Below are 144,179 nucleotides of genomic sequence, written 5' to 3'. Positions count from 1 at the left end.
CATTCCCTGCAAGATGGCAAAAAAATTTTCAGAGAAATTCAAATAAAAAGGTTTTAACTATGAAGTGAAGCAACCAAGAGCAAGAAGCTTCTGTATAACATATTCTAAGAAAAAAGTTAGTCACGAAAGAGGCTAAGAAGCAGCAGACGAGCCTTTTGCATCATCAACTTATCTTCTACAACTCGATGCCTTCCGCTCTACCCATACTTATCGCAGAAAAGTCAACCAAATAATGTTAAAAGTAGACTGTATTTGGGTTCTTAATCTTAACCATTCTGTAAGCAAAACAATCGTGCCAAAGAATGACATTAAAAGTTACACTATGGAGACAAAGAACCTCTGCATCAAAAACTAAAAATTTAAAAAGCAACTCGAATGTGTAATCTCTTCTAAGAGATGCATCAACTAAACAAGCATACTCCAAAAGTCATATAAATGTTACAGTAGTGTCTATAGTATCAGATCATGATTTTAGAAAGAGTAAATGAAATCATATCAATTCATACAACCTAACCTGCTTTATTGCAGTTAGGCATACAATACACACCTAAGAGATTCTGATACATTACATGCCTCCACAAAACGCAACATAGGTCAGGGAAAGGCATCAATCCTGAAATATCAGATATGGTGGTTACAGATGAACCTTCTACGAAATAACACATATGCATAGCATTAAGGACAAATCAGAGCATTCAACCAGGTGGAGTAAAAATTTCAGTAACTGCAAAAGGCACTCGGGATATGCACATGTATTTTGATTTCCAAGTGTGACGGTCTAATCACATACGAAGAGATCTTATATGATCAGCATCACTTCTTGAGATGTGCAAAAGGGCACACATTATTAACAGATTTCCGTTCTTCTTTTCGTTTCAAGTTACTTCTGAGTGATTCACTTGCTCAATATAATAGTTATACAAAAGAGTTAATGTTTAATCGAAAGTACTCGCATAATCAGGGAATGGCCAGAAAATAATATATCATCAGTTGATCCTAAAACCTACGCCATCATACGTCTACTTGAACCTCTTGGCGACTAGTAGTACTGCCAATTAGACAAACATTTAAGGCTCCAACAGCTTGGTAACGCTAGAATAAGGAAAACCGACTAACTGGAGTTTCCAGTTCAAAATTATACTCTAATTCCAAAATCCACTGCCTAAGATTCTAATAGTAAAGTATGTCGGACCTATTAGCCCCCGCACACCTGGTTGCTTAGAAACTCAGCGCCTATAGTTTTTTGTGTTGTTCCACGCTATCGTAAGAACAACTAACAGGTATGCTTTCGTTTACAGCTCTTGCTTGTTATACGTTTTTTTTTTTCATATCTTAAACGTTGGTGTAGTTTCCTTGCCTATAGTATGTCGCGAACATTATCAGTATCTACACTCTTTATCTATATAAATGTAGCTCTAAAGCGCCACCAGATTAACCACTCACACATTTTAATTTCAAGCTACAACTTAACCAACTAAAACAAGCAAAAGAAAAAAACCATTAAGTTTTCAAATCAAATAAAAAAATATCAAACACCACCTTGAATCGCAGGAACAATTAACAACTTCCCAATCTCCTTTTAATCCCCTCCTCCTCCTTCCTCAATTTCTTGTTGAATTTCATCAAGAAGTCTTGCCCCATTAGGTCTACTCTCTTAGTACGGAGAAACCAAATTCCTTTTTCCTACAATCAAATAAATTACAAAATCTTAGGGTTTTTTCTGTTGTGTTGTTAATTAAGGTTTTATATATCAAAATCGAGGGGAAAGAAAAGTTACTTGACCGAATCCACGGAATTTCTTCCCGGTACAAAGACCCTCTGGATCGAAATAGGTTGGAGAAGTCTCCATTTCCAAATCCATTATGATGAGTAGAAGATTATGATGATAAGAATGTTGATTTTGGTTCTAGGGTATGGATTTGACTGTCATTACCTTAAATTTACTATTGTCTGTACTGTGATTTTGCTCCGAATAACTAGCTATTAATCTAATTCTATACCTTCTATTATTGAGAAGACTGAAAGAGAACTTAAGGGTGGCAAACGGGCTGATCTTTCTTACGGGTCACAGTTGTTTTACTGCAAAATGACGAGTTTCGAACTCAGGTCACTGGTATAATCACCGAATTACTTTACCACTGTACTACAGTGACGCCGACAAAATGTGTTTTGCTACACACTTTCTATTTTAAGCCTCATAAAGGGACTCTCAAAAAATGTGAGGAGCTTCTCGAAACAGTGGAGGGGCTCATTTGGCTACCTGATAGGAAAGGTCAGTTCTCTGTCAAAATTTATAATGTTATATCTTGAAATACCAACTCTCCTATAGGTAATCAACGTATTCCTAATTAGGTAGGGAAATCTCTTTGGGAGGTTAAATCACCTCATAAAGTGAAATTATTTGCTTGGAAGTGTATTAAGGATATAATCCCTAGTAGAGATTGAAAATGCGGGGGTCTAACAAGTTCACCCAATATTTTGATTAGCAATCTGTATGGACTAACTCTAATATACTTTTAAGAGAATCAACTAGACAGTCAGACTCAATCTTAATAAAAAGTATATCAAGGAGTTAATATCTCGATCTCTTGATTTAACCTATACTCAAGCAAATAGAAATCTACGAGTCTTTATTAAATACAAGAGATATAAACTTGGATGGTACCAAAGACCAATATCCAAGGATCAATCAATTTCCAATCAACAACCAAAGGTTGGATTTCACAATTGATCGATACAACGCACAACCTGTGATATTTCAATTATATAACAAAATATAATGCGACACAGACACCAGAAGTTTTGTTAACGAGGAAACCGCAAATGCAGAAAAATCCCGGGACCTAGTCCAGATTGAACACCACACTGTATTAAGCCGCTACAGACACTAGCCTACTACAAACTAACTTCGGTCTGTACTGTAGTTGAACTCTAATCAATCTCACGCTGATTCAAGGTACAATTGCGCTCCTTACGTCTATGATCCCAACAGGATGCTACGCACTTGATTCCCTAAGCCGATCTCACCCACAACCAAGAGTTTCTATGACCCAAAGTCGAAGACTTTAATAAACAAATTTGTATCACCCAGAAAAGTCTACGCTAATAGATAAATTTGTCTCCCACGGATAAACCTACAAGTTTTGTTCCGTCTTTTGATAAAATCAAGGTGAACAGGAACTAATCGATAACCCGGACTTATATTCCTGAAGAACAGCCTAGAATTATCAATCACCTCACAATAATCTTAATCATATGGTAGCGAAACAAGATATTGCGGAATCACAAACGATGAGACGAAGATGTTTGTGATTTCTTTTTATCTTGCCCTATCGGAGATATAATCTCAAGTCAATTCTTGCAATTGAACTCGTACGATAGAAAATGGCAAGATCAGATCACTCAACTACAAGAGAAGTAGTTTTGTCTGGCTTCACAATCCCAATGAAGTCTTTAAGTCGTTAATCTACAGTGTCTCGAGAAGAAACTAAGGTTAAAGGAGAATCGACCCTAAATAAACCAACTAGTATCACGCAAGAGGTGTGGGGATTAGTTTTTCCAGTTGCTAGAGTTCTCCTTTATATAGTTTTCAAATCAGGGTTTCCAATCAATGTTAGCTTAGTAACAAAGAATTCAATTTTCACCTTTAGATGAAAACCTGATTAGCTAATATCTTTCAACCGTTGGATTGAAACTTAGATTGTCATAAACAAATGAAATGTATTTCATTTAGGTTTGAGTAACCGTGCCTATACGGGTACACTTAGTTGGTTCAAAAATAGTTAACCAATGGTTAGCCATATGAGTACTTTCATATTAACCGTATTCATCTTCTTCATAACTAGTTCAAATAACTTCAAAAGAACTAGTTGAAGAGTTGTTCAGTTGCTTAGGTCTTTATACATAGACACAATTGCAACAAAATCGGTTTGATTCTTTTGAATCAATTCATGAACAATATAGCCACGGTTTGCAAAGACTGCATTCCTTATAATTTATTGTTTAAGTTCATGAACTACCGATTTGAGAAAATAACCAGCTTGGGTACGTGTACGGGTATGCGTACCCGGATTGAGTTGGTTTTGGTTTCCAAACTCAGTAGAATTTTTCGGGTAGAAAAGTTCCGCCAGTACGCGTACGGGTACGCGTACCTAAGGTGACTGGTTTACTAGTTTGTAAACTACAAACTCAGCAGAATTTTCCGAGAGGAAAAGTTCCGCCAGTACGCGTACGGGTAAGTGTACCCAACCTGTCTCCTTTACCAATTTTGTATGCATACATATGCACACACTTGGTTTCCGGTACATGGATCTACTAATTTGCGAACACACTATATATGCTTATATACATAGATGGTTACATAATCTCAACTCTATATTTCAATCATTGAAACATTCTTCTATAATGTTATAATAGTCATTATTCACAACTATCTTCATCAAAGCAATTTTCAAGAGATTGAAACGTCATCATGACTTTCGTCACGGGTAAAGATGAAAATGGTTAAAGCGAAGGATTACCAACACATATTTCGAGAAATAGATAGGCGAGATAACTTGGCTCTAAATAGCAAATGTGTATGTATTAAAACTATCATACTTATACGACTTTTGTCTCAAGGGTAGGAGATAAACTAGATAGACTTTTGAGTGATAGATAAGTTCAAATCTCCACATATATTTTAGTCGGATGAAGTTCCACTGGTTCCTTGAGTAGTTCTTCGTCTTCATAAGATGATCGTCGTGGAGGCTGGAGCTCAACTACACTTAACTATCCTAGTCCGAGACTTAGCTATAAGTAGACTACAAATCAAGACATATAGTTTTGAAAACTAAATTTGACAAACAAGCTTGAGATAGCAACGCTTGCGAGTTCGACCGAGCAATGCTCTAACAATCTCCCCCTTTGTCAATTTTAGTGATAAAACTATCAATACATATGGATTACAAAATAAATAAAAACTTTGTAGCTTCTCGTCCACATGCTTGATCTCCTTGGTGCTTCAACATTACTTGAAAACTTCGTCTTTTCCAAGTACTCCCATGATTCCATAGATGTTCAGTTCAGCATCATAGTTGTTGAAGATCCGTAGCCATAACAATGAGAAAACAAAAGCTCTCGATCATTGTTATACAATGTCATTGTATTATTACACAGTATCAAAGTTCGATTGTATCACAACTTTGACAACAATATTATGGTGATATGTATCACTCCCCCTTAGTCAATACTTTCATCTCAACATGAAAACTACTCCCCCTTGCATAATGATCCGAAAACCATATGTATTTGTAGTGTGAACTACACATTAATTCTCCCCCTTTTTGTCAATAAAATTGGCAAAGGTACGAAAACGGGATCCTAATGAAATTTCCACGGAGATGCTTCAAGACCAAAGAAAAGTACATATCAACTTTGTTTAAATGCAATCATATAGCCGAAGATAAATGCATTCATCAAGGAGTTTATAAAGATACAAGATACTCCTAAAATATTCCACAGCCGCACTCCCTATAATGATATGCAAATTAAGCACAAGTTCAAAAGAACTCTCCCCCATTTGATGTCATTCCCCAAAGAACAAAAAGAGCGACCTTACTTTCACAAGAAAAGAAGGATTTATTTGGACATCGAAAATCACAAAGGAAATGATTTTGTATCCAAAATTCTCAATTAAATTAATCACAAGAGAACCCATGATTAATTTAATCGGAATACTCAACCAAGTTAACCACAAACGAATTCATGATTAGTTTAGTTGGAAATGCTCACATAAGAAGACTTATGGAGTTGCATAGTATATATACATAAATTATGGCTCAGGGAAGATGAATATTGCGGAATGGACAAAGATTCATTCTATTTTCATCACTATTTGCATAACGACATATAATAGACATAATCTTTGTAGACAAAAATTCGTCATATCTTCCATAAATTATTTGCATAACGACATAATAGGTTCAATTTTTGTTTTGTCAAAAGTTCATCGATCTTTTATCAATACATGCATATCGACATATGAAGGAGATAACTTTTGACATCGTATGGGACAATCATAGTTCAAGGACGCAAACACACATATCCCATAACATATTGCAATATATAAAACCATAAAGATTAATACTGCAAAAATCATCTTCCAAATCAACTTTAAAATTTAAGTAAATAAATCTAAAAACATTGCAAGATGAAAATGTTGGACATAGCTATGTGTACTCACAATAATGGCTATTCCAAACTCTAGTTATTCTTCTAAATAAAGCACGAAAAGAAGATTTACTAGCCAAAATCAAAAACAACTCCTATGAAACATTTCACTTACTTTGAATACTCTTCTCATATTCCCTATATTCATAAAGCTCATCTTCGATCAGATCAATCCTAGATTCAATATTATCCTTCTTTTCTTCAAGTCTCTTGGAAGAAGCTTCGAGATCACTTTTCAGGGCACGTACTTGTTCCAAGACAAGATTCATGGTTAAAGAGAGCTTATCAAAATGAGAGGCAGAGGAGTTCCCATATGGAGAGGAATCCCGTTTGTCAGAGCACATCTCATTATCGGAAGAATCAAAACGAATCTTATTAGAGGGAAAAAGAACAGTCCAAACATCACTTTCTTTGCTTGGAAGACTTGAGGAGGACATGATAGAAGAGATAAATGAAATGTTCATACTGAGGAGAAATCTTCATCTTTAAAAGGAATGAAGACAGGGAATAAATTTCCCAAAAGTACCCTTGACCAAAACCCTAACAGAAATTGGTTATCCCCTGAGGAAGTCTTATAGGAAGGAGCCGTTCATGAGCAAAAACAGTTTTAGGTTAAAACAAACATAAGCGAAACAAACCCTAGATTCAAATTTTTCATCATAACCCTCTTGAAAAATATGATTCTTGTCTTAAGAGAGATAGACAAGAATCATCATAACAAAATTACAGAATGTAATTGTTCCAATCCAATGCAGGACTGGGAGGTTTCTTATGAGGGGATGAAGTATTGGTTATTCCTTGCTTCTGTGTTGTCTTTAAGAAAAAAAGTTATACACATCATTCTTTCCCCTTTTTAGCACAGTTTTGAATACCTTGATTGTTGATTTTTGCAAACTATGCAGTGCTTTGGAAAAAAATGAGGGTTTCATTGGAGATTTCTTTTTCCTTTTCTGCAAACATCGTTTAGCAGAGGAGAACTGCTTTGGATCTTCAATGCTAATATATTTAAGATGATCCTCATCATTACACAAAGCGACCAACATACTTGGTAAGATCTTGTGGTATTCCATATCATCCTTTTCGTCAGGGTGACTTGAGAATGATATAGTGTCAGGAGAACCTTGCTGATAATGTTTAAAAGACTCAATCGAAGAGGTCCGACATATCTTATAAGAATCACAATTGCGATTGACAACCTCCAGTCTTAAATTAATTAGTTGACATTCCGGATCTTCAATCCTTTTAATCAAGGTTTCCTTTTCTAATTGAGACACTTCTGGAGAAGTAAGATCGTTCATCACGGAATAATCAGGACTATTAGGAGGGCAAGTGTGATTATCAACAAGGAGGTTAAGATAACATTCATAGATTTCATCCTCTGGACAATAGTCAAGAGTAGCCATCCATGCTTTGTTTAACTCATCAATCTCCGTATCAGGGTCTTTAATAGTATCATGGACACTTCTATAGCACCTGAAACTAGTTTTGCTAACATAGTTTTTCTGAACTTTCTTATCCTTTTTATTGATTGGTTGAGCTCTCTTTTGAGACTTTTTTTTACTTTGTCTAAGAGCTTTCTGAAGCTGCTGTATAAACAGTGACAGAGTAGAATTAAATCAATTCTCATCCCTTTCATCAATCAATTTAGGACGTTGAGACCTTCTATCAGATGTAGCAACATGGTTGCTAAACAAGTGACTTTTATCTCTTTGTTTAAGTTCGAGATCGAAAATTTTAAGCTTTCCAACAAGAGTATTTCTGGAAAGTATATCAAGGTTATTTTCTTCAACGATGGCATGCTTCTTAGAACGTATCTAGATGGCAGCGATCTGAGAATTTTCATCACAATGTCCTTTTCAGGAATAGTCTTACCCAATGCAAAAGATGCATTAACAATTTCAGACACTTTGTGATTAAACTCATCGAATGAATCTTCATCTGCCATACGAAGGATTTCTCAATCGGAATTTAGGTTTTGAAACTTGGCTTCCTTTTCACTGGTATTCCCTTCAAATACGGTTTTTAAGATATCTCAAGCATCTTTAGACCGAGTGCAATTAGACACATGGTGCTAAAGATTAGGGGTAATGGAATGTATGATGACATTCAAACCGTCGGAGTTTTGCTTGGCAGAAAGTATCTCTGCAGCATCGTATTCGCCAATATTCTTTGGAACAGTATCGTTACCTATTGCCACAACGGGAGCATCATAGCCATTAACTATATATACCCATGATTGAAAATCACGCGATTGAAGAAAATCTCGCATAACAATTTTCCACCATAAGTATTTTGAGCCATCAAAGACTGGTGGTACGTTAATTGAGATAACACCTCTGTCCATAGAGTCAGATCGCTACAAACACAGACTTTTGAGGTCTTTGAACGTGTTTGCCTGCTCTGATGCCAATTGAAAATGCGGGGGTCTAACAACCTCACCCAATATTTCGATTAGCAATTTGTATGGACTAACTCTAATGTACTTTTAATAGAATCAACTAGACAGTCAGACTCAATCTTAATAAAAAGTATATCAAGGAGTTAATATCTCGATCTCTTGATTTAATCTATACTCAAGCAAATAGAAATCTGCGAGTCTTTATTAAATACAAGAGATATAAACTTGGATGGTACCAAAGACCAATATCCAAGGATCAATCAATTTCCAATCTGTTAGAGCATAGCTCGGTTGAACCCACCAAGAGTTGGTATGTCAAGTTTGGTTGTCATATTCTAGTGAATCAAAACTCATTTTAAGAGCCGCTTGATTGTGTACTAGAGCCAACTTCGTATAGGTTAGCTTGAAAGTATTAGGATATGAGACATTTCAAGTATTGTGAATAATTGAAGAAGTAAGAAGCTACAACGACAACATCATACTTCCTCTTGAGGTTAGTGATATTTGCACTCTAACGTATCTTTCAAGTCGTGCATATTGAAAACAAAACTGTGAAGCATGTTTGCACTCTAGATAGACATAGTATTAAGGAATACAATACGAAGTTTATTGCTTAACCATTAAACTTTGTAGATAAGACATCGACATAATCGTTTAAATGCTATTGTGATTATGTATGGGTATGAGGTTAGGATTTCATCCTAGGAAACAATGTTTTACCTATATTTTAAGGAAGTAAGTTCATAAACTTGTTTATGAATCGAAAAGGAAATCGCCAGGCGTTATTTGGATTGCTATTCATTGCATATCTTGTGAACATCCAATATGTGTGATTTAGTATAACCGTTCACGACTTGTTTCTGTTCTTGGTAAAACTATTCACAAAGGCATGACTTATGTATTGGTATGACTTTTATTATTGAAACCGATCTTAAGTAATCAATTATGAGGTATGATCGAGTTTGTGATTTGTGGTTGACCGAATCCGGGTAAAGGGAACCGATCCTAGTAAGAGGTGCAACACATCACAAAGGGAATCGATCCTTGTATGAGGTGCAACAAGGTTTACAGCCAAAAGGGGAACCGATCCTATGGACATGTGCAACACGTTTTTAGGCGAAGGGGAACTGATCCTATGGACATGTGCAACACATATAAATTAGATACCATATATATGTGGGGAACCGATCCTAGCACCTAGTCAACCGAATTTTGGAAAGCTAGTGTGACTATGCACAGTACTCACATGGAGGTAGAACCGAAACTTGTTTTGGTAGAACCGATAAACCCATGATTTGTGATTGAGTGTTGATAAGAACGTAGGTGCTACATTTTATACCCATATTTATATTATCTAGGATACAATATTTTAATTAGTAATACTATTTTAGTGCTTTTGTAGAAAGTACAAGTGAATTCGATCATCTAGCGAATAAACAACAAAATGTGAGACTTAATGGTGTTTGCGACGAAAATGGCAAAATGTGGTTGGCCTGGTATTTTCATGTATCAGCGACCACGGTGATCAAATATGCTGGCCTGGTATTCCTATATATCAGCAACTTATTATGCTGGCCTGGTATTTTTATGTATCAGCAGCCGGGTTGGCCTGGTACTTCCATGTATCAACAACCACAATGATGAAATGGGTTGGCCTGGTACTTCCATATATCAACAATCACAATGATGAAACGGAGTTGGCCTGGTATTTTCATGTATCAGCAACCACAATGATCGAATATGCTGGCCTAGTATTCACTATATATCAGCACCACTAAAGTTCTCCGGACATCAGAAAGACATCTCGGATAAACGTGGGCTTTCAAGTTATTTGTTCCTAATGCATGTTCTTAGCACCATTTACAGATGGAAAGATCATACAAAAAACTCTCTTCTCAACCAAATACCAAAAATCCACTAGAGGCTTAAGTGGGACGCGGGTCCACTATCACAACAATTCGCAGTGGAATGTAGAGAACATGCAGATTTCTTTATTCTTCAAAGCCAAAGAAGATTCCATTCTTAGTGGAATGTTTAAGCAGTTGCCTGCCAACATCTTGTAGTAACAGTCTGTTTACAAATGAGAGTCCAGGTGCTTAAGGCTTGATCGAGACAGTTTCAGATGATGAAAGAATACATGGGACTTTTTGCTGTATAGGTCACTTGGGGGATAATAAAAAGAACATAGAACTGAAGGCTGAATTTGTCGTGTGCAGTGGTAATTGGAGGTGTCTGTTGGCTGGAGTTATTGTTGTTCCGAGTTGCTCAAGTCCTCGGTGTTGTTGGCAGTGATGGGCTTCACCCAAATATTGTGTTTCGAATTCACGCGACGGCTGAGTTAATTGCAGTCAGTGGAGTATTTGGTTGCAGGCAGCAAATCTGGAGTTGGATTCAGAAGAAGATGGCAGGACTAATGCAGGCAGTGGTGGATCAACGGGTGGAGATGCTTGAGCTATTGCGAGAAAGGAAAGGAGAGAATTCATGCTACTAGATTTTTATGGAGTTGATCGAACTGCCAATGGTGGTGGTCTCGACTCTCGTTTATGCAATGGATCGGGTTTGGTCGTTGGTCTTTGTGGCTGAATAATTTGCAGTCCATGGATGGTGCAGTCGAGTAGAAGATGGAGGAGTTGTATTAAATGAACTCGTTCTGAGCAGTAAAGAAGTTGAATGGTGATGAAGTTTAGATGGACAGGGGTCTCATCTGGCAAGCATAGGCAATGGAGGAGTTTATATTCTCAAACTGGCGTGCATTGTTTCGATGATGCTGCTATTGTCGTTATTGGTTGGAAGACGAAGAAGAGTTTGTCTGTTGGCTGAACTGGTTTGATTTGTATGGAGCTATGCTACTGGAACAAGGTCGGCTACGGGCCAAGGAAACCAGTGGTGATGGCTAGATGGCAGCTGGTCGGGGAGGCAGAAACTGGAGGAGTGGTCAACGGTGCATGGACCTGGTCTTGGAAATTGTGGTCAGTTTTTGGACTGGGCCTAATCAGTTATTCGCTAGGTCTCTTCTTCGCAGCAACACGGATATAAAAGAAAGCGAACAGAAAAGAGGGAGAGGCGGTTTTGGGGAGAGACCAGGCTGCGGCTGCGGCTGCAGAGCCGTTTCTCAGTTTAGGGTTTGGAGTTTTTCTTCTCCATTTTTGTTTAGCTATTTTGATTTAAATATGTTTATGGCTTTTGAGAAAGCCATGTCTAGCTAGAGCCATGTTAAGGTTTAGGTAGAAATCAATTTAATTGTGTGAACTCTTTATTTATATGCTAAATAATGATTTGATTGATTAATAGTTTTTCTTCATATAGCTTGATGTTTAATCGTTTATGTGATTTTCTTGATTATTTATGCTTTTGAATTGATATTTCGTGCTTCGGTTAAATCCCTAGACGTGGTATGCAAGGATTGATAGGTAATGCTTTGAAATCACTACCCATGAAGCGAAGAAAACTATAGCGAAGAAAACTATAGCGGAGAAACAATATTTGATAATGCATGGATTATATTTTTGAAGATTAGTAGAGTTTGCATAATTAATTGGTGGAAACCGAAAACCTTAATAACCCATTTTTATATTATATCATTTTGTTCCAAACTCCTGAAAAATCGTTAAAACATCATCTTGTCGATTAGTTACTTTTAATATTAGTTGGTTGAGTATTTCACACTCCTCGAAGGAACGACCTGTACTTGCCATTGTTTTACTAGTTAGACACTGTGCACTTGCAGTATTTTATTGTGGGTTTTCTAAACCTATCAAGTGTTCTTGATCAATCACATAGTTCTTCAAAGTCAGATGAACCAATTCTAAACTTGTTTGGAAGTGTGGCAAATCGATTTCAAGGGTGTAAGTATGAAACAGGACTTTCAAAGTAAGGATGTCGACACACTTTGAACACATGCAGTATTGTTTATCTTTTATTGTTCAAAGTTATTCCTTAATAGCTCATGGAAGAAAATCCCAGGATCGAAACATAAATAAGTTAAAAATCTTTTAATTAAGGTCTTAATTTTATTTTAGGAAAATAAGAATTAGTAATGTGCATTTACTAGTTGAGATTTTCCAAAGAGATTTTCGGTCATTATTTTGGACAGAGCATTTCCAGGAATTATGGAAACCGAATTTGGAATTATATTGCATATCTTGAGAATATTTTCGATTTTGGAAATTCCTTGGTGTACAAACTTCCTTGTCTATTAATAATTGAAGTTTGCATTTCTAGCAAACTAATCCTTCATGACAGCAAACTTCCTCGGTTGTGTTGTTACTGGTGAAGCCGCCTATTCGGAGAGGAGAGTAACCTAATTAGGCGAAATCTCTTACGGTCGCTCAGTTTAAAGTCTTCTTTGGGATTGAGAATCTCTACGAGTACCGTTGGTGGGAAACTAGATAATTGTTGTTTATCTTGTGTTTTCGATTTATTTGATTGACTAACGGTGGTTGAACTTTGATTGCACCTAGTTTGTTTATGCTTGAGAATCTTCTCTTCTGATATAAGATTCACTCAAACTAGATCAAAGTTTCGACAGGGATCTTTAGACTGTTATTAGTGCTAAAGACGATCTTGTGATAATCCATTGTTAACAGACTCTGTTCTGTGCGTGATTGATCACAAGAGATTCAAGTTGTTGTGTGCAGGTGTTTATTGAAGATCTAAGAAGATTTGAAGACAAAGAAGATATTGAAGATTTTTGATTTGAGGTTCATAATCTTTGGTGTACACAACACTTGTTTCGGTATAAGAGGATCCAACTATAATCGGTTTATCCTTGTGGTAGATTGGATTGATTAGTTGTGTAGATCGGCATCAATACAATTCTTTGTGATTAAAAGTATTGATTGTAAAATCTTAACGATTAATTCGATAATTGAAAATAAGATAGATCTAAGAACCTGACGAAGGAGTTTATTTGAGATAAACAGAAGAGCCTTTGTCTAACTCACATCACTTGGTTGAAGAGAGTTGATAGCAAACAGATTTGTTGTTCCTTTACTGTTTGGAATATGAACCAAAGGAATTGTTCCAAGTACATGACGTATTCATAAGTTGGAGGGGTGGGAATAAAGACGGAACTAGGTGACCTATAGGTTTAGTTGCTTGGTCTCAACTATACGAAGTTGGTTTTAATTTTGTGTAGCGGCTTAATCCTGAGAGTATTCAATTTTGGACAAGGTCCCGGGGTTTTTCTGCATTTGCGATTTTCTCGTTAACAAAATCTTGCCGTGTCATTTACTTTATATTTCCGCATTATAATTGTTTTATTATAATTAAAGTAAATTACACAAACGTTAATTCATATTTACTTGATAAGCAATCCTATTGAGTTTGGTTAAGTCCGAACCTTTTTTATCAAGTAAACATACTTCGTTGTTGTATTGTATCGATCTCGTATCCACAGACGATCACACGAAGTGTGAACCGACTAGTTGTATTGTCTCGACTCAGTCCATAGACAATCACTTTCGGAGAAAGGACTTATAGGTAGGAAATGTTTTATCTTGAGGTATATTTGGGTACCCTCGCCTTTTCACAATCAACAACCAAAGGTTGGATTTCACAATTGATCGATACAACGCACAACCTGTGATATTTCAATTATATAACAAAATATAATGCAGAATAGAAATAACACAGACACCAGAAGTTTTGTTAACGAGGAAACCGCAAACGCATAAAACCCCCGGAACCTAATCCAGATTGAACACCACACTGTATTAAGCCGCTACAGACACTAGCCTACTAGAAGATAACTTCGGTCTGGACTTTAGTTGAACCCTAATCAATCTCTCACTGATTAAAGGTACAGTTGCGCTCCTTACGTCTCTGATTCCAGTAGGATGCTACGCACTTGATTCCCTAAGCCAATCACACCCACAACCAAGAGTTGGTATGACCCAAAGTCGAAGACTTGAATAAACAAATCTGTATCACACAGAAAAGTCTACGGTAATAGATAAATCTGTCTCCCACAGATAAACCTACAAGTTTTGTTCCGTCTTTTGATAAAATCAAGGTGAACAAGAACTAATCGATAACCCGGACTTATATTCTCGAAGAACATCCTAGAATTATCAATCACCTCTCAATAATCTTAATCGTATGGTAGTGAAACAAGATATTGCGGAATCACAAACGATGAGACGAAGATGTTTGTGATTTCTTTTTATCTTGCCCTATCGGAGATATAATCTCAAGTCAATTATTACAATTGAACTCGTACGATAGAAAATGGCAAGATCAGATCGCTCAACTACAAGAGAAGTAGTTTCGTTTGGCTTCACAATCCCAATGAAGTCTTTAAGTCGTTAACCTATAGGGTCTCGAGAAGAAACCTAAGGTTAAAGAAGAATCGACTCTATCTAAACCAACTAGTAGTTTTTCCAGTTGCTAGAGTTCTCCTTTATATAGTTTTCAAATCAGGGTTTGCAATCAATGTTAGCTTAGTAACAAAGCATCCAACATTAACCGTTAGATGAAAACCTGATTAGATACAAGCTAATATCTTTTAACCGTTGGATCGAAACTTAGCTTGTCATACACAAATGAAATGTATTTCATTAAGGTTTGAGTAACCATAGATAAACGTGTACACTTAGTTGGTTCACAAATAGTTAACCAATGGTTAGCCATATGAGCAATTTCATATTAACCATATTCATCTTCTTCATAACTCGTTCAAATAACTTCAAAAGAACTAGTTGAAGAGTTGTTCAATTGCTTAGGTATTTATACATAGACACAATTGAAACAAAATTGGTTTGATTCATTTGAATCAATTCATGAACAATATAGCCACGGTTTGCAAAGATTGTATTCCTTATAATTTATTGTTTAAGTTCATGAACTACCAATTTGAGAAAATAACCAGATTGGGTATGCGTACGAGTATGCGTACCTTAGCAATCAGATTGAGTTGGTTTTGGTTTCCAAACTCAGTAGAATTTTTCGGGTAGAAAAGTTCCGCCAGTACGCGTTCGGGTACGTGTACCTAAGGTGACTGGTTTACTAGTTTGTAAACTACAAACTCAGCAGAATTTTCCGGGAGGAAAAGTTCCGCCAGTACGCATACGGGTACGCGTATCCAACCTGTCTCATTTACCAATTACGTATGCACACACTTGGTTTCCGGTACATGCATTTATATACTAATGTGTGAACACACTATATATGCTTATATCTATAGATGGTTACATAATCTCAACTCTACATTTCAATCATTGAAACATTCTTCTATAATGTTATAATAGTCGTTATTCACAACTATCATCATCAAAGCAATTTTCAATAGATTGAAACGTCATCATGACTTTCGTCGCGGGTAAAGACGAAAATGGTTAAAGCGAAAACTTACCAACACATATTTCTAGAAATAGATAGGCGAGATAAACTCGGCTCGAAATAGAAAATGTGTGTGTATGAAAACTATCATACTTATACGACTTTTGTCTCAAGAGTAGGAGATAGAGTAGATAGACTTTTGAGTGATAGATAAGTTCAAGTCTCCACATACCTTTTAGTTGGATGAATTTCCACTGGTTCCTTGAGTATTTCTTCGTCTCCATAAGTTGATCATCGTGGAGTCTGGAGCTCAACTATACTTAACTATCTTAGTCTGAGACTTAGCTATAAGTAGACTAGAAATCAAGACATATAGTTTTGACAACTAAATTTGACAAACAAGCTTGAGATAGCAACGCTTGAGAGTTCGACCGAGCAATGCTCTAACAGAGATAAAATTTCAAGATATAAATCTAATATTGAGTTGTAATGCAGTTTGTGTAATTGTCCTGCTGAGACTAGTGATCATTTATTCTTGGATTGTTCTTATGCTTGATCAATATGGCTAGCAGTTTACATCAATTTTGGTAACATTTTAACTTGGGAAGCACAGTTCTATTTTAGCTTGGGAAGATGCTGCAGGTAGAAGAGTTCATATAAACTTTGGCAGCACGGTTCATAACTCTTGGGATGCTATTTTTGTCTGAAATCTTTGTATTTTTGCCTTTCCTTTTGGTCTACCACTGGTAGAACTCTTGTATATTCCCCTATCTTTAATAAATCTTCTCTTCTTATAAAAATAAATAAATAAATATTGGTAACATTTTATCTCAGCATGGATATTTTAGAAATTGGGTAATATCTTGATTTTCTGTAGGTAATAATAGAGTCCTTGGATCAGGTATCACTAGGCAGGATATAAATAAATTTCTTATGGTTACAACTTGGACTATCTGGAAGGATAGATGTTCCAAGGTTTTTCAGAATACTAGCCCTAATAGGGTCTTGTCTCTAGATAATATTAATAAACTTGCATTTTCAAGTAACCAGTAATCTACTCATACTAATGGTCCTCAACGGGTTATTGACTGGAGGCCTCCAGATAACGATTTCTTGAAATTTAATATTGATACCTCTTTTAAGAAACAAACATTACAAGGGGGAATATGACTAATTGTAGGAATTTTGCAGGCACCTGCTTTGGTGTCCAATGTGAATACATTGATGGAGGAATGAAGGAATTGAAGTTGAAGAGCTGGAGTGCAAGGCTATGAAAGAAGTTGTTTCTCTTACAGTCACGATGAATTTAAAGAAAGTTATCTTTGAGTCTGATAGTGAAGTTTTAATTAAGTCAATCAATGAACAAACTTACTATGTTCACTGGATGAGCCAATCTTTAATTCTTGATATTAAGTTTATGTTAGGTAAGTTTGATCAGTGGAATGTAATTCAGTTAGGAGGATTGCAAATAGTGTCGCTGATAAAATATAGCAAAAAGAGCTAGAGTTGTGAGAATTAATTTTAGTTACCAGACTGATCTTCCATATGATATCCTGGAATGGCTTGATTAAGATATTTTTGTAAATGATTAATCCTCTTTAATAAATAAAAATTTTGCATCAAAAAAAAAAACTAGGGTTTTTTTTTTCTGTAATAGGAATTTTTTTCATTAATATAAGAAGTTCGCAAAACCATGGGTTAGTTGAAACGGTGTGGAATCTGCGACCAACGTATCATGCTCGCCAATCACGTTTGCAAGGAAAATTGAACGTGCATTTGCTAAAATGTGAGTAAAACTTAAGGTACGGAGAGCGATGCATTTGAATAGCTATGGCCTGCGCGCTAGACGTAATGTTGCGATCTGTCGCATAAACTGTGCACCATTAGTTATTCATCCGAGTTCTAAAGGAACATACTGCATGCATACCATCCAAAAGAGATAAATCAAACTAGTTTTTAAAGTGATAATATTTGACGCAACTACCGTATAACAATAATTCAACTAAACTGTCGGAACTTCTTAGAACCTGCTGTCATTTTTTCACAACTGCCATTTAAAAGATCAATAACATAGATAAATTGTGAGATTCTTGTTTTTCAATCAGATCTTAACAAGCTTAACGTAAAAAAAGTTATCACGGTGCTAATTGCTATGATATAGTCCAAAGTCCCCTTTTTCTTAAAGAACTGTCTAGGTGCGAAAACCAAGAACTTCCACATGGCGATGAAAAAATATATTTTCCTGATTTTTTTTTTGATACCGTGTCTGCAAATATCAAAGCTAAAGTTTGATCATTTTTGGGTGAAAGACACCTTAAATGTCAGCAATAATATTACTAATTATTTTTACGGGTGGACTATTAATCCACACTCCTTCCAGATCACCGTCAGCAGCTTTCTTCGACAAAGTATCAGCAAAAAAATTTGTTTCTCTGTACTGACGAACAAAACTTATCTTTCATATCAACAATGTCCTGGACGATCCCTCTGAGATATCAAGGGGGGAAACTTCGCCTCTGCAGAGTTGGATGGTATAAGAGGAATCGCAATCAACCTCGAGCTTTCTTATCCCAAGTTGCATAACAAGAAGAAGGCCATCTCTAGCAGCCCACACCTCAGCCACATTGCTTCCATTCTGGTAAATGTGTTTTTCAAATCCTTCCACAAAAGCACCAGCATCATCTCTAAGCACCCCACCAATTCCTGCAAAATGAGAGTCAGAAGAAGCACCATCTGTATTCAATTTTAAATAACCTGTCTTAGGGACCTGCCATGTAACTAAAATTTCATGCATACGCTTAGATCTCTCCTCCTTATTTATGAAAGTTAAATAAAACTCTCTTGCTTTTCTAATGGACAAGGAAAGAATATTTAAGGCAACAAACCTTTCTTCTTCGTGAATCAATCTGTTTTTGTTGTGCCATATGCACCACAACACATGGAGAACAATATAACCCCACCTAACACTTCCAACAGTACCATTTCAAGAAAGTAATTATTTTAAGAAAGTAGGTGACATTACATCCAAAACAAACCTCGGCCCTGTCATATCATATAACTTTTTCCATATAGGAGAAACTGCAGAACAATTGAAAAACAAGTGATAAACAATTTCAAAGTCTCTATGACATAAATTGCAACCAGGGGATGAGCTTATACCTTTCCTGTAAAGAGATTCATTCAGATTAAGTTTGTTGTGGCAAAGCTTCTGGTGTGATGATTAAGAAGCACACACAACACTTGCAAGTATACAAGGTCAAGATTTGTAATAAAAGGGGGAGTAGGGGTTTGTCCACAGGGAGAGGAGCATATAAGAAGTTTTCCTAGCTAAAGTGTGTAGTGAGCTAAGGGCAGGCAAGGTAAATGGCATACAGACAAGAATGCAAGGTAAGTAAAGAAAAACAGACAATAACCAAGGCTTGGAAGATAAAGCAGCAAAGAAACAGCCAAGAAAAGCAGCAAATAACCAAGGCTTGGCAGCCAAGGGCAGGGTGAGTTCAGTGCACTGACTTCAGTGCACAGTAGCTACAAAGTGCAAGAAAATGAAAGGCAAGAAAAGTAACTGAAGAAAATGACTGATCAGGAAGCAAACTTAGAACTGAAAATGTAAATTACTAAGAGGGAATTGGTGGGTAAGCCAAGGCTTATGATACACCTTGTGTCCTAATCAAGTGACATGTTTCTAGGTTATGTTCATTCCTAAGCATACAACTAGAAATGGAAGAACACCAACTTGCTCACTAGTCTACCCCTAGCATTGGCTGTCTTTTGACAGTACAGCCAATCACAGGCTCTATGAGCATTGGCATCTCTCATTTGCACAATCAAAACATACAAGGAAGTAACTATCCTAGCTCATTTACACTTGACAGTGCACAAGGCTTCACTGAGCCTTGGCCTGAAGCTGATTAGCTCATGCTAACCATATTATGGCAACATACATACATTAACATAGATAATTCATACACATTTAGCAACATATCAGATAACCAAGAACATATGCAATACTCAACTGTCACTGAAAAGCACTGAAATTTGAAGTTCATAAAAATTGTAGCAAATTCTCTACTGGCTAGTCCAGAGAGGTATATAGTGTCCTTCACACACTTCACACAACACCCATTTATACCCAATACACATTTTTTGGTTTTCCCCAATTTTCCCCCAAAATCAGTAGAACTAGGGTTTGGTGAAATTGATTTACCTACTGTTGATGAGATACTCGCTCCATCTCGTCGACCCATTCTTCTATTTCTCTTCCTGAGTCATCTCCCGCTCCAATTGCTGCTCTAACATCAACTTATATCTTCAATTTCTCACCTAGGGTTTCAGTGAGCAGAGATGAGAAATTGAGGAGATTAGTTGATGTAAAACGTGATAGTGATGATGGGTATAGGTAGAGTGATTTGGGGAGAAGATAGTGGAGTGATTTGGGGTGAGGTGGTGGTGATGGAGACGGACATGGTGGTGGTACGGGGCATGGTGGTTCTGCAGAGGGGGTTGATGGAGGAGATGGGTTCGATGGAGAAAGGGAAGGGTGCGTTTGTTTGGGGTGTAGGTGCTCGGTCGCTAGGGTGTGTAGCGAGTGTATCGAGTTTGATGATCTGCGACGCTGAGCCGTGGGATAGGGAGATGAAAGATCAATCGGACGGTGAGATGAAGTGAAGCTTGTAGCGACCGCTGGATTATATAATACAACAAAATCAACGACACCAGATGGAGTTAGGTGTTGTAGTGTTAGGCGGAGATATCAAACTTCGATGAACAGCAAGGGAGCGACCGTTGGATTCAACTACCATCTAATCTGAAGGCTTGGAATTTCAGCGCTGTGGTGCTTGGCAGAGACTTCAGATTTTGATGCTCTATGAAGGAGCGACCGTCGGATGCTTCTGAGAACTGATCTGATGGCTGAGAACGGAGGCGCTTTTGTGTGTAGAAAATGAGGTTGTGCGCACCATTCTTCGCGGCTTCCTTGCGTAATTTCTCCCGGCTTTTCACTACTTTTCCGCTCTTTTCGCTCCGCGACTCATCCGAACTTTATTTATTACCTAAAAATGCAAAATTAATTAATAAAAATATTTATTCTTGAAAACAATGAAAATACAGAATATGGGATAAAATGTAGAATTAATGCATAAAAGATGAGTTAAATGCCAACAAAAAGGGATAAATATATACAATATTTGGCACTCATCAAATACCCCCAAACCTGAATTTTACTTGTCCTCAAGTAAAACAAAACTAAGGAAATCCTAACTATACCACTGTCGCTGGTCTCTCGAATGCATTTAGCGTATGCACTAAGCCTTTTAAACCACTAAGTGTCCCTAGTGGACGAGTTGAAGTCTCGTGAAGGTTTGCTTAGAACGTACCTACAAAGTTCTAGGTCAAAATATAAGCTCAGATTCCATCAAACGTGACATGTGCAAAACAGTTAAGCTCACAGCAAAATGGAGATGTCAATCTAGCTATCGAAGGCACAATCCTAGCACTGATAACAAAAAAAGACATGTGATAAGAGTGTAAAGTGTATCTACACATGTGTAAAGAAAGATCTGAAGTCATGACTACTAATCACCAAGAGATAGTTTCTCAGGCTAAGAACTGAGGTCGAAATCTAGCTAGCTGTCCGGACTTTACGAGAATTGTGAATGAGTTGGAGGTATTTCACAATTACTCGCGTTGTACATCAATGGCATACACCCTCCTTGCTTATTACAAAACAACAAAAGATGACTATTTACATGACTCTTATTTACATTGACTATTCTCTTTTATTTTTGGAACAAGAGATGATGGAATTGATAAATACTTGATTTTTTTGTATTTTCTGATATTTTTTTTTTTTTTTTTTTTTTTTTTTTTTTTTTTTAACTGAAACACTTTTGATACAATACAAAAGGAAACAAAAATTACATGACACTTTGCAAGAGGTAGCCCTTTTTGATGCACCCAGTTAAATTCGATGGTTGTCTTTCTTAATGTAACCTCCACCTTCTATCCCAACCAACCAAAGAACAAGCTAGTCAGTTTCGTTCAGTATTCTAAAGTGATTGGCAATCGTAACTTCCTATCAACACCTTGAAGATCGAGGCCATACATGTATTGGTAGATCGTGCGCGTGCAAATTTCTTATCACTATGTGAATTGTGCTAGAATCAGGGTGCCTAAATATCTAGACTAAGACTCCTAAAAAATACATATTTGCACAAGAGTCAACATTTCAAGGTAAATGAGCTCCATTTTTATGATTTTTCATTTTTAATTTTTTTGAATTTTGATTTTTAATTTTTTTGGAATTTTTCAATTTTTTTCAAAAAGAAGGAGTTCGTTTTCAATATAGCAATTATCATGGTATCTACTCTATACCCCCAAACCTAAACTAAACATTGTCCTCAATGTTTCAAATATGGAAAGAATTATAAAACAATATATGAAGAGGAACATGCTGAGTAGAGTAAAAGGAGAGAGAATACCCGATTGTACGGTGGCAGCTCGATTAAAACTCCGTTATTCAAGGCAAAAATCCATCATATTAGCAGTCACAATGGATGAGCACAAAATATATACAAAAGGAAATTTAACTAACACATTATCTACAAGAAAATTTGGTTTTTAATGGGATTGGACTTTTTGGAAAAAATTTGGTTTTGTTGGGAGACATTTGGTTTTGATGGGAAAACGAAAAATTTTGGTTTTTAGGGAAACATTTGGAAAACTGTTTGGTTATTTAGGGAAAGAGTGGACCAGTTTAGTCCACATAGACTGGGTCCTCCAGGTCGGTTGTTTCAATGTCGGGTGGAAATGGCTCAAGGAATGGCTTTAATCTCTGCCCGTTGACTTTGAAAACGTTCTTGTTGGAGACATCCTCCAGCTCTACAGCTCCATGAGGAAAAACTGTGCGTACTAGGTACGGACCCTTCCATCTGGAACGCAGTTTTCCTGGAAAAAGATGTAATCGGGAGTCATACAGCAAGACTTTCTGACCAGGAGTGAAGGATTTGCGCAGAATACGCTTGTCATGAAATATCTTCATCTTTGCTTGTACAGCTTGGCACTGTCATAAGCCTCATTTCTCAATTCTTCCAACTCGTTGAGTTGAAGTTTCCTTTGAATTCCAGCTTCGTCCAGAGAAGTTCAGCTCTTTGATTGCCCAGTAGGCACGATGTTCTAATTCCACAGGTAGATGGCACGGCTTTCCATACACTAGACGATAGGGGGACATGCCAATTGGTGTCTTATAAGCTGTTCTATAGGCCCACAAAGCATCATTCAATCTCAATGACCAATCTTTCCTGGACGGGTTGACCGTCTTCTCCAGAATGTGCTTAATTTCCCTATTAGACACTTCCACTTGTCCACTAGTCTGAGGGTGGTACGGAGTAGCAACCTTGTGAGTTATGCCATACTTGCGTACTAAAGACTCAAAGTACTTGTTACGAAAATGTGAACCGCCGTCACTGATGATAGCTCTAGGGGTACCAAAACGTGAAAATATGTTCTCCTTTAGAAATGAAAGTACCACCTTGTGGTCATTTGTTCTGGTTGCTATGGCTTCTACCCACTTAGAAACGTAATCAACTGCGACTAGGATGTACAACTTGCTGTCAGACATGGGAAATGGACCCATGAAGTCTATCCCCCAAACATCAAAAATCTCCACAATCAAAATGGGGTTATAACCGGAAAAGCCATCTAGAAAACAGTAGTGACTGTGTCCAGACACACGTTCTAGCATTTGGTCAATGAAAGGGAGCGGGAAGTGATCCTTCCTTGTTACTGTGTTCAACTTCCTGTAGTCGATGCATACTCGCCATCCTGTGATTGTACGAGTAGGGACTAATTCATTCTTGTCGTTCTGAACAACAGTAATGCCTGACTTCTTAGGCACAACTTGAATGGGACTAACCCATTTGCTATCGGGAATTGGGTATATGATACCCGCATCAAGTAGTTTCAGGATCTCTCCTTTGACTACATCTCTCATGTTAGGATTAAGTCTCCTTTGCATTTCCCTCGATGGTTTGGCATTCTCTTCAAGGTTAATGTGGTGCATGCAAATGGTGGGACTAATTCCTTTGAGATCTGAGATGGTCCATCCTAAGGCCTCTTTGTGTTCCTTAAGTACTTCTAAAAGCTTACTTTCCTGTTCCGTGTCTAAACATGATGAAATAATGACAGGTAAAGTATCAGAAGAACCTAGGAATGCGTACTTCAACGTACTAGGCAATGGTTTCAATTCAAGCTTGGGTGGCTCAACAATGGATGGAATAAGCTTGGAATCAGAGAATAGGGGTTGTTCCACTTCATATTTCCTTTCAGTGACGTCCATTTGAGGTACAGATTCGAGCAGAGATAGGACGTCACTACAGTATGCATCATCATAGAAATCAGGGTTAAAGTTCTCCATACATGCTTGAAAGGGGTCAACGGATAGAATGTTAGTCAACGAATCTTGCATTAATCCTTCAATCATATTAACTTCATGTACATCATCATCATCAAGATTCACAGGTTGTTGACTAATATCGAACACATTCAATTCTACCGTCATGTTACCAAAAGACAGTTTTAACACTCCATTCCGACAGTTGATGACCGCGTTGGACGTAGCCAAGAAAGGACGTCCTAAGATGACAGGAATGTGACAGTCTGGGTTTTGTACAGGTTGAGTGTCTAAGACAATGAAGTCTACGGGAAAATAGAATTTGTCAACCTTGATCAAAACATCTTCCACCACTCCACGAGGAATCTTGACAGATCGGTCTGCCAGTTGTAGAGTGATAGATGTTGGTTTCAACTCCCCAAGACCTAACTGCTCATAAACCGAATATGGCAGTAGGTTAACACTTGCACCTAGGTCTAATAACGCTTTATTGACCGTGTGTTCTCCTATAGTGCAAGAAATTGTTGGACATCCTGGATCCCTAAACTTGGGTGGAGTTCTGTTTAGAATGATGGAACTTACCTGCTCAGCTAAGAAACCACGTTTTTGCACATTGAGCTTGCGCTTTTGAGTACACAAGTCTTTGAGGAATTTGGCATAAGCAGGGATTTGCTTGATTGCTTCCAGAAAAGGAATGTTGATGTTGACTCTCTTGAACAGATCTAACATCTCATTGTAATGGGTACTTTTCTGTTGATAGATCAATCTTTGAGGAAATGGAGCAACAGGAAGATGAGTTGGCAAAGGGACATTCACAGCAGTAGAATTGTCAGATTTTCCAACTTGCTCAGATTCTTTGGTTTTCTGGGGTTGTGGAGACAACGTGGAATTTGTATCAGATTCATTAGGTTCGCCCACGTTGTTCTCGATGACTTTACCACTTCGGAGGGTGGTAATGGCATGGATTTGATCAGGTGAGGTTTCAGTGCAGGATGTTGTGCCTGTTTGAAATATCCTCTTTGGATTTTGTTGGGGTTGGCTCGGAAGTTTACCCTTTTCTCTCTCACATATTTGATCCATCTTTTGATCTAGATTTTTCTGACTTTGCATCAAACTCTGAAACATTTCCTCTAAGGTGGATAATCTCTTGTCTGTATTGTGTTGAGGATATGATTGTTGAGAGTTCGATTGTTGTTGAGGGTTTCTCGGGTGTTGATAACCTTGATTGTTCTGATATCCCTGATTGTTTTGATAGCTCTGATTGGGTTGAGATGGTCCTCCTTGAATGGGTCCTTTTGACCATGAAAAGTTAGGGTGGTTTCTCCATCCTGGGTTGTAGGTCTGTGAATAAGGGTTATGCCCTGGTTTTTGAAACATGGCATGTGCCTGTTCAAGCCTAGACTCCTGGACTGCAAGCAAATCGGGACAATTTTGGAATTGATGGTTGGGGTCGTTACAAGCAGCACAAACAGATGAAGCGACATGTTCTCGGAGAGTAGTGGTGGAAGGTTTTGAATTTTTATGTAGTTCTAACTCTTCTAATCTCCTAACTATTGATGCCATGTTTGCTCTACCCTCAAAATCCGCTTCAATCCTAAAAGCCTTTGCTTCGGATGTAGTCTTTCTGGTTTCACGGATGGATTCCCACTGTTGCGTCTTTTCAGCTACTTCAATCAAGAAGTCCCAAGACGCGTCAGCAGTTTTATCTACGAATAGACCATTACACATCGACTCAACCGTTGTTCGGGTGGACACATCTAGACCTTCATACAAAATTTGCACAAGTCTCCATTTTTCAAAACCATGATGGGGACATTGGAGCAATAATTCATTGAATCTCTCCAGGTATCTAGCTAAGGTCTCACCTTCTAATTGCACAAAGCTATTCAGACTTTGACGAATTGTCGCAGTCTTGTGGTTCGGGAAAAACTTTTTGAAAAACTCCTTTATGAGGTCATCCCATGTCATGATGGATTGAGGCTGTAAAGCATAGAGCCAGGCCTTTGCCTTATCTTTCAGGGAGAAAGGAAAAAGCCTTAACTTCAGGGTTTCGTCGGTCATTTGAGTGAAACGCAGAGTTCCACAAATTTCCTCGAATTCTCTCACGTGGTGGTAAGGGTTTTCATTCTCAACACCTCTAAAAATAGGAAGCATCTGTATTATGCTAGATTTCAGCTCATAATGGCCATTAGCCTCGGGTAGCAAAATACAAGAAGGTTGACTGGCTCTAGTTGGGTACATATAATCCTTGAGGGTACGTGGTTCTCCCATTGTTTCTGGTTGATCTGGACTGTCTCCCTCAGAACTTAGAATTTCGATAGGTTCGTCTGGGTTAATTCTAACAAGTCTGTTTGTCTGGTCTCTGTAGGTCACAATCATGTCCTAGTAGGTACCTTAACTAACATGTTGGTCAGACAGAGCAATCGGAAACAATTTGGCCCAAGGATTATGAAGATTTGGTTTTTGAATGGGTTTTGGTTTAAAGAAGGGATTTTGTTTTTTTGGTTTACAAATTTTGGGCTTTGGAAAAAAAATTTTGAACTAAACCTAGCATAAATTATCACAACTCATAAAAGAAAATAAAAACAATAATAATAATTAAAACAAGCCCATAAAAGAAAAAAGAAAAATAAAAGAAAAATAAAGAAAAACAAAAAAGAAAATAAAAAATTATTACAATCCCAAATATAAAAAAAAGAAAAAGAAAATAAAAAATTATTACAAACCCAAAATAAATAATTAAATAAATTATTACAAGCCCAAATTTGAATTTAAATGAGACCCAAGTGGGTTAACTCATGGGTTAGGCTTACTTGTTTTTGGAGGGAAGCCCAAAAATAGGCTTTTAGTCCCCTTTTAGTTGCAAGGCCCAGTTGGGCTTTAGGATCGTCCTAGCAGCTCACGTCCAAGCCCAGCAGCAACAGGTGGAGCAGAGCCCAGCAGCATCTGCAGCGAAGCCCAGGAGCAGAAGTTGGTTCAAGCCCAGCAGCAGAAGTTGCAAGCCCAGCAGCAGTTGAGGTTACTGAGCCCAGCTCAGTTGGTTCAAGCCCATCTCAGTTGGTTCAGAGCCCAACAACAGCTTCAGTTGGCAGCCCAGTTGGCTTGGCAGCAGGCTTGGCAGCAGCTTGGCAGAAGCAACAGCAACAGCAGCAACAGCAGCTTGGCAGCAGCAGCTCCACACCAGCAGCAGCAGCAGCAGCAGCACCAGCAGAATCTGCAGCTTCACAGCAGCAGCTTCACAGCAGCTTCAGCAACACTTGCACTTGCAGCAGTGCAAGGTAGTGCACACCAGCAGCACTTTGAAAACTTCAAAAAGATGGCAGCCAGCTCCCCGGCAGCGGCGCCAAAAACTTGGTGTGATGATTAAGAAGCACACACAACACTTGCAAGTATACAAGGTCAAGATTTGTAATAAAAGGGGGAGTAGGGGTTTGTCCACAGGGAGAGGAGCATATAAGAAGTTTTCCTAGCTAAAGTGTGTAGTGAGCTAAGGGCAGGCAAGGTAAATGGCATACAGACAAGAATGCAAGGTAAGTAAAGAAAAACAGACAATAACCAAGGCTTGGAAGATAAAGCAGCAAAGAAACAGCCAAGAAAAGCAGCAAATAACCAAGGCTTGGCAGCCAAGGGCAGGGTGAGTTCAGTGCACTGACTTCAGTGCACAGTAGCTACAAAGTGCAAGAAAATGAAAGGCAAGAAAAGTAACTGAAGAAAATGACTGATCAGGAAGCAAACTTAGAACTGAAAATGTAAATTACTAAGAGGGAATTGGTGGGTAAGCCAAGGCTTATGATCCACCTTGTGTCCTAATCAAATGACATGTTTCTAGGTTATGTTTGTTCCTAAGCATTCATCTAGAAATGGAAGAACACCAACTTGCTCACTAGTCTACCCCTAGCATTGGCTGTCTTTTGACAGTACAGCCAATCACAGGCTCTATGAGCATTGGCATCTCTCATTTGCACAATCAAAACATACAAGGAAGTAACTATCCTAGCTCATTTACACTTGACAGTGCACAAGGCTTCACTGAGCCTTGGCCTGAAGCTGATTAGCTCATGCTAACCATATTATGGCAACATACATACATTAACATAGATAATTCATACACATTTAGCAACATATCAGATAACCAAGAACATATGCAATACTCAACTGTCACTGAATAGCACTGAAATTTGAAGTTCATAAAAATTGTAGCAAATTCTCTACTGGCTAGTCCAGAGAGGTATATAGTGTCCTTCACACACTTCACACAACACCCATTTATACCCAATACACATTTTTTGGTTTTCCCCAATTTTCCCCCAAAATCAGTAGAACTAGGGTTTGGTGAAATTGATTTACCTACTGTTGATGAGATACTCGCTCCATCTCGTCGACCCATTCTTCTATTTCTCTTCCTGAGTCATCTCCCGCTCCAATTGCTGCTCTAACATCAACTTATATCTTCAATTTCTCACCTAGGGTTTCAGTGAGCAGAGATGAGAAATTGAGGAGATTAGTTGATGTAAAACGTGATAGTGATGATGGGTATAGGTAGAGTGATTTTGGGAGAAGATAGTGGAGTGATTTGGGGTGAGGTGGTGGTGATGGAGACGGACATGGTGGTGGTACGGGGCATGGTGGTTCTGCAGAGGGGGTGATGGAGGAGATGGTTCGATGGAGAAGGGAAGGGTGCGTTTGGTTGAGGTGTAGGTGCTCGGTCGCTAGGGTGTGAGGCGAGTGTATCGAGTGTGATGATCTGCGACGCTGCGCCGTGGGATAGGGAGATGAAAGATCAATCGGACGGTGAGATGAAGTGAAGCTTGTAGCGACCGCTGGATTTTTTTATACAACGAAGTTAACGGCTCTAGATGGGGTTAGGTGTTGTAGTGTAAGGCGGAGATATCAAACGTTGATGAACAGCAAGGGAGCGACCGTTGGATTCAACTACCATCTAATCTGAAGGCTTGGAATTTCAGCGCTGTGGTGCTTGGCAGAGACTTCAGATTTTGATGCTCTATGAAGGAGCGACCATCGGATGCTTCTGGTAACTGATCTGACGGCTGAGAACGGAGGCGCTTTTGTGTGTAGAAAATGAGGTTGTGCGCACCATTCTTCGCGGCTTCCTTGCGTGATTTCTCCCGGCTTTTCACTGCTTTTCTGCTCTTTTCGCTCCGCGACTCATCCGAACTTTATTTATTACCTAAAAATGCAAAATTAATTAATAAAAATATTTATTCTTGAAAACAATGAAAATACAGAATATGGGATAAAATGTAGAATTAATGCATAAAAGATGAGTTAAATTGCCAACAAAAAGGGATAAATATATACATTATTTGGCACTCATCAGCTTCCACAAAAAGAATTTAATTTTTTGTGGGCATGCTCCACAAAAGTTTCCAGTCAGTATTGGTATTAACCATGCCAACTTTCCTGGAAATTAAGAAGTTATAAGCCTCTTTAACACTCACCTTATCATTTTTCCCATGTATCCAGACTCTACTATCAATCCTATCATCACTAATAGGGATCGGGATAGAAATTATTTTCTTCTGCACCTCATCAGAAATAAACCTATCAACAACAAAAACATCCCATTGCCTCGTACTCGAGTTAATGACATCTGTCACCGAAATATCAGGCAAACTAATGCCTTCCATATTGTTTAAAGCAGACAAAGGAAGCTCATTGATCCAAGTATCTCTCCAAAAATCAACCTGACTCCCATCACCTATGCACCATCGAAGACTACCCTTTATAATATCTTTTCCTTTGACTAGACTTCTCCAACAGGCAGTACATCCATTTTTAGTCTTGCTAGACCATAAATCACTATCCTTGAAGTATTTAGCCTTTAAAAGGCTAGCCACCTCAGATTCAGGGTTCTCACTAATCCTCCAGGCCATCTTTGCTAGCAAATACATATTGTTAAGATCCAAATATCTTACACCTAAACCACCATTTACTACAGGACTACACACAGTTAACCAATTTATGTTATGCATCTTCCTAGAGTCTTTATCTCCTCCGCACAAAAAGTTCCTCCTAAATTGGTCAATCTTATTGACTAAACCTTTAGGCAACTTTAGCATAGACATTACATGATTAGAAACTGGATCAAGAACAGATTTAATAAGAATAGTTCTACCAGCAATATTAAAAGATTTGGACTTCCACCCATCCATCTTATTACTAAGTTTTTCTAGCAAATCAACAAAGGTTTTCTCAGAAACTCTACCCCATTGTAGAGGAATACGTAAGTACTTACCTGGAGTTTCAGCAACCCGCACTCTAAGTGCCTTAGCCATACCCATGGTGAATCTCCTACCCAGATTGTTCGAGGTCAGCAAAGTTGACTTAGCATCGCTAACAACCTGTCCAGACCAATTACTAAACTTGTCAAGAATATATCTCAAATTACAAGCATCTTTATAATTTTCCTTGAGGAAGATAATGCTGTCATCTGCATATAGAGAGTGAGTAATCATAGGGGCTCCCCTAGCTACAGTAAAGCCTTGCAAGAACTTCGAGTCAGTACCATGTTTGATGAGTCTCGACAAAGCCTCAAGACACAAAATGAAAATGTAAGGAGATAACAGATCTCCTTGACGAATACCATTATTAGGAACAAACTCATCATTGGGAGAACCATTGATTAAAACTTGAAAAGAAACAGAGCTAATACAAGTCATAATCCAATTTACCACTTTGTCATCAACCACCACAAATTTCAAAATTTTTGCTACAAATGGCCAACTAACTCTGTCATAATCCTTATCAAAATCAAGTTTAAGAGCCATCCAACCCTTAGTTCCTTTCTTAGATTTAAAAGACTGAATTATCTCATTACAGATTATGGTAGAATCAAAAATGGACCTACCCTCAATGAAAGCATGCTGATTTTTTGACACAATTTTGCTCATAAGAGGCCTGATTCTATTAGTAAGAATTTTTGTTATAATCTTCATAGCATAATTACAAAGACTAATAGGCCTATATAATCTTTGACACACGTAGAAATAGGTTTCTTAGGTATCAAAGCTAGGAAAGTCCTATTCAATCTATGATCCAGAACACCATCAGTAAAGAAATCCTTAACTAATTTGATTATACTTGGACCAACAATGTCCCAATATTTTTGAAAAAAAACCCTGCAATCCATCAGGACCGGGGGCTTTAAAAAAACCCAACTGACGCATGGCATTTCCACAAGCGAAACCTCCCTAGTAATTTTAGTATTTTCATCCACAGTAATAATGCTAGGGAAAAGGTATTCAATTTCAGCATGATCCAAACAAGTATTGGTAGAACTAAAGAGATTACTGAAAAGATTCACAATTTCTAACTCAATATCTTCATCAGACTTCAACCACTTACCAACATTATCCTTAAGCAAATTTATGGAATTTCTTCTCCTTCTAACCAGAGTAAAAGTATGAAAAAAATTTGTATTAAGGTCACCATCTTTGAGCCAATCATTCCTAGATTTCTGTTTCCAAAAAACCTCTTCCATTTTGAGCAAATTCAAATATTCATACAAGCAATTGATCATATTATTCCTAGCTTCATCAGTGGGATTAAAGTCAAAAGCATTATGAGCATGATTTAGATTCAAAAGAGAAGATTCAATCCTAGTATAAATATTGCCAAAAACATTCTTGTTCCAGTATCTAGCTTCCTTTTGAAATCTTTCACCATTTTCAAAGTAATTTTGATTACTACTCCTAGAAGGATTATGCCAATTCTCCTTAACTACATTAAAGAATCTAGGATCATTGGTCCAAATGGCCTCCAACCTAAACGGTCTTTGTTTAAAGTTCTTTTTAGGGTCCAGATCAATCAACAATGCTCTATGGTCAGAATTAAAATAAGAGAGATGAAAAACCTGTGCATTTTTGAAGCTTTTGCACCATTCCTCATTAGCTAACACACGATCCAACCTTTTCTCGATGTTGGCTAGCCCAGTACGCTTATTATTCCAAGTATATTTTGGTCCATTTGCCCCCAAATCAATAAAAAAATATGTAAACACAACGTAGAAATAACAGAATATTTGCTCATGCGTTAAAAGGAAACCAAAAAAGAACACGTCATATACCACGTTAGCAATTGGGAACCTAACCCGACAGGCTGACACTCATTTAATATGTGATGTCAATATATAGTTAAACTGGTTAGCAATTGGAAACCTAATTAGCAATTCGACGAATGATTCACACATTATTTATGAATTATTACGAATTGGTACGGGAGCCACATTATACACATATGAGTCGAATACCGTACCTGTTACCAGTATTGCATGAAAGTTAAGAATTATTCCCGTGTAATTTTGATTCTTGTATAATCGTTTTCCGAACTCGGCCAACTAGCTGACTTCTGACTCGGTGACTGCTACTCGGCTCTGTGGGGCACACAACCTAATGTCAAATTGTCGTTTTTTCTCCATATAACCTATACATATTTACAAAAGTCAGTTCTTTTAGGATTATAAATACCTATTATTTTATTATATGTCAGCCGAATTTTTCGTACCGTATTCATATTTCTATGACGAATTATACACATATGTCGTTCTGAATTACTGTCGTACCACGAACCATTGATCGTATTGTTGACTGAATTTAACTTTTAAGGATCCAAACAATACCCATAAATTTATTGTATTCGAATTGCTAACTAGGATTGGGAACCTAACCTGAGAGGCTGACACTCATATAATATGTGATGTCAATATATAAACTGTTGTCCATGATCCTTGTAACTTTTGGCATATACATTGTTGTTATTTTTCTTGGCATATACATTGTTGTTATTTTTCTTGTAACTGATCAATTTAGAGGTAAGATGCAAGACCGAATTTGTTTGTCCTATCCGAAGCCTTCAAAAACGGTAAGCAAAACCAAAAACATCTTTCTGCTCAAGTGTGCATGGAAGATAACAGAACATGTTATCCCGGTTCGTAACAAAAACTATTACCTTGGATGTTGCATGTGCTTTCGTAAAGGCCACTAGTGAGTTCCATTGGAATGAAACCGAGCTGAATTAGATGCAATTACATGATTCTAGGCGACTGTAGACGCAATCTTTTTCTTTTTCTTTTTTTCCTAAGAAACAGAAAACTCATAATAACGTTAGAAGGGTTTTCCTACAAGCCATTAGATGCCTTCACGGGAGTTTACTCGGTATATATTCTCGTTTTACATGTAGAATCTTAAAGAAATGGAGTCTTTGTTCTTATCTACGTACCAACCTACTTGCATCTGTGAAAATGCTTATATTTACAACATTTTCTATATTGAAACTTGAAAGGGCCACTATTTGATGTTGCATATAATATTAAGATTTAAGTAAAAGAAAAGAACAAAGGAGATTTTTGTTTTGACATGGACCTGTTTTTGGGATAAACAATATATGCATGTGTATGCATATGCTTGTTTCGTCGGATATCTCACGTGGTTCAAGAATCAAACAAAATAGACAGACAAAACTCAACCCGGCAGGTTTATTATACGACGGGCCTTTGCATTTTTTTATCTTTTTTTTCTATAAGAAAAAGAGTCTAGGCAACTATAAAGTTTGCCCACTCACGATTACATCTAGGATGATGCATGTGCTGACTCGAACGCCAAGCTCATCCCTCAAAACGACATTAATGTTATTACAGTGATCCAAATCATAGGAGTTTGTAGGAATCTGTAAAGTATGCAAGATATTAATTAAATTTGTTCCTCTCCAGGTAGAGTCTGAGAAGAGGAGGGGCTGTCTGGCCAATCTGGCCAGATTAGTGGCTGCTATGTTTTGTTGAACTGTCACTTTGGATAGCTTCCCGAGCACAAAATTAATTTGATAATTGTTGTGATAACTGCCTTGTTGTTTTGGACATCCTCTTGTGAAACGTTGTTGTACTTACTCGTACTTGGACATCCTCTTGCAATTTTTTATCAAAACGTAAACAAAAAAAAGTTTCACATATATATATATAACATCAATAAGCATCTTGGGCATACGTATACCTCGATTTACTTACTGGTACTTGGATTTTATTTGTCTAAGCCAGATTCCAACTTAATTAGTTTGCATATATAATTACAAATTAAGTTTATTTTTTTGTTTTTTAATAGGTGATTAACCAAATTCAATTCACCATGTTATATAGAAAGGAACCAAACAAAATAGACAGAATACAGGATTAGTTGAGTGTTATTGTCTTTGTTCAATTAAATTAAAGCTTCGAAAATATAGTATATATAATTAAATGGGGTAGGATCCGTTGACATGGTTTTAATGACATATACTTGACATTTTAGCATCAGTTTTTCTATCAAACCCAACATGCAATAAATTTGAAGCTAATTTTTTGATAACATGTTCTTCTTATAAGTCTCTACATTTCCACAAAAATTGAGAACATTTCAGGATGTACAACCACCATTTACCATTTTGAATATCAACCGTTGAAGATTAACGGTTGAAATTAAAATTTATGGATCGTGAAGTTTCGTATTTTGGAATACTCTCATTTTAATAAGAATGTAAAGTTTTATAGAGATATATCACCAAAATCTTGACTTCAAATTAATTTTCGATTTTACTTTTTAGAGAAAAAGGTGCCACCATCTATATAAATAGAAGAAGAAAATAAAATTGCAATTATTTCGTTGCAGTTCCCTTAAAAAATTTAACTCTTATGAGCAAACGGGTACCACTGGCTGCGCCTCTGCCAAGTATTTTTAACTTATGATTAGAGCTTACCGTGACAACGCCTGATGTACCTACCGTGATACCTCCATAATATAGCCCGATATTTTCACACCAATTCCTGATTTTCCCAACTGCCATCTGAAATATCCAACGAAGCTAAATTCTTGTCTTTTCGGTAACAAAATCATCTTTTATTGATATTTTCACATGCTTCACATAGATAAGTTATCATCACACCATAAGTTAAGTTATCACGGTGCTATTAACAAAGTTATCATCACAACATGAGTTATCACAGTGTTATTAACAAAGATCTCACCCCTGCTCTGCGTCCAATAGATTTTGGGGTTCCCATTCCAGGAGTGGAAGTCGAAACATCTAGCTGCAAGGGATTATACACCACCTCAGTACTTAACGCTTCTGTTCACATATCTTGGTGTTCTAACACCTTGTGTAGTGAGTGACGAACTCATTCAGCTTTAGTTGTAGCGGGAACTCAACTATGAAATAATTAGCTGTAGCGGGAATTCAAATATGAAATAATTAGTTGTAGCGGGAATGCAACTAGGAAATAATATGCGTTCAACTGTTTGAGAACCTAGTTAGAAGACGTTAACAAATTTTTGCTGTTTTGAGTTCTGACAATGTGTCATCTTGAATTTTCTTTTGTAAGCTTGCCTTGTTTTTGGTAAGCATTTGTTCAACTCTAATATGTTCATACTTCCTGAAGATATAACAGAATCAAAAGATAGACATTGTTGCCTGAGTAAGGTAGGCAAACAACGGTTGCCAAACTCACTTCTCTTTAAAATTCTAGACACCATTACCGATCAAAAAAAAAAAAAAATTCTAGACACCACGAGCAAAATAACAGGCCAAGAGATTAAAATTTAAGGGTCAGTTGATCAAAGTTTATGTTTTTGTTTCACATTCCTATTTTGCATTAACTAATCATTGTCACTGGTATCATCACGAAAGACTTCACCACTGTATTACAGTGACATCAGTTCAACAAAAGCCCATAAATCCTAAGTATCACCAATATGCAAATCCAAACTTTAAAAACAAGTCGAAACATCATATTAAAACTACAAGCGCTAGCGTGGGGTTGCAAACAGACTAAAAGGAAAGGCATAAAATGACTAGTGTGTCCACTAAACCTGTAGATCAACACCCGCCCGCTGCCCGCATATACCAATAAAAATACATGAATTGAAAATGAAAAGTTATGGATCACTACATGCTTAAACAAATAAAACAGAATACATGCTGCTTATTGTTATTAAACGCATAAAGCATCCCTATGACAATCACATTGGCTGCAGCTAGCTTATGATCAGCGCGTGATGCTTTACCACTATTGTTGGCTATGCAGCTGCCGATAGCTTATGATCCAAGGGTAGTTGGGCAACAACAATTGCAGTAATTAACATTAGGAAAGCACGCCGTAATTGCTGGGGTTACACCTGCACCACAATCACACACTGGACAAAGAGAGCAATCTGTCACTACAGTCGATAAAGAAGTATAATCGGGACTGCACATATCTCGTGGATCTGATGGTGGAGGTGGTGGTGGAGATGGAGGAGGGGGTGATGGTGGTGGTGGTGGTGGTGGTGGAGATGGGGGAGGAGGTGAAGGGGACGGAGGAGGTGGCGATGGAGGTGGAGGTGTCCTGCAGCAACATTTGCAGTCGTAATTATAATTATTGAACACGCACATTTCTCGAGAAACCGTTTCTTTTCTCTTCTCACATTCATCTTTACAACCATTTTGGCATTTGCCGCAGTCCCAGGGCCTTAGAGCAGGAGTTGTGAATGATAAATCTGCATCGCCGGCTTGGCATTTATCCGTTATAACTGGAATTGGTGGCGGGTGAGGTGCTCCACAGCAGCCTACGCATACCGTTGTCCTATGTGACACAAGGTCACCGTCCCACCAGTTGCACTCAAACTTCGATACTGTTCTGCCCTTTAAGTTACATAAGGTTTGGATTTCACCCGGGCAGTTGTAACATGACACTCCACCGTCAAAATATGAGCCTGTCTTATTACCTCCCACATAAAATTCCCTTGAAGGATCACAGGAAAAAGCTGCTGCTGCGAAGGATGGCATCACTACAAACGTTGTAATAAATAATTAGATTGGAACATCAAAAAATATAGTAGAGGTGCAGAAGCAAATGCATGTACACCAGTTACTTGGTGAGAGAAGAAAATAAGAACAGGAAAAAACAATACAACTTACGCAGCATCAACGAGAATCCTACTGTGGCAAACATCAAAAACCCAACGGATGCAAAATTTGCACGAGTGAACTCCATCATCACTATATGAACTATGTTTCTTTCTTTCCTTCGAAGACTTGTGTTTATGTGATTGAAAGCTTATGTGTATTTATAGTAAATTTCAGGTAATCAACAAGGAAGAAGACAAAGAAGAAAGTAGTTTTTGTTTTCACATGGATCTGTTTTTGGGATAAATGTTTACGTTGATTGTAGCATTTCAGACTCCATAAAGTAAAGCATGTAAATATCAAATGCTCAAGGTTCAAGGATATCACAATTCTCATAGATTTTTTAGTAACTGGAACTCTAAAATCAGTATAAACATATTCCCCATTTAGATGGCTTTTGGCCGAATTTTAGAGATTTTGATAAAATACATTATGTGGAATTTGAGTTTACTACGAAGAATGATACCCACTAAGCCAGTAGTGAAAACCTTTTCCTGCACTATAAAGCCGCACATAAGGTTTGGTCAATGGTCTTTCCTAGGACATGTTGGTCTTGGGCCTGGCCTTCGAATATGACAGTGTTAGCTCACACTTGGCATCATGAAATCTTCTCAGATGCGGGTAACTTCATTCCGAGTCGTATTCCTGCTGCAGTGGTTTTTACTTTATGGAATGAACAGAATAGTCGAACCCTTGATAAGAACTATACGTTTAAGACTGATCTGGAATTGGATATTGAGCTGAAATCTTCAATTTTAGCTTGCGCTAAACAGTCGTCGTGAGAGGCTGACAGCAGGAAAGTCTCAAATTGGATTGAAGTTGGTTGAGTAAAATTTTCATAAATTAATTTCTGGCGTAAACTAATAACATCGCTAACGTGAATCTTTTTCTAGTCCCCACATGAATATTTTAGTTCCAGTAGAACTTTACGATCCCAGTTCCAGTAGAAATACGGTTAGCGACTCTCAGTGACCCTTCTTAGATCCTAACACCAAACCTCACCAATACCATTTAGGTTTCAAAATCTCTAGACTCTTAGAAGGCCACTGTTCAATTTGTTGCACCAACCACTTACTTTTTACGGCAGCAGTTGGCCTGCAGGAATCATTTAATTGCAGCTTATTCAAAGGGCTCGAAATTCAGCTCGGTGCCATTGTGGGGAAACTCAACCCAGTGATCCTTATGGAAGCACATGGAACATCTCGAGGTAACAGTCTTAGTTACGAATCGTGATTGTGAACCCTGACATTGTTGAGTATAAAACTAAAACAAGATGCTTATTCATGTTGAGACGATGACCGTTTCATGCTGAGAAGATCGTCTTATCCTGAGCCGATAGTTCATCCAACAAAAGTAGCTTCATTTTCTATAAGTTCAACTATTTTCAACTCTATATTTACAACTACTACACTCATAATCTCAAACTTTCTCTATTAGCCTAAATCAGAAGAAAAATATTCCAAAAAAATAGTGAGTTCATCACAATCATAAAATACTTTGACCGAAAATGTTACATCACCAAAAGTTCATGGTCCAAAGTGATCTGGATGAAAATAAAGCTATTAGCAGATACTATATGTAGCATTTATGCTTGATCCAATCAATACGGTGTTCAACAACAAGATAACACGCTTTGCGCACAGAGGGGATATTTTGAAACACTTTATTTAGGAAATTGGAATCCCAAAAATTGTGATGATACATGGTTCATGTCATTTTAATTCAATCAGCAAAGACATCAACAGTTAGGCAGATTTGATAATGCAAATAAATCGCTGCAAAATGAGTTTAATCCACCAGGTCCAATGAATTTAGTCCATCAGTTTCACTAGTTAGTCCAGCACGTCCATTTAATATGCAACTAGAAATACGTTGTGTTCCTCACCCACTCATACTTTTGGGATAACTTGGTATCAGTACTCTTCTTTTGCATTGTGTGACCATGAAAAGAATATAATTGGTAAGTATTTTACTTCATTCCCACTCAAAGTTCTTTGGTTTAGCAAGTTCATGTTATTCGGCTCTACACAATCATGAAGCTTCAATCGTTTTCCATAGGAATGTTGAGTGGAATAATAATGTACCAACAAAAGTGTGTTTTTTCACATGGCTGATACATCATTATTCCATATTAACACAAGACAATTTAGCTACAAGAGGAAGAATATTAGTTAGTCGTTGTTGTATGTGTAAAGAGGAGTCGGAATCCATCAACCATTTGCTTATTCACTGCAATTGGAATTGGGCTAGAGCTAACCACGAGAAATATTCGGTCAGAAAACACTGCTCTTACATCATTATTCCATATGAACACAAGAAAATTTAGCTACAAGAGGAAGAATATGTTGGAAAAACGATTAATAAAAATACATTTTAAAGATTTTAATTTAGTGTTTTTTTTGTGAATGAAAACTTATTAGTCCCACGTAGTGGAGTTTCCACTCTTTAGTTGTTTTTAAGAGACTATATAAGATTTTTAGTCCCACATAGGGGAGGAGCTCTTCTTAACTTGAGTTTGTCAATTATATAAACAAATTCACTTCTTTTGTAAAAGTATGAAAAAAAGGGGTTGTCCTATATTCTAGAGGGACCTCTATATGGTAAAGGGGTTGCTCTATATTTTAGAGGGACCCCTAAGGGAAAAACATGGAAAGGGGTTTCTCTATATTTTAGAGAGACCCCAAAGGGGATTCTCTATATTTTAGAGAGACCCCCAAGGGAAATATTTTGTATTGCTTTCTTTAGCATTCGCGATTTTCCTTAATGTTTTTTTCGGAGTTGCCAAGCTGGGCGTTAATGTCTTAAGGACAGCGTGTTGAACATGCGACTCACTCTGTTTTTCAAAGTTTTGCCTTGTTGTGGAGATATGGGGAGCTTGTTCATTTCGTCAAAGCAATCACTTCCACTATAAAGGATCTAAGTATCAATAACTTTTTGCTTATTTGATTTTTCTTTGTTTTTGATTATTGCACCCAAAAATCTTAAGACATTAATTATTTGTAATAATCGAAAATGGTTGGTCTTGTGAATCATGGATGTTAATTGTGGAGTGAAAAACAAAAAAACGAATTTTTGGTCAGCTGTAGAGTTTCGAATTTATCTCTCAACATAGAAGGAATTTCGATGACCCCTTTTGACACAACGTAGTAGACATCCTGATAATTACCCGCGTAAAATTTCAGAATTTTTGGAGTTGTAAAAATATTTTTTTGATATTTTACAAAACAGAAAAACGTTTCTGAAAAATTCTGACAAGCAGAAATTTGTTGTTAACTAAATTAATTTTTGTGGGTTAACCATGAGTTTTTTGAAACGATGATTCAAACGAAGTTTGTATATCTAGATGTTATCTCCAAAACTCATATTTTACTTTCTGATTTGGAATTGTGATTTGTGAATAAAGGTGTCATCTCCGAGGGACATGGCTAATAGCCGCATGTGGTTGGAAACAAATCTTCCAAAGATGGCAAAGGTGAGAACATCGAACGCAACACTAAGTGTGGTCTTCATAATAAAGGTATGTTTCGTAAAACTGAATCTAGAGTTACTTTAATTAAGGGTGATTTTTATGTTTGTAAATTCCTATCCATATGAAAATAAATTGTAGACAACGTAAAAACCTTAATAAGTAGTAAGTTAATGCTAATTTAGTTGAAACAAACTAGAACGAGTTCAGTGGCATGATGTCGGAAGTTATTTTAATAACCAATGTGAGAGATATTGATGGGTGGACTTTGGAGCCACTAAGCATGTTTGCTGAAACAGAGACCTGTTCACCTCCTATTAGAGGATAGGGGATGTCGAGAAACTCTATATGAGTAACTCATCTGCAACAGAGGTTGCATAAAAGGAAAAGGTCGAGCAGAAGCTCATATCTGTAATATTCTCACGTTGAATGAAGTTTTCATGTTCCGGGCATATGCAAGAATCTTGTATCTTTTTATGTTGTAGATGGTAAAAGATTGAAGATCTTAAGTGAATTTAGAAAACTTGTTGTAACTAAGGGCAGTGATTTTTTAGGCGACGGTTATAAGACTTAGGGTCTTTATAAGCTTAAAGGAAAATCTGATAAAATGAACATAGTTGATTCTTGTGCTTTCTTTTGTGTGACTTTGACATGTAAATTATAAGTCAATGCATAAACTGGATAGCATAGGCTACGTACCCAAATTTAATTTGGATATTGAACACAAAAGTTAAATTCGCGTAGAATCAAAATATGATAAAAAAACCTTTCAGCAAAATGTTCATAGAAATTCTAAACCCTTAGAATTAATTCACTCGGACCTAGTTGACATGAATCCGGTTCAAACTAGAGGTGGTAAGAAATGGTTTATTACTTTTATAGACGACTGTACTAGGTATTGTCATATATATTTGCTTAGAGGTAAGGATGATGCCTTAGAACCTTTAAGATGTATAAAATTGAATTTGAAAACCAAAAGAATACTACCATTAAAACCATTAGGTCTGACCGTGGTGGTGAGTATAATTCCGAAAGGAGATTTCTGTGTAAAACATGGCATAATACACGAAGTTACCCCTCCTTATTCACCTCAGTCGAGTGGTGTAGCTGAATGTAAGAACCGTACCCTTAAGGAGATGATGAATGCCATGTTAATTAGTTCATGATTACCTTCGAACTTGTGGGGGGAAGCTGTCCTCTCAGCCTGTTATATCCTGAACAGAGTACCTTTTAAAGGATCAGATAAAACTCCATATGAACTGTGGAAAGGTAGACAACCTTATTATGCATACTTCAAAGTGTGGGGGTGTTTGGCTAAGGTTACCATCCCTAAACCTAAAATAGAGGACCCAAAAATATAGCTTCGTCCATAACATTTACCGAAACCCCACTCTGCTAAGAAGCTTCATTTAGTGAAATGGACAAAGTCCGTCTGAAGCAGACTTGGGATCATGCTAGTTTACCTCCGGGAAGTAAGACCATAGGATGTAAATGAGTCTTTAAGAGGAAAAGTAAGATAGATGGAACTGTGAGGCTAGGTTGATATCTAAAGGATATAAACTAAAAGTAGGTGTACATTTCCTTGATTCAAATTCGCATGTGACAATAATTACTTTCGTTGAGATGCTAATTGTTATTACTGCCATAAACAACTTAGAGATACATCAGATGGATGTTAATACAAATTTTATAAAGCCGTGAATTAGATAAAGAAATTTACATAGACGAACCTGAGGACTTTGTAGTGAAAGGTTGTGAAGACAAAGATTGCAAGTTGAACAAATATTTGTATTGTTTTCAAATAAGCACGTAAACAGTAACATGATTTGATCATGTGATAATGAGTAGTGGATTTAAGGTAATGAATCTGACAAGTATATTTGCAAGTAACTTGTTAAGGATGCCTATGTGATTGTATGCTTGTATATTGATGATATGCTTATACTTGATTAAACGTAGATATAATTAATTCCACTAAAACATACGCTGAATGATAACGTTGACTTGAAAGACTTAGACCTTATTGATGTAATCATAAGGATGAGGAGAAGATAATCTAACATTTATAGTCTTAGTCATTCTCATTGTGTTGAATTTGTGCTTATGAGATACAATCAGTCTGATTGTAAGCATGCCTTTCTCCGTACGATTCTTCTTGTAGATTCGAGAAAAATAAGAGTAATGGAATATCTTAACTTGAATACTCAAGAGTTATAGGATGTCTGATGAATTAAATGAACTGTAAGAGTCCAGACATTGCCTATATTGTGAGTAAGTTAAGTATATATACTTGTAGTCCGGAACAAGAGCATTGGGATGCGCTTAATAGAGTATTATGGTACCTAAAATACTCTATTACCTTTTGTTTTATTTATGAAAGGTATCTTGTTGTCCTTGAGGGACTTTGTGATGCAAAATGTATAGTTGACTCGGAGGAATCTAAGTCTACCTGTGGATATGTTTTCACTCTAGCAAGAGGGTTTGTTTCTGGAAGTTTTTCAGACAAATATATATTGCTCAATTCATTATGGAATCTGAGAGTATTGCGTTAGATAAAGAACGAGAGAGGGACGGGTGCCTAAGATGCTTTTTAGAAGACATTCCTCTCTGGCATAGGCCCGTGCCAGCTATATCTATACATTGTGTTAGCCAAGCTATAATAGTTAAAGCTAAGTAATAACTAATCTCAATCGGCGTTATTTCCATTGATTGGCTAAAGTCCAAGGAGAATTTCGCGCAACCTTTGACGAAAGGTTTGTACAAATAGATAGTCAAAAATGCATCGAGGGGGTTGGGGCTTAAGATCATATATTAAATTTACCATGAAGGATACTCAACCTTGCTGACTGGAGGTCCCATGATCAAGGTTTCGAATGAGAAACTAATTTGTGGTGGGTAAAGGTAAACACTATCCGAGATTTTCATTCTTTGTCCATTCCCTATGGTGTAGACATGATAGTGTGACTGCATGTGGAGGATGAATTTTTAATAAGTCTTAATGAGTTCTATAGTTCCAATTTAAGATTGAAGTGGGGTGTAGCAGTAAACACTCTTGATGGAATTCACCTATCTGAATGGGGAAGTGGGTCGCTTCCTATGAGAATATGAGCTGATTCTCTAGAGCATTCTGAGAAACATGATAAGTCCAGGGCCAAAACGGACACAACGACACGAGCTTGGCAGCAACCTTGGAGATATCATGCGTGGTTATTATCGCGGATTACACCAAACGCTAGCAGTTCAAGACATCGCGTTCACTGTCTAGCAAGTAGTTCCGGTAATCTCTCACTAAGCAAAGGTTCAAGACCTCATGGACACCTCTGCCTATAGTGGTATTTCCTGTTTTTTCGTTTTTATCTATTTTTAATTCACTTTGAGAAAATGAGTTTTATGTTGTTTTTATGGTCTTGGTATTACTAGTTCTTAGGACCTAAGGGTCACTAAGGTTTCACTAGTTCATGATTTTTCACTTTGGTGAAAGAAACCTTTAGTCTCACTTGTGAGAAACTAAAGACGAAAGCTCTCTATACTATTATGATTTATGCAATCCATAGTATGACCCTGGGATCAACACACTACTGTTTGAAGGAGAGGACGTTGAAATGGCTAGTATGAATTCAACATGCACGATCTGTCTGTCTGTTCAGTCAGTTCGGGACGTGAGATTGGGTTGTTGATTTACCAAGATCTATCTGTGTTTTCACGTTTTATTGAGTTTTCATTCATGTGGGGGATTGTTGGAAAAACGATTAATAAAAATACTTTTTAAAGATTTTAATTTAGTGTTTCTTTTGTGAATGAAAACTTATTAGTCCCACATAGTGGAGTTTCCACTCTTTAGTTGTTTTTAAGAGACTATATAAGATTTTTAGTCCCACATAGGGGAGGAGCTCTTCATAACTTGAGTTTGTCAATTATATAAACAAATTCGCTTCTTTTGTAAAAGTATGGAAAAACAAGGGGTTGTCCTATATTCTAGAGGGACCCCTATATGGTAAAGGGTTGCTCTATATTTTAGAGGGACCCCTAAGGAAAAAACATAGGAAAGGGGTTTCTCTATATTTTAGAGAGACCCCAAAGGGGATTCTCTATATTTTAGAGAGATCCCCAAGGGAAATATTTTGTATTGCTTTCTTTAGCATTCGCGATTTTCCTTAATGTTTTTTTTGGAGTTGCCAATCTGGGCGCTAATGTCTTAAAGGCAGCGTGTTGAACACGCGACTCACTCTGTTTTTCAAAGTTTTGCCTTGTTGTGGAGATATAGGGAGCTTGTTCATTTCGTCAAAGCAATCACTTCCACTATAAAGGAGCTAAGTATCAATAACTTTTTGCTTATTTGATTTTTCTTTGTTTTTGATTATTGCACCCAACAGAATATTAGTTAGTGGTTGTTGTATGTGTAAAGAGGAGTCGGAATCCATCAACCATTTGCTTGTTCACTGCAATTGGAATTTGAGATAGACCTAACCACGAGAAATATTCGGTCAGAAAACACTGCTCTTACCTACTTAGAATCAATTAAAATCATAGAATCATATCACATCACATCAAATCAAATGAAATATACCGGAACCAACCATATATAACTCTCCCACGGCACAAAAAAACATACGGTAAAAGAAACAAAACCCAGTACGGGTGAATAAACTAACACCAAAGCAGTCAGATTCACACGTAATACTAGTAGTAATCTGAATGTGCTAACAGAAACTGTTATTTCTGAGGATTCAGTCACCAGCAGGACAACTTCTACACAATTGATTCCAAATGGATCGAAATCAAGGAATTAACTTTCTGCTTGGCGATATATCTTATTTTCAAAAAAAAATAAATTCTAAATGCGCTAACAAAATAACCAAAAAGGAAAATATTAGAGTGAGATTTGTACATTAATGACAAAACATCTAAGGATCGACCAAATCCTTGTTCACATGCATACAACATTGGTTAAAACGAATAAGTTAAGTTAATAAGTAATATCAGAAATTTGGTACTCATTTAGGAAGATATGTTTTAAAACTTAGATTACTGCCTTTGGAATTGGAAATTAAAAAACGAAAAAACTAGTGAGTTTTTGGAAATATATTTTTTCTGATCGATCACAATGACACCATGTGCTAGTTCTTGTCTTCCCACCAGTCTGTTTTTTCGAAGAATGCGAGTTTTGGACTACAACACAGAGATGACCTTGGATTATAGCGTTGTGATAACTTTGTCTCTATTAAGCTTGTCAGTAAAAAACAAATCCTTATCTCAAAGTATCTCAAAATTTTGTAAAGAAAAAGATAACAATATAGCTCTGTTGATCTTTCAAATGGCAGTTGGGAGTCTTGGGACAAAACGATCGTTTTGACAGAAGGCTGTAACAAGTAGTTTAATTAGCTGAATTACTGGATCGGTAATAATTTAAGAAACTCATCAAATCCCAAATGCATGGATTATGAAAGTTTTCACTGTAGGTGCATCAGACATTGTCACCTTGGAAACTAGTTTGATTTATATCCTTGCAATAGGATACATGCAGGATGGTTTTTTTTTTTACTCGGATGACTTAGTGTTGTACAGTGAGGTCATGACAAACTCAAGATCATCATTATTGGGTAGGTCTAGAATAAGTTGATTATACAAATAAGTTGATTATACAGTAAGATTTTCTAATGAATCGGAAAGGAAAATTGGGTAGGTCTAGAATAAGTTGATAAGTAGTGTTGTCCCACACAGCTGCGCGGGGCAGTTTAATAAACAAGCACCTTACTGTCCGTCAGATCTTGATCTATACCTTTCAATTACATTTGCCTTAATCTTTTTTAAGGAATTACACCTGGGAAAGCTGTGGTATTAAAAGTAGGTCCTTCTTGTTTATTTTAATTTCATATCATGTCCTTTTATATTCATCTTTATCTCTTGTTTAGCACCCTCTACTTTCTTCTTCTGCTACTGTTCTCAACCATTTTAACTCTTTAAGGTCTTGAACATTGAGATTCGTATTTTCTGAAAGGAAATCAAATCAAACATATTGAATCAAGACTAAGAAAGATAAGTTATTTTTGAATTACTAGCAGATAAAATATGTGTTCTCAACGACACAAGTTCCACTTCCTTATCGCTAAGGGAATTTATTGGAGATAACCGCGCAACAAATCCCTTTCAGCATCTTCCGGATTTTTCATCATTCCAATCATGTTGTATTGGAGACAACATTTCTTAGATGGTGCCATGGATTAGGAGCAACTATTGAATCTCTTTGATTCTAACTGGTCATGCAATCGATATCATCACATCCCATCTCCTATTCATACTTTCGCTTCTCTCGATTCACTTCTAAGACAACAACTACAAACAAGTTCGGAAAGGATATTTGAAAAGAAGATGAACTGAAACCTGAATCATCATCAAGCGACACTAGAGCAGCTTCAACGAAATCGACCGTGAGGAAAAAATTTCTAGTGAAGTGTTTTTCTTAGTTTGTGAAAGGACATGGAAAGAAATGAAAATAACAAAAAGGGCCTACGTTGAATACCATAGCTTATAAAAATAACACAAAATTGGTTAAAAAGACCAAAATCAACAATTTCTGGGTGAAATGGACAGTTAGATTTTGATACTGTTTAAATGGACAAAAATGTAAAAATAGGCAGGATGTAACCAGTTTCATCGTTCCCATTTTAAAATATTTTTTCTTATTTTTGATTTACACAGGATGTATCCAGTTTCATCCTTGCTATTTTATAAATTTAAACTAAGATGAATCCAATTTCATCCTTACTATTTTTTTTTTGGCCATTTCATCCAAAGTATTTTTTACTCGTCCTTTTGAACCGTGGTTTAAAAATATTTGGACAAATGACCCATTTTCCGTAGAAATAAAAGCAAATAAATTTGAACGTTAGAGATATTAATCCAACGGACTGTATGCTGCTTGCTTATTAAGCTTCCCGCGCAGGTGCGCGGGACAGCACTGCTCTAAGTTGATTATACAAATAAGTTGATTATACAATAAGATTTTCTAATGAATCGGAAAGGAAAAATTTGGAAAAACTATTCTGTCGAAAATATTTATAATTTCACAAGTAACTCAATATACACATGCAAATTATACGTGGGCTAAAACAAAAATAATAATGAGATCATCCATTTCACAAATTTCACCTAGGCTATATGGCCTTACTTAGCCGCTTCTAAGGTTCGTACTTAGCAACGGCTGGCAATCTAGAATTTTGACATGGTTGGTTTATCACCAAATATATTCGGCAAAGTGGGGTTAAAAGTAAAAAAAGCGAACGAGAAGAAAAAATAGATTGATCAAAAAGAAGAGGGTAGAAGGGGCTTGCACCACCCTCAAGATGTGGGTGCAAAATACCGCACACTCACTAGTTAGGCGAATTAATATAAAGGATCATATCTCCTTTTCCCGAGATATCTGTTTTTACGGACACATTAATGGTAAGATAGATACGAAGAGACAGTCGTCAGATCCTACAGGGATGTGTCGAATGATGAGTGGTGAAGACAACACGTGGGAATAGTCATGCCGAGATCTCGGAATATTATCAGTCAAAAGGAATATGAAAAAGTGAGTTGGTGCGGCAAAATAACTTACTAAAGTTCCTCTTATCGCCCCCTCTTTGAAAGAACGATAAGAGGAGATACAAAATACGGGTGCAAAATACCGCACACTCATTAGTTACGTGAATTAATATGTTAAGTGATTATGCGAACATGAACGCACATTATATATCCAGGATGACAAATTTGATGATGTCACTAAGTCACGATAAAAGTGTGAAGTAAAAATGTCCCAGCGACTTTGACGCACATCAGATCCTCCACTATGTAAACTCCTATAAAAGGAACCAATCACTATTGTAGACGGGGAGATCTTTTTGGTGAGCTAAGGATAGAATTTTAGGAGAGAGAGTTATTTGTTTCCCAAGTTAGATTCCATCATATCTCTTTTGTATTTGTTCTAAGTTTTTAATAAAAGATCTTGAATATTTTATCATGGTTTCTTAGATTACTTCATAGTTTATCATTAGGATGTAGTTGTGGGATTTCCTCCAACTACACAAGAGTTACAAGAAAAAAGTTTATCATTAGGATGTAATTGTGGGATTTCCTCCAACTACACAAGAGTTACAAGAAAAAGAGAAAAAGGGAACTAAAGAAGTTACAGAATCAACTTCTAAGTTCGGAGATAATCAAAATACATCATACACCAGTGTGTCATAACTTCCGCGACGCTAGGAGATTCAAGATTCTTCAAAACTAAACACCATTTGAAAAGCTGGTACTTAATTTTTGCTGAACAACCTCCACTGTATTTGTCTTGTTTGTAAGGCTCGTGTGTTCCTTTCATTCCATGTTCCCCAAACAATAGTTACAGAAATCATGCACCAAATATGATATTGTTGCTTATCACGCATGTTGATATATTCCAAGACAGTAACATGCATGGATATGAAGTCAAGACCAGAAATCATAAACCAATGGATTTGCCATCACTGGCAATTTTATTGGAAATCGACTCATTGTTGGAGTCGGTGATCAATGGAGACCATTTAATCAACGGAAAATGGTCATTTGTCCAAAAATATTTAAAACATGGTTTAAATGGACAAGTAAAAATTAGTATGGGTGAAATGGACAAAAGAAAAATAGCATGGATGAAACTGGATTCATCGCGACTTAAACTTAAAAAATAGCAAGGATGAAACTGGATGCATCCTCTTATAAATTCAAAGTAAGAAAAAATATTTGAAAATGGGTAGGATAAAACTGGTTACATCCCGACTATTTTTATATTTTTGTCCATTTGAACAGTATCTTTTTAATTTTTGTCCATTTAAACAGTATCAAAATGTACAAGTCTTTTTCATCCAGAAAATGTCGATTTTGATCTTTTTAACCAATTTTGTGTTTAATCAAACGGTTGATACGTACAGCTCTGTATCGATACCCGTTGTTTACTGATCGAAGTATTCATTTCGTTGGGATCCGGAATAACACTGACCATGCACAAAGACAAGTGAATATTGAGCATGTGTTGTCCATTTTTACTTGATTCTTTGTCATTTTTATTTTAGCTTTTTAGATTTTGAATCCTTGGATCTGTACACGCAACCATACCATGAGGTTTATGTATAAAAAATCCCGTGGAAACATAAATGCTCCAGCCATACAGATCACCAGCATAATTTGGATTACAAATTATGTTCAGTTTTGGAGCAAATTTCGTTTTACATCATATGCTGATTTAGGTTAATAAATTGCGGTATCCGACAATTACCTTGATTGTATGTTTTGATGTTCGATGTAGAATGAACTCACCCGTATGAGTCTTTTATTTGCAAGTGTATGTTTCCCTGGCCAAATGTATTAAGGATAAAAACGTAGCATTGACGCACCTGCATATCCACACATGTGGAAAGTGAGTCACTTAACTGTTTTTTCCTCTCTTTCCAGAATATATTCCTTAATCTTTTCCGCTATGGAATAGATCCCCAAACGAATTAGTGAAGATGAGACATATTCCCAAGTTTCCATAAATTTCTTATCAAATTAGCAGTCACCATTGGTCACGTATCGCACAAGCATCCCACGTGTCACGCGCTCAGGTTTCACAACAAAAATACACGATAATTGATCTAGTTCTGCTATAAAAGAGTTGATGAGAACACATACGAAGTATCGAGACGAAAACCAAAGTCATTACCAGAAATGGCAACTACTAAAAGTTTCCCACGCGCAACTTTTCTTCATGTTCTTTTCACCCTTGCGATATTTGTTAGTGTGTTAGCAGGTAAGTTTAATCTTATTCATTTCTCTTATCACAGTTAATTAAGCAAGTTGTCTTAGTTGCGAGATCATGGCAACATTTTCTCTTTTCTTGGTTTGTTTTATTTCCTGTTAATTAATTGGCTGCCTTTGATGTTATGTGCATGTAGATATTGCAGTGGGGGATTACACTACATGTCCCGCTGGATCAAATTATAGACAAACAATTGTAGGTAGCGGTGGTCGTGATTTCAGGTGTGGCCCCGCAACCTGCCCTAACAGATGCAACAACTTATGTGGCGGCGTACAGAATGTACGGAAGATCCACTGCCAAGCAAACTCAGGTGTTTTCAATATCCAAACAATTTTTTGTGCGTGTTGTTGCGGGGCTTCCCCTTCTCCTCCACCACCCCCACGTCAATCACCACCACCTCCTAGAGCATCCCCGCCGCCTCCACCGCCATCACCTCCTCCTCCATCTCCACCACCACCACCACCATCACCCCCACCTCCATCTCCACCACCACCACCGCCATCACCCCCTCCTCCATCACCACCACCACCACCACCATCTCCACCACCACCACCACCACCATCAGATCCACGAGATCAATGCAGTCCTGAATTTACATCTTATTCTTCGACTGTAGTGACAGATTGCACCCTTTGTCCCGTTTGTAGTTGTCCTGGTGGTGTACCTCCACCGCTTGAGGGGTGCATTCTAAATTACTGCAGTTGTTGTTGCCCAACTACCCTTACATCATCATCAACAATTCCTGGTTCGTCATTATTCGCAGCTGCATAGCCAACAACATATATTGTGGTAAAACTACCCTGCGGTGGTCATAAGCTAGATGCAGCCAATGTGATTGTCATATGGAGTGGTCTTTATGCGTTTAATGGTAATACAATAAGCAGCGTGTACTCTATTTTTCTTCCTCCCTTACTTTTTAATAGGCCAGTTTCTTTTTAATAGGCCAGTTTCTATAGATAAATATTTCAAAAAAAAAAGTCAGTTTCCTTACTGGGAAAGTCAAATCTTACTTTAATTTTTCGGGACCACGTTTCTTTTAATTTCTTTTGATGACAAGTGTTATGTGGACCATTTCACTTCACTTCTTTTATTGACAATTGTCTAGAGGACCAGTTTCAATAATTAGTTCTCTTAATTTCCTTAATTTTTCTCAAAAAAAAAGAGACTGGCCTATTAAAAAGTAACGAAGGGAGTATTTGTTTAACGCATGTAGCGATCCATAATTTTCATCTTCGATGGATGTATTTTTATGTTACTATAACTTGCGGGTGTTATCTAATTTAGTAGACACACTAACTAGTCATTTAATGCCTTTCATTTTAGTCTGAAGATTATGTTCAAAAATGATTTGATAATTTAAGATTAGCAGTCCCCAATTATTGTTAAACTCCATCAAATCGATCAAAATAGATTAAGTTCTTCTCACTTGCTTCCAATCAAAATGAAATTGAAGAACCATGATGTAAAACAAAAATAAAAACCTGTTGTTGTAAGACGAATTCAGTTAGGAATGGTTATATCTGTTCTGAAAAGATGAACGTCCCGAAATACAAGAATGTTTAGAATTAGTTCCGAACATATTCGTATGAAATTTCGGTTGGCTCTCCATTGCAGCAAAAGTGTTCTGGAACATAAATAAAATCTAAATTTTATTGCACTGAAGAATGGAACTCATCCTTTGGCTTGAAGTCCATCAATTGATTTTATAATTTTCTCCAGCGTTAGATGTAAGTAGATGGGTGGTTGGTAATAATTCTGTTTTCCAAAATCTCATTTTGATATTGTTCTGAGCTTTCCTATCCATAAGATTAAACAACCCTGAGAGGGACATTTGTTGATAAAAAGAAATCAAATAACAATGAGAGCCTAACCTCCAGAAGAAAAAAATTTGAAAATAAATAGGAATATAAAATCTTTTTTAATAAAATTTAGTAATGAGAAACTACTGATCATTACTGCATGAGTATTCTACAAGTGGGTGACACAGCGGATCGCTGCATTTCAATTTTGTTATATCTTCTAAGAGCACAAAAAAAAAATGTTGTGTTATTCTCACTTCAGAAATTTAATAGCAAATAGGAACATACTTTAACAAAATAAATTTTACCGCAACAAAACGTATTTCAGAACTTTACTGTGATTCCCAGTTGGCCAAAGAATACTACTTATAGGTTAGTAGTTCGAACCTTTTTACAAATCCTTTAGTTTATTCATTTTTGAGTTCCTTATATAACTCGGATTTTATACAAAATAAACACTAATTAACATCTCATTTTATTTTCAGAAATTTCGACAAAAACAATTTGAACTCGGCATCTATCCTGGTGAAAAAACGACCCCAACTACGACGGGTGTCCAAGGACATGAAAAGTATCATATTAAGAGAAATTTTTTAATAATAATTTCCTTCTTCACATTATCATACAACCCTCGCTAAACAAAAGATGTATACAAGCACTGGCAGAGGCAAGATTTTTTTTAAGGGGTGCTAAAAATATTTATGCACAAATATGGGGACTTTTGTGAACTAAATTCAAAATTTAGGTGGGTTAAATAAGAAATTTCAAATAAATACAAGGATTTTTTATTGACTTTCGGGGGTGGGGGGTGGGGGTGGCGGGTTCTCTATGTATAGTTTTTTGTGAAAGAGAAAAGGTTGGTGTACTAATAAAAACTTCAAACAATGGCTACAATAACAATTATCTATGTCGAATAAATGACTTTCAACTACAAAGAATCGAAACAATTGGAACATTCTTCAAAAACATCCATATTTGAACACCACAACATTTATGTGCAGTTGACCAGTTCTATACTGCAACCTCTAAATAGATAAGGTGTTAGCTATTTTTTTTCAATAGTGATTATCATTTTTACTACATCCCCAGCCAATATATTTTTCTTCATATATATTTTATCTCCTTAAATAAACCTTATTTTCTAAAATAAAATTACAAATTTTCGAGTGAGTTAGTTTTCCATTTTTTTTTGAAGCGTGCATATATTATAAAAGCCAACTAAATTATTTTCCATATTATTGATATTGCGTACATGTATCACTAGTTGTTTTATTTAAAAAATGAAAGGTTCTACGGAAAATGGGTCATTTGTCCAAATAGTTTTAAATCACGGTTCAAATGGACGAGTAAAAAATAGTTTGGGTGAAATGGCCAAAAAAATAGTAAGGATGAAACGAGTTTCATCCTAGATTAAATTTAAAAAATAGCAAGGATGAAACTGGATACATCATGTGTAAATTAAAAATAAGAAAAAATAATTGAAAATGGGCATGATGAAACTGGTTACATCCTGCCTAGTTTTACATTTTTGTCCATTTAAACAGTATCAAAATCTAACTGTCCATTTCACCCAGAAATTGGTGATTTTGGTCTTTTTAACCAATTTGTGAAGGCGACAATGATAAAAAAAAAATAAAGGATGTACAAGTAACAAGAGGCTAGCCACATAGACCCAGCTTATTCTTTCCAAGAAAACACAAATATATACCATTCTTTGTGCTAAAACTTATGCATAAAAAAGGGATTAATTGTGGGACATGGAAAGTAATTGGGGATACTTAACTGTTCATGCCGGCGTGGAAAAACTATGCCGATTTTAATTGCCGTTGAAAAATCATGCTGACATGAACAATAAAATATCCTCCAATAACTTTCCATATCCCCGCCGAATCATTCATAAAAAATCATCCATATTCGGACAAAAACACCTGCTCTCCCCACTTCGAATAAAACAAGTGTCGTATCAAATCAAATAAATAGGAGCAATGATATGATAGCTCTCCCATGCATGTCACAAAAAAAAAAACATAAGAGAAAAGAAAAAGAAAAAGGAAAATATAAGGGTGAGAAAAACAACAACACCAACAACGTAATAAAGGTGAGATTAGGGAGTAATACTAGTAATAATCTAAATTTGCTAACAAGAAAAAAAAATAGAAAATACACGAGCCCGATGATGTTTAGGGTTGTTCGTGGTCGGTTTCGGCTCGGTTTCCAGCCAAACCAAACCAATACCAATACTATCGGTTTATAAAAAAATACTACCATCACTGAACCATTAACCATTGGTTCGGATTCTTAATGGTTTTAGCCGGTTTCGGTTTGTTCCATTGGGTTAATGGAAAACCGACGGTATATCAGTTTTCTGAAACTGACAATTCAAATCTTAAAAAAAAAAAAAATCACAGTAGAATTTGAACTTACCTGCAGAATGTAATTAACACAAGCATAGTTCAAATTTCAAATTCAGAAGCACAGTTCAAAACATAAACATTATAAATCTTGACATCATTAGAAAGAAGATAGTTCTCTTTTGTGAACTGAAGAAGGAGGCAAAGAAAAAAAAAATAGAGAACTGAAGTGAGGTTAAGAAATTGATCGATGATATTAGTACTAGGATTAAGAAAAACGAAGGGTGTAGATTAAATCTTAGGTTTTAATCTAACGGTTAAACATAACCGGTTTTCCATTAGTTTTTGGTTCGGTTTTGGGGTCAAACCTAAACCGAACCGATAATGTCAGTTTTCAAAGTTTTTTACCATAACCAATCCATTAGTAAATGGTTTGGTTCGGTTTCTTCATAATCGGTCTGGTTCGATCATGTTCGGGCGGAAAACCGCAATCATGTTCAGCCCTAATGATGTCATTGTGCATTTCGGATTGTGTTAATTTTTTTGGTAAGAATATGAAGTCATGAAAAAAGAAGAATATATTATCCAAATATTATTGTGGTTAAGGTTTTATAGAAAAGTTGGCTCCAAAATTGTAAGATATTATGCGAAATGATACAGTGCAAAAGAAATTAGAATACATAGAGGAGACGGGTAAGATACTTGTTCACATGCACGCAACATTATTTAAAGCATTCTGCAGGCGCGGGCAATGTCGAGTGCCTGTACAAAATGGTCCAATCTTTTTTAATGATATTAGAGGAAAGATATTATTGAGATAATCATAGATCACTGAGATTATAGGTACAGCATCAGAGAATCAGCGTGGCTCATTTGTCTTATGCCATGAGCAAATCTTTTTTCTTTTCTACTTTGTCTTTCTAATCTGAGCGGGTTTTGGACTATGGCACTGTGACAACTGTGTTTAGGTCAAGCTTGTGAAAATATCAATAAAACATATATGAATCCATACTTAACGATATTCTTACGCAGAAGACAACAATTTAGCTGTACTCTACAGTGGCATTTTGCACAAAACAGTCGTCGTGAGAGGCTGACAGCAGGAAAGTCTCAAATTGGATTGAAGTTGGTAGAGTAAAATTTTCATAAATTAATTTCCGGCGTAAACTAATAACATCGCTAACGTGAATCTTTTTCTAGTCCCCACATGAATATTTTAGTTCCAGTAGAAATACGGTTAGCGACTCTCAGTGACCCTTCTTAGATCCTAACACCAAACCTCACCAATACCATTTAGGTTTCAAAATCTCTAGACTCTTAGAAGGCCACTGTTCAATTTGTTGCACCAACCACTTACTTTTTACGGCAGCAGTTGGCCTGCAGGAATCATTTAATTGCAGCTTATTCAAAGGGCTCGAAATTCAGCTCGGTGCCATTGTGGGGAAACTCAACCCAGTGATCCTTATGGAAGCACATGGAACATCTCGAGGTAGCAGTCTTAGTTACGAATCGTGATTGTGAACCCTGACATTGTTGAGTATAAAAACTGCATACATGTGCTGTTAGCCAAGTGGTAACTAAAAACAAATGATCCAAATCCTACTCTTATTTCAAAGAAGATGATTGTTGTTTTTCTTACCATCCCTAGAGGTTTCTGACTTAAGTAGGACAAACAAAATATGAGTCGAATCTTGCCTCTTGAATCTGTACACGAATCTTCTCATGGGAAATCATAAAACAACAGGATTGAGATTCATAATTCAAATAGATGCCAAAACTCACATAGATGGACAAGATGCTTATTCACATGTTTTTTTGACTGTGTAAGGCTGGGATTCCCAATTGCTCACAATCTCACATGGTATATAACTACTATAATCTGTCCAAGTAAAATGCATGGGAAAACTAAAACAAGAAAAGAAAGTGTGATTTACAATCAGATATTGTAAGATGCTTGTTCACTTTTTTAACTGATCTATTTACATTTAAACAAAGCCCAAGAGAGGCAAAGGATCTCCCCTAACTGTGGCGGAAACCAAGCAAGATGCTTGTGCACATGTTATACATACATGAGGAATGGTTCATACAAAACTAGTGTTTCTTTGTGATATTCCATTTTATCGACCAATTTTCTTTTCTTTTTCTTTTTTAATCCACCAGGTCCAATGAATTTAGTCCATCAGTTTCACTAGTTAGTCCAGCACGTCCATTTAATATGCAACTAGAAATACGTTGTGTTCCTCGCCCACTCATACTTTTGGGATAACTTGGTATCAATACTCTTCTTTTGCATTGTGTGACCATGAAAAGAATATAATTGTTAAGTATTTTACTTCATTCCCACTCAAAGTTCTTTGGTTTAGTTAGTTCATGTTATTCGGCTCTACACAATCATGAAGCTTCGATCGTTTTCCATAGGAATGTTGAGTGGAATAATAATGTACCAACAAAAGTGTGTTTTTTCACACTGCTGATACATCATTATTCCATATTAACACAAGACAATTTAGCTACAAGAGGAAGAATATTAGTTAGTCGTTGTTGTATGTGTAAAGAGGAGTCGGAATCCATCAACCATTTGCTTATTCACTGTAATTGGAATTTGGGATAGACCTAACCACGAGAAATATTCGGTCAGAAAACACTGCTCTTACATCATTATTTCATATGAACACAAGACAATTTAGCTACAAGAGGAAGAATATTAGTTACTGGTTTTTGTATGTGTAAAGAGGAGTCGGAATCCATCAACCATTTGCTTATTCACTACAATTGGAATTTGGGCTAGACCTAACCACGAGAAATATTCGGTCAGAAAACACTGCTTTACCTGCTTAGAATCAATTAAAATCATAGAATCATATCACATCACATCAAATCAAATGAAATATACCGGAACCAACCATATATAACTCTCCCATGGCACAAAAAGACATACGAGAAAAAAAACAAAACCCAGTAAGGGTGAATAAACTAACACCAAAGCAGTCAAATTAGCACGTAATACTAGTAGTAATCTGAATGTGCTAACAGAAACTGCTAATTCTGAGGATTCAGTCACCAGCAGGACAACTTCTACACAGTTGATTCCAAATGGGTCGGAATCAAGGAATTAACTTTCTGCTTGACGATATATCTTATTTTCAAAAAAAATAATTTTAAATGCGCTAACAAAATAACCAAAAAGGAAAATATTAGAGTGAGATTTGTACATAAATGACAAAACATCTAAGGATCGACCAAATCCTTGTTCACATGCATGCAACATTGGTTAAAACGAATAAGTTAAGTTAATAAGTAATATCAGAAATTTGGTACTCATTTAGGAAGATAGTTTTAAAACTTAGATTACTGCCTTTTGGAATTGGAAATTAAAAAACGAAAAAACAAAACAAAACAAAAAACTAGTGAGTTTTTGGAAATATATTTTTCTGATCGATCACAATGACATCATGTGCTAGTAATAGACACATTTTTGTGTCTAATTTGTCCTCAATGTCCGTATTGTTGGAACTCTATTTTTGTACTAATATTGTGTTTTTATGTGTTTTTAGGAAATAAACATTTTTGGAAAATTCGGTTCGAAAAGTTGATTTTGACACCCCGGAGGACAAGTGTTATCCGGACTCTCGCTTTTGGATAAGGGGTAACCTAATTACTAAGGGGCACCTCCAGGTCACCCCAAGGAAGGTGCTATTCGCACCCCAGTTCTGGTTTGGGGGAGGACATCTTCTTCCCAAATTCAAAAACCAAAAATTGGCGGGAAAAATTGTTCTTGAACTGCCGTGACTAGGGTTGAGGTTTTGAAGGTGTTCCAGTGAGATTCAATGGCCCAAATTAAATTGGTTTGTTCCTAGGGCCTAGATAGAGCTGGTATGGGTGTTGGATTCGGTTAAAATTGGTTAGATAACCGGTGGTAATCAAATCAGGGAAGATATTCTAAAATAGGAAAAGTATTCTATTCTTGGAATTCTTGGATGGAAGAGACGTGCATGGGTTGACTCTATTGGCTGGAAACAATCCCTACAACTCAAGTATGACGCTTGAGAAGAGATAAAACAGGGAACAATCTGTAACAAATCAGAGAATTAAAGAAAAAAAATATCGGGAATATTTTCATTCACTGCCGAGTAATGGGAAGATTTTTTGGATTAATGAGAAGTTATTCTTGGTCCAAAGGTGTATAAATATAACTCTTGGGTTAGCATAGAGGGTTGTCGAGAGTTTGGAGTCAAGAGAAGGTCCACAGAAGCAGAAATCAAGAGTTGATGAAACTCTGTTGCTGCTGCGGCTGCTGATGAAGAACACCAAGAACACGAAGAACAGACTCGCAAGGACAGTCGTTTATGAACAATGTCTAAGACGCACAACCGTGGGTCGCAGCGCAGTCTAAACAGCAGCAACACTTGTCTTTTATCGTTCATTCTGTGACGCTTTTTGTGCGTCGCAGATTACAGTTTTACATCATTTTCTATTCTTCTCATCATTTGTAAACCATTTATGAGCCATAATAAATTATTTTGAGAGCATTTTTACTATGATGAGTTAAACCCCAACACTGGGGCGACGGAGGAGGCCGAGCTTCATACATGGGTAATTTTATTAATTCTTTTTAAGACTTTTGCATTAAAAATTAATCGAAATATGATTTGATTAAATTGGGTGTTATTTGATTAGATGGGTCATGCTTAGCTTAGGTGATTTGATGTTCCATGCTTAACATTTACAATCAATGTTTTGAGAATCTACTTTGGCAAAATAAGAGTCCATATAACTTATGTTTCGAGCGATTATTGTTGAGAATAAATCATTGAGCCCTATGTTATGAAGATTTGCCGAATCATTAGTCCCAGTACCTCTCTACCAATTTGTCAATATTCTTGTATATAATTTTTATAAATCTAAAAATCCTTCACCTTCACAAGTCCGAGAGTTCGAAACATCCTTACCTCATTACTACAACCATGAAAAATCTTTAATCAGCTAGTTCCTGTCTTCCCACCAGTCTGTTTTTTCGAAGAATGCGAGTTTTGGACTACAACACAGAGATGACTTTGGATTATAGCGTTGTGATAACTTTGTCTCTATTAAGTATCTCAAAAAATTTTAAAGGAAAAGATAACAATATAGCTCTGTTGATCTTTCAAATGGCAGTTGAGAGTCTTAGGACAAAACGATCGCTTTGACAGAAGGCTGTAACAAGTAGTTTAATTAGTTGAATTACTGGATCGGTAATAATTTAAGAAACTCATCAAATCCCAAATGCATGGATTATGGAAGTTTTCACTGTAGGTGCATCAGACATTGTCAGCTTGGAAACTAGTTTGATTTATATCCTTGCAATAGTATACATGCAGGATGGGTTTTTTTTTTACTCGGATGACTTAGTGTTGTACAGTGAGGTCATGACAAACTCAAGATCATCATTATTGGGTAGGTCTAGAATAAGTTGATTATACAGTAAGATTTTCTAATGAATCGGAAAGGAAAATTGGGTAGGTCTAGAATAAGTTGATGAGCAGTGTTGTCCCACGCAGCTGGGCGGGGCATCTTAATAAGCAAGCACCTTACTGTCCGTCAGATCTTGATCTATACCTTTCAATTACATTTGCCTTAATCTTTTTCAAGGAATTACAGCTGGGAAAGTTGTGGTATTAAACGTAGGTCCTTCTTATTTATTTTAATTTCATATCATGTCCTTTTATATTCATCCTTATCTCTTGTGTAGCACCCTCTACTTTCTTCTTCTGCTACTGTTCTCAACCATTTTAACTCTTTAAGGTCTTGAACATTGAAAGCATTCGTATTTTCTGAAAGGAAATCAAATCAAACATATTGAATCAAGACTAAGAAAGATAAGTTATTTTTGAATTGCTAGCAGATAAAATATGTGTTCTCAACGACACAAGTTCCACTTCCTTATCGCTAAGCGAATTTATTGGAGATAACCGCGCAACAAATCCCTTTCAACATCGTCCGGATTTTCCATCATTCCTTCTCATGTTGTATTGGAGACAACATTTCTTTATGAAAGTGATAAAAGACCAGATGAAAAAATTAAAAAAAAAATACGAACAATATAATGAAATTGTTTTGACTAGAAAAGTTTTTCTTTCATGGAACCTCAAAATGATAAAATCAAGTAAATTATTAGTAGCCAATTTAAGTAGCACCCGATCATTCATTTTCTTAGATGCTGCCATGGATTAGGAGCAACTATTGAATCTCTTTGATTCTAACTGGTCATGCAATCGATATCATCACATCCCATCTCCTATTCATCCTTTCGCTTCTCTCGATTCATTTCTAAGACAACAACTACAAACAAGTTCGGAAAGGATATTTGAAAAGAAGATGAACTGAAACCTGAATCATCATCAAGCGACACTAGAGCAGCTTCAATGAAATCGACCGTGAGGAAAAAATTTCTAGTGAAGTGTTTTTCTTAGTTTGTGAAAAGACATGGAAAGAAATGAAAATAACAAAAAGGGACTACGTTGAATACCATAGCTTTGCCAGCAATAGTTTACTAATAAAAATAACAGAAAATTGGTTAAAAAAGACAAAAATCAACAATTTCTGGGTGAAATGGACAGTTAGATTTTGATACTGTTTAAATGGACAAAAATATAAAAATAGGCAGGATGTAACCAGTTTCATCGTGCTCATTTTCAAATATTTTTTCTTATTTTTGATTTACACAGCATGTATCCAGTTTCATCCTTGCTATTTTTTAAATTTAAGCTAAGATGAATCCAGTTTCATCCTCACTATTTTTTTTGGCCATTTCATCCAAAGTATTTTTTACTCGTCCATTTGAACCGTGGTTTAAAAATATTTGGACAAATGACCCATTTTCCGTAGAAATAAAAGCAAATAAATTTGAACGTTAGAGATCTTAATCCAACGGACTGTATGTTGCTTGCTTATTAAGCTGCCCGCGCAGGTGCGCGGTACAGCACTGCTCTAAGTTGATTATACAAATAAGTTGATTAAACAATAAGATTTTCTAATGAATCGGAAAGGAAAAATTTGGAAAAACTATTTTGTCGAAAATATTTATAATTTCACAAGTAACTCAATATACACATGCAAATTATATGTGGGCTAAAACAAAAATAATAATGAGATCATCCATTTCACAAATTTCACCTAGGCTATATGGCCTTACTTAGCCGCTTCTAAGGTCCGTACTTAGCAACGGCTGGCAATCTAGAATTTTGACATCGTTGGTTTATCACCAAATATATTCGGCAAAGTGGGGCTAAAAGTAAAAAAAGCGAACGAGAAGAAAAAATAGATTGATCAAAAAGAAGAGGGTAGAAGGGGCTTGCACCACCCTCAAGATGTGGGTGCAAAATACCGCACACTCACTAGTTACGCGAATTAATATAAAGGATCATATCTCCTTTTCCCGAGATATCTGTTTTTACGGACACATTAATGGTAAGATAGATACGAAGAGACAGTCGTCAGATCCTACAGGGATGTGTCGAATGATGAGTGGTGAAGACAACACGTGGGAATAGTCATGCCGAGATCTCGGAATATGCAAGTGTATGTTTCCCTGGCCAAATGTATTAAGGATAAAAACGTAGCATTGACGCACCTGCATATCCACACATGTGGAAAGTGAGTCACTTAACTGTTTTTTCCTCTCTTTCCAGAATATATTCCTTAATCTTTTCCGCTATGGAATAGATCCCCAAACGAATTAGTGAAGATGAGACATATTCCCAAGTTTCCATAAATTTCTTATCAAATTAGCAGTCACCATTGGTCACGTATCGCACAAGCATCGCACGTGTCACGCGCTCAGGTTTCACAACAAAAATACACGATAATTGATCTAGTTCTGCTATAAAAGAGTTGATGAGAACACATACGAAGTATCGAGACGAAAACCAAAGTCATTACCAGAAATGCCAACTACTAAAAGTTTCCCACGCGCAGCTTATTTATATGTATATGGCAATTATTTGTGGTAAATATATGTATATCCATGATATATAAGATGACACTGTATAGGGAATAATATTGAGTGGGTGTATACCGTTCCATGAATTCATATGGCCTACAACTTGTTGCTCTGTATCGAGTAGAGAGATCAAAACGTATTATTTTCCACTTTCTCTACATTCTGCTATATAATGGAGCCCGCTCGAATTCAAAATTCCAAGAGGGGGAAGCATATGTATGAGGGTTTGAATGAGGATTCCATTATTCCTCCGCGTGTTACAGTTTCAAATTTTTTAGATTTTAAAGATATCTAATCCAATGACATACTTAGCTTTGGTCCAAAGTTTGACTCTCAAAGATTTACTGACTGCGAAAAATCTAGTTTAATTAAACTGGTGGTTAGAAACACAATCCTCATCGTCGATCACTATCTCCACCGGACGGAATAGTTGAGCAAGTAATACGATGTGCCAGTCATTAAGCAAATCACATCCAACCTACATAGTCTTGTTACTGGTGATTTAGTTTTTTACTGGTGAATTAGTTGTTGTGACTGTGCCTTTGGTAAGAAATTAGTGCAGGAGTTCGTTAAGTCTATTCGCTACATATAGTACAATCATCCCACACACTTTCCTTTCCTTCCCCAATACCTAATCAGTCAATAGGGTCATAGGCCCCAACCGACAAAGAGGACCCCATGAGCTTCATATAATTCAGCCAGCGTCCAAATAAGAGTAAAATTGAGTTTAGGAATTTTTTATACTTTTAGACTTGTTTTGTCCGGTAAATTTGTCCTACTAAAAAATATAGAATTCTAAATTCGGTTAAGTTTTGATTTCTTGTATAATTTAAAAACCAATCATACGTTGTCAAGTGTTCTTAGGAAATGAGGATTTTCTTACCGTTCAACGTGAGAATTTTATTTATCTAGATTTTTAAATCTTTAGATATATTTATTACAAGGTCTGCTTTTATGTGGGTAGTGTTGGTACCCTCTAAAAACGGTACGCTTGGAGGATATATAGGCTTCTCCGCAATGGATAGGCTATCATAGAAGCTCATAACTAGCTTATCTTAGAAGCCCAACATTCCATATATTTGGAAGCCTGCATCTGTTTTGGCGAAAAAAAAGAATGATTTTTTAGGGATCATGGTTTATTGAGGGGACCATGATTTTATTAGGCCACATTCCCTATAGTGATAAGGGGTAACCTAAAACGTTGAAATGACTAACCTACCATTAACCTAATTTAATTTAAAACCAACCTAATAACCACCTATATATATATATATATATAACCACCACCTCCTCCCACCACCACCACCCACCACCGCCGATTACCACCACCACCACCTCCGATTATCACCACCACCAAACATCGATAACCACCACCACCACCGCCGCCCACCACCGCCGATTACCACCACCACCACCACCTCCGATTATCACCACCACCAACCACCGATTACCACCACCTCCTCCCACCACCACCACCACCACCGCCTATTTATGAAATGTAACAACATCAATGCAATCACAATTAAGTTCGGTTACGTAATAATTTTATCGAGTATAAAAGACGCCAGCCGCAACCTTATTCTGCCATGGGACCACTCCGGAGGTATTTTCCAACAAACCCTTTGCTTTAATTTGATTTTGATTGCTTCAATCGAATAGAAATCATCAAAATAGGGTTTTAATTTACAGAGCCATGTTAAGTTAGGTCGATTTTCCAAAAAACCCTAGTTTACTAACCGAACTTCTTGAAAATGAAGAACACGAAGAACAGTTCGGTTCTATTGGATTGAAAAGTAAGTTACCAAACTCTCTGTTCGTTTGTTTCGTAAAAAAATTTAAAATTACAAAGTAACCGAACTCCATCCTTAGAAGCGAAAAAAAAAAACAAATCCAGTCTAACCGAACTGTGTTGTTGTGGCCACTATGTTGAGTTCCAAAATAACCGAACTTATCCAATAGAGTTCGGTTTGTTCGCAAACAATTTTAAAACTACAAAGTAACCGAACTTAGCCAATAGATGCTGGAACTTCACATTTTTGTTTGTTTGTTAAGTTCGGTAACTTCACAATTTTATCGCAAAAAACGAGCTCAGAGTTCGGTTGGTTAGCTGTTAGGTTCAAGTTTGCGAAAGAACCGAACTTTGTAAACTTATATACTCTTATATTACGTAAAGTTCGGTTAGATCAAAAGTGCATGCAGTTTGCGAACCAACCGAACTTTGTACACCAAAGTTCGGTTAGTTGAGAACCAACAGAACATAACGCTGTAACTCCTAGAAATTATTAGAGAGTTTGGTAACCTGCGTGTTTGGAACAAGTAACCGAACTACACTTTCAGATGAGTTCGATTACTTGTTCATCTCTCGGGGCAACCGAACTACAGTTTCAGATGAGTTCGGTTACTTGTTCTTCATATAAAGTAACCGAACTGTTCAAAATCCAGTTCAAATCCGGATCATTTTGAAGATTAACAAATATTGTAGGAGAGGATGAAGGTGAAGAATCAAACGAGTTTTCATCATTTAAATGCTCAAACTTAGTGAATTGGAAAAAAAAATTGTTTTCCATGTTTTTCTCCTTCATCTTCTCTAACTCTACTCTCTTAATAATTCTACTCAACTAATAATAGACCCATCTTTTAATTTAATCTCACTAATTATTTTTAACTAAACATTCACTAATCATAATCTAAAATTAATTAAGAGGGTAGATTAGGTATTAAATAAATAACTAGATATGGGGTGACCTAGAATTACTTCTAATGCCTTTACACAAAATAAAACCATGGTCTCCCAAAAAAACCATGATCCCCAAAAAATCGTTCAAAAAAAAAAGCTTTATTATGCAAGATGGGCTCATGCATGGATTAGTCTCTAATACCCATGGTTAAGTCCACTAAGCCTAACTTAATTTTCCTCTAAGAAATATATCATTTGGGTAAGGGTTGTTTCTTAGGAAGGGGATTAAAGTTGTTAAGATAAATACAAATCCGGATAAGATAGATATGATCTTTAGTTGTTTAAGAAAATTACAAATTTTAAGGAAATAGATGCAAATCATGGTGGTTATTGAAAATTTTACCAATACCAATACCAACATCTAATTTAATTTTGTTTTCAACCTATAAATAGAGATTGAACTCTAAATCAAAAGGTACACAATTTATATTCTTTCTCTTTCTTACTTACATGCTTGGAGCTCTCTCTTATTTAAGCGTCAGAGCACATTTGCAGGTACCTCATCATTTTCCATCAACGGTTCTGGAGAGTTTGATTAGCAATTGGATATCAATAACTCATCATTAATGTCGAGAAGTGTTGGGGGATATTTTGGTAATGAATATGGCTTAGTGTAGAAGCCCAAATATGGTTTATCGTAGAACATCAAACCTGATTTATTGTAGAAGCTCAAATATGGTTTAGGCTTAGTTTGGTATTGCTGCGGCTTTTGTAAAAGCACTTTTCTGCTGTGCATTGATGTGCTGTGCAGTGAGAAAAAAACAGTTAAACGTTTGGTAAAAAATTAATTAAAGTCAAAGCTGACTAAAAAAGCAACCAAAGTGTGTTTGGTAAAATATCCTATTCAACCACTATTATTGTAGCAAATGACAAAAACAGATATTTGTCTAAAATAGTTTTACTCAACCATTTTTTAATATATATGCTATTAAATTTACTAGTTGTCACTATTATTATGATTGTTAAAAAAATTATTTTACTTAACCATTTTTCAATATATATATATATATATAATTTTCAAACAAAAAAAATCAAACTATTTATTTTTATTATTTGCAAATTAAATAAAATTATAAATAAAATAGTTTGAAAATAAAAAATAATAATATTAAAAAAATAAAATATAAGTAATGAAAAATTGATTGTATACAAATTTAAGGGTAATTTTTGTCGTTTATAAAATAAAATAGAAATAAAAAAGATAAATCAAATATTAAATTTAGGTGGCACCATAACTTATGCTTTTGTAGCTTTTGAAAGCTCCTCCTCACTAGCTTTTAAAAGTTGAGGAATTTGGGAGGTGCTTTGGATAAAAAACATTTTAATTTTTTTTACCAAACACTAGTTTCAAAAAATATTGACATATACAGGTTTTGAAAGTGCTTGTGGAAAAAAAAAAGCATTGCCAAACCCAACCTAAATGTAGATGCCCAACGTAGCTTATTATAAAAACCCAAACCTAGCTTACCTTAGAACCCCAACATGGCCTACCGTAGAATCACAAAGAACGATTTTTTTTGGGACCATGAATTTTTTGGGGTACCATTATTTTATTTTTGGTAAGACATTTAGAAGTAAACCAAAGCCACCCCTTATCCAAATATTTTTGTTAATACCAAAATTACCCTTTATAATAGTTTAATCATTTCTTTCTTTCTTTTTAATTTTTTTTTTAAATTTCATTTTTATAAAATAATTTTTTTTTTAATTTTCTATTTTTTTATTAGGTTTGAGTATTAATCATCAAAATAGGTTTGAGTATTAGTCATCAAAATTGAGTAGTAAATGTCCCACATTACTCTTGATTCGTTTTTTATTGAAAAAATTGAGTAGTAATCATTAAAATAGGGTGAAGATGGAAATTACAGTAGCAAGTTCGGTTAGTAGAAATTTAAAAAAATCTAGTTTGGTAACCGAACTTTCTAAACATGAAGAACACTTCAGCTAATACAATTTTTTTTTGCAACCGAACTATTATATAGAATACCAAATGCAGAGTTCGGTTAGTTCGCGAAAAAAATTTCCTTACCCGAACTCTTCTCTGTAAACCCATATGTTTAGTTCAGTTAGTTCGCAAAAAAATATTTGGTGTCGAACTCTTCTCTATAAATCCGTATGTTTAGTTCGGTTAGTTCGTAAAAAAGAATTCCTTAACCAAACTATTCTCTGTTTAGTTCGGTTAGCTCGCAATTTTTTTCCCGAACCGAACTTTTTTGTTCATGTAATTCGACTAATTTTTATTTATATTCTCCTAACCAAACTAAAAAAAAATTGATTTTTTTTTAAAATTAAATAAGAATATATTTTTTTATTTAATTAAAGGGTACCTAAGTCTTTTTACAATTTTATGACACCCCTTATAACTATGGGGTAAATAGGCTAAGTAAACCATAATCCCCCAGAAAAATCCATGGTCCCCAACAAAATCGTTCATCACAAATATGGCTTATGTTTAGAAGCGCAACATGGCTTATCTTAGAATCTAGAATGCAAAACAAAGCTTGACTAAGTTAGGCTAGATAAAGAGCGGCCGAGATTTATCTAGGAGGGATAAATCTACGGCTGTGGTTTTTTCAACTAACCATTATAAATACTTTATTAATTAGTGTCCTATTAATTGTTCATGATGAATGATTAATTAATTCTTCATGATAAATGTTCATTTAATGAATCTAATAAATACATATTTTTATTAATAAAAAAGTTTATTAAAAACTATATATATATTGATCGGTAAAGACTTTGGTGCTGGCGAGTTTCGAACTCAGGTAGCTGGTATCATCACCCAATGACTTTACCACTGTACTACAGCGACCCCGGTTAGAAAGTATATTAATATTTTTTAATGGTGGTAGTGAAAGAAGCAGTGGGTTGTGGAAACAGTGGCGGGTACTTGTGAGTGGTGGAGGTGGTAACATTACTGGTAGTGGAAAAAATAGTGGGCGTGGCTGGTTTTTACGTGTGGTGGTGGATGTTAGTGAATAGTAGTGGACAATAATAGTTTTGTGTCTTTACAAAATGGGAACATTCTATTTTGACAGATTTACTTGGCTGTTTTTAGCACAACTGGTAAAGACAAAACAAAAATATTTTGAGGAGATACTAAATCATATAATACAATATGATCATGACCGCTGGGTCACCCAAATGGGATCCCAGCTATTTATAGTACCCAATCGAATAAATCATGGTTTTTAGTATTAACATAAAATTCATTACCTTTCCAGAATACAAAAAAATGTTTGGACAAGTTAGGCTATATAAAGAACGATCAAATTTATACTTGCAGAACATAAATCTACCGCTATAAATGATCATGTTTAATTAAAATTTAATAATAAATATTCAATTGATATTTCATAATAAATGTTTCATTAATTAATCAAATGAATATATTTTTGTTGATATATAATAAATTTATTTGATATTAACCACATCAGTAAGCATTAATGGTGGGCAGTGGTGGGTATTGGTGAGACCGGTGGAGTGGTGACGATAATGTAGTGGTGGAAGAAGTAGTGGTAGTAGGGTGAGAAAAAGTGTCCTAAGATAGGTAAATTATTTAGTCACCCTTGGTTATTTTTTCTTTGTTTTGTTTTAATTTGATTTTAGTTTTCAAATTATTATTTTCTTTTTCTTTTTTAAAATTAAAACATTTTTTAAGGCCAGATTTTTTCAAAAAAGAAGATATTGTGATTTTAAGATTTGCCGGGTAGGGGGCAGGAAAAAAAATGAAACCTATAAAAAAATTGACCAAACACAAGGCTACACGCGAATTAATTGTTATCGGTTCAGTTTCTTGCATGTCTCTTTATTCCCCTTTTTTGTCATGGTTTCTGTTTCTGTCATTATTTCTCCCCTACTTCATGGGATTATGCAAGGCTACGCGTGAATTAATTGTAATCGATTCAATTTCTCACATCTCTCGTTATTCCCCTTTTATGTCATGATTTCTATTTTTGTCATTTCTCCCCAACTTCGTGTAATTATGCATGCTTGAGAAATAGTTTATGATAATAGGTAAAGAGACAAGAAAAGAAATGGATCAAAAATTAAATATTATTATAAATGTTAGGAAAATGAATAAACACAAATCTATGTAAATTGGAAACCCAACAATTTATATCAAAAAGAAAAATTAAATTCTAAAGGTAACATATTTTGCAAGATTAATCTAATTGATTTTAAAGCAATTTTAGGTGTTTTTAGTTTTGTTACAAGTTTGACGAATGACCTTTGATGATATTTTTTTGAAGTAGTGAACGAAGTAATGTTCTACTGCCATAGGATTTGCTCTAACGATTAACTGTGTTTGTCCCAAAGGGTTGTATGACTTACATACACACTATTAAAAGATTCGAGGATAAGGACATGTTTATTAACCAACTCCTCAAAATATTTACACCTGGATCGATCGGTTCGATTATTCTCAGACAATTACGACATGTATGAATCGATGGATACATTTGAAACACATATCAATAATTTAAATTTTGATCAGATAAATATTGATCTTCAGTAGATATTTATGATAACCACGAATGTAAGGGGAGAGATTCAAATCCAGGTGGTTATTAGGATTACTACATGTACTTTCTGTTGAAACATACATCTTGCAGGTATAGAATTGTGGAGAGTAATTTCAACACTTATTATAGAAATCAAAGTGTTGCTTCTTAGTTGGACGATTAATATTGATTCTTTTAAAAATATCAAGTTGGATGATTTTGTATTTGATTGGGAAAGGTTGTTTAGAGAGTATTTTGTTGTAAGCTCAACTCTTTTTGTATCTTTGAGGGTGCTATTTTATTCTGTTTGTTCCTCCGGATTTAGATGAAAAATCACAACCATCCGTAAATAATAATCCAACGACTGAAATGAGCCTGCCAAATCTTGTAAATTTAGAGCCTGTAATTAGGGTGCAGACCGCATATATATCCCCTCATTCATTAGTTTAGACCTTAATTAAGGTTAGTTAATATTTATGGATAGTTGGTAAGATTTGAATAGATTTGCGGAAGGGTATACGAAGTCAAAATGTAAATTAGTTAAAAATGGTTAGGAAAAGAGGGACGAATGTCGAATTTCTATTCGTCCACATGCCGCATCAGTATTTTCCCCATCATAAATTTTCTCCATACATTAACTGTTCATTTTTTTCCTGAAACTGCCGAAGTTGGTTTCCTGATATTTGTTGGTGGTTCGGTGCTTGCTTGAAACCTGGGGAGAAATTTTTTGATGGGGACATTATTGAATGGGGGTAGGGGTGTAAATTGGGCCGGGCCGGGCAGCCCGACCTATTTATTAAATGGGACGGTATAGGGCGGGCCAGAACATCTCTTATCCATGAAATTAAAAGGGCCGGGCGGACAGGGTTATTTATCTACAATTAGTGCCCATGGCCTACCCAAGCCTGTTTTGTAATTTGGGCTCGGGCGGGTAGAGCCGGGAGGTCCTTGAATATTACAAACAAATATATATTATATTATACATATATATTGTTAAAAATAAAAAGAAAGTAGTAATAATACACAATTTTTACTTAAAATTAATAATGAAATACGAGAATTGAGATGAGAATAAGATAAACCAAACTTCCTATAATTTTTCCTGAATTGAATCATCAGAAAAGGAAACTGCCTTAAATTTTGCTCAATATTTTCTCTATATGGTTAACAAAATTAGACTCCAATGGAATAAAAGTTAAGAAATACATATGAAAACTATGAGGGTTGACTGTATTAAGTATATGTACCAAGTATATTCTAGGATAAAACAAATGAGAACAATCACTTAGGCTAGGAAAATGGATAACACTGGCGGGGGCTAACATGGCGGGTAGCATTGACGGGATAATAGGGAGAGTATTGGGCCGGGCAAGAAAATTTGAATTGTGGCCTGTGTCCGCCCTCTTATTTAAATGGGCTAGGTCGGGCCAGCCCGTAAAGGGCCACGGTCACCCATGGGCTGTCATGGGACAGGGCGGACGGTACAGGGCCTCGGGCTGCCGGGCAAAATTTACACCCTTAAATGGGGGCATGGGGGACAAATAATATGTTGACATGTGTATTTCCAATTAATTGCTTCTAATAAATTTTGTTTCCAAAAATATAAAAGAAATGTATTTTTGGAGAAAAATATTGCTTATCATAATTGTTTATATTTTATGTTTGGTATTTTTGAAAACGGGGTTTGTGAAAACAATTAATATGAAGGACACACGTGACACGGACACAACACAGACACAGGGACCGGCAAAATTCAAAATCATCAGGACACGGATACGTTATATATATATTAATTAAATAATTTTTATATACTAATATCATAGTATTATGATATATCAAATACATTAATCACGTAAATACATGAAAAAACTCAAATTTTACGCCATTAGGTTAGCCCACTTGTACAAATATTAACCATTATACTAATTTTCATAACCCATTTGATTGCCCAATCAGTAAAATGAGGTATAAGTTTTTACACATGGGTCGTGTCGGTGTCCTACGTGCATCTTGTATCAGACACGAACATGTTTTCAATACTGGTGTGTCCGTGCTTCCCAGGTTGAAACAAAAACTCCTTCGCTTTTTCTTTGCTATTTGATTCCTTGTAAAATGAATCAAAATATTTATTCCAAAAAAAAATCAAAATATTTATTAAACGTACAAATAAAATTGAAAACTATGTATATTTTGTTGTTTCTGATACAATATCAAATTTTTAAATTGAACAATCAGCATCTTGCAGTTCAAAACAGATTATTAGTATTAAAAAAACAGAGAATATGAATATAGATTCCCTTTGATAGATCTAAGTAGGTGTCAAGTAAGATTTATCTTCTATAAATAGATAAACATTTGATCACATAATCCACCAATAAAATTACAAAGTCACTCATCATATCATAATAACCATGGTGTCTTTTATGAGTTCTCGCATTGGATTGCTTTTCTTTGCAGTTCTTTCTCTGAGTGCATACTTAGGTAACTCTTTACTTTGTTATATCATGTGATTACATCTCTAAAAAAGGTAATTCTTTACTTTTTTATATCATGTGATTACATCTCTAAAAAACTGTTATTAATCTGTTTCTTTTCCTATTTTTTTTTTTTTTTAAATATTTGTAGATGTGGCATCAGCACAATGTCGACCTGGGCAAAGAAATTTGATCACTTTCCCAACCCTAAGCTGCCCTGTATGTAGTGCCAAATGTGGTTTGAAATGTGGGATTTTTGCGGGAGGCCAACCAGGTACTGGTGTTTGCAAACCCCAACCTCTTGGCGTAGTTTGCACATGTTGCTGTGGAAATGCGAATCCCCCAGTCCCAGTCCCAGCCAAATCCCCTCCACCACCTCCACCTAGAGCATCACCACCCCCACCGTCACCTCCTCCACCATCTCCACCACCACCACCACACCTTCACCTCCACCTCCATCCCCACCCCCACCACCACCTAGAGCATCACCACCCCCACCGTCACCTCCTCCACCATCTCCACCACCACCACACCTTCACCTCCACCTCCATCCCCACCCCCACCACCACCTTCGCCTCCACCTCCATCTCCACCACCACCACCACCACCCTCAGATCCACGAGATATGTGCGATCTCGGTGAAACTTCTTTATCGACCGTAGTGACCGCTTGCTCCCTTTGCCCTGTGTGTAATTGTGGTGCAGGTGTAACTCCATCGCTTGCGGCGTGCATTTCCAATTATTGCAGCTGTTGTTGCCCGACTACCCTTACATCATCATCAACAACTCCTGGTTCAGCGTTACTTGCAACAGCATAGCCAATGATATTTTGGTAAAACTATCACGCTGTCATTAGCTAGCTAACTGCAGCGGCCAATGTGATTGTCATATCAAGTGATTTTATTTGTTTAATGCATGTAGTGGTCCATTATCTTTCATTTTGGATCGGTGTATTTGTATTGGTACCATAAGATGCGGGTGCTGATCTACAGGTTTAGTAGACACAACTAGCCATTTTATAACCTTTCGTTTTAATTCGTTTGTAGTTTGGGGAGTTTAACCATGCATGCTAGCTAGTAGTATGATGTTTTTTTTTGTTATCGTTCCAGATTATTTTTAAAGCTTGAATCTTGTATCTTTTCTGGAAGTACAAAAACAACTGTTGAACTATCTCACAGCTGTGTTTACCAAAATAAATTTCGCATAGCCCTAACAAAAGGTGTTAACTAGTTTTATTGGGATTTTCAGATGGCGAAAGAATTTTGATACTATAGAAGTCTGTAGTTCGAATTTGTGTGCGAACCTAATTATCTGCAGCTTCGATAAAAATTATCTAGAATCCGTATCTTCCACGCGTGACAGGCAAAACCCAACCACGGCCGTTGTCCATGTATGCCCAAATGGTATGGAAGGTGTCGTATGAGCAAAATACTTGTGATAAACTAATTTGCTTCTTCACTCTATCTATCATACAATCCTCAATAACCAAAATATATTTACAAGGTTTGTTTCTCTAAGCGAACTTGAGCAGTTCTATACTACAGATAACCCTGTAAATCGATAAGGTCTTAGCTAAAAAGAATTCTACTGTGATTGTTAGTTTTATTACATCCCAAGCCCAACTAATTTTTCCTTCATATTTTTTCTCTTTTAATAAAACCTTACTTTATCAAATAAAAATAAAAATTGCCAGGTTCTTACAAAAAAAAGTTACATTTTGGATATCACTGATATCGCCTACGTGTATTATTAGTTGTTCCTTTTTTTTTATAGTGAAATGAAAAGGAGAATGATGTACAAATTGGGAAATAAAATTGATTAGTTAGTCCACAAGGTCCAAAGAGTTTAATCCACCAGGTCCAATGAATTTAGTCCATCAGTTTCACTAGTTAGTCCAGCACGTCCATTTAATATGCAACTAGAAATACGTTGTGACCATGAAAAGAATATAATTGGTAAGTATTTTACTTCATTCCCACTCAAAGTTCTTTGGTTTAGTAAGTTCATGTTATTCGGCTCTACACAATCATGAAGCTTCAATCGTTTTCCATAGGAATGTTTAGTGGAATAATAATGTACCAACAAAAGTGTGTTTTTTCACATGGCTGATACATCATTATTCCATATTAACACCAGACAATTTAGCTACAAGAGGAAGAATATTAGTTAGTCGTTGTTGTATGTGTAAAGAGGAGTCGGAATCCATCAACCATTTGCTTATTCACTGCAATTGGAATTTGGGCTAGACCTAACCACGAGAAATATTCGGTCAGAAAACACTGCTCTTACATCATTATTCCATATGAACAGAAGACAATTTAGCTACAATAGGAAGAATATTAGTTAGTGGTTGTTGTATGTGTAAAGAGGAGTCGGAATCCATCAACCATTTGCTTATTCACTATAATTGGAATTTGGGCTAGACCTAACCACGAGAAATATTCGGTCAGCAAACACTGCTTTACCTGCTTAGAATCAATTAAAATCATAGAATCATATCACATCACATCAAATCAAATGAAATATACCGGAACCAACCATATATAACTCTCCCATGGAACAAAAAGACATACGAAAAAAGAAACAAAACCCAGTAAGGTTGAATAAACTAACACCAAAGCAGTCAGATTCGCACGTAATACTAGTAGTAATCTGAATGTGCTAACAGAAACTGCTAATTCTAAGGATTCAGTCACCAGCAGGACAACTTCTACACAGTTGATTCCAAATGGGTCGGAATCAAGAAATTAACTTTCTGCTTGGCGATATATCTTATTTTCAAAAAAAAATAAAATTCTAAATGCGCTAACAAAATAACCAAAAAGGAAAATATTAGAGTGAGATTTGTACATAAATGACAAAACATCTAAGGATCGACCAAATCCTTGTTCACATGCATGCAACATTGGTTAAAACGAATAAGTTAAGTTAATAAGTAATATCAGAAATTTGGTACTCATTTAGGAAGATATGTTTTAAATCTTAGATTACTTCCTTTGGAATTGGAAATTAAAAAACGAAAAAACAAAACAAAAAAAAAATAGTGAGTTTTTGGAAATATATTTTTGTGATCGATCACAATGACACCATGTGCTAGTTATTGTCTTCCCACCAGTCTGTTTTTTCGAAGAATGCGAGTTTTGGACTACAACAAAGACATGACTTTGGATTATAGTGTTGTGATAACTTTGTCTCTATTAAGCTTGTCAGTAAAAAACAAATCCGTATCTCAAAGTATCTCAAAATTTTGTAAAGGAAAAGATAACAATATAGCTCTGTTGATCTTTCAAATGGCAGTTGGGAGTCTTGGGACAAAACGATCGTTTTGACAGAAGGCTGTAACAAGTAGTTTAATTAGCTGAATTACTGGATCGGTAATAATTTAAGAAACTTATCAAATCCCAAATGCATGGATTATGAAAGTTTTCACTGTAGGTGCATCAGACATTGTCACCTTGGAAACTAGTTTGATTTATATCCTTGCAATAGGATACATGCAGGATGGTTTTTTTTTTTTTTACTCGGATGACTTAGTGTTGTACAGTGAGGTCATGACAAACTCAAGATCATCATTATTGGGTAGGTCTAGAATAAGTTGATTATACAAATAAGTTGATTATACAGTAAGATTTTCTAATGAATCGGAAAGGAAAATTGGGTAGGTCTAGAATAAGTTGATGAACAGTGTTGTCCCGCGCAGCTGCGCGGGGCAGCTTAATAAGCAAGCACCTTACTGTCCGTCATATCTTGATCTATACCTTTCAATTACATTTGCCTTAATCTTTTTTAAGGAATTACAGCTGGGAAAGTTGTGGTATTAAAAGTAGGTCCTTCTTGTTTATTTTAATTTCATATCATGTCCTTTTATATTCATCTTTATCTCTTGTTTAGCACCCTCTACTTTCTTCTTCTGCTACTGTTCTCAACCATTTTAACTCTTTAAGGTCTTGAACATTGAAAGCATTCGTATTTTCTGAAAGGAAATCAAATCAAACATATTGAATCAAGACTAAGAAAGATAAGTTATTTTTGAATTGCTAGCAGATAAAATATGTGTTCTCAACGACCCAAGTTCCACTTCCTTATCGCTAAGGGAATTTATTGGAGATAACCGCGCAACAAATCCCTTTCAACATCGTCCGGATTTTCCATCATTCCTTCTCATGTTGTATTGGAGACAAAATTTCTTTATGCAAGTGATAAAAGACCAGATGAAAAAATTAAAAAAAAAAAAAACGAACAATATAATGAACAAGTTGACAAACTCAATACCATTCTCCATGTTTCTCTCACATCCATTCTCCAACCATAGCATTCTTCATCCCTGTTAGTGATTACATCCCTTAGATCCCTTAGTTTCCTAGCCTTAGATCCATTAAAACCCATAGGAATCACGTCCTCAGAACAACGTTTCATCACAATTGATAGGAAGTTTTTTAGAATAACCTGTAGTAAGTCCACTGCATCCCCAACCATTACCTTAACTGAGTTTCATTCACATGGAAAACTTAGTGGTTCTTTCACCCATAACCTAGCCATTGATTTACAGAAGCTACTCTTTGAAGCAGCAAAGAATGGAGATCTTGGAAGAAAAGTCTGGAAATATGAAGATAATCAGCAATGGTTCAATGCAACGAAACTAGCCAATGATAAGGGATATTATCTTCAGATTTTTTTATCTAGGCCAAACCCAAAAGCATACCCCGTTTCTTTTTATATTCCATGTGGAGAACGTTTCGAAGGCTGGTTTAACATGACTGATGTAATGGAATCCATCATCAATTTTTCTTCATCTTTGTCAAAACCTAAATCTCAGTTACTTTATCCACAAAACCATTCCACCTCATTTGAGAATTTCACAAGACCTAACATCACATATGCACAATCCCTGTTCCACCAGAATTCAAAACCTAACAAACCAAAGTATCATCCCAAGCAAAAACTTTCACCATTTACCTGTGACCGGTATGCAGCACCATCATCTGTCAAAACAAAGATTTCCAAATATGGAAAATTCATACACATGGACCATAACTCAGCAAACTTAGGAGAATGGGATAAGGCTTTTGTGATCTCTTCTTCTGACAAGGTTAACTCATGGTCGATTGGTAAACTGCTTTGTTTTGAACTCAATATTCCGAAACCATTTGAGCTATTCCCGATCAATTCAACACAGGCTATCTTCTATGTTGATGAAAACTTCTCCAGGGAAAATCTTGAGTTCCAGTTCATTGTAAACAACATGGCTATTCTGTGTTCCGATGACATCACAAGATTTGGGGTAGTGTGGCAGAACATCATTATGTTTTTAACATTGAAATTGTGGGAATTCCGTTTCATTATTGGTCTTTGAAACTCATTCATGCTATTGGTGAAATCTGTGGTGAGTTACTTTTGATCGACAAACATACCCTTAAGCTTTCCAACCTTCAAGCCATGCGAATGAAGATCAGAAATATGAATGGTATTAATGCAATCCTACGAGTAATCAAGATCTTTTGTGGTAATCAAATGTTTACTGCACATATTGCAATAACTGGAAAGTCTTCTCACGCTGACTGTAGTTTCATAATCACACCGTTGAGAGGTCAAGATCCCTGCATATCAGTTACACATGATTTGCGGGATATCATTAATACCAAAAAAAGGAAGACTCACCAGAATGCCAATATAATAGCGGATGCATCCAGGGAATATTCTCAGTCAAGGGATTCTGGTGCTAATATCACGGAAGTTAAAGATGTTAGTAATTCTATGGTGGTTAAAAAAATCAGGAAAAAAAGGAAAAAAATATCGAGAAAAGCCACACGAAAGTCTGTAGTCTAGGTCTGGCAAAAAGTCCAATATGCGGAGCTATCATCCAATGTATCTGCAGTGGCAACTGATGTGGATGATGATATGGACATTGATGTGGTGAGTCATACGGCATCCTTCAAACTCACAGTCCCAGAAATAATTGCAGTAGAAGATTGTCCGATTGATTTCAAAATCAATGCAGTTCATGCAACAGATAATTCGATCCATGCATATCGAACAGATAATATGATACCTGAAGTAGTAGAATCTGTTGAACCTGTAGCCTTCAACCTCAAAACAATCATCCATGGCCTTCTTCAATACCCGAAACCTACATCCATTCACCTACAATACCCTAAACCAACATCTGTCAACTTTCAAAACCCTAAACCTATAGCTTTCACCTATCAAAACCCTAAACAAACATCTCTTCATCTACCAACTTCATTCAAACACCTAAAAGAAGTTACGAAAGTTTACAGAAGCAACAACAACTTACTGCAGCCACAGATTGCATCACCACATCATACAAGGACTCAGATTTCGATTCCAATTTGGATAATAAAGAAGTTAAACGTCTCTTTGCACTGGGTGTTACACTGGGTATTGGATTTCCAAATGGAAAATCACACAAGGAAATACCTCATTCTAAGGTATCAAATTCAGGTCTGTCCTCAAACCAATTCCAACTTTACCAATAAAGAAACAAATACATAAGGATTATGTTGTTCAAAACTTTATCAGTATAGAGATGTTGATATTGTACCTGTGCATGAAGAACGACAAATCTTACCCTTATTGGGTTTGGAAGATTCTTTTCTATCTTTGGAAGACGCCAGCAAACAAACAACAGAGAAATTCCACCAGGCTTTGAGCATGCAGCAAAAGAATTCGCATATGACACTGATAGTACTTCACTGGAATACCCACCGGGCTATGAGCTAGTAGCAGCAAACTTGGTAGATGATAATGTTTCATATGGTAATTCTTTAGCAGCAAACCTCTCGGATGATACGAGTTCAATGATCACTTAGTTCCGGTTATACCAAGAAGTTGAGGAATGAGCTAAGAAGACTGGGGATGTCCATTGAGGTGATTTCTTCACCAACATCCAGAACAAAGAGGTCAGTAAATTCAAGGGGCGAAGTTTGTTTTAAATGAATCTTAAAATTCTTACTTGGAATGTAAGGGGATTGAACTCCAATAGAAGAAGAACGGTGGTTCATAAATTCCTACAGATGATTAGAGCTCCTATCATTATTCTTCAAGAGACAAAGATGATGCAATGTTCCTCTTGGGATATTAAGCAAATATGTGGTTCTAAGAATGTAGGTTGGACTCTACAACAATCGGTAGGAAATTCCGGTGGCATGTTAATTCTCTGGGATAGAGATTTTTTGGAAGTAAGTGATTCACTTGTCGGTGACTACACGCTTTCAATTTTATGTAAAAATAAGAATGATAACTTCCAGTGGGTGCTTACAAACGTTTATGGACCAAACATTCAGTGGAGAGGACTGAATTTTGGCTAGAACTCGATAACGTTTGTAGATATTGGATTAATATTCCATGGTGTATTGGGGGTGACTTCAACACAATTGTGAAGTGTGGTGAAAAAAAGAATTGTAAGAGGATTACAAGAAGTATGAGAAAGTTCAACAAATTTATAGTTGAGCACGATCTCATTGATTTCCTCTGAAGGGTGCAAGATACACTTGGTCGAATGGACAATCAAATCCGGTTATGTGCAGGTTAGACAGGTTTCTCATTTCCCCATCTTTTGAACAACATTACCCTTTCGTTACCCAGTTAGCTAAAGCCATACCTACATCCGATCACATTCCACTCCTTCTAGACATTTCTGACCCTTCCTGGGGACCTAGTCCTTTTAGGTTTGAAGCTATGTGGTTCATGGAGAATGGTTTCTTACAATTACTGGAAGATTGGTGGCTTTCTTTTTGTTTTGCAGGTACACCTAGTACAGTGCTTTGGTTGAAGTTAAAGGCACTTAAGGAAAAGCTAAAAGTCTGGAACAAAGAAGTTTTTGGACACACAACCACAAAGCTCAATATCATTCTCTCGGATTTCAAACTCTAGATTTGCTAGGAGAAGATAATGTTCTCACAGAAGAAGAGAGGAATGTGCATCTACAAAATAAAGCGGAATTCGAAAGATTTCTAAAATGGAGGAGACGTCATGGAAAATTAAATCAAAAACCAAATGGCTACAAGAGGGAGACCGAAACACTTCATTCTTCATCAGCAATGCCTCTGCGAGACGTAGATAAATAGAATAAGGCAATTATACGTCGGCAATGAACTTGTGTCTGATAGGAAGAGGTTACAAGAACATATTGTGGGTTTTTACAAGACACTTTTCACTGAAGAAGAAATTATTAGGCCTGATTTAGAAGGGATTGATTTTGATTCCATCACTGCTACAGAAGCTATTATCTTAGATTCTGATTTTAGTGAAGATGAGGTCGTACGTGCCATCAGGGACTTAGGAAATGACAAAGCTGGGTCCAGATGGATTTCCAATTATTTTCTTTCAGAAGTGTTGGCATTTCATCAAAGGAGATTTTATGGCTACGGTGAATGAATTTTGTACCACAGGTAATATTAATTCTAAGCATAATTCTACTTTTATTACTCTTATACCGAAAAAGGATCACATCGAAACAATCAAGGATTGTAGACCTATATGTCTCCTTACTAGTGTTTACAAGATCATTGCCAAGGTGTTATCCACGAGACTCAAACTTGTCATGGATAAACTCATATCCCCGGTGCAATGCGCGTATATCGAAGGCAGACAAATTATCGATGGTACCCTAATAGCCAACGAGTTGGTAGATTCTAGACTAAGGTCTGGAAATGCTGGAATTTTATGCAAAATTGATCTGGAGAAGGCGTTTGATAGAATAAATTGGAATTATCTTGAATCTGTGCTTATTCAAATGGGGTTTACGGCGCAACTGGTTGAGGTTTTGTTATGCTACTTCATCATTTTCAGTTTTAATTAATGGATCTTCTTTTGGTTGCTTCACAAGCACAAGGGGAGTTCGACAGGGTTGCCCTGTTTCTCCTCTTTTGTTCAACATTGCGATGGAGGGTTTTTCCAGATATATAGATAGAGTTGCGAATCAGGATCTTTTCAGCGGTTTCTCAGTCACACCTACAAGTACCATAGTGAATCACCTTCATTATGCAGATGATACGATTTTATTTGTTGAAAATAACAAGGAGCAATTACACAATCTGTTTTCAGCTTTACAGTGTTTTGAGTACATCGGGGTTTAAAGGTAAATACTACCAAGACAAGGCTTATTTCTGTTGGAGAAGTCCCAAACTTAGGCTCATTTCATAATTCTTGTGTTCTGTGTGGAATTGGTGTAGAATCTCAGGATCATTTATCTTACATTGTAAGATTACTTATAAGATTTGGTCGATCATTCTGCTTAATACAGGTTGGAGTTGGGTTTTACCGGGTTCCATGAGAATTTTGGCAGAAAGTTGGCACCATAATCATTTTTCCCGTACAGGGAATTATATTTGGGATCTAATACCAGCAGCGATTGTTAATACAATTTGGAATGAAAGGAATTGCAGACGTTTTGAGGAACAATATTTACAAAACAGATGATGATCTGGTTTTGTCTGTCAAATCCTCTATTTTAGTTTGGGCAGCAGCAACAGGTACACAAGATTTTGTGTCTTCACAGATTCAAAATTGGAACTCTATCTTTTTGTAATTTGCTTATTTGTCCTTTTCTGTTCTACCTCTGGTAGATTTACATGTACATTCTTCTTCTCTAAAAAAAATTTCTCTTTAGATCAAAAAAAAAAAAAAATGAAATTGTTTTGACTAGAAAAGCTTTTCTTTCATGGAACCTCAAAATGATAAAATCAAGTAAATTATTAGTAGCCAATTTAAGTAGCACCCGATCATACATTTTCTTAGATGCTGCCATGGATTAGGAGCAACTATTGAATCTCTTTGATTCTAACTGGTCATGCAATCGATATCATCACATCCCATCTCCTATTCATCCTTTCGCTTCTCTCGATTCACTTCTAAGACAACAAGTACAAACAAGTTCGGAAAGGATATTTGAAAAGAAGATGAACTGAAACCTGAATCATCATCAAGCGACACTAGAGCAGCTTCAACGAAATCAACCGTGAGGAAAAAATTTCTAGTGAAGTGTTTTTCTTAGTTTGTGAAAGGACATGGAAAGAAATGAAAATAACAAAAAGGGCCTACGTTGAATACCATAGCTTTGCCAGCAATAGTTTACTAATAGAAATAAAAGCAAATAAATTTGAACGTTAGAGATCTTAATCCAACGGACTGTATGCTGCTTGCTTATTAAGCTGCCCGCGCAGGTGCGCGGGACAGCACTGCTCTAAGTTGATTATACAAATAAGTTGATTATACAATAAGATTTTTTAAAGAATCGGAAAGGAAAAATTTGGAAAAACTATTTTGTCGAAATATTTATAATTTCACAAGTAACTCAATATACACATGCAAATTATACGTGGGCTAAAACAAAATAATAATGAGATCATCCATTTCACAAATTTCACCTAGGCTATATGGCCTTAGTTAGCCGCTTCTAGGGTCCGTACTTTGCAACGGCTGGCAATCTAGAATTTTGACATGGTTGGTTTATCACCAAACATATTCGGCAAAGTGGGGTTAAAAGTAAAAAAAACGAACGATTAAATGAGGCTATTTATCTTACTGTATAAAGGGAACACCCCTTAGTTTTTTGTTTTTTTTATCAGTAAAGAATAAAAAATAGATTGATCAAAAAGAAGAGGGTACAAGGGGCTTGCACCACCCTCAATATGTGGGTGCAAAATACCGCACACTCACTAGTTACGCGAATTAATATAAAGCATCATATCTCCTTTTCTCGAGATATCTATTTTTACGGACACATTAATGGTAAGATAGATAAGAAGAGACAGTCGTCAGATTCTACAGGGACGTTTCGAATGATGAGTGGTGAAGACAACACGTGGGAATAGTCATGCCGAGATCTCGGAATATTTTCAGTCAAAAGGAATATGAAAAAGTGAGTTGGTGCGGCAAAATAACTTACTAAAGTTCCTCTTATCGCCCCCTCTTTAAAAGAACGATAAGAGAAGAGGCAAAATATGGATGCAAAATACCACACACTCATTAGTTACGTGAATTAATATGTTAAGTGATTATGCGAACATGAATGCACGTTATATATCCAGGATGACGAATTTGATGATGTCACTAAGTCACGATAAAAGTGTGAAGTAAAAATGTCCCAGCGACTTTGACGCACATCAGATCCGAAAATAGGGGTTTTATTAGCTGTCCTCCACTATGTAAACTCCTATAAAAGGAACCAACCACCATTGTAGTGGGGGAGATCTTTTTGGCGAGCTAAGGATAGAATTTTAGGAGAGAGAGTTATTTGTTTCCCAAGTTAGGTTCCATCATATCTCCTTTGTATTTGTTCTAAATTTTTAATAAAAGATCTTGAATATTTCATCATGGTTTCTTAGATTACTTCATAGTTTATCATTAGGGTGTAGTGTGGGATTTCCTCCAACTACACAAGAGTTACAACAAAAAGAGAAAAAAGGAACTAAAGAAGTTACAGAATCAACTTCTAAGTTCGGAGATAATCAAAATACATCCTACGCCAGTGTATCATAACTTCAGCAAAGCTAGGAGATTCAAGATTCTTGAAAACTAAACACCATTTGAAAAGCTGATACTTAATTTTTGCTGAACAACCTCCACTGTATTTGTCTTGTTTGTAAGGCTCGTGTGTTCCTTTTATTCCATGTTACCCAAACAATTGTTGGTTAAACTTCAACATATAAGTCACTAACAAGCTGGTTAGGACAAGATTAGAAAATTGATGTAATCCTAAGGGAATTAGAAGTCATCTAGTTCTAAGAAAAGCAAAGACATGTAATAAGGTAATAGGACTAGGAAAAGGAATTCATAGTTCTATATATATATGATCACCAAAGTTGTGGTTGATCATATGAGCAAGATTAGAGCTTGTGTTTAGTTTTGAGAGATTTTCTAAACATCAATAAAGAGAGTTGTCTTTATATAAGCTAAGTTTCATCTTGCAGTTGCCATTAATTGGTATCAGAGCTTGTTTCTGAGCCATGGAAAACGAAACCACCATTGTGGGTGCAAAACAGTTCACGTCACCATCAATACAAGTTCCAATTGATGAAAATCTACAAAGTTCACGTCACCACAAACTACACAGTATGGGCCATGAGAATGAATGTACTGATGAAAATCTACAAAGTTTGGGAAACAATTGATCCTGGTACATTGGACCCAGACAAAAACAATGTTTCCATTGGATTACTCTTTAAAGCAATACCAGAATGTCTTGTTCTACAAGTTGGTGAACATGAAACTTCAAAGAAAATTTGGGATGCAATAAAGGCAAGTAATCTCGGAGATGATCGAGTTAAAGAAGCCCTTCTGCAAACCTTAATGTCTGAATTTGAAAGAGTGAAGATGAAAGATACTGATACTATTGATAGCTTTGCAGGAAAGCTATCAGAGATAGCCTCAAAAGCTGCTTCACTTGGACAATCCATTGATGAAGATAAACTGGTAAAGAAGTTTCTCAATAGTTTACCAAGATCCAAGTATATTCATATCATAGATTCTCTCGAACAAGTCTTAGATTTAAAGAAGACTAGCTATGAAGATATAATTGGAAGATTGAAAGCGTATGAAGAGAGAATCCTTGATGAAGAAAACAATGGAGAAACTCAAGGAAAACTCTTGTACACAAACTCTTACCAACAAAACTCTGCGACAAGAGGAAGAGGTCGTGGAAGAGGTGGTAGAGTAAACAGAGGCCGAGGAAGGGGAGGAAGGTTTAACTCACAAGATAGAACAACAAGTCAGAATGATCAAAACCAAGGGAAAGAAAAGAAGGATAGATCAAACATTATTTGTTACAGATGTGATAAACCAGGACACTTCTCCTATGTATGTCCTGAAAGAATACAAAAGATGGAAGAAGCAAACAAGAATGAAACAAGGGAAGCAGATACAGCTCTTTTCATGCACGAAGTTGTATTCTTAAACGAAGGGAAACTAATACCAAAGAACTATAATCAAAGGATGGAGAAGAAGGAATCTGGTATTTAGATAATGGAGCCAGCAATCACATGACTGGTAAGAGACACTACTTTTCTGAACTCAATGAGAAAATCAAAGGACAAGTGAAGTTTGGGGATGGATCTTCTGTAAAATTGAAGGGAAAGGATCAATTCTATTTCATAGCAAGACCGAGAAAGAAGCTTGTCACAAACATCTACTTCATCCCAAACTTACAAAGCAACATTCTAAGTTTAGGACAAGCTACAGAAGTTGGATGTGATGTTAGAATGCGACAAGATTATCTAACAGTTCATGACCCAAGTGGAAGACTTTTAGTTAGAGTCTCACGCTCACAGAATAGACTCTACAAGATAAGTCTCATGATTGGAAGGCCATTGTGTCTGAATATGAGACTGGAAGATCAGACATGGAAGTGGCACGCAAGGTTAGGACACATAAGCTTTAGAACTTTAAAGGAAATGTCTCAGAACAAGATGGTTCGAGGGCTACCACAGATAAACGATGAATCAAGGATCTGTGAATCATGTTTAGTTGGGAAACAAACGCGTCAAGGTTTTCCAAAAGCAACAACATTCAGAGCCTCAGCCTCAAAGCCATTAGAGCTTCTTCATGCTGACTTATGTGGTCCTATCACACACAAACACTTACGAATAACAAATACATATTTGTTATCATAGATGATTTCTCTAGATACATGTGGTCCATCTTGATGAAAGAAAAGAGTGAAGCATTCGACAGATTCAAAGTACTTAAGACTATGATTGAAAAAGAGTTCAATAAGGAGGTAAAGATACTTAGAACAGACAAGGGAGGAGAATTCACATCAGTAGAGTTCAACAAAATTGTGAGTTAAATGGAATCAAAAGGAAACTCACAGCACCATATACACCACACAGAATGGAGTGGTAGAGAGAATAAACCGAACTCTAATGGAGATGACGAGAAGTTCATTAAAGCCATGCAGGTACCTAATTATCTATGGGGAGAAGCTGTACGACACTCCACAAATCTAATAAACAGGATACCTACGAAAGCTATTAAAATATGACTCCTATGAAAGCTTACACAAGAAGAAACCAAATCTAGATCATCTAAGAGTGTTTGGTTGCAAAGCATACGCAAAAGTTGATTCTGCAACTCTTAAGAAACTGGATGATCGATCTCATACTCTTGTCAATCTAGGAATTGAGCTTGGATCCAAAGCCTACAGATTATTCAATCCAACAACGAAAAGAGTGATAGTGAGTCGAGATGTGGTATTCGATGAAAAAGCAAACTAGAACTGGAAAGAAACTAATGATGGACCAAGTAGGGATCCAGGAATGTTTCACATGAGATGGGGTCAAGTAATTGATGAAGGCGAAGGACCCATAATCATCAATACCAATGGAAACAATGATGTTAATCAAGAAGAAGAAGAGAATAATGAAGAAGAAGAAGAGATCGATGAAATAACTCAACCCGTTCCACTACGAAAATCAACAAGACAGATACAAAATCCACAGTATCTGGAGGTTTATGTTCTTCAAGCTGCAGAAGAATGTGAGATAATGCTACTTTATGTTAATGATGAACCAAGGAATTTTCAGGAAGCAAAGGTCTCGACTAAATGGACACAAGCATGTAGAGAAGAAATTATCTCAATCAACAGAAACAAGACTTGGTTTCTAGTTGATAAGCCAGGTGGGGTAAAAGTGATTGGTCTTAAGTGGATCTTCAAAATAAAACGGAATGCTGATGGTCTGTCAACAAATATAAGGCAAGACTTGTAGCTAAGGGATACGTTCAAGAATCAGGCATAGACTTTGATGAAGTTTTCGCACCAGTTGCTAGACTAGAGACAATTCGTCTCTTAATAACAGAAGCAGCTAAACAATCAATATGGCTTCAAGAACTGTTGGGTGAAATCAAAGGAAGAGAACCTGAAAAAGTTCTCATCAAGATTGATAATAAGTCTGCAAATGCACTCACTAAAAATCCAGTGTTTCATGGGAAGACGAAACACATTCACAGAAGGTATCATTTCATACGAGAATGTATCGATAAGGAGATCATCAACGTTGAACACATACCAGGAACTGAGCAGAAAGCAGATATATTGACAAAGGCATTAGCTCGGATCAAGTTTGAAGAAATGAGACAATTGATTGGAGTACAAGATATGTCGCGGGTAAGGTTGAAGCTTAACGGGGAGAATGTTGGTTAAACTTCAACATAGAAGTCACTAACAAGCTGGTTAGGACAAGATTAGAAAATTGATGTAATCCTAAGGGAATTAGAAGTCATCTAATTCTAAGAAAAGAAAAGACATGTAATAAGGTAATAGGACTAGGAAAAGGAATTCATAGTTCTATATATATATGATCACCAAAGTTGTGGTTGATCATATGAGCAAGATTAGAGCTTGTGTTTAGTTTTGAGAGATTTTCTAAACATCAATAAAGAGAATTGTTTTTATATAAGCTAAGTTTCATCTTGCAGTTGCCATTAACAATAGCTATAGAAATCATGCACCAAATATGATATTGTTGCTTATCAGGCATGTTGATATATTCCAAGACAGTAACATGCATGGATATGAAGTCAAGACCAGAAATCATAAACCAATGGATTTGCCATCACTGGCAATTTTTTGGAAATCGACTCATTGTTGGAGTCGGTGATCAATGGAGACCATTTAATCAAATGGTTGATACATACAGCTCTGTATCGATACCCGTTGTTTACTGATCGAAATATTCATTTTGTTGGGATCCGGAATAACACTGACCATGCACAAAGACTTGTGAATATTGAGCATGTGTTGTCGATTTTTACTTGATTCTTTGTCATTTGTATTTTAGCTTTTTAGATTTTGAATCCTTGGATCTGTACACGCAACCATACCATGAGGTTAATGTATAAAAAATCCCGTGGAAACATAAATGCTCCAGCCATACAGATCACCAGCATAATTTGGATTACAAATTATGTTCAGTTTTGGAGCAAATTTCGTTTTACATAATGTGCTGATTTAGGTTCATAAATTGCGGTATCGGACAATTACCTTGATTGTATGTTTTGATGTTCGATGTAGAATGAACTCACCCGTATGAGTCTTTTATTTGCAAGTGTATGTTTCCCTGGCCAAATGTATTAAGGATAAAAACGTAGCATTGACGCACCTGCATATCCACACATGTGGAAAGTGAGTCACTTAACTGTTTTTTCCTCTCTTTCCAGAATATATTCCTTAATCTTTTCCGCTATGGAATAGATCCCCAAACGAATTAGTGAAGATGAGACATATTCCCAAGTTTCCATAAATTTCTTATCAAATTAGCAGTCACCATTGGTCACGTATCGCACAAGCATCGCACGTGTCACGCGCTCAGGTTTCACAATAAAAATACACGATAATTGATCTAGTTCTGCTATAAAAGAGTTGATGAGAACACATACGAAGTATCGAGACGAAAACCAAAGTCATTACCATAAATGGCAACTACTAAAAGTTTCCCACGCGCAACTTTTCTTCATGTTCTTTTCACCCTTGCGATATTTGTTAGTGTGTTAGCAGGTAAGTTTAATCTTATTCATTTCTCTTATCACAGTTAATTAAGCAAGTTGTCTTAGTTGCGAGATCATGGCAACATTTTCTCTTTTCTTGGTTTGTTTTATTTCCTGTTAATTAATTGGCAGCCTTTGATGTTATGTGCATGTAGATATTGCAGTGGGGGATTACACTACATGTCCCGCTGGATCAAATTATAGACAAACAATTGTAGGTAGCGGTGGTCGTGATTTCAGGTGTGGCCCCGCAACCTGCCCTAACAGATGCAACAACTTATGTGGCGGCGTACAGAATGTACGGAAGATCCACTGCCAAGCAAACTCAGGTGTTTTCAATATCCAAACAATTTTTTGTGCGTGTTGTTGCGGGGCTTCCCCTTCTCCTCCACCACCCCCACGTCAATCACCACCACCTCCTAGAGCATCCCCGCCGCCTCCACCGCCATCACCTCCTCCTCCATCTCCACCACCACCACCACCATCACCCCCACCTCCATCTCCACCACCACCACCGCCATCACCCCCTCCTCCATCACCACCACCACCACCACCATCTCCACCACCACCATCAGATCCACGAGATCAATGCAGTCCTGAATTTACATCTTATTCTTCGACTGTAGTGACAGACTGCACCCTTTGTCCCGTTTGTAGTTGTCCTGGTGGTGTACCTCCACCGCTTGAGGGGTGCATTCTAAATTACTGCAGTTGTTGTTGCCCAACTACCCTTACATCATCATCAACAATTCCTGGTTCGTCATTGTTCGCAGCTGCATAGCCAACAACATATATTGTGGTAAAACTACCCTGCGGTGGTCATAAGCTAGCTGCAGCCAATGTGATTGTCATATGGAGTGGTCTTTATGGTTTAATGGTAATGCAATAAGCAGCGTGTACTCTATTTTACTTCTTCCGTTACATTTTAATAGGCCAGTTTCTATAGATAAATATTTCAAAAAAATAAGTCAGTTTCCTTACTGGGAAAGTCAAATCTTACTTTAATTTTCCGGGACCACGTTTCTTTTAATTTCTTTCGATGACAAGTGTTATGTGGACCATGTCATTTATTTCTTTGGATGACAAGTGTCATGAGGACCATTTCACTTCACTTCTTTTATTGACAAGTGTCTAAAGGACCACTTTCAATAATTAGTTCTCTTAATTTCCTTAATTTTTCTCAAAAAAAAGAGACTGGCCTATTAAAAAGTAACGAAGGGAGTATTTGTTTAACGCATGTAGCGATCCATAATTTTCATCTTCGATGAATGTGTTTTTATGTTACTATAACTTGCGGGTGTTATCTAATTTAGTAGACGTACTAACTAGTCATTTAATGCCTTTCATTTTAGTCTGAAGATTATGTTCAAAAATGATTTGATAATTTAAGATTAGCAGTCCCCAATTATTGTTAAACTCCATCAAATCGATCAAAATAGATTAAGTTCTTCTCAATTGCTTCAAATCAAAATGAAATTGAAGAACCATGATGTAAAACAAAAATAAAAACCTGTTGTTGTAAGACGAATTCAGTTAGGAATGGTTATATCTGTTCTGAAAAGATGAACGTCCCCAAATACAAGAATGTTTAGAATTAGTTCCGAACATATTCGTACGAAATTTCGGTCGGCTCTCCATTGCAGCAAAAGTGTTCTGGAACATAAATAAAATCTAAATTTTATTGCACTGAAGAATGGAACTCATCCTTTGGCTTGAAGTCCATCAATTGATTTTATAATTTTCTCCGGCGTTAGATGTAAGTAGATGGGTGGTTGGTAATAATTTTGTTTTCCAAAATCTCATTTTGATATTGTTCTAAGCTTTCCTATCCATAAGATTAAACAACCCTGAGAGGGACATGTGTTGATAAAAAGAAATCAAATAACAATGAGAGCTTAACCTCCAGAAAAAAAAATTGAAAATAAATAGGAATATAAAATCTTTTTTAATAAAATTTAGTAATGAGCAACTACTGATCATTACTGCATGAATATTCTACAAGTGGGTGACATAGCCGACCGCTGCATTTCAATTTTGTTATATCTCAGTTGGCCAAAGAATACTACTTATAGGTTAGTAGTTCGAACTTTTTTACAAATCCTTTAGTTTATTCATTTTTGAGTTCCTTATATAACTCGGATTTTATACAAAATAAACACTAATTAACATCTCATTTTATTTTCAAAAATTTCGACAAAAACAATTTAAACTCGGCATCTATCCTGGTGAAAAAACGACCCCAACTACGACGGGTGTCCAAGGACATGAAAAGTATCATATTAAGTGAAATTTTTTAATAATAATTTCCTTCTTCACATTATCATACAACCCTCGCTAAACAAAAGATGTATATAAGCAGTGGCAGAGGCAAGATTTTTTTAAGGGGTGCTAAAAATATTTATGCACAAATATGGGGACTTTTGTGAACTAAATTCAAAATTTAGGTGGGTTAAATAAGAAATTTCAAATAAATACAAGGATTTTTTATTGACTTTCGGGGGTGGTGGTGGGGGGAGGCGGGTTCTCTATGTATAGTTTATGTGAAAGAGAAAAGGTTGGTGTACTAATAAAAACTTCAAACAATGGCTACAATAACAATTATCTATGTCGAATAAATGACTTTCAACTACAAAGAATCGAAACAATTGGAACATTCTTCAAAAACATCCATATTTGAACACCACAACATTTATGTGCAGTTGAGCAGTTCTATACTGCAACCTCTAAATAGATAAGGTGTTAGCTATTTTTTTTCAATAGCCATTGTCATTTTTACTATATCCCTAGCCTAAATATTTTTCTTCATATATATTTTATCTCCTTAAATAAACCTTATTTTCTAAAATAAAATTACAAATTTTCGAGTGAGTTAGTTTTCCATTTTTTTGAAGCGTGCATATATTATAAAAGCCAACTAAATTATTTTCCATATTATTGATATTGCGTACATGTATCACTAGTTGTTTTATTTAAAAAATGAAAAGTTATACAGAAAATGCGTCATTTGTCCAAATATTTTTAAATCACGGTTCAAATGGACGAGTAAAAAATAGTTTGGGTGAAATGGCCAAAAAAAAATAGTAAGGATCCTAGATTAAATTTAAAAAATAGCAAGGATGAAACTGGATACATCATGTGTAAATTAAAAATAAGAAAAAATAAATGAAAATGGGCATGATGAAACTGGTTACATCCTGTCTAGTTTTACATTTTTGTCCATTTAAACACTATCAAAATCTAACTATCCATTCACCCAGAAATTATTGATTTTGGTCTTTTTAACCAATTTGTGAAGGCGATAATGATAAAAAAAAATAAAGGATGTACAAGTAACAAGAGGCTAGCCACATAAACCCAGCTTATGCTTTCCAAGAAAACACAAATATATACCATTCTTTGTGCTAAACTTATGCATAAAAAAGGGATTAATTGGGGGACATGGAAAGTAATTGGGGATACTTAACTGTTCATGCCGGCGTGGAAAAACTATGCCGATTTTAATTGCCGTTGAAAAATCATGCTGACATGAACAATAAAATATCCTCCAATTACTTTCCATATCCCGACGAATCATTCATAAAAAATAATCCATATTCGTACAAAAACACCGCTCTCCCCACTTCGAATAAAACAAGTGTCGTATCAAATCAAATAAATAGGAGCAATGATATGATAGCTCTCCCATGCATGTCACAAAAAAAACATAAGAGAACAGAAAAAGAAAAAGGAAAATATAAGGGTGAGAAAAACAACAACACCAACAACGTAATAAAGGTGAGATTAGGGAGTAATACTAGTAATAATCTAAATTTGTTAACAAAAAAAAAATAGAAAATACACGAGCCCGATGATGTTTAGGGTTGTTCGTGGTCGGTTTCGGCTCGGTTTCCATCCAAACCAAACCAATACCAATACTGTCGGTTTATAAAAAAATATTACCATCACCGAACCATTAACCATTGGTTCGGATTCTTAATGGTTTTAGCCGGTTTCGGTTTGTTCCATTGGGTTAATGGAAAACCGACGGTATATCAGTTTTCTGAAACTGACAATTCAAATCTTAAAAAAAAGAAATCACAGTAGAATTTGAACTTACCTGCAGAATGTAATTAACACAAGCATAGTTCATATTTCAAATTTAGAAGCACAGTTCAAAACATAAACATTATAAATCTTGACATCATTAGAAAGAAGATAGTTCTCTTTTGTGAACTGAAGAAGGAGGCAAAGAAAAAAAAAATAGAGAACTGAAGTGAGGTTAAGAAATTGGTCGATGATATTAGTACTAGGATTAAGAAAAACGAAGGGTGTACATTAAATCTTAGGTTTTAATCTAACGGTTGAACATAACCGGTTTTCCATAACCTTTTGGTTCGGTTTTGGGGTCAAACCTAAACCGAACCGATAATGTCGGTTTTCAAAGTTTTTTACCATAACCAACCCATTAGTTAATGGTTTGGTTTCTTCATAATCGGTCTGGTTCGATCCTGTTCGGGCGGGGAAAACCGCAATCATGTTGCCCTAATGATGTCATTGTGCATTTCGGATTGTGTTAATTTTTTTTGGTAAGAATATGAAGTCATGAAAAAAGAAGAATATATTATTCAAATATTATTGTGGTTAAGGTTTCATGGAAAAGTTGGCTCCAAAATTGTAAGATATTATGCGAAATGAAATAGTGCAAAAGAAATTAGAATACATAGAGGAGACAGGTAAGATACTTGTTCACATGCACGCAACATTTGTTTAAAGCATTCTGCAGGCGCAGGTAATGTTGAGTGCCTGTACAAAATGGTCCAATCTTTTTTAATGATATTAGAGGAAAGATATTATTGACATAATCATAGATCACTGAGATTATAGGTACAGCATCAGAGAATCTGCGTGGGTCATTTGTCTTATGCCATGAGCAAATCTTTTTTCTTTTCTACTTTGTCTTTCTAATCTGAGCGGGTTTTGGACTATGGCACTGTGACAACTGTGTTTAGGTCAAGCTTGTGAAAATATCAATAAAACATATATGAATCCATACTTAACGATATTCTTACGCAGAAGACAACAATTTAGCTGTCCTCTCAAGTGGCATTTTGCACAAAACAGTCGTCGTGAGAGGCTGACAGCAGGAAAGTCTCAAATTGGATTGAAGTTGGTAGAGTAAAATTTTCATAAACTAATTTCTGGCGTAAACTAATAACATCGCTAACGTGAACCTTTTTCTAGTCCCCGTATAAATATTTTAGTTGAATTAGTAGTTCAATAATTTTATAATCTCACAAAAGAAGTAAAGTGAAGTGGTCCATATGACACTTGTCATTAAAAGAAGTTAAGAGAAAAGTGGTCCCAAAAATTAAAATAACATTTGACTTTCCCAATTAGGAAACTGGCCTATTTTTTTGAAACTTTTATTTATAGAAACTGGCCTATTAAAAAAGAACGGAGGGAGTAGAACTTTACGATCCCAGTTCCAGTAAAAATACGGTTAGCGACTCTCAGTGACCCTTCTTAGATCCTAACACCAAACCTCACCAATACCATTTAGGTTTCAAAATCTCTAGACTCTTAGAAGGCCACTGTTCAATTTGTTGCACCAACCACTTACTTTTTACGGCAGCAGTTGGCCTGCAGGAATCATTTAATTGCAGCTTATTCAAAGGGCTCGAAATTCAGCTCGGTGCCATTGTGGGGAAACTCAACCCAGTGATCCTTATGGAAGCACATGGAACATCTCGAGGTAGCAGTCTTAGTTACGAATCGTGATTGTGAACCCTGACATTGTTGAGTATAAAAACTGCATACATGTGCTGTTAGCCAAGTGGTAACTAAAAACAAATGATCCAAATCCTACTCTTATTTCAAAGAAGATGATTGTTGTTTTTCTTACCATCCCTAGAGGTTTCTGACTTAAGTAGGACAAACAAAATATGAGTCGAATCTTGCCTCTTGAATCTGTACACGAATCTTCTCATGGGAAATCATAAAACAACAGGATTGAGATTCATAATTCAAATAGATGCCAAAACTCACATAGATGGACAAGATGCTTATTCACATGTTTTTTTGACTGTGTAAGGCTGGGATTCCCAATTGCTCACAATCTCACATGGTATATAACTACTAATCTGTCCAAGTAAAATGCATGGGAAAACTAAAACAAGAAAAGAAAGTGTGATTTACAATCAGATATTGTAAGATGCTTGTTCACTTTTTTAACTGATCTATTTACATTTAAACAAAGCCCAAGAGAGGCAAAGGATCTCCCCTAACTGTGGCGGAAACCAAGCAAGATGCTTGTGCACATGTTATACATACATGAGGAATGGTTCATACAAAACTAGTGTTTCTTTGTGATATTCCATTTTATCGACCAATTTTCTTTTCTTTTTCTTTTTTAATCCACCAGGTCCAATGAATTTAGTCCATCAGTTTCACTAGTTAGTCCAGCACGTCCATTTAATATGCAACTAGAAATACGTTGTGTTCCTCGCCCACTCATACTTTTGGGATAACTTGGTATCAATACTCTTCTTTTGCATTGTGTGACCATGAAAGAAAATATAATTGTTAAGTATTTTACTTCATTCCCACTCAAAGTTCTTTGGTTTAGTTAGTTCATGTTATTCGACTCTACACAATCATGAAGCTTCAATCCTTTTCCATAGGAATGTTGAGTGGATAATAATGTACCAACAAAAGTGTGTGTTTTCACATGGCTGATACATCATTATTCCATATTAACACAAGACAATTTAGATACAAGAGGAAGAATATTAGTTAGTCGTTGTTGTATGTGTAAAGAGGAGTCGGAATCCATCAACCATTTGCTTATTCACTGCAATTGGAATTTGGGATAGACCTAACCACGAGAAATATTCGGTCAGGAAAACTGCTCTTACATCATTATTCATATGAACACAAGACAATTTAGCTACAAGGAAGAATATTAGTTAGTGGTTGTTGTATGTGTAAAGAGGAGTCGGAATCATCAACCATTTGCTTATTCACTGCATTGGAATTTGGGCTAGACCTAACCACGAGAAATATTCGGTCAGAAACACTGCTTTACCTGCTTAGAATCAATTAAAATCATAGAATCATATCACATCACATCAAATCAAATGAAATATACCGGAACCAACCATATATAACTCTCCCATGGAACAAAAACATACGAAAAAGAAACAAAACCCAGTAAGGTGAATAAACTAACACCAAAGCAGTCAGATTCGCACGTAATACTAGTAGTAATCTGAATGTGCTAACAGAAACTGTAATTTAGGATTCAGTCACCAGCAGGATAACTTCTACCAGTTGATTCCAAATGGGTCGGAATCAAGAAATTAACTTTCTGCTTGGCGATATATCTTATTTTAAAAAAAAAAAAAATTCTAAATGCGCTAACAAAATAGCCAAAAGGAAAATATTAGAGTGAGATTTGTACATAAATGACAAAACATCTAAGGATCGACCAAATCCTTGTTCACATGCATGCAACATTGGTTAAAACGAATAAGTTAAGTTAATAAGTAATATCAGAAATTTGGTACTCATTTAGGAAGATATGTTTTAAATCTTAGATTACTTCCTTTGGAATTGGAAATTAAAAAACGAAAAAACAAAACAAAAAAAAATAGTGAGTTTTTGGAAATATATTTTTGTGATCGATCACAATGACACCATGTGCTAGTTATTGTCTTCCCACCAGTCTGTTTTTTCGAAGAATGCGAGTTTTGGACTACAACAAGATGACTTTGGATTATAGCGTTGTGATAACTTTGTCTCTATTAAGCTTGTCAGTAAAAAACAAATCCGTATCTCAAAGTATCTCAAAATTTTGTAAAGAAAAGATAACAATATAGCTCTGTTGATCTTTCAAATGGCAGTTGGGAGTCTTGGGACAAAACGATCGTTTGACAGAAGGATGTAACAAGTAGTTTAATTAGCTGAATTACTGGATCGGTAATAATTTAAGAAACTTCAAATACCAAATGCATGGATTATGAAAGTTGTCACCTTGGAAACTAGTTTGATTTATATCCTTGCAATAGGATACATGCAGGATGGTTTTTTTTTTTACTCGGATGACTTAGTGTTGTACATGAGGTCATGACAAACTCAAGATCATCATTATTGGGTAGGTCTAGAATAGGTTGATTATACAAATAAGTTGATTATACAGTAAGATTTTCTAATGAATCGAAAGGAAAATTGGGTAGGTCTAGAATAAGTTGATGAGCAGTGTTGTCCCGCGCAGCTGGGCGGGGCATCTTAATAAGCAAGCACCTTACTGTCCATCATCTTGATCTATACCTTTCAATTACATTTGCCTTAATCTTTTTCAAGGAATTACAGCTGGGAAAGTTGTGGTATTAAACGTAGGTCCTTCTTATTTATTTTAATTTCATATCATGTCCTTTTATATTCATCTTTATCTCTTGTGTAGCACCCTCTACTTTCTTCTTCTGCTACTGTTCTCAACCATTTTAACTCTTTAAGGTCTTGAACATTGAAAGCATTCGTATTTTCTGAAAGGAAATCAAATCAAACATATTGAATCAAGACTAAGAAAGATAAGTTATTTTGAATTGCTAGCAGATAAAATATGTGTTCTCAACGACACAAGTTCCACTTCCTTATCGCTAAGGGAATTTATTGGAGATAACCGCACAACAAATCCCTTTCAACATCGTCCAGAGTTTCCATCATTCCTTCTCATGTTGTATTGGAGACAAAATTTCTTTATGCAAGTGATACAAGACCAGATGAAAAAGTTAAAAAAAAAAACGAACAATATAATGAACAAGTTGACAAACTCAATACCATTCTCCATGTTTCTCTCACATCCATTCTCTAACCATTCTCCAACCATAGCATTCTTCATCCCTGTTAGTGATTACATCCCTTAGATCCCTTAGTTCCTAGCCTTAGATCCATTAAAACCCATAGGAATCACGTCCTCAGAACAACGTTTCATCACAATTGATAGGAAGTTTTTTAGAATAACCTGTAGTAAGTCCACTCCATCCAACCATTACCTTAACTGAGTTTCATTCACATGGAAAACTTAGTGGTTCTTTCACCCATAGCCTAGCCATTGATTTACAGAAGCTACTCTTTGAAGCAGCAAAGAATGGAGATCTTGGAAGAAAAGTCTGGAAATATGAAGATAATCAGCAATGGTTCAATGCAACGAAACTAGCCAATGATAAGGGATATTATCTTCAGATTTTTTTATCTAGGCCAAACCCAAAAGCATACCCCGTTTCTTTTTATATTCCATGGAGAACGTTTCGAAGGCTGGTTTAACATGACTGATGTAATGGAATCCATCATCAATTTTTCTTCATCTTTGTCAAAACCTAAATCTCAGTTACTTTATCCACAAAACCATTCCACCTCATTTGAGAATTTCACAAGACCTAACATCACATATGCACAATCCCTGTTCCACCAGAATTCAAAACCTAACAAACCAAAGCATCATCCCAAGCAAAAACTTTCACCATTTACCTGTGACCGGTATGCAGCACCATCATCTGTCAAAACAAAGATTTCCAAATATGGAAAATTCATACACATGGACCATAACTCAGCAAACTTAGGAGAATGGGATAAGGCTTTTGTGATCTCTTCTTCTGACAAGGTTAACTCATGGTCGAAAATTGGTAAACTGCTTTGTTTTGAACTCAATATTCCGAAACCATTTGAGCTATTCCCGATCAATTCAACACAGGCTATCTTCTATGTTGATGAAAACTTCTCCAGGGAAAATCTTGAGTTCCAGTTCATTGTAAACAACATGGCTATTCTGTGTTCCGATGACATCACAAGATTTGGGGTAGTGTGGCAGAACATCATTATGTTTTTAACATTGAAATTGTGGGAATTCCGTTTCATTATTGGTCTTTGAAACTCATTCATGCTATTGGTGAAATCTGTGGTGAGTTACTTTTGATCGACAAACATACCCTTAAGCTTTCCAACCTTCAAGCCATGCGAATGAAGATCAGAAATATGAATGGTATTAATGCAATCCTACGAGTAATCAAGATCTTTTGTGGTAATCAAATGTTTACTGCACATATTGCAATAACTGGAAAGTCTTCTCACGCTGACTGTAGTTTCATAATCACACCGTTGAGAGGTCAAGATCCCTGCATATCAGTTACACATGATTTGCGGGATATCATTAATACCAAAAAAAGGAAGACTCACCAGAATGCCAATATAATAGCGGATGCATCCAGGGAATATTCTCAGTCAAGGGATTCTGGTGCTAATATCACGGAAGTTAAAGATGTTAGTAATTCTATGGTGGTTAAAAAAATCAGGAAAAAAAGGAAAAAAATATCGAGAAAAGCCACACGAAAGTCTGTAGTCTAGGTCTGGCAAAAAGTCCAATATGCGGAGCTATCATCCAATGTATCTGCAGTGGCAACTGATGTGGATGATGATATGGACATTGATGTGGTGAGTCATACGGCATCCTTCAAACTCACAGTCCCAGAAATAATTGCAGTAGAAGATTGTCCGATTGATTTCAAAATCAATGCAGTTCATGCAACAGATAATTCGATCCATGCATATCGAACAGATAATATGATACCTGAAGTAGTAGAATCTGTTGAACCTGTAGCCTTCAACCTCAAAACAATCATCCATGGCCTTCTTCAATACCCGAAACCTACATCCATTCACCTACAATACCCTAAACCAACATCTGTCAACTTTCAAAACCCTAAACCTATAGCTTTCACCTATCAAAACCCTAAACAAACATCTCTTCATCTACCAACTTCATTCAAACACCTAAAAGAAGTTACGAAAGTTTACAGAAGCAACAACAACTTACTGCATCCACAGATTGCATCACCACATCATACAAGGACTCAGATTTCAATTCCAATTTGGATAATAAAAGAAGTTAAACGTCTCTTTGCACTGGGTGTTACACTGGGTATTGGATTTCCATTAATGGAAAATCACACAAGTAAATACCTCATTTCTAAGGTATCAAATTCAGGTCATGTCCTCAAACAATTCCAACTTTACCAATAAAGAAACAAATACATAAGGATTATGATGTTCAAAACTTTATCAATATAGAGAATGTTGATATTGTACCTGTGCATGAAGAACGACAAAGCTCCTTACCCTTATTGGGTTTGGAAGATTCTTTTCTATCTTTGGAAGACGCCAGCAAACAAACAACAGATGAAATTCCACCAGGCTTTCAGCATGCAGCAAAAGAATTCGCATATGACACTGATAGTACTTCACTGGAATACCCACCGGGCTATGAGCTAGTAGCAGCAAACTTGGTAGATGATAATGTTTCATATGGTAATTCTTTAGCAGAAAACCTCTCGGATGATACGAGTTCTAATGATCACTTAGTTCCGGTTATACCAAGAAAGTTGAGGAATGAGCTAAGAAGACTGGGGATGTCCATTGAGGTGATTTCTTCACCAACATCCAGAACAAAGAGGTCAGTAAATTCAAGGGGCGAAGTTTGTTTTAAATGAATCTTAAAATTCTTACTTGGAATGTAAGGGGATTGGACTCCAATAGAAGAAGAACGGTGGTTCATAAATTCCTACAGATGATTAGAGCTCCTATCATTATTCTTCAAGAGACAAAGATGATGCAATGTTCCTCTTGGGATATTAAGCAAATATGTGGTTCTAAGAATGTAGGTTGGACTCTACAACAAGCGGTAGGAAATTCCGGTGGCATGTTAATTCTCTGGGATAGAAATTTTTTGGAAGTAAGTGATTCACTTGTCGGTGACTACACGCTTTCAATTTTATGTAAAAATAAGAATGATAACTTCCAGTGGGTGCTTACAAACGTTTATGGACCAAACCATTCAGTGGAGAGGACTGAATTTTGGCTAGAACTCGATAACGTTTGTAGATATTCGATTAATATTCCATGGTGTATTGGGGGTGACTTCAACACAATTGTGAAGTGTGGTGAAAAAAAGAATTGTAAGAGGATTACAAGAAGTATGAGAAAGTTCAACAAATTTATAGTTGAGCACGATCTCATTGATTTTCCTCTGAAGGGTGCAAGATACACTTGGTCGAATGGACAATCAAATCCGGTTATGTGCAGGTTAGACAGGTTTCTCATTTCCCCATCTTTTGAACAACATTACCCTTTCGTTACCCAGTTAGCTAAAGCCATACCTACATCCGATCACATTTCACTCCTTCTAGACATTTCTGACCCTTCCTGGGGACCTAGTCCTTTTAGGTTTGAAGCTATGTGGTTCATGGAGAATGGTTTCTTACAATTACTGGAAGATTGGTGGCTTTCTTTTTGTTTTGCAGGTACACCTAGTACAGTGCTTTGGTTGAAGTTAAAGGAACTTAAGGAAAAGCTAAAAGTCTGGAACAAAGAAGTTTTTGGACACACAACCACAAAGCTCAATATCATTCTCTCGGATTTTCAAACTCTAGATTTGCTAGGAGAAGATAATGTTCTCACAGAAGAAGAGAGGAATGTGTATCCACAAAATAAAGCGGAATTCGAAAAGATTTCTAAAATGGAGGAGACGTCATGGAAAATTAAATCAAAAACCAAATGGATACAAGAGGGAGACCGAAACACTTCATTCTTCATCAGCAATGCCTCTGCGAGACGTAGATATAATAGAATAAGGCAATTATACGTCGGCAATGAACTTGTGTCTGATAGGAAGAGGTTACAAGAACATATTGTGGGTTTTTACAAGACACTTTTCACTGAAGAAGAAATTACTAGGCCTGATTTAGAAGGGATTGATTTTGATTCCATCACTGCTACAGAAGCTATTATCTTAGATTCTGATTTTAGTGAAGATGAGGTCGTACGTGCCATCAGGGACTTAGGAAATGACAAAGCTTTGGGTCCAGATGGATTTCCAATTATTTTCTTTCAGAAGTGCTGGCATTTCATCAAAGGAGATTTTATGGCTACGGTGAATAAATTTTGTACCACAGGTAATATTAATTCTAAGCATAATTATACTTTTATTACTCTTATACCGAAAAAGGATCACATCGAAACAATCAAAGATTGTAGACCTATATGTCTCCTTACTAGTGTTTACAAGATCATTGCCAAGGTGTTATCCACGAGACTCAAACTTGTCATGGATAAACTCATATCCCCGGTGCAATGCGCGTATATCGAAGGCAGACAAATTATCGATGGTACCCTAATAGCCAACGAGTTGTTAGATTCTAGACTAAGGTCTGGAAATGCTGGAATTTTATGAAAAATTGATCTGGAGAAGGCGTTTGATAGAATAAATTGGAATTATCTTGAATCTGTGCTTATTCAAATGGGGTTTACGGCGCAACTGGTTGAGGTTTTGTTATGCTACTTCATCATTTTCAGTTTTAATTAATGGATCTTCTTTTGGTTGCTTCACAAGCACAAGGGGAGTTCGACAGGGTTGCCCTGTTTCTCCTCTTTTGTTCAACATTGCGATGGAGGGTTTTTCCAGATATATAGATAGAGTTGCGAATCAGGATCTTTTCAGCGGTTTCTCAGTCACACCTACAAGTACCATAGTGAATCACCTTCATTATGCAGATGATACGATTTTATTTGTTGAAAATAACAAGGAGCAATTACACAATCTGTTTTCAGCTTTACAGTGTTTTGAGTACATCGCGGGTTTAAAGGTAAATACTACCAAGACAAGGCTTATTTCTGTTGGAGAAGTCCCAAACTTAGGCTCATTTCATAATTCTTGTGTTCTGTGTGGAATTGGTGTAGAATCTCAGGATCATTTATCTTACATTGTAAGATTACTTATAAGATTTGGTCGATCATTCTGCTTAATACAGGTTGGAGTTGGGTTTTACCGGGTTCCATGAGAATTTTGGCAGAAAGTTGGCACCATAATCATTTTTCCCGTACAGGGAATTATATTTGGGATCTAATACCAGCAGCGATTGTTAATACAATTTGGAATGAAAGGAATTGCAGACGTTTTGAGGAACAATATATTTACAAAACAGATGATGATCTGGTTTTGTCTGTCAAATCCTCTATTTTAGTTTGGGCAGCAGCAACAGGTACACAAGATTTTGTGTCTTCACAGATTCAAAATTGGAACTCTATCTTTTTGTAATTTGCTTATTTGTCCTTTTCTGTTCTACCTCTGGTAGATTTACATGTACATTCTTCTTCTCTAAAAAAAATTTCTCTTTAGATCAAAAAAAAAAAAAAAATGAAATTGTTTTGACTAGAAAAGCTTTTCTTTCATGGAACCTCAAAATGATAAAATCAAGTAAATTATTAGTAGCCAATTTAAGTAGCACCCGATCATACATTTTCTTAGATGCTGCCATGGATTAGGAGCAACTATTGAATCTCTTTGATTCTAACTGGTCATGCAATCGATATCATCACATCCCATCTCCTATTCATCCTTTCGCTTCTCTCGATTCACTTCTAAGACAACAAGTACAAACAAGTTCGGAAAGGATATTTGAAAAGAAGATGAACTGAAACCTGAATCATCATCAAGCGACACTAGAGCAGCTTCAACGAAATCAACCGTGAGGAAAAAATTTCTAGTGAAGTGTTTTTCTTAGTTTGTGAAAGGACATGGAAAGAAATGAAAATAACAAAAAGGGCCTACGTTGAATACCATAGCTTTGCCAGCAATAGTTTACTAATAGAAATAAAAGCAAATAAATTTGAACGTTAGAGATCTTAATCCAACGGACTGTATGCTGCTTGCTTATTAAGCTGCCCGCGCAGGTGCGCGGGACAGCACTGCTCTAAGTTGATTATACAAATAAGTTGATTATACAATAAGATTTTTTAAAGAATCGGAAAGGAAAAATTTGGAAAAACTATTTTGTCGAAATATTTATAATTTCACAAGTAACTCAATATACACATGCAAATTATACGTGGGCTAAAACAAAAATAATAATGAGATCATCCATTTCACAAATTTCACCTAGGCTATATGGCCTTAGTTAGCCGCTTCTAGGGTCCGTACTTTGCAACGGCTGGCAATCTAGAATTTTGACATGGTTGGTTTATCACCAAACATATTCGGCAAAGTGGGGTTAAAAGTAAAAAAAACGAACGATTAAATGAGGCTATTTATCTTACTGTATAAAGGGAACACCCCTTAGTTTTTTGTTTTTTTTATCAGTAAAGAATAAAAAATAGATTGATCAAAAAGAAGAGGGTACAAGGGGCTTGCACCACCCTCAATATGTGGGTGCAAAATACCGCACACTCACTAGTTACGCGAATTAATATAAAGCATCATATCTCCTTTTCTCGAGATATCTATTTTTACGGACACATTAATGGTAAGATAGATAAGAAGAGACAGTCGTCAGATTCTACAGGGACGTTTCGAATGATGAGTGGTGAAGACAACACGTGGGAATAGTCATGCCGAGATCTCGGAATATTTTCAGTCAAAAGGAATATGAAAAAGTGAGTTGGTGCGGCAAAATAACTTACTAAAGTTCCTCTTATCGCCCCCTCTTTAAAAGAACGATAAGAGAAGAGGCAAAATATGGATGCAAAATACCACACACTCATTAGTTACGTGAATTAATATGTTAAGTGATTATGCGAACATGAATGCACGTTATATATCCAGGATGACGAATTTGATGATGTCACTAAGTCACGATAAAAGTGTGAAGTAAAAATGTCCCAGCGACTTTGACGCACATCAGATCCGAAAATAGGGGTTTTATTAGCTGTCCTCCACTATGTAAACTCCTATAAAAGGAACCAACCACCATTGTAGTGGGGGAGATCTTTTTGGCGAGCTAAGGATAGAATTTTAGGAGAGAGAGTTATTTGTTTCCCAAGTTAGGTTCCATCATATCTCCTTTGTATTTGTTCTAAATTTTTAATAAAAGATCTTGAATATTTCATCATGGTTTCTTAGATTACTTCATAGTTTATCATTAGGGTGTAGTGTGGGATTTCCTCCAACTACACAAGAGTTACAACAAAAAGAGAAAAAAGGAACTAAAGAAGTTACAGAATCAACTTCTAAGTTCGGAGATAATCAAAATACATCCTACGCCAGTGTATCATAACTTCAGCAAAGCTAGGAGATTCAAGATTCTTGAAAACTAAACACCATTTGAAAAGCTGATACTTAATTTTTGCTGAACAACCTCCACTGTATTTGTCTTGTTTGTAAGGCTCGTGTGTTCCTTTTATTCCATGTTACCCAAACAATTGTTGGTTAAACTTCAACATATAAGTCACTAACAAGCTGGTTAGGACAAGATTAGAAAATTGATGTAATCCTAAGGGAATTAGAAGTCATCTAGTTCTAAGAAAAGCAAAGACATGTAATAAGGTAATAGGACTAGGAAAAGGAATTCATAGTTCTATATATATATGATCACCAAAGTTGTGGTTGATCATATGAGCAAGATTAGAGCTTGTGTTTAGTTTTGAGAGATTTTCTAAACATCAATAAAGAGAGTTGTCTTTATATAAGCTAAGTTTCATCTTGCAGTTGCCATTAATTGGTATCAGAGCTTGTTTCTGAGCCATGGAAAACGAAACCACCATTGTGGGTGCAAAACAGTTCACGTCACCATCAATACAAGTTCCAATTGATGAAAATCTACAAAGTTCACGTCACCACAAACTACACAGTATGGGCCATGAGAATGAATGTACTGATGAAAATCTACAAAGTTTGGGAAACAATTGATCCTGGTACATTGGACCCAGACAAAAACAATGTTTCCATTGGATTACTCTTTAAAGCAATACCAGAATGTCTTGTTCTACAAGTTGGTGAACATGAAACTTCAAAGAAAATTTGGGATGCAATAAAGGCAAGTAATCTCGGAGATGATCGAGTTAAAGAAGCCCTTCTGCAAACCTTAATGTCTGAATTTGAAAGAGTGAAGATGAAAGATACTGATACTATTGATAGCTTTGCAGGAAAGCTATCAGAGATAGCCTCAAAAGCTGCTTCACTTGGACAATCCATTGATGAAGATAAACTGGTAAAGAAGTTTCTCAATAGTTTACCAAGATCCAAGTATATTCATATCATAGATTCTCTCGAACAAGTCTTAGATTTAAAGAAGACTAGCTATGAAGATATAATTGGAAGATTGAAAGCGTATGAAGAGAGAATCCTTGATGAAGAAAACAATGGAGAAACTCAAGGAAAACTCTTGTACACAAACTCTTACCAACAAAACTCTGCGACAAGAGGAAGAGGTCGTGGAAGAGGTGGTAGAGTAAACAGAGGCCGAGGAAGGGGAGGAAGGTTTAACTCACAAGATAGAACAACAAGTCAGAATGATCAAAATCAAGGGAAAGAAAAGAAGGATAGATCAAACATTATTTGTTACAGATGTGATAAACCAGGACACTTCTCCTATGTATGTCCTGAAAGAATACAAAAGATGGAAGAAGCAAACAAGAATGAAACAAGGGAAGCAGATACAGCTCTTTTCATGCACGAAGTTGTATTCTTAAACGAATGGAAACTAATACCAAAGAACTATAAATCAAAGGATGGAGAAGAAGGAATCTGGTATTTAGATAATGGAGCCATCAATCACATGACTAGTAAGAGACACTACTTTTCTGAACTCAATGAGAAAATCAAAGGACAAGTGAAGTTTGGGGATGGATCTTCTGTAAAAATTGAAGGGAAAGGATCAATTCTATTTCATAGCAAGTCCGTAGAAAAGAATCTTGTCACAAACATCTACTTCATCCCAAACTTACAAAGCAACATTCTAAGTTTAGGACAAGCTACAGAAGTTGGATGTGATGTTAGAATGCGACAAGATTATCTAACAGTTCATGACCCAAGTGGAAGACTTTTAGTTAGAGTCTCACGCTCACAGAATAGACTCTACAAGATAAGTCTCATGATTGGAAGGCCATTGTGTCTGAATATGAGACTGGAAGATCAGACATGGAAGTGGCACGCAAGGTTAGGACACATAAGCTTTAGAACTTTAAAGGAAATGTCTCAGAACAAGATGGTTCGAGGGCTACCACAGATAAACGATGAATCAAGGATCTGTGAATCATGTTTAGTTGGGAAACAAACGCGTCAAGGTTTTCCAAAAGCAACAACATTCAGAGCCTCAAAGCCATTAGAGCTTCTTCATGCTGACTTATGTGGTCCTATCACAACACAAACACTTACGAATAACAAATACATATTTGTTATCATAGATGATTTCTCTAGATACATGTGGTCCATCTTGATGAAAGAAAAGAGTGAAGCATTCGACATATTCAAAGTACTTAAGACTATGATTGAAAAAGAGTTCAATAAGGAGGTAAAGATACTTAGAACAGACAAGGGAGGAGAATTCACATCAGTAGATTTCAACAAATATTGTGAGTTAAATGGAATCAAAAGGAAACTCACAGCACCATATACACCACATCAGAATGGAGTGGTAGAGAGAATAAACCGAACTCTAATGGAGATGACGAGAAGTTCATTAAAAGCCATGCAGATACCTAATTATCTATGGGGAGAAGCTGTACGACACTCCACAAATCTAATAAACATGATACCTACGAAATCTATTAATAATATGACTTCCTATGAAAGCTTACACAAGAAGAAACCAAATCTAGATCATCTAAGAGTGTTTGGTTGCAAAGCATACACAAAAGTTGATTCTGCAACTCTTAAGAAACTGGATGATCTATCTCATACTCTTGTCAATCTAGGAATTGAGCTTGGATCCAAAGCCTACAGATTATTCAATCCAACAACGAAAAGAGTGATAGTGAGTCGAGATGTGGTATTCGATGAAAAAGCAAACTAGAACTGGAAAGAAACTAATGATGGACCAAGTAGGGATCCAGGAATGTTTCACATGAGATGGGGTCAAGTAATTGATGAAGGCGAAGGACCCATAATCATCAATACCAATGGAAACAATGATGTTAATCAAGAAGAAGAAGAGAATAATGAAGAAGAAGAAGAGATCGATGAAATAACTCAACCCGTTCCACTACGAAAATCAACAAGACAGATACAAAATCCACAGTATCTGGAGGTTTATGTTCTTCAAGCTGCAGAAGAATGTGAGATAATGCTACTTTATGTTAATGATGAACCAAGGAATTTTCAGGAAGCAAAGGTCTCGACTAAATGGACACAAGCATGTAGAGAAGAAATTATCTCAATCAACAGAAACAAGACTTGGTTTCTAGTTGATAAGCCAGGTGGGGTAAAAGTGATTGGTCTTAAGTGGATCTTCAAAATAAAACGGAATGCTGATGGTCTGTCAACAAATATAAGGCAAGACTTGTAGCTAAGGGATACGTTCAAGAATCAGGCATAGACTTTGATGAAGTTTTCGCACCAGTTGCTAGACTAGAGACAATTCGTCTCTTAATAACAGAAGCAGCTAAACAATCAATATGGCTTCAAGAACTGTTGGGTGAAATCAAAGGAAGAGAACCTGAAAAAGTTCTCATCAAGATTGATAATAAGTCTGCAAATGCACTCACTAAAAATCCAGTGTTTCATGGGAAGACGAAACACATTCACAGAAGGTATCATTTCATACGAGAATGTATCGATAAGGAGATCATCAACGTTGAACACATACCAGGAACTGAGCAGAAAGCAGATATATTGACATGCAAGTGTATGTTTCCCTGGCCAAATGTATTAAGGATAAAAACGTAGCATTGACGCACCTGCATATCCACACATGTGGAAAGTGAGTCACTTAACTGTTTTTTCCTCTCTTTCCAGAATATATTCCTTAATCTTTTCCGCTATGGAATAGATCCCCAAACGAATTAGTGAAGATGAGACATATTCCCAAGTTTCCATAAATTTCTTATCAAATTAGCAGTCACCATTGGTCACGTATCGCACAAGCATCGCACGTGTCACGCGCTCAGGTTTCACAATAAAAATACACGATAATTGATCTAGTTCTGCTATAAAAGAGTTGATGAGAACACATACGAAGTATCGAGACGAAAACCAAAGTCATTACCATAAATGGCAACTACTAAAAGTTTCCCACGCGCAACTTTTCTTCATGTTCTTTTCACCCTTGCGATATTTGTTAGTGTGTTAGCAGGTAAGTTTAATCTTATTCATTTCTCTTATCACAGTTAATTAAGCAAGTTGTCTTAGTTGCGAGATCATGGCAACATTTTCTCTTTTCTTGGTTTGTTTTATTTCCTGTTAATTAATTGGCAGCCTTTGATGTTATGTGCATGTAGATATTGCAGTGGGGGATTACACTACATGTCCCGCTGGATCAAATTATAGACAAACAATTGTAGGTAGCGGTGGTCGTGATTTCAGGTGTGGCCCCGCAACCTGCCCTAACAGATGCAACAACTTATGTGGCGGCGTACAGAATGTACGGAAGATCCACTGCCAAGCAAACTCAGGTGTTTTCAATATCCAAACAATTTTTTGTGCGTGTTGTTGCGGGGCTTCCCCTTCTCCTCCACCACCCCCACGTCAATCACCACCACCTCCTAGAGCATCCCCGCCGCCTCCACCGCCATCACCTCCTCCTCCATCTCCACCACCACCACCACCATCACCCCCACCTCCATCTCCACCACCACCACCGCCATCACCCCCTCCTCCATCACCACCACCACCACCACCATCTCCACCACCACCATCAGATCCACGAGATCAATGCAGTCCTGAATTTACATCTTATTCTTCGACTGTAGTGACAGACTGCACCCTTTGTCCCGTTTGTAGTTGTCCTGGTGGTGTACCTCCACCGCTTGAGGGGTGCATTCTAAATTACTGCAGTTGTTGTTGCCCAACTACCCTTACATCATCATCAACAATTCCTGGTTCGTCATTGTTCGCAGCTGCATAGCCAACAACATATATTGTGGTAAAACTACCCTGCGGTGGTCATAAGCTAGCTGCAGCCAATGTGATTGTCATATGGAGTGGTCTTTATGGTTTAATGGTAATGCAATAAGCAGCGTGTACTCTATTTTACTTCTTCCGTTACTTTTTAATAGGCCAGTTTCTATAGATAAATATTTCAAAAAAATAAGTCAGTTTCCTTACTGGGAAAGTCAAATCTTACTTTAATTTTCCGGGACCACGTTTCTTTTAATTTCTTTCGATGACAAGTGTTATGTGGACCATGTCATTTATTTCTTTGGATGACAAGTGTCATGAGGACCATTTCACTTCACTTCTTTTATTGACAAGTGTCTAAAGGACCACTTTCAATAATTAGTTCTCTTAATTTCCTTAATTTTTCTCAAAAAAAAGAGACTGGCCTATTAAAAAGTAACGAAGGGAGTATTTGTTTAACGCATGTAGCGATCCATAATTTTCATCTTCGATGAATGTGTTTTTATGTTACTATAACTTGCGGGTGTTATCTAATTTAGTAGACGCACTAACTAGTCATTTAATGCCTTTCATTTTAGTCTGAAGATTATGTTAAAAAATGATTTGATAATTTAAGATTAGCAGTCCCCAATTATTGTTAAACTCCATCAAATCGATCAAAATAGATTAAGTTCTTCTCAATTGCTTCAAATCAAAATGAAATTGAAGAACCATGATGTAAAACAAAAATAAAAACCTGTTGTTGTAAGACGAATTCAGTTAGGAATGGTTATATCTGTTCTGAAAAGATGAACGTCCCCAAATACAAGAATGTTTAGAATTAGTTCCGAACATATTCGTACGAAATTTCGGTCGGCTCTCCATTGCAGCAAAAGTGTTCTGGAACATAAATAAAATCTAAATTTTATTGCACTGAAGAATGGAACTCATCCTTTGGCTTGAAGTCCATCAATTGATTTTATAATTTTCTCCGGCGTTAGATGTAAGTAGATGGGTGGTTGGTAATAATTTTGTTTTCCAAAATCTCATTTTGATATTGTTCTAAGCTTTCCTATCCATAAGATTAAACAACCCTGAGAGGGACATGTGTTGATAAAAAGAAATCAAATAACAATGAGAGCTTAACCTCCAGAAAAAAAAAATTGAAAATAAATAGGAATATAAAATCTTTTTTAATAAAATTTAGTAATGAGCAACTACTGATCATTACTGCATGAATATTCTACAAGTGGGTGACATAGCCGACCGCTGCATTTCAATTTTGTTATATCTTCTGAGAGCACAAAAAAAAATGTTGTGTTATTCTCATTTCAGAAATTTAATAGCAAATAGGAACATACTTTAACAAAATAAATTTTACCGCAACAAAACGTATTTCAGAACTTTACTGTGATTCTCAGTTGGCCAAAGAATACTACTTATAGGTTAGTAGTTCGAACTTTTTTGAATCCTTTAGTTTATTCATTTTTGAGTTCCTTATATAACTCGGATTTTATACAAAATAAACACTAATTAACATCTCATTTTATTTTCAGAAATTTCGACAAAAACAATTTAAACTCGGCATCTATCCTAGTGAAAAAACGACCCCAACTACGACGGGTGTCCAAGGACATGAAAAGTATCATATTAAGTGAAATTTTTTAATAATAATTTCCTTCTTCACATTATCATACAACCCTCGCTAAACAAAAGATGTATATAAGCAGTGGCAGAGGCAAGATTTTTTTTAAGGGGTGCTAAAAATATTTATGCACAAATATGGGGACTTTTGTGAACTAAATTCAAAATTTAGGTGGGTTAAATAAGAAATTTCAAATAAATACAAGGATTTTTTATTGACTTTCGGGGGGTGGGGGGTGGGGGGAGGCGGGTTCTCTATGTATAGTTTATGTGAAAGAGAAAAGGTTGGTGTACTAATAAAAACTTCAAACAATGGCTACAATAACAATTATCTATGTCGAATAATGACTTTCAACTACAAAGAATCGAAACAATTGGAACATTCTTCAAAAACATCCATATTTGAACACCACAACATTTATGTGCAGTTGAGAAGTTCTATACTGCAACCTCTAAATAGATAAGGTGTTAGCTATTTTTTTCAATAGCGATTGTCATTTTTACTATATCCCTAGCCTAAATATTTTTCTTCATATATATTTTATCTCCTTAAATAAACCTTATTTTCTAAAATAAAATTACAAATTTTTGAGTGAGTTAGTTTTCCATTTTTTTTTGAAGCGTGCATATATTATAAAAGCCAACTAAATTATTTTCCATATTATTGATATTGCGTACATGTATCACTAGTTGTTTTATTTAAAAAATGAAAGGTTATACGGAAAATGGGTCATTTGTCCAAATATTTTTAAATCACGGTTCAAATGGACGAGTAAAAAATAGTTTGGGTGAAATGGCCAAAAAAAAATTAGTAAGGATGAAACGAGTTTCATCCTTGATTAAATTTAAAAAATAGCAAGGATGAAACTGGATACATCATGTGTAAATTAAAAATAAGAAAAAATAATTGAAAATGGGCATGATGAAACTGGTTACATCCTGCCTAGTTTTACATTTTTGTCCATTTAAACACTATCAAAATCTAACTGTCCATTTCACCCAGAAATTGTTGATTTTGGTCTTTTTAACCAATTTGTGAAGGCGATAATGATAAAAAAAAATAAAGGATGTACAAGTAACAAGAGGCTAGCCACATAGACCCAGCTTATGCTTTCCAAGAAAACACAAATATATACCATTCTTTGTTCTAAAACTTATGCATAAAAAAGGGATTAATTGGGGGACATGGAAAGTAATTGGGGATACTTAACTGTTCATGCCGGCGTGGAAAAACTATGCCGATTTTAATTGTCGTTGAAAAATCATGCTGACATGAACAATAAAATATCCTCCAATTACTTTCCATATCCCCCGACGAATCATTCATAAAAAATAATCCATATTCGGACAAAAACACCGCTCTCCCCACTTCGAATAAAACAAGTGTCGTATCAAATCAAATAAATAGGAGCAATGATATGATAGCTCTCCCATGCATGTCACAAAAAAAAACATAAGAGAAAAGAAAAAGAAAAAGAAAAATATAAGGGTGAGAAAAACAACAACACCAACAACGTAATAAAGGTGAGATTAGGGAGTAATACTAGTAATAATCTAAATTTGTTAACAAGAAAAAAAAATAGAAAATACACGAGCCCGATGATGTTTAGGGTTGTTCGTGGTCGGTTTCGGCTCGGTTTCCATCCAAACCAAACCAATACCAATACTGTCGGTTTATAAAAAAATATTACCATCACTGAACCATTAACCATTGGTTCGGATTCTTAATGGTTTTAGCCGGTTTCGGTTTGTTCCATTGGGTTAATGGAAAACCGACGGTATATTAGTTTTCTGAAACTGACAATTCAAATCTTAAAAAAAAGAAATCACAGTAGAATTTGAACTTACCTGCAGAATGTAATTCACACAAGCATAGTTCATATTTCAAATTTAGAAGCACAGTTCAAAACATAAACATTATAAATCTTGACATCATTAGAAAAAAGATAGTTCACTTTTGTGAACTGAAGAAGGAGGCAAAGAAAAAAAAAATAGAGAACTGAAGTGAGGTTAAGAATTGGTCGATGATATTAGTACTAGGATTAAGAAGAACGAAGGGTGTAGATTAAATATTAGGTTTTAATCTAACGGTTGAACATAACCGGTTTTACCATAACCAATCCATTAGTAAATGGTTTGGTTCGTTTTCTTCAAAATCGGTCTGGTTAGGTCCTGTTCGGACGGAAAACCGCAATCATGTTCATCCCTAATGATGTCATTGTGCATTTCGGATTGTGTTAATTTTTTTTGGTAAGAATATGAAGTCATGAAAAAAGAAGAATATATTATCCAAATATTATTGTGGTTAAGGTTTCATAGAAAAGTTGGCTCCAAAATTACAAGATATTATGCGAAATGATATAGTGCAAAAGAAATTAGAATACATAGAGGAGACGGGTAAGATACTTGTTCACATGCACGCAACATTGTTTAAAGCATTCTGCAGGCGCAGGCAATGTTGAGTGCCTGTACAAAATGGTCCAATCTTTTTTAATGATATTAGAGAAAAGATATTATTGACATAATCATAGATCACTGAGATTATAGGTACAGCATCAGAGAATCTGCGTGGGTCATTTGTCTTATGCCATGAGCAAATCTTTTTTCTTTTCTACTTTGTCTTTCTAATCTGAGCGGGTTTTGGACTATGACGCTGTGACAACTGTGTTTAGGTCAAGCTTGTGAAAATATCAATAAAACATATATGAATCCATACTTAACGATATTCTTACGCAGAAGACAACAATTTAGCTGTCCTCTCAAGTGGCATTTTGCACAAAACAGTCGTCGTGAGAGGCTGACAGCAGGAAAGTCTCAAATTGGATTGAAGTTGGTAGAGTAAAATTTTCATAAATTAATTTCTGGCGTAAACTAATAACATCGCTAACGTGAACCTTTTTCTAGTCCCCGTATAAATATTTTAGTTGAATTAGTAGTTCAATAATTTTATAATCTCACAAAAGAAGTAAAGTGAAGTGGTCTATATGACACTTGTCATTAAAAGAAGTTAAGAGAAAAGTGGTCCCAAAAAATTAAAATAACATTTGACTTTCCCAATTAGGAAACTGGCCTATTTTTTTGAAACTTTTATTTATAGAAACTGGCCTATTAAAAAAGAACGGAGGGAGTAGAACTTTACGATCCCAGTTCCAGTAAAAATACGGTTAGCGACTCTCAGTGACCCTTCTTAGATCCTAACACCAAACCTCACCAATACCATTTAGGTTTCAAAATCTCTAGACTCTTAGAAGGCCACTGTTCAATTTGTTGCACCAACCACTTACTTTTTACGGCAGCAGTTGGCCTGCAGGAATCATTTAATTGCAGCTTATTCAAAGGGCTCGAAATTCAGCTCGGTGCCATTGTGGGGAAACTCAACCCAGTGATCCTTATGGAAGCACATGGAACATCTCGAGGTAGCAGTCTTAGTTACGAATCGTGATTGTGAACCCTGACATTGTTGAGTATAAAAACTGCATACATGTGCTGTTAGCCAAGTGGTAACTAAAAACAAATGATCCAAATCCTACTCTTATTTCAAAGAAGATGATTGTTGTTTTTCTTACCATCCCTAGAGGTTTCTGACTTAAGTAGGACAAACAAAATATGAGTCGAATCTTGCCTCTTGAATCTGTACACGAATCTTCTCATGGGAAATCATAAAACAACAGGATTGAGATTCATAATTCAAATAGATGCCAAAACTCACATAGATGGACAAGATGCTTATTCACATGTTTTTTGACTGTGTAAGGCTGGGATTCCCAATTGCTCACAATCTCACATGGTATATAACTACTATAATCTGTCCAAGTAAAATGCATGGGAAAACTAAAACAAGAAAAGAAAGTGTGATTTACAATCAGATATTGTAAGATGCCTGTTCACTTTTTTAACTGATCTATTTACATTTAAACAAAGCCCAAGAGAGGCAAAGGATCTCCCCTAACTGTGGCGGAAACCAAGCAAGATGCTTGTGCACATGTTATACATACATGAGGAATGGTTCATACAAAACTAGTGTTTCTTTGTGATATTCCATTTTATCGACCAATTTTCTTTTCTTTTTCTTTTTTAATCCACCAGGTCCAATGAATTTAGTCCATCAGTTTCACTAGTTAGTCCAGCACGTCCATTTAATATGCAACTAGAAATACGTTGTGTTCCTCGCCCACTCATACTTTTGGGATAACTTGGTATCAGTACTCTTCTTTTGCATTGTGTGACCATGAAAAGAATATAATTGGTAAGTATTTTACTTCATTCCCACTCAAAGTTCTTTGGTTTAGTTAGTTCATGTTATTCGATCGTTTTCCATAGGAATGTTGAGTGGAATAATAATGTACCAACAAAAGTGTGTTTTTTCACACGGCTAATACATCATTATTCCATATTAACACAAGACAATTTAGCTACAAGAGGAAGAATATTAGTTAGTGGTTGTTGTATGTGTAAAGAGGAGTCGGAATCCATCAACCATTTGCTTATTCACTGCAATTGGAATTTGGGCTAGACCTAACCACGAGAAATATTCGGTCAGAAAACATTGCTCTTACATCATTATTTCATATGAACACAAGACAATTTAGCTACAAGAGATAGAATATTAGTTAGTGGTTGTTGTATGTGTAAAGAGGAGTCGGAATCCATCAACCATTTGCTTATTCACTGCAATTGGAATTTGGGCTAGACCTAACCATGAGAAATATTCGGTCAGAAAACACTGCTCTTACCTGCTTAGAATCAATTAAAATCATAGAATCATATCACATCACATCAAATCAAATGAAATATACCGGAACCAACCATATATAACTCTCCCATGGCACAAAAAAACATACGAGAAAAGAAACAAAACCCAGTAAGGGTGAATAAACTAACACCAAAGCAGTCAGATTCGCATGTAATACTAGTAGTAATCTGAATGTGCTAACAGAAACCGTTAATTCTGAGGATTCAGTCACCAGCAGGACAACTTCTACGCTGTTGATTCCAAATGGGTCGAAATCAAGAAATTAACTTTCTGCTTGGCGATATATCTTATTTTCAAAAAAAAAATTCTAAATGCGCTAACAAAATAACCAAAAAGGAAAATATTAGAGTGAGATTTGTACATAAATGACAAAACATCTAAGGATCGACCAAATCCTTGTTCACATGCATGCAACATTGGTTAAAACGAATAAGTTAAGTTAATAAGTAATATCAGAAATTTGGTACTCATTTAGGAAGATATGTTTTAAAACTTAGATTACTGCCTTTGGAATTGGAAATTAAAAAACGAAAAAACAAAACAAAACAAAAAACTAGTGAGTTTTTGGAAATATATTTTTCTGATCGATCACAATGACACCATGTGCTAGTGATAGACACATTTTTGTGTCTAATTTGTCCTCAATGTCCGTATTGTTGGAACTCTATTTTTGTACTAATATTGTGTTTTTATGTATTTTTAGGAAATAAACATTTTTGGAAAATTCGGCTTGAAAAGTTGATTTTGACACCTCGGAGGACAAGTGTTATCCGGACTCTCGCTTTTGGATAAGGGGTAACCTAATTACTAAGGGGCACCCCCAGGTCACCCCAAGGCAGGTGCTATTCGCACCCCAGTTCTGGTTTGGGGGAGGACATCTTCTTCCCAAATTCAAAAACCAAAAATTGGCGGGAAAAATTGTTCTTGAACTGCCGTGACTAGGGTTGAGGATTTGAAGGTGTTCCAGTGAGATTAAATGGCCCAAATTAAATGGGTTTGTTCCTAGGGCCTAGATAGAGCTGGTATGGGTGTTGGATTCGGTTAAAATTGGTTAGATAACCGGTGGTAATCAAATCAGGGAAGATATTCTAAAATAGGAAAAATATTCTATTCTTGGAATTCTTGGATGGAAGAGACGTGCATGGGTTGATTCTATTGGCTGGAAACAATCCCTACATCTCAAGTATGACGCTTGAGAAGAGATAAAACAGGGAACAATCTGTAACAAATCAGAGAAATAAAGAAAAAAAAAATCGGGAATATTTTCATTCACTGCCGAGTAATGGGAAGATTTTTTGGATTAATGAGAAGTTATTCTTGGTCCAAAGGTGTATAAATATAACTCTTGGGTTAGCATAGAGGGTTGTCGAGAGTTTGGAGTCAAGAGAAGGTCCAGAGAAGCAGAAATCAAGAGTTGATGAAACTCTGTTGCTGCTGCGGCTGCTGATGAAGAACACCAAGAACACGAAGAACAGACTCGCAAGGACAGTCGTTTATGAACAGTGTCTAAGACGCACAACCGTGGGTCGCAGCGCAGTCTAAACAGCAGCAACACTTGTCTTTTATCGTTCATTCTGTGACGCTTTTTGTGCGTCGCAGATTACAGTTTTATACCATTTTCTCTTCTTCTCATCATTTGTAAACCATTTCTGAGCCATAATAAATTATTTTGAGAGCATTTTTACTATGATGAGTTAAACCCCAACACTGGGACGGCGGAGGAGGCCGAGCTTCATACATGGGTAATTTTATTAATTCTTTTTAAGACTTTTGCATTAAAAATTAATCGAAATATGATTTGATTAAATTGGGTGTTATTTGATTAGATGGGTCATGCTTAGCTTAGGTGATTTGATGTTCCATGCTTAACATTTGCAATCAATATTTTGAGAATCTACTTTGGCAAAATAAGAGTCCATATAACTTATGTTTTGAGCGATTATTGTTGAGAATAAATCATTGAGCCCTATGTTACGAAGATTTGCCGAATCATTAGTCTCAGTACCTCTCTACCAATTTGTCAATATTCTTGTATATAATTTTTATAAATCTAAAAATCCTTCACCTTCACAAGTCCGAGAGTTCGAACCATCCTTACCTCATTACTACAACCATGAAAAATCTTTAATCAGCTAGTTCTTGTCTTCCCACCAGTCTGTTTTTTTCGAAGAATGCGAGTTTTGGACTACAACACAGAGATGACTTTGGATTATAGCGTTGTGATAACTTTGTCTCTATTAAGCTTATCAGTAAAAAACAAATCCGTATCTCAAAATATCTCAAAATTTTGTAAAGGAAAAGATAACAATATAGCTCGGTTGATCTTTCAAATGGCAGTTGAGAGTCTTACAAATTATGTTCAGTTTTGGAGCAAATTTCGTTTTACATAATATGCTGATTTAGGTTCATAAATTGCGGTATCGGACAATTACCTTGATTGTATGTTTTGATGTTCGATGTAGAATGAACTCACCCGTATGAGTCTTTTATTTGCAAGTGTATGTTTCCCTGGCCAAATGTATTAAGGATAAAAACGTAGCATTGACGCACCTGCATATCCACACATGTGGAAAGTGAGTCACTTAACTGTTTTTTCCTCTCTTTCCAGAATATATTCCTTAATCTTTTCTGCTATGGGATAGATCCCAAAACGAATTAGCCGAAAAGATTCCCAAACGAATTAGCGAAGATGAGACATATTCCCAAGTTTCCATAAATTTCTTATCAAATTAGCAGTCACCATTGGTCACGTATCGCACAAGCATCGCACGTGTCACGCGCTCAGGTTTCACAACAAAAATACACGATAATTGATCTAGTTCTGCTATAAAAGAGTTGATGAGAACACATACGAAGTATCGAGACGAAAACCAAAGTCATTACCAGAAATGGCAACTACTAAAAGTTTCCCACGCGCAGCCTTTCTTCATGTTCTTTTTCACCCTTGCGATATTTATTAGTGTGTTAGCAGGTAAGTTTAATCTTATTCATTTCTCTTATCACAGTTAATTAAGCAAGTTGTCTTAGTTGCGAGATCATGTCAACATTTTCTCTCTTCTTGGTTTGTTTTATTTCCTGTTAATTAATTGGCAGCCTTTGATGTTATGTGCATGTAGATGTTGCAGTGGGGGATTACACCACATGTCCCGCTGGATCAAATTATAGACAAACAATTGTAGGTAGCGGTGGTCGTGATTTCAGGTGTGGCCCCGCAACCTGCCCTAACAGATGCAACAACTTATGTGGCGGCGTACAGAATGTACGGAAGATCCACTGCCAAGCAAACTCAGGTGTTTTCAATATCCAAACAATTTTTTGTGCGTGTTGTTGCGGGGCTTCCCCTTCTCCTCCACCACCCCCACGTCAATCACCACCACCTCCTAAAGCATCCCCGCCGCCTCCACCGCCATCACCTCCTCCTCCATCTCCACCACCACCACCACCATCACCCCCACCTCCATCTCCACCACCACCACCGCCATCACCCCCTCCTCCATCACCACCACCACCACCGCCATCTCCACCACCACCACCACCACCATCAGATGCACGAGATCAATGCAGTCCTGAATTTACATCTTATTCTTCGACTGTAGTGACAGATTGCACCCTTTGTCCCGTTTGTAGTTGTCCTGGTGGTGTACCTCCACCGCTTGAGGGGTGCATTCTAAATTACTGCAGTTGTTGTTGCCCAACTACCCTTACATCATCATCAACAATTCCTGGTTCGTCATTATTCGCAGCTGCATAGCCAACAATATATATATATATATATTGTGGTAAAACTACCCTGCGGTGGTCATAAGCTAGCTGCAGCCAATGTGATTGTCATATGGAGTGGTCTTTATGCGTTTAATGGTAATACAATAAGCAGCATGTACTCTATTTTACTTCCTCCGTTACTTTTTAAAAGACCAGTTTCTATAAATAAATATTTCAAAAAAATAAGTCAGTTTTCTTACTGGGAAAGTCAAATCTTTCTTTAATTTTTGGGACCATTTTTCTTTTAATTTCTTTTGATGACAAGTGTTATGTAGATCATTTCACTTATTTCTTTGGCTGACAAGTGTCATGAGGACCATTTCAATTCACTTCTTTTATTAACAAGTGTTTAGAGGACCCCTTTCAATAATTAGTTCTCTTAATTTCCTTAATTTTTAAGATTATCTTCAAAAATGATTTGATAATTTAAGATTAGCAGTCCCCAATTATTGTTAAACTCCATCAAATCGATCAAAATAGATTAAGTTCTTCTCAATTGCTTCAAATCAAAATGAAATTGAAGAACCATGATGTAAAACAAAAATAAAAACTTGTTGTTGTAAGAAGAATTCAGTTAGGAATGGTTATATCTGTTCTGAAAAGGTGAACGTCCTGAAATACAAGAATGTTTAGAATTAGTTCCGAATATATTCGTACGAAATTTCGGTCGGCTCTCCATTGCAGCAAAAGTGTTCTGGAACATAAATAAAATCTAAATTTTATTGCATTGGAGAATGGAACTCATCCTTTGGCTTGAAGTCCATCAATTGATTTTATAATTTTCTCCAGCGTTAGATGTAAGTAGATGGGTGGTTGGTAATAATTTTGTTTTCCAAAATCTCATTTTGATATCGTTCTAAGCTTTCCTATCCATAAGATTAAATAACCCTGAGAGGGACATTTGTTAATCAAAAGAAATCAAATAACAATGAGAGCTTAACCTCCAGAAAAAAAAAATTGAAAATAAATAGGAAGATAAAATCTTTTTTAATAAAATTTAGTAATGAGCAACTACTGATCATTACTGCATGAATATTCTACAAGTGGGTGACAGCCGATGGCTGCATTTCAATTTTGTCATATCTTCTAACAGCACAAAAAAAATGTTGTGTTATTCTCACTTCAGAAATTTAATAGCAAATAGGAACATACTTTAACAAAATAAATTTTACCGCAACAAAACGTATTTCAGAACTTTACTATGATTCTCAGTTGGCCAAAGAATACTACTTATAGGTTAGTAGTTCGAACTTTTTTAAAAATCCTTTAGTTTATTCATTTTTGAGTTCCTTATATAACTCGGATTTTATACAAAATAAACACTAATTAACATCTCATTTTATTTTCAGAAATTTCGACAAAAACAAAACTCGGCATCTATCCTAGTGAAAAAACAATTTAAACTCGGCATCTATCCTAGTGAAAAAACGACCCCAACTACGACGGGTGTCTAAGGACATGAAAAGTATCATATTAAGAGAAATTTTTTAATAATAATTTCCTTCTTCACATTATCATACAACCCTCGCTAAACAAAAGATGTATACAAGCAGTGGCAGAGGCAAGATTTTTTTTTAAGGGGTGCTAAAAATATTTATGCACAAATATGGGGACTTTTGTGAACTAAATTCAAAATTTAGATGGGTTAAATAAGAAATTTCAAATAAATACAAGGATTTTTTATTGACTTTTGGGGGGTGGGGGGGGGGGGGGGGGGGGGGCGGGTTCTCTATGTATAGTTTATGTGAAAGATAAAAGGTTGGTGTACTAATAAAAACTTCAAACAATGGCTACAATAACAATTATCTATGTCGAATAAATGACTTTCAACTACAAAGAATCGAAACAATTGGAACATTCTTCAAAAACATCCATATTTGAACACCACAACATTTATGTGCAGTTGAGAAGTTCTATACTGCAACCTCTAAATAGATAAGGTGTTAGCTATTTTTTTTCAATAGTGATTATCATTTTTACTACATCCCCAGCCAATATATTTTTCTTCATATATATTTTATCTCCTTAAATAAACCTTATTTTCTAAAATAAAATTACAAATTTTCGAGTGAGTTAGTTTTCCATTTTTTTTTGAAGCGTGCATATATTATAAAAGCCAACTAAATTATTTTCCATATTATTGATATTGCGTACATGTATCACTAGTTGTTTTATTTAAAAAATGAAAGGTTCTACGGAAAATGGGTCATTTGTCCAAATAGTTTTAAATCACGGTTCAAATGGACGAGTAAAAAATAGTTTGGGTGAAATGGCCAAAAAAATAGTAAGGATGAAACGAGTTTCATCCTAGATTAAATTTAAAAAATAGCAAGGATGAAACTGGATACATCATGTGTAAATTAAAAATAAGAAAAAATAATTGAAAATGGGCATGATGAAACTGGTTACATCCTGCCTAGTTTTACATTTTTGTCCATTTAAACAGTATCAAAATCTAACTGTCCATTTCACCCAGAAATTGTTGATTTTGGTCTTTTTAACCAATTTGTGAAGGCGATAATGATAAAAAAAAATAAAGGATGTACAAGTAACAAGAGGCTAGCCACATAGACCCAGCTTATGCTTTCCAAGAAAACACAAATATATACCATTCTTTGTGCTAAAACTTATGCATAAAAAAGGGATTAATTGGGGGACATGGAAAGTAATTGGGGATACTTAACTGTTCATGCCGGCGTGGAAAAACTATGCCGATTTTAATTGCCGTTGAAAAATCATGCTGACATGAACAATAAAATATCCTCCAATTACTTTCCATATCCCCGACGAATCATTCATAAAAAATATCCATATTCGGACAAAAACACCGCTCTCCCCACTTCGAATAAAACAAGTGTCGTATCAAATCAAATAAATAGGAGCAATGATATGATAGCTCTCCCATGCATGTCACAAAAAAAAACATAAGAGAAAAGAAAAAGAAAAAGAAAAATATAAGGGTGAGAAAAACAACAACACCAACAACGTAATAAAGGTGAGATTAGGGAGTAATACTAGTAATAATCTAAATTTGTTAACAAGAAAAAAAAATAGAAAATACACGAGCCCGATGATGTTTAGGGTTGTTCGTGGTCGGTTTCGGCTCGGTTTCCAGCCAAACCAAACCAATACCAATACTGTCGGTTTATAAAAAAATATTACCATCACTGAACCATTAACCATTGGTTCGGATTCTTAATGGTTTTAGCCGGTTTCGGTTTGTTCCATTGGGTTAATGGAAAACCGACGGTATATCAGTTTTTTGAAACTGACAATTCAAATCTTAAAAAAAAGAAATCACAGTAGAATTTGAACTTACCTGCAGAATGTAATTAACACAAGCATAGTTCATATTTCAAATTTAGAAGCACAGTTCAAAACATAAACATTATAAATCTTGACATCATTAGAAAAAAGATAGTTCTCTTTTGTGAACTGAAGAAGGAGGCAAAGAAAAAAAAAATAGAGAACTGAAGTGAGGTTAAGAATTGGTCGATGATATTAGTACTAGGATTAAGAAGAACGAAGGGTGTAGATTAAATATTAGGTTTTAATCTAACGGTTGAACATAACCGGTTTTACCATAACCAATCCATTAGTAAATGGTTTGGTTCGTTTTCTTCAAAATCGGTCTGGTTCGGTCCTGTTCGGACGGAAAACCGCAATCATGTTCATCCCTAATGATGTCATTGTGCATTTCGGATTGTGTTAATTTTTTTTGGTAAGAATATGAAGTCATGAAAAAAGAAGAATATATATCCAAATATTGTGGTTAAGGTTTCATAGAAAAGTTGGCTCCAAAATTACAAGATATTATGCGAAATGATATAGTGCAAAAGAAATTAGAATACATAGAGGAGACGGGTAAGATACTTGTTCACATGCACGCAACATTGTTTAAAGCATTCTGCAGGCGCAGGCAATGTTGAGTGCCTGTACAAAATGGTCCAATCTTTTTTAATGATATTAGAGAAAAGATATTATTGACATAATCATAGATCACTGAGATTATAGGTACAGCATCAGAGAATCTGCGTGGGTCATTTGTCTTATGCCATGAGCAAATCTTTTTTCTTTTCTACTTTGTCTTTCTAATCTGAGCGGGTTTTGGACTATGACGCTGTGACAACTGTGTTTAGGTCAAGCTTGTGAAAATATCAATAAAACATATATGAATCCATACTTAACGATATTCTTACGCAGAAGACAACAATTTAGCTGTCCTCTCAAGTGGCATTTTGCACAAAACAGTCGTCGTGAGAGGCTGACAGCAGGAAAGTCTCAAATTGGATTGAAGTTGGTAGAGTAAAATTTTCATAAATTAATTTCTGGCGTAAACTAATAACATCGCTAACGTGAACCTTTTTCTAGTCCCCGTATAAATATTTTAGTTGAATTAGTAGTTCAATAATTTTATAATCTCACAAAAGAAGTAAAGTGAAGTGGTCCATATGACACTTGTCATTAAAAGAAGTTAAGAGAAAAGTGGTCACAAAAAATTAAAATAACATTTGACTTTCCCAATTAGAAAATTGGCCTATTTTTTTGAAACTTTTATTTATAGAAACTGGCCTATTAAAAAAGAACGGAGGGAGTAGAACTTTACAATCCCAGTTCCAGTAAAAATACGGTTAGCGACTCTCAGTGACCCTTCTTAGATCCTAACACCAAACCTCACCAATACCATTTAGGTTTCAAAATCTCTAGACTCTTAGAAGGCCACTGTTCAATTTGTTGCACCAACCACTTACTTTTTACGGCAGCAGTTGGCCTGCAGGAATCATTTAATTGCAGCTTATTCAAAGGGCTCGAAATTCAGCTCGGTGCCATTGTGGGGAAACTCAACCCAGTGATCCTTATGGAAGCACATGGAACATCTCGAGGTAGCAGTCTTAGTTACGAATCGTGATTGTGAACCCTGACATTGTTGAGTATAAAAACTGCATACATGTGCTGTTAGCCAAGTGGTAACTAAAAACAAATGATCCAAATCCTACTCTTATTTCAAAGAAGATGATTGTTGTTTTTCTTACCATCCCTAGAGGTTTCTGACTTAAGTAGGACAAACAAAATATGAGTCGAATCTTGCCTCTTGAATCTGTACACGAATCTTCTCATGGGAAATCATAAAACAACAGGATTGAGATTCATAATTCAAATAGATGCCAAAACTCACATAGATGGACAAGATGCTTATTCACATGTTTTTTTGACTGTGTAAGGCTGGGATTCCCAATTGCTCACAATCTCACATGGTATATAACTACTATAATCTGTCCAAGTAAAATGCATGGGAAAACTAAAACAAGAAAAGAAAGTGTGATTTACAATCAGATATTGTAAGATGCTTGTTCACTTTTTTAACTGATCTATTTACATTTAAACAAAGCCCAAGAGAGGCAAAGGATCTCCCCTAACTGTGGCGGAAACCAAGCAAGATGCTTGTGCACATGTTATACATACATGAGGGATGGTTCATACAAAACTAGTGTTTGTTTTTGATATTCCATTTTATCGACCAATTTTCTTTTCTTTTTCTTTTTTGAAAAAAATGGTCAAGGCATGCTATATGATATGTAAGACTGCCGGATTGTATTTTTTGGTTTTGTCTGTCTATTCTGTTCAATTTAGCTCTATCAAATAGTTTCGGTTAATTTGAACTTCAATATAAAAAAATAGACTGGTTTATCATTTGCTACAAGTTGAAAACATTAGTTAACGCTTGATTCAACTTTATTTTTAGAAAAAAAGTACTATCTCTATTTCGAGAAAATAGGTGCTAACACTTTTACATTTTAGTCTTAAAATAGGCGAAATTGAAAAAATAATAGTAACTCTTTTTTAGAGATGGAAGAAGCATAAATTAATATAAGGGTATAAACACAATTAAAAAAACAAAAGTTTCACCAATTAGAGCAAATTCAATGGCGTGCGCAAATAAGCAATTTTTTTCACTCTCACCCAATAGCGGAAAGGGAAATGGTCAAACTTGATGGGAAAAGGTTCAAATCTGCGCATTTGTCCATCTCTTCTTAAGTTGAGTCGTCGATCGACTAAACTTGAGACAAGCGGTAAAACCTTAGGCGATCAGCCAAGGCTAGGCCGGTGATCGGCTCATGTTGAGACGATGACCGTTTCATGCTGAGAAGATCGGCTTATCCTGAGCCGATAGTTCATCCAACAAAAGTAGCTTCATTTTCTATAAATTCAACTATTTTCAACTCTAAATTTACAACTAGTACACTCATAATCTCAAACTTTCTCTATTAGCCTAAATCAGAAGAAAAATATTCCAAAAAAATAGTGAGTTCATCACAATCATAAAATACTTTGACCAAACATGTTACATCACCAAAAGTTCATGGTCCAAAGTGATCTGGATGAAAATAAAGCTATTAGCAGAGATTATATGTAGCATTTACGCTTGATCCAATCAATACGGTGTTCAACAACAAGATAACACGCTTTGCGCACAGAGGGGATATTTTGAAACACTTTATTTAGGAAATTGGAATCCCAAAAATTGTGATGATACATGGTTCATGTCATTTTAATTCAATCAACAAAGACATCAACAATTGGGCAGATTTGATAATGCAAATAAATCGCTGCAAAATGAGCGGTCATACTAAAGTTTATGTGGTAAGTCGCATTTTAAACTGCTTAATTGATATTTAAAATGTGTTATGTTTTTTTTAGTAAATGATCTATAAATTTTCAAACTGCAGAAACGAAAAACTCGAGAGGAATGATAAAAACCAAGAAATGCGAGTTTCAAGCACAAGCATGCATGTTCCACATCATCAAAAAGCTGAACTGATATAATCCTGGTCTGTTGACAGGATATCAAGTACCAAAGGAGTCACCTTACAAGACAAACTGATATGAATGTTTCTCAACAACCTGGGTCTCCTTATTCTTCACCAGAAACAAACTCAATCCCTCAACCCAACACTAACGGATCCCAACATGGCAATTCTAATCGTGATTTTAATAGAAATCCAGAAAGATATGATGGACCAAATAAGTAAAAAGGAACAGAAAGGTAGCTCAAGATATCGCACAATCATCAACTTCAAAATTCAACATTCAAGAACATTATAAAAAGTAAGAAAAAATAGATATTGTTAAAATAGTAGAGCGTTAGAAAAATATTGCATAAATAAATAAAGGTCGTAAGGCGGTTGAAAAGAATTTTTTTAACGCGTACAAGAGAGGAATTCTGGGAATACACACGTCAAGGATGAATATTGCGAATAACTACTAGTATGGAAAATTGAGTCTGATGAAATTCAGGCAAAGAAGGAAGAACTATGCTCAACATTAGTTGACATTGATTTCGATCCGGAGGAACCCTTAGATGAAGATATCATTGATGTTAGTACACTGGTTTATATTTAGTTATTGATGTTAATTTAGATGTAATAACTAGTCAGTTCGTTTTCTTTTTGATGTAATGGTGAGACAGAATTTCAATGTAATCCTTCATTTCAAATTAAATACGGCTCTTAGTTTGAATTTCAATATAATTTTAATGTTTGTTAAATTTAAATCTAATACTTAAAACTCCTGTATCAAGAAAGGATCGTTCGTTACACGAGTCAAATTACATTTAAAAGAACTAAAATGATTGAAATGATAACTAAAAGGTAAAACAGAACAAACTAAACCGCGTGGGAGTTTCTTTTTTCGAATTCATCCAAATTTTGTGCAGTGATATCCTCACTTAGTCTTAAATATAAGCCTTCATTTTGAGTTCTCTCTTCTACTATTCTATACTCTCTTGTGGGCACTCCATGAAGGGTCGAACATCATGCCTCAAATCTGTTTCTCGGTAACTTATCTAATAGGTATCCCTTAAGGTTTCCTCGATTACCATCTTATGTAGAATAATGCAGGTGATCATATATAAAACTATTCATTTCTATTGGTTTAAGTTAAAAATATGGTCCGAAAATAATTATATGGAACTTCCTCCTTCAAAATTCTAAATGCTCGTTTGACATCTTTCCTGAGCTCCATTTGTTTCTTGTTAAAGTACCTTCTATCATGGTTCTCTTAGTTTTCGGGCATTTCGTGTAAGGTTTGCCCAAAGTTAACCACGAAACATTGGATGAATTAAGTCCTGCAGAAAATACTTCATGTTATAGTTATGGTCGACGATGGTAAAATTTACAGTTGGAGCAGTTCCATACTTCAGTTCTTCAAACAAATAAGATTTAAGTAAAATATTGATGTCGTTATTTGTGTTAGAGCGCCGCTCAGTCGAACTCGCATGTGTTGCTATCTCAAGCATGTTTGTCAATGTTAGTGATCAAAACTATAAGTCTTGATTTCTAGTCTACTTATAGATGTATCGGACTAGGACAACATTAGACTTCACGGTATTCATCATTTGAAGATGAAGAACTACTAAGGAGAGCTTATGGAACTTGATCAACAAAAGGTATGTGGAGACTGAAACTCATCTATCACTTGGAAAGTCTATTTCTACTCTATCTCCTATATTGAGACATAAGTCATGTTACGATATAGTTTTCTATTATACACATTTGAGATTTCGAGCTGAGTTTAACTCGCTTACATATTTCTCAAAATATGTGTTGGAAAGCTTTCGCTTCGAGCAAGTTCATCTTATATTCTTGGGTCGTAGCAACTCGTGGTTGTGGGTGAGATCAGCTAAGGGAATCAAGTGCGTAGTATCCTGCTGGGATCAGATTCGTAAGGAACGCAACTGTACCTTGAATCAGTGTAAGATTGACTAGGGTTCAACTATAGTCCAGTCCGAAGTTCATTGGTAGTAGTCTAGTGTCTGTATCGGCTTAATACAGTGTGGTGTTCAAAGATGGACTAGGTCCCGGGGTTTTTCTGCATTTGAGGTTTTCCTCGTTAACAAAATTCTGGTGTTTGTTTTATTTCTTTTCCGCATTATATTTTGTTATATAATTGAAATATCACAGGTTGTGCGTTGTATCGATCAATTAGGAAATCCAATCTTTGGTTGTCGATTGAAATTGATTGATCCTAGAACATTGGTCTTTGGTACCGTTCAAGTTACTTCTCTTATATTCAACCGGGATACTGCTTTTGGTTCGGAAGATCGCGATATTTTCCTTGTGTACATCGTCTAAAACTTCATACATTTGATCCAGTTGTCGTATAAACGGTTGTTGTTGGCGAAAGATTATCACATCCGTATGTGTTTCCTCATTTTCCAAATTAGGATCCATAAGAAAAAGAAAATTTTGATTGAAAATACTGAAAGCAAGCAATATTAATGGAGAAATTGGATGAATTTTTATGAAAATAAAAAACAGATAGTAGTAGTGTGTGTTAGTTGGTGGATATGAGGGGATTTATATGGGTATAAGGGAGATCCAACCGTTGATTAAGGTTGAAAATGTATTCTTTGTTGACATACCCATGAATGACCGGCTCTAGTTTAACTGGTGAACATCAAGTTAACTGAACATCTGTTCAATTTGGGACGATCGGACAAACCATGGACGATCAGTTCAATCATCTCCGAGAAATCTTATTTTCACTGCAAGAAAATGACTGTCCCTATCCACGTGGATTATCATATAGTCATTTTTGTCGGTCTCCATTAGACTTGGTCTTAGGATTATTCCTATTCACTATGTCAAATAAATCTATTTTGTTATACCATGTGTAATGGAAAATCAACTGTGTTACTATAGTAAAATAGTTAAGTGAACGAATTCCTATTTAGTGTTATTGTCTATCTCGTCAGCGATAGAGACTTTATCGCTGGATATTTTCATAATATTGGTTGATATTGTTTATATCCCTAATGTTTGACACAGTATCGCCAACAGTTGACTCTATAATGCCTATAAATACCACACCTCCCCTCTCATTTCTCTTCATGTAGGATCAGAATCTCGCAACAGTGATATTTTAGCGAAATTATCAACAACACAACAGCGTCGCAAAACAATTTCAGAAATAATATAATAAACAACGTCAGCTAAAATCATAAGAAATATGTGATGGTCCTGCGAAAATTAGAGAGTTTGCGAGATTAACATTTGTAAGGTTGCGAAAATGTCGCAAGCCATATTCGAAAATAAAGGACAGATTAGCTGTCATCCACTATGTACTTCCCTATAAATAGTCGTTGAGTTGTAAAGGAAAGGGAGAGATCTTTTTGAGTAAGAAACAAGTAAATAGGAGAGAGAAAGTCTAGAGCAGAGGTCATTCTTGATTCCTTTATCTTTTCTTGTAAGAACATTCAAAGATTGATCAATAAAATTAAGAGTGTAAATCTAAAAATGAGTTGAGTAATAATGAAATCATATGAGGGGTGTAGTGTAGGATTTCCTGCAACTATATAATGGCGCTAGAAACAGGGACTTCAAGATCGAAAGTTGAAGATTGTTGTTGAGACTGTTCAAATCAAGAAAGTGATTAAATAAATCAGTGAACCAGTTAAAAGAAAGATGATTGGAATTAATGAAGATGACAAAAGATTGGAGTGTAATATGATAACAAAAACGATGGTTAATGAATTCCGTGAAAACATCAAAGGAAGAATACATAAATGAAATTTTGAAGGAAGGAAGGTTATGGCGGTAGAAAAGACATCACCCTTGAAAGATTGGGAAAAGCAAAAAATTACATTCATGGCGGCATAAATACCAAAAGAAAATTTGAACCACACATCTCCATTGGTTATTATAGTGCCTATTGCGCGAAAAGAGAAGGAGACAATGACAAAATCCATGGGAGAATGGATATTGAACAGAACTTTAATCGATACATGAAGTTCAATGGATATAATATTTTATCATGCATTCCGGGGAATGGGATTTAAAGATGAAGAAATGTCCAGTTCAACATATTTTGTTCACGGCTTTGGAGAGATAGAAACACACGTAACATTGTGCGTGGTGGATATGGAATCACCATATAATATGTTATTAGGAAGACTATGGATACATGCGATAAAAGTTGTAGTATCAACGTTGCATCAATGTATTAAATTCCCCAAACCAAATGGAATAGGTGAAATCAGAGGAGATGTTGACAATGCGAAATTATGTCATCAAATTAAAGTAAAGCATTATGAAGGACAAGCAAAAAAGAAACAATTTCGCAAAAAGTTGGCAAAGGAAGCAAAGAAAGAAGAAGAATTTAGAGTATATATGATAAGGGAAAAAGAAGGCAAAGGAATACCCAACGAAATTTAGGAGGAAGGAGAAGGACCTGTGAAAACAATAAAAGAACCAACACCGATGGGAGAACCTAAACCCAGTTACACTGCCGCAGAACCAACAAAAGAAATAAACGTTGGGACTATAGAAAAACCTATAACATTGAGAATTGGAACCAAAATGGATGTGGAAGAAGAAGAAAGAACTGTTAACCTATTGCGAGAATATAAAGATGTTTTCGCAGGAAGCATGGATGAGATACCGGGAATAGATCCATCAATTGCATGCCACAAGTTGGAGATTAACAAAAATGTGAGACCATTTAAACTGAAAATAAGAAAAATTGCAACAACTTACCATTCCCAAATAAAAGAAGAACTACATAAAATGCTTGATGCGGGAATCATAAGAGAAGCTAAATACCTAGAATGGATAGCGAATATGGTCATTGTCCCAAATAAAAACAAAGGAATCAGGATTTGCATAGATTTCACCGATTTAAACAAAGCTTGCACCAAAGATAGTTTTCCGTTACCAGATATTCCTCAAATGGTGGAATCCACAGCGGGAAACGATAGAGTATCGTATTTAGATGGGTACAAAGGGTATAACCAAATCCCTCTCGCTGAAGAAGATCAAGAACATACTGCTTTCCTCGCCCCTAGAGGTTTATATTGTTACACGAAAATGCCATTTGGTTTGCGAAATGCGGGAGCGACTTACCAAAGAATGGTAGAGAAGGTGTTCGCAAAATGGATACACAAAACATTAGAAGTATACGTGGATGACATGTTAGTAAAGAGTAAAGAAACTAAAGACCATGTACAAGACCTGAGGGAGATTTTTGAACAAATGCGGCCGAATAACATTAAATTGAATCCTGAGAAGTGTACTATTGGAGTTGCATCGAGAAAAAATTTAGGCTACATTGTATCAAAGGAAGGACTACAGGTTGATCCAGAAAAAGTGCAAGCAATTCGTGACATGCCAACACCAGCAACAATAAAAGATGTACAGAATTTGAATGGGCTTCTAGCTTCGCTGGGGAGATTCATTTCGCGATCATCAGACAAATGCAAATATTTTTTCGATATACTCAAGAAGGGTGCGAAGTTTAAATGGACTGATGAATGTGAAAAAACTTTTCAAGGGATCAAAGAAAATCTTATGAATACAACTATTTTACAAAAAGCAGAATCAAGAGTAGAATTATTGATCTATCTTGCGATGACGTCACATGCATTAAGTGCTGTGTTATTTCGAGTAGACGCAGGAGTGGAGAAACCCATTTATTACATTAGCAAAACTTTTAATACTGCCGAGAAGAATTACTCAAAGATTGAGAAGTTAATCTTAGCATTAGTTTATGCATCGTTTAAGCTCCGCATATATTTTCAGGCGCATAAGATAAAGGTATTAACAAAAGTACCAATTGAATCAGTGATGAAGAATTCTAAAAGATCGTGAAGAGTGGAGAGATGGAATGTATAAGTAGGCCACTTTGATTTTAAATATGAAATTTTGTCTTCACCAAAGTCACAAGTTGTTGCAGATTTCTTGGCAGAATTTCCTTTAGAAGAAGATGAAGCAGTAGAAGAAATGATGGATATAGAAGAAGAACGCGAAGATCCAAAATATTTAATAACAGAACCAAATAGATGGGACATATTGGTAGATGGATCATCAAATGGAGAAGGAAATGGAGTTGGAATTGTTTTAATTTCGCCAGAAGGAATAAAGATGGCTTTTTCATTCAGATTGGAATTCGTATCCACTAATAATGAAACGGAATATGAAGCTATGATACATGCCTTAAAATTCACAATAGAAATGAAACTAGAAAATGCCAGGATCACTAGTAATTCGCAGCTAGTTATTCGCCAAATAAAGGGAGAGTATACTACAAATGAACTATCCTTGAATAAATACAAGAAGCTCGTTGAATAATTGTTAACGAATATCCCAAAAATAAAATGGAGGCACATTTCAAGAAAAGATAACAGACTCGCAGACGCATTTTCTTTCATCTCAAGCATGATGACAAATCCAACTGTGAGATGCATAATAATACAAATACTTCTGTCACCATCAATCAATAAAGAAAAAGAAGAAGTGGACGTGATGATAATAGACAATGAAGAAGAAGAACAAACGAAAAATATCGCAGACTGGAGAGAATGGAACTTCATGCATATTTTGCGAAAGGAGAAACTCCAAGAAATAGATTGGAAACATACAAATTAAAAATCCGTGCAACGAATTATGAATTAAGAGATGGGTTGCTATACCGAAAATCCTTTAATGGACCATCACTCAGATGTTTGACACGAGAGGAAGGAGAAAAAGTGCTAAAATGTTACATAGTGGGGATGGTGGCAATCATAGCGGGGGAATATCTTTGGCACATAGAGAAAAAATGCAAGCCTATTACTGCACGAAGATACTAAACAAATATCAAGACGTTGCGAAGATTTTCAGCGGCATGGAAAGAAAATACATGCACCTGGAGCACCACTATCATCTTCAACCAGTGTGTGGCCTTTTGGAATGTGGGGTTTAGATATTGTGGGACCATTTTTACCAGGTTCTGGACAAAGAAGATATTTAATAGTCGCAACAGATTATTTCATAAAGTGGACAGAAGTGAGGCAGTACAACATATTCGCGACAAAGATATATTTACATTCATATTCGAAAATATCATTTGCAGATTCGAAATTCCTGCGCAGTTGGTATCTGATAATGGGAAACAGTTTGAAGGACAAAATATAGAAATGCTACTTAATGCATTCAAGATAAAATGTGGAAAGTCTACTCCTTTGTATCCACAAGCTAATGGGAAGGTAGAAGCAACAAACAAAACAATTGCAGATATATTAAAGAAGAAAGTGGAAGGACATCACAGAGCATGGTGAAAACAAGTACATAATACAGTATGGGCTTATAAAACAACTAGAAGAGAAGCTACTGGAATGTCACCTTTTTGTTTAACATACGGAGTTGAAGCGGTGTTAGCAACAGAAGTTGTTATTCCAACAACAAAAAGAGAAGCTTGGGAGAAAAATCTTAGTGTGGGTTTTGATCTTAAATAAACTTGATGAATTAGAAGAAAGAAGAGAAAAAGCTTTACAACATATGGAGAATTATCAGCGAAGATTAGCCCGAGAATATAATAAACGTGTCAAAGTACGCGAATTCCAACCAGGAGATTTAGTTCTGCTAAAGACACCAATATATCAGCGAGAAAATGGTGGAAAATTAGCGAGAAAATGGGATGGACCTTACATCATTAAGGAGATAGTTGGAACAGGAGCTTATAGATTAATGGATCCAGAAGGCAGAGATGTTGGTCATAGACTTGACAGACCATGGAACAGGTTGAATTTAAAAAGATATTATCCGTAAGAATCTTTGAGAAGTTATGGATTCTGAAAAAATAATTGCAAGATTATTCATATCAAAACAAGATCATGATGTGCGAAATTTTCGCAGAGATAATCACAGAACAATGACATAAAAGAAAGGGGTGAACCTTTATGGCGTACACCCTAGTTCGCGAATAAAATTTCGCAAGAGGCAAATATAAGACCTAAAGTACGTCATATTAAGGGGTACCTGTTGCATGGCTCAGGGAAAGGCTACACCGCCACCGGAACCTGAGTCATGGAGATTTGGGGTCAATAAAGCCCATCCGGGAGAGGCACCTTGGATTCTCAGCTTAAGCATATGACTTGGGTTGGGCGACTAAGGTAATAAGGACTCTCCCAAGGAGTGCAGATATGATCAAGGCTCCGAGGTACACGGTTGAGTCAAGAGTTCCAAGGACGTTTGAAGCGTACCTTGCCATTCTTGACAAGTCTTGGCTTATACTGCACTCGGCCCGAAGAAAGCCCCACTTATGGTGCAGTCTCGTAACCATAAGCCCTATAGGTAAAAGGGATAATAGGCTGCGAAAACAACTTGTTGTTGTTAAGACTGGATGGGAGGATCTAACCTTGTATGGTAGAAGTACGCCTCCTTGAAGGGGCAACCAGGGGGAAGATAAGGGAGGCACCCTCCATTAGGGAGATGATAAGTGTCTTAAGATGCAAATGTCATGAGGCTTTCTATTCGCAATAGTATTAAGGCTTGTCATATTTGTTCAAAAATCCTGAAGAGGCAATAATATAAAAGAAAAAGATAAGACGAGGTCAACGGGTTTTCGCATGAAAGTGCGAAGACGTCCGGCGATTTCGTCGCAAGACGGCAATGTCATGGGGCTTTATTTTCGCAAGAATATTTAGGCCTGTCATATTGTCAAAACATTCCTGAAGAGGCCATAATACAAAAGAAAAAGTTAAGGCAAGATCAATGGGTTTTTGCATGAAAGTGCAAGGACGTCCTGCGATTTTGTCGCAATGACAAGAGGTGGCATAATAAGACCTTTAATTAGGAAGGAAAAATAAGACCACATAATAAAACAAAATATTTATAAGTATTCGTAACAGATTATTTTTTGCAAGAAAGATAATGAGAGGAAAGTATGAAAATCAATAAACAAGAAGCATTATCTTTCTCATCAGCAAAATACTAAAAGGAAAAATTGATTCCAAAGTTGGTTGAAGAATACTATTCGCAAAAGTGATAAAAGTAAGACAATTCAAGAAGATAATTCTCCAATGTTCTCAATATCGCAAGCCTCTCCTTCATTTCGGTTCTGATCTTCGCCTTGACTAGCACCTTGATTATCGCCAGCAATTACTTCTTCAGGAGAGATTTCTTTTTCATTTTGATTAACACCAGCAGATTCTTCCTTAGAAGGAATTTCTTCTTCACCTTCCAAGAGATCATCCTCTGCCCCACTTTCATAATCATAATCACTATCAGCAGGACGAGGAACTTCATCATCATCTACTTCCAAAGGTTCAATTGATGTAGGAGGAAGAGATCTGGACAATAAAATATCATTTACAAGGACTTCATCCCGGAGATGAACTTGACGAAGAAGTGCTCTCTAATGATTCCTATTTTGAATATCCTTAAAATGAGCAAGATAATCAAGTCTTCTTTCTGCTCGGTCGCGAGAACCAGTAAAGGGAGAGACGAGCAATGCATTTTCTTTGCGAATTTTGTCATATTTAGCCTCCAAAACAAAAATGGAGGAATGAAGATTCTTCTCAGACTCTGCGAAAGGTAGAATACAAAATTTCAATAAGATGAAGAACTCAGAAAAATATGACAAAGAAAAGATAGTTAAGGCAGTCAAAATATTATGACAACTATTCTCCCAACAGTCCATTGCGTCATCAAATTTATCTCCAACTAAACCTTTAAGTCGAGATTGAAGGTTTTTCTCTTTTGAAATAAGAAAGGCATTTTTTTTCGCAAGAGAAGAATAAGATTCTTCTAATTTGGAATATTGTTCTTTAAGTTGATTCGCCTTTACACTTAAAGCTATTATACTTTGAATAAGTGTATCTCTTTCAGCGATAGATGACTCTGTTACTTCTTTAAGTTCATGTCTCAAAGAGCGAAGAGATTGCTCTTGGTCATCACATACTTTCTGAAGAATGCTAAGTTGTTGCGAAGATATCTCTATCTTGTTTAAACAAGTTCGCTTCTCTTGAGATAAGGTTTTATTTTCATCTGATAAAGTTTTCATCCCTAAATTAGCTTTAGTTAAAGAATAAGAAAGGCGAGATACTTCATTACTTAATAAATCTTGTCTCTGAACTAATTGGGTATTTTCATTGGTAAGATTATTTATATGATCAAGAGAATATGAATAAAGGTTATCTAATTGGTTATACTAATCCATAAAAATTTCTTTATCAACACGGGATTCTTCAACAACAAATTCAAATTGATATCTCTCCATTATTCGTTTCTGATTTAAGGCTTAACATTTAAAAGAGGGATTTCAAGGATAATTAAATATGTGAAGGATAAAACCATTAAAAAGGAAAATTTAAGACATGGGTAAGAAAATCATACCTCTCAATTCATCATTCTTCTTGCATAGATTGTCACGATCCAACAAAACATTCTGAAGGTTTTGATTTTCGAGACGAAAAGCATTACACTCTTTTTCCAAAGCTGACTGCGAAGCAGCTCTGTCAGAACCTAAATGCTTACTCAGAATTTCGCAAACATTAGACTTGATAGGATCAATATAAGACTTCTTGCCATCATCCAGGACTTCAGATAAAACTTTGAAAGCAATATATATTCCTTCCACGGTTTCTTTCGAAAGAGGAAGAGACTCAGGTAGATAACTGGCAGTGATAGAAGGTTGAGAAACATTCTCAATAGGAAGAGAAGAAGTTTCATTCATAGAAGGATCAACAAGGGGGGTTTCAATCATTGAAAGGTCAGCTGAAGAAATGAAGTCTAAGGCGGCTTTTTCACGAATGGGAAATAAAGGTTTATCTTGCGAAGATGTCGCAGGAGATTTAAAAGAGATGAGTAAGTGGAATGGAACGAAATTTGGAACAGTTTTATGGTGGCGAGATTTCTTGAGAGGTTTATTGACATCCTTATCACCCTACGAATTACAATCCAGATAAGAAACAGAGGCAACAATATTATTATTAGAAAATGATAGTGTTTCTTACTACCTTCTCATTCGCATACTTTCTTTTATGCACAACAACCTTATGCTGCGATTTGGTAATATTAGGGTTCTGAACTGTAAATTTAGTATTGGAGGCGCTTTTGCTGAAATAACAAGAGTATGGGAATCACATAAACAACATCAAATAAGGCAATAAACAAGATCAATTTCAGCAAAACCCATAAAGAAGAAAAAAGAAAACTAACCTTGATGAATCTATGAAAAACAGTAGCAGGAAGATTATTTCGAAGAAAATTATGAACGATGAAGATTTGTAGAAGAAATAGTATGAAGATGAAGAATAACTTAAAAAGATTGAAGAAGAAAGAAGAAAAATTGCAATAACGGATTTGAAGAAGAACGATGAAGTTGCAGAGAAAATAAAAATAAAGAAAAAGAGAGTGAGAAAGAATATATATAGAGGGAATTTTTCCTCGAGAAGATAAACACGATTAATACCGAAAAATATAAACGGTTAAAAAACAGCGGTTACAAAAGACGTGTCAAGAAACATATGGAAGAAAGAGTACATGTGATAAATGCAGAATATGAAGAAATGAACAGATGCGGCATTTCTCACATCATTCTCTACTTCGCAGAAAAGATATGAGAAGAGGCAAAATGTAGGATCAGAATCTCGCAACAGTGATATCTTAGCGAAATTATCAACAACACAACACAACATCTTCGCAGAACAATTTCAGAAATGATATAATAAACGACGTCAGCTAAAATCATGAGAAAGATGTGATTGATGAGTGCCAAATAGTGCATATTTCTATACCCTTTTTATTGGCATTTAACTCATCTTTTGTGCATTAATTCTACATTTTATCCCATATTCTGTATTTTCTTTGTTTTCAAGAATAAATATTTTTATTAATTAATTTTACATTTTTAGGTAATAAATAAAGACTAGATGAGTTGCGGAGCGAAAATTGCAAAGACACAGAAAAAGCCGAAGGAAACTCTAGCGGAAAAGAAGTGAAAATGTGGTATGGAAGAATCAAAGATGAAAATGAGCTTAAAAAGGAAGAAATTGTTCTTAAAGAAGAACTGGGCTCAAGATTACCTAAGCCCAAAACATATTTCCTTAACCCAAACCCATTTCCTAAACCCAAATCCAAATCCAAACCCGTTTCTCTCCTTCACCGTCAGATTGAATCCAATCCATCATCCAACGGTCGCTCCATCAGAGTGCATCGAGTTTTGATGTTCCTGTCTAACACTTTAGCACCTAACTCCATCTCAGACCGTCAGTTTTGATGTATCTCAGATCCAACGGTCGCTCCACTCCCATTTCCATCTCGCTGTTGGATAATTCTCTCATCTTTTCATCCTTCGTCTTTCACCATCTGAGCATCAAAATACGATGGGTCCGCTCAATACTCTAGAACCCTAACCTATTTACCCTAAATCAAACATCCCCTAAGAGAAACTCTATCGAGTTCTCTTCCTTCTTCTTCCCCTCTTCTTCACAGCGACCATCACCACCACCATGTCCGCCGCCAACTCCGCTCAACCACCTCCATCACTGTACCCATCAATCAGCCACCCCCGCCATCATTAAAGGACACCACCATGATATCCTCTATCTCCTTCTCTCTCAACCCTTTTATCTTTTCAAAAACAGTGAACCTAGAAACTAGGTTTGAGAGAAACGGAGTTAGTGAAATAAAACCACCAATTACGGAAGAGGAGAAGCAATAGAAGAATGGGTAGAGACCATTGATTGATTTCAGAGATTAGGTAAAGGTCAATTTCGGATTTCTTGTGTAACCCTAAATTTTATATTTTGGGGATTTTTGGATAATTGGTTTGCATGTATAAATAGGGTTCGTGGGTAGTGTGTTGAAGATATGCCTGGGCTAGCCAGAGCTTCACCCAAGGGGCCTGGAATAGCCAGTGCTTCCAAGTTGTTTTCAGTTCATGTTTTGAAGTCAATATTATTTCAATTTCAGCTATTAATCATTTCCAGCATGTTTTAAGTATCATGTGCTAGGGTTTAGATGAAACTCTTGATTGTATGTTAAGATAGTTAGTAATCATGTCATTGTTCTTGTAGTGCTAAAAATGAGTTAGGACTGCTAGTAGCCATTTGAACAAGTAAGCCTGTGATCAGCTGTGCTGTAGAAAGACAGCTGATGCTAGGGGTAAGTGAGTGATAATGGTTAAAAATTCAGTACATTAAAAGGATTGTGCCCAAATGCCTTAGAGTTGATAGATTAATTGGTTGTGCAAGTAAACCTGTGATCAGCTGTGCTGTAGAAAGACAGCTGATGCTAGGGGTATGCTAGTAAAATTAGTTGATAAATCACCCATTATAGTATTTCCTGAGATGAAACAAGACATGATTCGATTAGATGCTGCCTTAGCTTAGGATCAAGAAGTAGATTCAAAGACCCTAGTACCTTCATTCTTAGTGTTTACACTCTGTGTTCTTTGGCTCACTGCCTTTGTTTCTTTATCACTGCCTTTGGCTCACTGCCACTGAAGTTCACATTCTTGTTTACTGTCACTGCTTAGTTTAGAATAGTTTAGGAAACTTCAACTTACACACACAAGTCTCTGTGGATCGACTCACACTTGCACACACTACATCACGACACCGTGCACTTGCGGTTATAACATGTAGGCTTCTTATTCTCTTATTTTACATCTTTCAAAGCCTACCAAGACGTGTCAAGAAACATATGGAAGAAAGAGTACATGTGATAAATGCAGAATATGAAGAAATGAACAGATGCGACATTTCTCACATCATTCTCTACTTCGCAGAAAAGATATGAGAAGAGGCAAAATGTAGGATCAGAATCTCGCAACAGTGATATCTTGGCGAAATTATCAACAACACAACACAACATCTGCGCAGAACAATTTCAGAAATGATATAATAAACGACGTCAGCTAAAATCATGAGAAAGATGTGATGGTCCTGCGAAAATTAGAGAGTTTGCGAGATTAACATTTGTAAGGTTACGAGAATGTCGCAAGCCATATTCGAAAATAAAGGACAGATTATCTGTCATCCACTATGTACTTCCCTATAAATAGTCGATCAGTTGTAAAGGAAAGGGAGAGATCTTTTTGAGTAAGAAACAAGTAAATAGGAGAGAGAAAGTCTAGAGCAGAGGTCATTCTTGATTCCTTTATATTTTCTTGTAAGAACATTCAAAGATTGATCAATAAAATTAAGTGTGTAAATCTAAAAATGAGTTGAGTAATAATGAAATCAAATTAGAGAAAAAGCGTCTTCCCCCAGTACTAGCCACTTTGGTGTAGCGAGAATGTTGAAATGAATTTGAAGTTTGGATGGTGTGAGTTGAAATGAATTTGAAGTTTGGATTGGTGTGAGTTGAAATGAATTTGATGTTGGATATATATAGGGGGTGAATTCCTGACCATTAGATGATAAACTGCTGAGCGATGATCATATCGACGAGCGATAGAAAGACTAGCGCCAACGTGTCTGACCGTCTAGCGACTAGTTTACCGTCGAGCAATGGAGTCTTTATCGCTCGCTAGAGCTTAAGAGGTATATCTGACACTTAGTCATTTATGTTTGTCACTTTGTTATAACCATAATGGATGTAAAAGTGGCAAACCATTTTATTTAACACGTGCGTAAGAGGAGGCCCCTCTTTCTTTATCATTTCCACTAAATCTCTACATAAACCATTATGGGGCGTAAAAGTAATTTTTTAGAACACTTTATATCTCATTTTTTCCTATCTTATAATTTTGATTAAGTTTTTGCCTAAATAATTGTGAAACCATAAAATAGATTTGATTATGTAGTTATCATATTTAAAGCCTTATTATGATATTGTATGTTAGCTACATGGCACCGAAATTATATTGCCATTTTACCATTTGTTTGATCCAAGAAAACAATTACAAGCATATGAAGATAACCTATTTATAAATAGGTTATTTTACCCGCAAGTTTTTTCCCTTTACACGCACATCACATCTACTCGATGCTCTAGTCTATGTAAAAATGGGGAAGAAAACTATAGGCATGTACAGATAAAGCCTTCTTCAGATTTGAGCATGTAGAATATCATATGGTGTTCCTTCCCATTTGTGGTGTATCCCAGTCATAAACTTTGCAACATGTTGTGATACTCTCTCGATTTTTGCGTATAAGAGTCAAATTTTTGAAGCGACTAGGGAGTTAAAAAGGGCTCCACCTATTTGCCACCCACTCTTTTTCTGTTTACCACTCTCATTAATTGCCATCCCCATTTATCCTATTCACCACCCATTTATTTTTTTAAATATCCTAAATACCGCATCTTTGACTTTTTGTTTGCACCCGCCAATAAATCCACCTAATACTAAACCAAAATAAAACCCTAAGTCACATATTAATCACCCGCCTTGCACCATCTTTTACTCCATCTTCCTACCGATCAACACCCTTCACTCGTGGTTTGTTTAGGTTGTTCTTCTATTTTTTGATTTTGTATTAAGAAGATTCCTCCTAAGGAAGTGGAGAATGTTCAAGCAAAATCAAAACCCAGAAGGAGATAAAACTAAACCTAAATAACGGTCCGTGGGTGTTTCAGTCGTGATCGCCGAATTCTATTAAAATCTATAGTGGTTTTTCTATAAATGATTCTTAGTAGGCAGAAACGTCAACAATCATCCATTATCTCCATGAAATTCGCGATTTTGCGTTCCCAAGTGAGATTCGCGTTAGGATCGTGCTCCTGACATGCAAAAAACGCGCTCCCAACAAGTCAGAGTCGTGTGATTTCAAATTCCGAAAAATTCTAACAAGAAACTTAATTCCCTCACACAGTTCCAACAAGTCAGAGTCGTGTAATTTCAAATTCTAATAAGAAACTTAATTCCCTCACCCAATTCCAACACGAAACTTAATTCCCTCACCCAATTCCAACATGAAACTTAATTCACACAAATTTCCAACATTCAATTTCTTGTAATCAAGTAAGAAATTTGTCTTCTTTATTATCAATTTAGACCTAGAAAATAAACAGACATGAAAGATCTATATAAATTTGTCTTCTTTATTATCAATTTAGACCTAGAAACTAAACAAATCCTAGCATGTCTGTTCTATTTCCTTTCTTCTTCCATGGATACATCTTCAAAATCAATAATAAATTTAGAAGAGGATGATGGTGACAAAGCTGAAGAATTAACCACAACTCCTCTTTGGAAATACGTTCAAAATATTGATAAGAAAACATGAGATAAAGGAGATGGTGGTGCATAGAAGTTCATATGCAATTTCGGGTGCAAAGTGGAACCATATGCAGGATCTTATTCGAGGGTCCGTCAACACTTGATTGGTAGTTTACCTGCCAGCAAGTATCAAGGTATATCATTATGTTCTAAAGTTTGAAAAGAAATGAGAGAGATTTTGAAAAAACAAGAACTCGATGCAAGAAGCTTGTACGGTGATAGTGCTAAAATAAAAAATCCTGCCTTACCAAATTCTAATACGTCACAAAATCAGCAGACAGGTATGAACATGGGTCAAAGTGATTTATTTGAGAGTATTTTTAATAAAAATTTTCAGAAGCAAAGTAGAGATGATGTCGATCAAAAGATCGCGATATGCTTATATGTAAATGCAATTCCCATGAATGTTCTTCGGTCTCCATCTTGCGCAGAAATGGTGTCTGCCATTAATAATGCACCAAAAGGCTACAAGTCTCCTTCTTATGAAAAGTCTAGAACTTCTCTACTAGACAAGGAGCAAATGTTGGTAAAGCAAGCCCTAAATCCTTTGGTGAGTGATTGGCAGAGTCATGGAGTTTCAATTGTTTCTGATGGTTGGTCGAATGTGAAGAGTGCATCATTAATAAATATTATGGCGGTATCAAATGTCAAAGCAATGTTTCTAAGCGCACACGACATCTCAGGAATAGAGAAAACTGGTGAGAACATTTATGCGATACTCTTGAAAGAAATCGAAGAGATTGGGCCTTGGAATGTCGTACAAGTGCTCACAGACAATGCGGCAAATTGAAAACTGGCTGGAGAACTCATAAAATAAAAGTATCCCCATATATTTTGGTCGGGTTGTTTAGCACACTCCCTAAATTTATTAATGAAGGACATAGCAAAATCTAAGGAACCAACCATTTCAATTGTGAAAGAAACATATAAAAAAGGCAAGGATATTGTGAAGTTCGTGAGGAATCATTCTCAATGTCTTGCTTTATTTAAGAAGTTTTCTCCTTTAGAGGTTCTCAAATCAAAGAAGACATGGTTTGGATTTCATTTCGTCCTGTTGTCCCGCATTGTCGAGGTAAGAGTTTCTTTGATTTCCATGGTATTGTCAGAAGAATGGAAAGAGCTTAAGAAGACTGCAAATGCAGAAGAACATGGAAAAATCACCTCAATTGTCATGGATGGGAATTTTTGGAGCAATGCGGAGAAGGTGTTGCGAATAACGAAGCCGATATATATAATGCTTAGATTTTCAGATTCCGATAAGGCCGTTATATGAGAAGCATATGAGCAAATGGATATGATGCTGGGAAATTTACAAGACACACTTGCATATGATATAATGATTAGGGATATTATTCAACAAATTGTGGTCTAGAGATGGA

General features: G+C 36.0%; 6 protein-coding genes and 1 long non-coding RNA gene across 20 annotated transcripts in view; 5 read left to right on the top strand and 2 right to left on the bottom strand.

Moving 5' to 3' along the window:
* LOC113340108 overlaps positions 1-1,977 on the bottom strand; it is a 9,340-nt gene extending 7,363 nt beyond the window's left edge. For 12 of the 13 annotated variants that reach the window (XR_003355326.1, XR_003355323.1, XR_003355333.1 and 9 more), the window contains exons 1-3: positions 1,778-1,977; positions 1,540-1,683; positions 1-6 (exon numbers count right to left, since the gene is read on the bottom strand). The exon at positions 1-6 is cut by the window's left edge. This is a non-coding gene — a long non-coding RNA (uncharacterized LOC113340108). Of the gene's footprint in view, positions 7-547; positions 614-1,539; positions 1,684-1,777 lie in introns of all 13 variants that reach the window. The other variant, XR_003355325.1, reaches the window with a different exon arrangement.
* Positions 1,978-36,176: 34,199 nt separating this feature from the next.
* On the bottom strand, positions 36,177-37,311 carry LOC113339889 (espin-like). Of its 2 annotated transcripts, none has more exons than XM_026585110.1 (2): positions 37,212-37,311; positions 36,177-37,081 (listed from the first exon to the last, which is right to left on the bottom strand). In XM_026585110.1, the coding sequence occupies exons 1-2, from the start codon at positions 37,288-37,290 to the stop codon at positions 36,351-36,353; spliced, it is 810 nt and encodes a 269-aa protein (XP_026440895.1). In that variant the 5' UTR covers positions 37,291-37,311; the 3' UTR covers positions 36,177-36,350. The 2 variants fall into 2 exon arrangements, with proteins under 2 accessions (XP_026440895.1, XP_026440896.1); XM_026585111.1 differs by having other exon boundaries at positions 36,177-37,057; positions 37,212-37,299.
* Positions 37,312-50,364: 13,053 nt separating this feature from the next.
* LOC113340382 (leucine-rich repeat extensin-like protein 3) lies at positions 50,365-51,837 on the top strand. Its single transcript, XM_026585584.1, has 2 exons — positions 50,365-50,464; positions 50,610-51,837. The coding sequence occupies exons 1-2, from the start codon at positions 50,383-50,385 to the stop codon at positions 51,242-51,244; spliced, it is 717 nt and encodes a 238-aa protein (XP_026441369.1). The 5' UTR covers positions 50,365-50,382; the 3' UTR covers positions 51,245-51,837.
* Positions 51,838-72,200: 20,363 nt separating this feature from the next.
* On the top strand, positions 72,201-73,137 carry LOC113339631 (leucine-rich repeat extensin-like protein 3). The gene is made up of 3 exons (XM_026584871.1): positions 72,201-72,327; positions 72,472-72,819; positions 73,025-73,137. Exons 1-3 carry the CDS (start codon positions 72,258-72,260, stop codon positions 73,135-73,137), a joined length of 531 nt encoding a protein of 176 aa, XP_026440656.1. The 5' UTR covers positions 72,201-72,257.
* A 15,566-nt stretch (positions 73,138-88,703) lies between these two features.
* LOC113340372 (leucine-rich repeat extensin-like protein 3) lies at positions 88,704-90,104 on the top strand. The gene is made up of 2 exons (XM_026585575.1): positions 88,704-88,832; positions 88,978-90,104. Exons 1-2 carry the CDS (start codon positions 88,751-88,753, stop codon positions 89,601-89,603), a joined length of 708 nt encoding a protein of 235 aa, XP_026441360.1. The 5' UTR covers positions 88,704-88,750; the 3' UTR covers positions 89,604-90,104.
* Positions 90,105-108,786: 18,682 nt separating this feature from the next.
* On the top strand, positions 108,787-110,187 carry LOC113340352 (leucine-rich repeat extensin-like protein 3). The gene is made up of 2 exons (XM_026585559.1): positions 108,787-108,915; positions 109,061-110,187. The coding sequence occupies exons 1-2, from the start codon at positions 108,834-108,836 to the stop codon at positions 109,684-109,686; spliced, it is 708 nt and encodes a 235-aa protein (XP_026441344.1). The 5' UTR covers positions 108,787-108,833; the 3' UTR covers positions 109,687-110,187.
* Positions 110,188-117,767: 7,580 nt separating this feature from the next.
* On the top strand, positions 117,768-120,256 carry LOC113339350 (leucine-rich repeat extensin-like protein 3). The gene is made up of 2 exons (XM_026584638.1): positions 117,768-117,797; positions 119,172-120,256. The coding sequence occupies exons 1-2, from the start codon at positions 117,794-117,796 to the stop codon at positions 119,804-119,806; spliced, it is 639 nt and encodes a 212-aa protein (XP_026440423.1). The 5' UTR covers positions 117,768-117,793; the 3' UTR covers positions 119,807-120,256.
* The last annotated feature ends 23,923 nt before the right edge of the window (positions 120,257-144,179 follow it).

The sequence above is a fragment of the Papaver somniferum genome, unplaced genomic scaffold (genome assembly GCF_003573695.1).
Source record: "Papaver somniferum cultivar HN1 unplaced genomic scaffold, ASM357369v1 unplaced-scaffold_21, whole genome shotgun sequence".
NCBI classification, from domain to species: domain Eukaryota; kingdom Viridiplantae; phylum Streptophyta; class Magnoliopsida; order Ranunculales; family Papaveraceae; genus Papaver; species Papaver somniferum.
Note: the sequence above shows the minus strand (reverse complement) of the source record. Positions and strands in the feature narration are given on the sequence as shown.

Coding starts and splice junctions, on each gene's coding strand:
- LOC113339889 (XM_026585110.1), bottom strand. CDS start 37,290: ATGATGGAGTTCACTCGTGCAAATTTTGCATCCGTTGGGTTTTTGATG. Junction 37,082..37,211: donor AGGATTCTCGTTGATGCTGC/GTAAGTTGTATT, acceptor CAACGTTTGTAG/TGATGCCATCCTTCGCAGCA.
- LOC113340382 (XM_026585584.1), top strand. CDS start 50,383: ATGGCAACTACTAAAAGTTTCCCACGCGCAACTTTTCTTCATGTTCTT. Junction 50,465..50,609: donor ATTTGTTAGTGTGTTAGCAG/GTAAGTTTAATC, acceptor ATGTGCATGTAG/ATATTGCAGTGGGGGATTAC.
- LOC113339631 (XM_026584871.1), top strand. CDS start 72,258: ATGGTGTCTTTTATGAGTTCTCGCATTGGATTGCTTTTCTTTGCAGTT. Junction 72,328..72,471: donor TTCTCTGAGTGCATACTTAG/GTAACTCTTTAC, acceptor AAATATTTGTAG/ATGTGGCATCAGCACAATGT. Junction 72,820..73,024: donor AGAGCATCACCACCCCCACC/GTCACCTCCTCC, acceptor ATTGTGGTGCAG/GTGTAACTCCATCGCTTGCG.
- LOC113340372 (XM_026585575.1), top strand. CDS start 88,751: ATGGCAACTACTAAAAGTTTCCCACGCGCAACTTTTCTTCATGTTCTT. Junction 88,833..88,977: donor ATTTGTTAGTGTGTTAGCAG/GTAAGTTTAATC, acceptor ATGTGCATGTAG/ATATTGCAGTGGGGGATTAC.
- LOC113340352 (XM_026585559.1), top strand. CDS start 108,834: ATGGCAACTACTAAAAGTTTCCCACGCGCAACTTTTCTTCATGTTCTT. Junction 108,916..109,060: donor ATTTGTTAGTGTGTTAGCAG/GTAAGTTTAATC, acceptor ATGTGCATGTAG/ATATTGCAGTGGGGGATTAC.